Here is a 144,179-nt window from a genome sequence, read left to right as displayed (position 1 = left end):
GAGGCCACGCACGAGTCCTCGCACCTACGCAAACAAATAAACTCCTCGCAACCAACGCGATAAAGGGGTTATCAATCCCTTCACGGTCACCTACGAGAGTGATATCTGATAGATATGATAAGATAATATTTTTGGTATTTTTATGATAAAGAGAAATAAAGATGCAAGTAAAATAAATGGCAAAGGAAATAACTAAGTATTGGAAGATTAATATGATGGAAAATAGACCCGGGGGCCATAGGTTTCACTAGAGGCTTCTCTCGAGAGCATAAGTATTACGGTGGGTGAACAAATTACTGTTGAGCAATTGACAGAATTGAGCATAGTTATGAGAATATGTAGGTATGATCGTGTATGTAGGCATCACGTCCAAGACAAGTAGACCGACTCATGCCTGCATCTACTACTATTACTCCACACATCAACCGCTATCTAGCATGCATCTAGAGTATTAAGTTCAAGAGAACAGAGTAACGCTTTAAGCAAGATGACATGATGTAGAGGGATAAACTCATGCAATATGATACAAACCCCATCTTGTTATCCTCGATGGCAATAATACAATATGTGCCTTGCTGCCCCTACTGTCATTGGGAAAGGACACCGCAAGATTGAACCCAAAGCTAAGCACTTCTCCCATTGCAAGAAAGATCAATCTAGTAGGCCAAACCAAACTGATAATTCGAAAAGACTTGCAAAGATAACCAATCATACATAAAAGAATTCAGAGAAGATTCAAATATTGTTCATAGATAAACTTGATCATAAACCCACAATTCATCGATCTCAACAAACACACCACAAAAGAAGATTACATCGAATAGATCTCCACAAGAGAGGGGGAGCACTTTTTATTGAGATCCAAAAAAAGAGAAGAAGCCATCTAGCTAATAACTATGGACCCATAGGTCTGAAGTAAACTACTCACACTTCATCGGAGAGGATATGGTGTTGATGTAGAAGCCCTCCGTGATCGATACCCCTCGGCGGAGCTCCGGAAAAGGCCCCAAGATGGGATCTCATGGATACAGAAAGTTACGGCGGTGGAATTAGGGTTTTGGCTCCGTATCTGGTAGTTTGGGGGTACGTAGGTATATATAGGAGGAAGGAGTACGTCGGTGGAGCAACATGGGCCCCACGAGGGTGGAGGGCGCGCCTGGGGGGGGGGGGGGGTAGGCGCGCCCCTACCTCGTGCCTTCCTCGTTGATTGCTTGACGTAGGGTCCAAGTCCTCTGGATCATGTTCATTCCAAAAATCACATTCCCGAAGGTTTCATTCCGTTTGGACTCCGTTTGATATTCTTTTTCTGCGAAACCCTAAAATAGGCAAGAAAATAGCAATGCTGGGCTGGGACTCCGGTTAATAGGTTAGTCCCAAAAATAATATAAAAGTGTATAATAAAGCCCAATAATGTCCAAAACAGGGTTTAATATAGCATGGAACAATCAAAAATTATAGATACGTTGGAGACGTATCACCTCCATAACCGAGAAACATTTCCTTATTCCACTAAGGATATTTTTGACCGTTGTCCAGTGATCCACTTCTAGATCACTATGTACCCTCTTACCAAACTTATGGTGAGGTACACAATAGGTCTGGTACACAGCATAGCATACTTTGTAGAACCTATGACTAAGGCATAGGGAATGACTTTTCATTCTCTTTCTATTTTCTGCTGTGGTCGGGTTTTGAGTCTTTACTCAACTTTACACCTTGCAACATAGGCAAGAACTCCTTCTTTGGCTGTTCCATTTTGAACTACTTCAAAATCTTGTCAAGGTATGTACTCATTGAAAATATATCAAGCATCTAGATCTATCTCTATAGATCTTGATGCTCAATATGTAAGTAGCTTCACCGAGGTCTTTCTTTGAAAAAATCCTTTCAAACATTCCTTTATGCTTTCCAGAAAATTCTACATTATTTCCGATCAACAATACGTCATTCACATATACTTATCAGAAATGTTGTAGTGCTCCCACTCACTTTCTTGTAAATACAGGCTTCACCGCAAGTCTGTATAAAACCATATGCTTTGATCACTTTATCAAAGCATATATTCCAACTCCGAGATGCTTGTACCAGTCCATATATGGATTGCTGGAGCTTGCTCACTTTGTTAGCACCTTTAGGATCGACAAAAACCTTCTGGTTGCATCATATACAACTCTTCTTTAAGAAATCCATTAAGGAATGCAGTTTTGACATCCATTTGCCAGATTTCATAAAATGTGGCAACTGCTAACATGATTCGGACAGACTTTTAAGCATCGATACAAGTGAGAAAATCTCATCGTAGTCAACACCTTGAACTTGTCGAAAACATTTTTGGGACAATTCGAGCTTTGTAGATAGTAACACTACTATCAGCGTCCGTCTTCCTCTTGAAGATCCATTTATTCTCAATGACTCACCGATCAGCGGGCAAGTCAATCAAAGTCCATACTTTGTTCTCATACATGGATCCCATCTCAGATTTCATGGCCTCAAGCCATTTTGTGGAATCTGGGCTCATCATTGCTTCCTCATAGTTCATAGGTTCGCCATGGTCAATTAACATGACCTCCAGAATAGGATTACCGTACCACTCTGGTGCGGACCTTACTCTGGTTGACCTACAAGGTTCGGTAGTAACTTGATCAGAAATGTCATGATCATCGTCATTAGCTTCCTCACTAACTGGTGTAGGAATCACTGGAACTGATTCCAGTGATGAACTAATTTCCAACAAGAGAGAAGGTACAATTACATCATCAAGTTCTACATTCCTCCCACTCACTTCTTTCGAGAGAAACTTCTTCTCTAGAAAGGATCCACTCTTAGCAACAAAGATCTTGCCTTTCGGATCTGTGATAGAAGGTGTACCCAACAGTTTCTTTTGGGTATCCTATGAAGACACACTCTTCTGATTTGGGTTTGAGCTTATCAGGCTGAAACTTTTCCACATAAGCATCACAACCCCAAAGTTAAAGAAATGACAGCTTAGGTTTCTTGCCAAACCACAGTTCATACGGTGTCGTCTCAACGGATTAGACGGTGCCCTATTTAACGTGAATGTAGCTGTCTCTAATGCATAACTCCAAAATGATAGTGATAAATCGGTAAGAGACATCATAGATCGCACCATATCTAATAAAGTACGGTTATGACGTTCTGACACACCATTATGCTGTGGTGTTCCAGGTGGCGTGAGTTGCGAAACTATTCTGCATTGTTTCAAATGAAGACCAAACTCGTAACACAAATATTCTCCTCCACGATCAGATCGCAAAAACTTTATTTTCTTGTTACGATAATTTTCCGCTTCACTCTGAAATTCTTTGAACTTTTCAAATGTTTCAGACTTATGTTTCATCAAGTAGATATACCCATATCTGCTCAAATCATCTGTGAAGATAAGAAAATAACGATACCCACCGCGAGCGTCAACACTCATCGGATTGCATACATCTGTATGTATGATTTCCAATAAGTCAGTTGCTTGGTCCATTGTTCCGGAGAACGGAGTTTTAGTCATCTTGCCCATGAGGCATGGTTTGCAAGCATCAAATGATTCATAATCAAGTGATTCCAAAATCCCATCAGCATGGAGTTTCTTCATGCGCTTTACACCAATATGACCTAAATGGCAGTGCCACATATAAGTTGCACTATCATTATTAACTTTGCATCTTTTGGCTTCAATATTATGAATATGTGTATCACTACGATCGAGATTCAATAAACCATTCACCTTGGGTGTATGACCTCAGAAGGTTTCATTCATGTAAACAGAATAACAATTATTCTTTGTCTTAAATGCATAATCATATTGCAATAAACATGATCCAATCATATTATGCTCAACGAAAACACCAAATATCATTTATTTTAGGTTCAACACTAATCCCGAAGGTAAAGGGAGTGTGTGATGGTGATCTTATCAACCTTGGAATCACTTCCAACTCACATCATCACCTCGCCCTTAACTAGTCTCTGTTTATTTTGCAACTCCCGTTTCGAGTTACTACTCTTAGCAACTGAACCAGTATCAAATATTGAGGGGTTGCTATAAACACTAGTAAAGTACATATTAATAACATGTATATCTAATATACTTTTGTTCACTTTGCCATCCTTCTTATCCGCCAAGTATCTAGGGCAGTTCCACTTCTAGTGACCATTTCATTTGCAGTAGAAGCACTCCGTTCCAGGCTTGGGTCTAGCTTTGAGCTTCTTCATGGGAGGAGCAACTTGCTTGCTATTCTTCTTTGAAGTTCCTCTTTCTTCCCCTTCGCCCTTTTCTTGAAACTAGTGGTATTGTTAACCATCAACACTTGATGCTATTTCTAGATTTCTACCTTCGCCGATTTCAGCATCGCGAAGAGCTTGGGAATTACTTCCGTTATCCCTTGCATATTATAGTTCATCACTAAGTTCTAGTAACTTGGTGATAGTGACTAGATAACTTTGTCAAATACTATCTTATCTGGAAGATTAACTCCCACTTGATTCAAGCAATTGTAGTACCAGACAATCTGAGCACATGCGCACTAGTTGAGCTATTCTCCTCCATCTTGTAGGCAAAGTACTGACAGAGGTCTTCTACCTCTCGACATGGGCATGAGTATGAAATACCAATTTCAACTCTTAGAACATCTTTTATGCTCTGTGGCATTCAAAACGTTTTTGAAGTCCCGGTTCTAAGCCATAAAGCATGGTGTACTAAACTATCAAGTAGTCATCATACCAAGCTTTACCAAACGTTCATAACGTCTGCATCTGCTCCTGCAATCGGTCTATCACCTAGCGGTGCATTAAGGACATAATTCTTCTGTGCAGCAATGAGGATAATCCTCAGATCACGGATCCAATCCGCATCATTTCTACTAACATTTTTCAACTTAGTTTTTCTCTAGGAACATATCAAAAATAAACAGGGAGCTACATCGCGAGCTATTGATCTACAACATAGTTATGCAAATACTATTAGGACTAAGTTCATGATAAGTTAAAGTCCAGTTAATCATATTACTTAAGAACTCCCATTTAGATAGACATCCCTCTAGTCATCTAAATGATCACGTGACCCAAATCAACTAAACCATGTCCGATCATCACGTGAGATGGAGTAGTTTTCAATGGTGAACATCACTATGTTGATCATATCTACTATATGATTCATGCTCGACCTTTCGGTCTCAGTGTTTCGAGGCCATATCTGCATATGCTAGGCTCGTCAAGTTTAACCCGAGTATTTCTGCGTGTGCAAAACTGCCTTGCACCCGTTGTATGTGAACATAGAGCTTATCACACCCGATCATCACGTGGTGTCTCGGCACGACGAACTTTGGCAACGGTGCATACTCAGGGAGAACACTTATACCTTGAAATTTAGTGAGAGGCCATCTTATAATGCTACCGTAGAACTAAGCAAAATAAGATATATAAAAGATAAACATCACATGCAATCAAAAATATGTGACATGATATGGCCATCATCATCTTGTGCCTTTGATCTCCATCTCCAAAATACTGTCATGATCTCCATTGTTGCCGGCATGACACCATGATCCCCATCATCTTGATCTTTTATCAACGTGTCATCACATGGTCGTCTCACCAGCTATTGCTATCGCATAGAGATAAATGATACGTCCATTTTGCATCATGCTTTTATATCGATATTTATTGCATTATGGGCTGTTATTACACATTATGTCACAATACTTATGACTATTCTCTCTTATTTTACAAGGTTTACATAAAGAGGGAGAATGCCAGCAGCTGGGATTCTGGGCTGGAAAAGGAGCAAATATTAGAGACCTATTCTGCACAGCTCCAAAAGTCATGAAACTTCACGGAAGACGTTTCAGAATATATAATAAATATTGAGCGCAAGAAGTTCACCAGGGGGGCCACACCCTGCCCACGAGGGTGGGGGCGCGCCCTACCCCCTGGGCGCCCCTACCTCGTGGGACCCTTGGTGGCCCTCCGCTGGCCATATTCTGCTATATGAAGTCTTTCGATGAGGAAAAAATCATAAGCCATCTTCTCGGACGAAACTCCACCGCCACGAGGCGGAACCTTGGCGGAACCAATCTAGGGCTCCGGCGGAGCTGTTCTGCTGGGGAAACTTCCCTCTGGGAGGGGGAAATCATCGCCATCGTCATGACCAACGCTCCTCTCATCGAGAGAGGGCAATCTCCATCAACATCTTCACCAACACCATCTCCTCTCAAAACCCTAGTTCATCTCTTGTATCCAATTCTTGTCTCCAAGTCCGGGATTGGTACTAGTAGGTTGCTAGTAGTGTTAATTACTCCTTGTAGTTGATGCTAGTTGGTTTATTTGGTGGAAGATCATACGTTCATATCCTATATGCATATTAATACCCCTCTGATTATGAACATGAATATGCTTTGTGAGTAGTTACGTTTGTTCCTGAGGACATGGGAGAAGTCTTGCTATTAGTAGTCATGTGAATTTGGTATTCGTTCAATATTTTGATGAGATGTATGTTGTCTCTCCTCTAGTGGTGTTATGTGAACGTCGACTACATAACACTTCACCATTATTTGGGCCTATAGAAAGGCATTGGGAAGTAATAAGTAGATGATGGGTTTCTAGAGTGATAGAAGCTTAAACCCTAGTTTATGCATTGCTTCGTAAGGGGCTGATTTGGATCCATATGTTTCATGCTATGGTTAGGTTTACCTTAATACTTTTGCTGTAGTTGCGGACGCTTGCAATAGAGGTTAATCATAAGTGGGATGCTTGTCCAAGTAAGGGCAGCACCCATGCACCGGTCCACCCACATACCAAATTATCAAAGTACCGAACATGAATCATATGAACGTGATGAAAACTAGCTTGACGATATTCCCATGTGTCCTAGGGAGCGCTTTTCTCTATATAAGAGTTTTTCCAGGCTTGTCCTTTGCTACAAAAAGGGATTGGGACACCTTGCTGCACTTTATTTACTGTTGTTACTTGTTGCTCGTTACAAATTATCCTATCACAAAACTATCTGTTACCACTTATTTCACTACTTGCAGAGAATACCTTGCTGGAAACCGCTTATCATTTCCTTCTGCTCCTCGTTGGGTTCCACACTCTTACTTATCGAAAGGACTACGATAGATCCCCTATACTTGCGGGTCATCAAGACTCTTTTCTGGCGCCGTTTCCGGGGAGTGAAGCGCCTTTGGTAGGTGGAATTTGGTAAGGAAAAATTTATATAGTGTGCTGAAATTTACTGTCACTTGTTACTAAGGAAAGTAATCCTCTGAGGGGCTTTTTCGGGGTATCTTCACCCCGACCAGTAGAGCAAAGAGTTGCTCCTCAACCTACTGAACCTACTGAAAATGAAAATGTCTGCTTTGAAATTCCTTCGGGTATGATAGAAAAACTGCTAGCTAATCCTTTTGCAGGAGACAGAACAATGCATCCTGATGAACACCTAATATATGTGGATGAATTTTGTGGATTATTTAAGCTTGCAAGTGTACCCGAAGATGTTGTTAAGAAGAAGGTCTTCCCTTTATCTTTGAAAGAAGATGCATTGACATGGCATAGGCTATGTGATGATATAGGGTCATGGAACTACAAACGGTTGAAATTGGAATTTCATCAAAAGTTTTATCCTATGCATCTTGTTCATCGTGATCGCAATTATATATATAATTTTTGGCCTTGCGAAGGAGAAAGCATCACTCAAGCTTGGGGGAGGCTTAAATCAATGTTATATTCATTCCCCAATCATGAGCTCTCAAGAGAGATGATTATTCAAAATATATATGCTCGGCTTTCTGATAACAATCACACCATGCTCGATACTTCTTGTGCTGGCTCTTTTATGATGAAGACTATTGAATTCAAATGGGATTTATTGGAAAGAATTAAACGTAACTCTGAAGATTGGGACCTCGACGAAGGTAAGGAGTCAGGTATGACACCTAAGTTTGATTGTGTTAAATCTTTTATGGATACCGATGTTTTCTGTAAATTTAGCACTAAATATGGACTTGACTCTGAGATAGTAGCTTCTTTCTATGAATCTTTTGCTACTTATGTTGATCTCCCCAAGGAGAAGTGGTTTAAATATCATCCTCCCATAGAAGTAAAAGTAGCTGCACCTATTAAAGTTGAAGAAAAGACTATCACTTATAATGATCCTATTGTTCCTACTCCTTATATTGAGAAACCACCTTTCCATGTTAGGATAAAGGATCATGCTAAAGCTTCAACTGTGGTTCATAAAAGCAATATTAGAACTTATACACCTCCTGAGCAAATTAAAGTTGAACCTAATATTGCTACTGTTAAAGATCTCTTGTCTGATAATATTGATGGGCATGTTATTCATTTCCTTGATGAGACTGCTAGAATTGCTAAACCTAGTGCTAAAGATAAAAACAGACCTTTGGTAGGCATGCCTGTTATTTCTGTTAAAATAGGAGATCATTGTTAAAATGGCTTATGTGATATGGGCGCTAGTGCAACACCTTACAACTTATACAAAGAAATTATGCATGATATTGCAAATGCTGAGATAGAAGATATTGATGTCACAATTAAACTTGCCAATAGAGATACTATTTCACCAATTGGAATTGTTAGAGATGTTGAAGTCTTGTGTGGGAAAACTAAATATCCTGCTGATTTTCTTGTTCTTGGTTCCCCACAAGATAGCTTTTGTCCCATTATATTTGGTAGACCATTCTTAAACAATGTTAATGCTAGGATAGATTGCAAAAAGGATGCTATTACTATCGGTTTAGATGATATGTCTCATGAATTTAATTTCTCTAAATTTAGTAGACAACACCGTGAAGAAGAATTACCTAGTAAGGATGAAATTATTGGTCTTGCTTCTATTGCCGTACCTCCAAGTGATCCTTTAGAACAATATCTGCTAGACCATGAAAATGATATGTTTATGAATGAAAGAAGGGAAATAGATGAAGTATTCTTTAAACAGGAACCTATTCTAAAACACAATTTGCCTATTGAAATCCTAGGGGATCCTCCTCCACCCAAGGGTGATCCCATGTTTGAGCTTAAACCGTTGCCTGATACTCTTAAATATGCTTATCTTGATAAGAAAAAGATATATCCTTTTATTATTAGTGCTAACCTTTCAGAGCATGAGGAAGGGAGATTATTGAAAACTCTGAAGAAGCATTGTGCTGCTATTGGGTATACTCTTGATGATCTTAAGGGCATTAGTCCCACTCTATGTAAACATAAAATAAATTTGGAAGAAGATGCTAAACCAGTTCGTGATCATCAACGACGGCTGAATCCTAAAATGAAAGAAGTGGTAAGAAAGGAAATACTAAAGCTCCTTGAGGCAGGTATAATCTATCCCGTTGCTGATAGTCAGTGGGTAAGTCCTGTCCATTGTGTCCCTAAGAAGGGAGGTATTACTGTCGTTCCTAATGATAAAGATGAATTGATTCCTCAAAGAATTATTACAGGTTATAGGATGGTAATTGATTTCCGCAAATTAAATAAGGCAACTAAAAAGGATCATTACCCCTTACCTTTTATCGATCAAATGCTAGAAAGATTATCTAAACATATATATTTTTGCTTTCTAGATGGTTATTCTGGTTTCTCTCAAATACATGTGTCAGCCAAGGATCAATCAAAGACTACTTTTACTTGCACTTTTGGTACTTTCGCTTATAGACGTATGCCTTTTGGTTTATGTAATGCACCTGCTACCTTTCAAAGATGCATGATGGCTATATTCTCTGGCTTCTGTGAAAAGATTTGTGAGGTTTTCATGGACGATTTCTCCGTCTATGGATCTTCTTTTGATGATTTCTTGAGCAACCTTGATCGAGTTTTGCAGAGATGTGAAGAAACTAATTTTGTCTTGAATTGGGAAAAGTGCCACTTTATGGTTAATGAAGGTATTGTCTTGGGGCATAAAGTTTCTGAAAGAGGTATTGAAGTTGATAAAGCTAAGGTTGATGTTATTGAAAGGATGCCATGCCCCAAGGACATCAAAGGTATAAGAAGTTTCCTTGGTCACGCCGGATTTTATAGGAGGTTCATTAAGGACTTCTCAAAAATTTCTCGGCCTTTGACTAATTTATTACAAAAAGATATACCATTTGTCTTTGATGATGATTGTGTAGAAGCATTTGAAATACTTAAGAAAGCATTGATCTCTGCACCTATTATTCAGCCACCTGATTGGAATTTACCCTTTGAAATTATGTGTGATGCTAGTGATTATGCTGTAGGTGCTGTTCTAGGGCAAAGAGTTGATAAGAAATTAAACTTTATTCAATATGCTAGTAAAACCCTAGACAATGCACAAAGAAATTATGCTACTACTGAAAAAGAATTCTTAGCAGTTGTATTTGCTTGTGACAAGTTTAGGCCTTATATTGTTGATTCTAAAGTAACTATTCACATTGATCATGCTGCTATTAAATATCTTATGGAAAATAAAGATGCTAAACCTAGACTTATTAGATGGGTTCTCTTGCTACAAGAATTTGACTTACATATTGTTGATAGAAAGGGAGCTGAGAACCCCGTTGCAGGCAACTTGTCTAGGTTAGAAAATGTGCTTGATGACCCACTACCTATTGATGATAGCTTTCCTGATGAGCAATTAAATGTCATAAATGCTTCTCATACTGCTCCATGGTATGCTGATTATGCTAATTACATTGTTGCTAAGTTTATACCACCTAGTTTCACATACCAGCAAAAGAAAAAGTTCTTGTATGGTTTGAGGCATTACTCTTGGGATGACCCACATCTTTATAAAGAAGGAGTAGATGGTGTTATTAGACGTTGTGTACCTGAGCATGAACAGGAACAGATCATACGCAAGTGTCACTCCGAAGCTTATGGAGGACACCATGCTGGAGATAGAACTCCACATGTAACATCCCAAATTTTCAATTTCGAATGTTTTACAAATATTAGTTAAGCATCTATGCATTTTGTTTGAATTGCGTGGCATTTGGATATTTTTTTAGAGGCATTTGAGTTGTTGTTTGAGTTGGATTCAACTTGGCAATTGAAAGTTATCCCTGACAAATACTTGAGAAAAAGTATGAGAGGAGCTAACATGACACTCCAAAAATGTCAGAAGAAAATATTGCAAAAAGGTTTGAATTCAAATTTGAATTTTATTTGGAGTTTGTAGAAAATGTTTTTTTTAGTTTCTGTATTGCCTCTGGAAAAATGACCACGTTGTAGGATTATTTCCCCTGAGAATTTTGATATATATGTCCTATATAAAAATATTAGAGTTTTCTCTTAATTTAGGTTTTTCTCTCTGCCTTTATTCAAGAAAAGGGGAAAGAACCCCGAACTGGCCAGGCCAACCGGCCCAGCGAGCCACAGCCGCGCCCGCACCCGAATCCCCTCGCTTCGGTCGCCCGACCGAATCCCCCGTCTCCCTCTCTCACCGACGCGCCGGCCCCACCTCATCTCTTTCCCCTCGCCCACGCTATGCCGCGCCAGAGCGCGTTCGCCGCCGCCGCCGTGTTCGGATTCCACGGGATCACGATCCCGAGTCGCCCCCTGCTCCAAGTTGATGTCCTATAAATTCCTACGCCTCTTCTCCTCCGACCCCCCTAAAACCCTAGACCAAAAGCCACCACAGCTCACGCCCTCCTCCTTTGGATCTCGCTGTCAACCGCCGCAGTCCGCCGTCTGTTCCGACTCCGGTGAGGATCGCCCTGCCCTCAAATCTTGTCAGCCGAAACCCCTCAACCGCGCGCACCTCCCTGACATCCTCTCTCCGTCTAGGGATCGCCGAAGCCGCCGCCTTGAGCATCACCGCCCGTCGCCGGAGTTGCAGAGCACCAGGAGCCCCGCCGAGCTCGTTCCACTCATCTCCGTCGTCCCCGACCTCAGCAACCGCCACCCTCGAACCCGCCTTGCTCCGCCGCATCACCCCGACCTCGCCGCCGTCGCCCCGGACCACCAAAACACCACTACCGCCAACGCCCGAGCCCTCCTCGCCATCGACCGCCGCGGTAAGCCGCTGGACCCCAACCCACCGTTCGATCGGCAACCTACGGTGTAGATTAGAAATAGCGAATGGGTACTTTTTTTTATTAGACCGGTTTTACTTTACGTTTTGTTTCCGGTTTAGTTACTAGGTTTAGTTAGACCAAACCGATCGGTTTATTTTTGTTAGCCCATGGACACAGTGAATCTATTAATCGCTCGCGCGTTAGATAGTTTTAGAGCGCTCACTGTTTCGGCCCGATAGCACGTTGGTTTGTTTTCTTTTCTTTTTTCCTTTTTTTTCGTTTCTGTTTTCTTCAGATTAGTTTCAATTTTGTAAAATTTGTATCTTTTAGGTTATTTATTATTTTTAGTTGATTCTTTTTTTGTTAGTTTACAAATTTCTTGCAGCTTCTGTAGAAATTATATTCGGCCATGTTTAAGTTTATAAAAATAGTTTTATATTAATTTTAGTCAGATTAGTATTTCGGCTATAAATTGAGCTAGGATTATTATTTTTAGATGATTCTTTTTGCCACTGCTTAGTTTTGACCTAGCCTAGCGGTAGGAACTTGTTGGGGTATTTGTAGATTGTATTAAAATTAGTTTTAGTCGAAATCAAGCTTTTCTAGTTTTATTTAGCTTGCTGCTGTTTCCTGTTGTTCAAGTTATTATAGAATTTTAGTTTACCCCTGTTATATTTTACTTTAGATTAGTTTCTGTAGCTACAGAGGGTGAACATTTATTTACAGCAAAATAAAAAGTTTTATTTTATTTTTGTTTTAGGTATAACAGGAATCCTATAATAGATATTGACGTGATTCTTTTTGCACCTAGTTTATATGATATTTTTCCTTTATGTTAGTTAGCAAAACCCTTGTTTTGGATCTATTAAGAAAAGTGTTAGTAGGTTAAAACTATTTCTTTGTTGTTGCTTGATGTGATGAAAACCTTGATGTTGTTTTCCTCGAGTTTTCTTCGATTTTTGGTTTGAGTGCTTGTGTGTTTTCCTTTAGCTTGCTGATATGTTATTAGTGAAATACTTATTTGTGCTATTGTTTGACTCGGTAGAATTTCCAGAGTGCGAAGCTTGCTATCTCGAGTCACTAGCGTTTGAAGACCGTCAGCCAGGCAAGTCATTTGATCATGTTTTACAATACCTATGATTTTGTTGCATTAGAATTATTCCTCCCCACCATGCATGCAGTAGGAGAATTTTAATTTATGTCTTGAGTAGTATCATGAGGTAGGATGAACCCATTTCCCCTTGCTACTATTGCCCGGGACGATGTAGTTATCTTGCTATGCTCGTAGACGGGGTTGGTTGAGAGATTCATAAGGGAGATGTGAGAGTCTGGATGATGACAACCCCATGACTTCAAGCTCAAGATGGACTTCAAATTCACTATTGGGTGGAGGACGGTTGACGGGCAACCTGGAGAAACCAGCGGATGGCCGGGATGCATGGAGAAGTGCCATGACATCTTGCGGAAAGCTTCACCCAGCCACGAAGAGACGGATGGATACCCCTTGACCGGAAGCTTACCTGTGCAGCCGCAAGCCATTATGGGATCTGGCTGGGTTGACCGTAGGCGTGACTCTGGACGGACGGTGCCGGCAAATGTAGAAGAACGGTAGGACATGGATGGGTACCGGCAGTGCTCAGAGAAACTCTACGGAAGACCCTGTTTCGTTCATCCCGTCTTCAAACACCAGGCAGTGCGAGGACATAAAGGAGGGAACGATTCTTGCGAGTAAACTACACAAGACTCTGCAGAGTAACAACCTAATCGATTAGCCATGTCCCCGGTTACGGACAAATGAGCCTCTGGAAACTGGAGTATTTCGGAAATCTCAACACCAAAAAAATCAATTAATTGAGGGGTTGATTAATAATTGGGAATGAGACATTGGTTGGCGGAACCATCTCAATACTTACCAACATTTTGTAGTAATTGTAAGCAAGTCCTTTGTCGTAGGGAAAAACTGGCTTTTTCGCAAAAACATACAACTTAGAGCCCCACAGCCAAATTGCATATAGTGTTAGTATTATTATTGTTGTTCTCTCTATGACTTGCCGGCATATTCTAAATGCTGACCTACACGGCTGCAACGTCTCATGTTGCAGAGGAGTTTTCCGACCAGGAGTGAGGCTACGATCTACGCTTGGCGATTGCCCTATGGAGTCGGATGGACTCGCTATTCGTCTACGCTTCCGCAGCTTTATTTAGTTTATTTCTCATGAGTTGGCCTTCGGCCGAATTTATTATGATGTAATAAAGACTCGATATGAGAATCGTGTAATAAATTTAGGTGTGATTGAACTTTGAATCTTTTCATCAATGTACTGTGTGTGCCAGCATGATCTTGGGATGGTGCAGCTACACAGAGACTTGACCGATTTTGGGTCGGGTCGTTACACCACATAAGGTATTGCAATCTGGTTTTTATTGGCCTACTCTCTTCAAGGATGCCCGTAAGTTTGTCTTATCATGTGATGAATGTCAAAGAATAGGTAATATTAGTAGACGTCAAGAAATGCCTATGAACTATTCACTCGTTATTGAACCATTTGAGGTTTGGGGCTTTGATTATATGGGACCTTTTCCTGCCTCTAATGGATATACACATATTTTAGTTGCTGTTGATTACGTTACTAAGTGGGTAGAAGCTATTCCAACTAGTAGTGCTGATCATAACACTTCTATTAAAATGCTTAAAGAAGTTATTTTTCCAAGATTTGGAGTCCCTAGATATTTAATGACTGATGGTGGTTCACATTTTATTCATGGTGCTTTCCGTAAAATGCTTGCTAAGTATGATGTTAATCATAGAATTGCATCCCCTTATCACCCTCAGTCTATTGTTCAAGTAGAATTGAGTAATAGAGAGCTCAAATTAATTTTGCAAAAGACTGTCAATAGGTATAGAAAGAATTGGTCCAAGAAACTTGATGATGCATTATGGGCCTATAGAACTGCATATAAAAATCCTATGGTCTATGGAAAAGCATGTCACTTACCTCTCGAACTAGAACACAAGGCATATTGGGCTATTAAAGAGCTCAATTATGATTTCAAACTTTCCGGTGAGAAGAGGTTATTTGATATTAGCTCACTCGATGAATGGAGAACCCAAGCCTACGAAAATGCCAAGTTGTTTAAGGAAAAAGTTAAAAGATGGCATGATAAAAGGATACAAAAGCGTGAGTTTAATGCAGGTGATTATGTATTGCTATACAACTCTCGTTTAAGATTTTTTGTAGGAAAATTTCTCTCTAAATGGGAAGGTCCTTACGTTATCAAGGAGGTCTATCGTTCCGGTGCCATAAAAATCAACAACTTCGAAGGCACAAATCTGAAGGTGGTGAACGGTCAAAGAATTAAACATTATATCTCAGGTAATCCCATCAATGTTGAAACCAATGTTATTGAAACCGTAACCCCGGAGGAATACATAAGGGACACTTTCCGGAACATTTCAGACTCCGAAAAGGAATAGGTATGTGGTACGGTAAGTAAACCGACTCCAAAACAGTTTTCAAGGCAATATTTCTCCGTTTTCGAATATTTAGAAAAACAGAAACATAAGAAGCAGTCCGGGAAGGACAAGAGGTCTCCACGAGGGTGGAGGGCGCGCCCTACCCTACTGGGCGCGCCCCCTACCTCGTGGGCACCTCGTGCGCTCTCTGGACTTCGTTTTCGTACACAACACGTATTTTGGTCGGTAAAAATTCATTATATAATCTCCCGGAGGTTTTGACTCCCGTATCACACAATTATCCTCTGTTTGTGTTTCGGGCTATTTTTTTGATAGATCCAGGACGTCATGTCATCTTCAAGTGCCCCCAAGGACCAGTTCTTCGAGAAGGTCATCAACCCCTACCTCGTGGAGGTGCTTCAACACCCTCAAACCATTGAGATGCGTGAGGGGTTGTTGCACATCCGTGATGCTGAAGGACCAAGGAAGACCGGAAGCACGGAGGCAAGGCTCGAGGCATTGGAGCAAGATGTTTTCAAGTGTCAGGAGATGGTGGAGCGTGGACTCAATTCCAATCACATTATGATCATGGAGTTCACCAACAACCACAAGCTGCACGTCAAGGACATTGGGGAGGCCATCTTCAAGCTTCATGAGAAAATCGAGCACCTCCAAGCCCAGATCTATGACCTGCAAAATCAAAACTGTGAGTATTAATATAGATTCAAGAGGATGAGTTTGGCTGCAGATTTGAGGTTTCAGGAGACTCGATCATCCTTCTATGATGGTGAGCCTATGCCTTGGAAGAAGGACGACAAACCTACGCCATCAACAAAACCATCACCTTCTCCACCAACAAAGAAGAATTTAGTATCTGGTATGGGCACTCCCCTTGGCAACTGCCAAGCTTGGGGGAGTGGCCCGGTATCGTATCACCATCACTTTTATCTTTACCGTTTTTCTTAGTTCGATCTTTTTGGTAATATCTTATCTAGTAGAATAAAGTCTATGGCATGATCTTGTTTTGAGTTTTGCTTTATGATCCCTCTATGTAATCAAGTCCGTGAGCTATTTATAATAAAGATTCATGTTGAGTCAAGGGCTTGATTATTTTGCCATGATCCTAAGTGAATAAAAGAAAAGAGAAATAAATAAAAAAAGGGAACAAAGAGATCATATGGATCTTATGGAGGGTAATGAGCTCACATAGAAAAAGTATGATGAATAAAAGTTGTTGAGAGTTGACAAACATAGTTTTGGTCATCGTTGCAATTAATAGGAACTAATAAAGAAAGAGAGGTCTTCACATATAAATATACTATCTTGGACATCTTTTATGATTGTGAGCACTCATTAAAATATGACATGCTAAAGAGTTGACGTTGGAAAAGGAAGACAACGTAATGGGTTATGTTTTCTTACATCTGAGATAAATTATATTGTCATGGATCATCCAACATGGTTGAGCTTGCCTTTCCCCCTCATGCTAGCCAAATTCATCGCACCAAGTAGAGATACTACTTGTGCTTCCAAATACCCTTAAACTAGTTTTGCCATGAGAGTCCACCATACCTACCTATGGATTGAGTAAGATCCTCCAAGTAAGTTGTCATCAGTGCAAGCAATAAAAATTGCTCTCTAAATATGTATGACTTATTAGTGTGGGAGAAAATAAGCTTTATACAATCGTGTGATATGGAAGAAATAAAAGCGACAGACTGCATAATAAAGGACCATATCACAAGTGGCAATATAAAGTGACGTTCTTTCGCATTAAGATTTTGTGCATCCAACCATAAAAGTGCATGAAAACCTCTGCTTCCCTCTGCGAAGGGCCTATCTTTTACTTTTATCTCCTACCTTGCATAAGAGTCATGGCGGTCTTCACCCTTCCTTTTTACATTTTATCCTTTGGCAATCACAGTATGTTGGAAAGATCCTGGTATATATGGCTAATTGGATGTGAGTTTTCATGAACTATTATTGTTGACATTACCCTTGAGGTAAAACATTGGGAGGCAAAACTATAAGCCCCTATCTTTCTCTGTGTCCGATTAAAACTCCATACCCATAAGTATTGGATGACTGTTAGCAATTGTGAAAGACTATATGATAGTTGAGTATGTGGACTTGCTGAAAAGCTCTTATATATTGACTCTTTCCTATGTTATGATAAATTGCAATTGTTCCAATGACTGAGATTATAGTGTGTTAGTTTTCAATGAAGTTTATGATTCATACTTGCAATTGTGATTGAATTATTACTCTAGGATAAGAAATCATATGACAAAGAATTATATAAGTTGCTGTTCTAAGAATGATCATGATGCCCTCATGTACGTATTTTATTTTTATCGACACCTCTATCTCTAAACATGTGGACATATTTTTCGATTTCGGCTTTCGCTTCAGGACAAGCGAGGTCTAAGCTTGGGGGAGTTGATACGTCCATTTTGCATCATGCTTTTATATCGATATTTATTGCATTATGGGCTGTTATTACACATTATGTCACAATACTCATGCCTATTCTCTCTTATTTTACAAGGTTTACATAAAGAGGGAGAATGCCGGCAGCTGGGATTCTGGGCTGGAAAAGGAGCAAATATTAGAGACCTATTCTGCACAGCTCCAAAAGTCCTAAAACTTCACAGAAGACGTTTTCAGAATATATAATAAATATTGAGCGCAAGAAGTTCACCAGGGGGGCCACACCCTGCCCACGAGGGTGGGGGCGCGCCCTACACCCTGGGCGCGCCCCCTACCTCGTGGGCCCCCTGGTGGCCCTCCGATGACCATCTTCTACTATATGAAGTCTTTCAATGAGGAAAAAATCATAAGCCATCTTCTCGGACGAAACTCCGCCGCCACGAGGCGGAACCTTGGCGGAACCAATCTAGGGCTCCAGCGGAGCTGTTCTGCCGGGGAAACTTCCCTCCGGGAGGGGGAAATCTCCACCAACATCTTCACCAGCACCATCTCCTCTCAAAACCCTAGTTCATCTCTTGTATCCAATTCTTGTCTCCAAGTCCGGGATTGGTACTAGTAGGTTGCTAGTAGTGTTAATTACTCCTTGTAGTTGATGCTAGTTGGTTTATTTGGTGGAAGATCATATGTTCAGATCCTATATGCATATTAATACCCCTCTGATTATGAACATGAATATGCTTTGTGAGTAGTTACGGTTGTTCCTGAGGACATGGGAGAAGTCTTGCTATTAGTAGTCATGTGAATTTGGTATTCGTTCAATATTTTGATGAGATGTATGTTGTCTGTCCTCTAGTGGTGTTATGTGAACGTCGACTACATAACACTTCACCATTATTTGGGCCTAGAGGAAGGCATTGGGAAGTAATAAGTAGATGATGGGTTGCTGGAGTGACAGAAGCTTAAACCCTAGTTTATGCGTTGCCTCGTAAGGGGCTGATTTGGATCCATATGTTTCATGCTATGGTTAGGTTTACCTTAATACTTTTGTTGTAGTTGCGGATGCTTGCAATAGAGGTTAATCATAAGTGGGATGCTTGTCCAAGTAAGGGCAGCACCCAAGCACCGGTCCACCCACATACCAAATTATCAAAGTACCGAACGCGAATCATATGAACGTGATGAAAACTAGCTTGACGATATTACCATGTGTCCTCGGGAGTGCTTTTCTCTATATAAGAGTTTGTCCAGGCTTGTCCTTTGCTACAAAAAGGGATTGGGCCACCTTGCTGCACTTTATTTACTTTTGTTACTTGTTGCTCGTTACAAATTATCCTATCACAAAACTATCTGTTACCACTTATTTCAGTACTTGCAGAGAATACCTTGCTGGAAACCGCTTATCATTTCCTTCTGCTCCTCGTTGGGTTCGACACTCTTACTTATAGAAAGGAATACGATAGATCCCCTGTACTTGTGGGTCATCAATAAAGTAATGCAATTACATGGCACTTGCATCTTATGCAATAAAGAGACAACCATAAGGCTCCTACCAGTTGCCGATAACTTAAACAAAACATGATCATCTCATACAACAATTTATATCTCATCACATCTTGACCATATTACATCACAACGTGCCCTGCAAAACAAGTTAGGCGTCCTCTACTTTGTTGTTGCAAGTTTTACGTGGCTGCTACGGGCTGAGCAAGAACCGTTCTTACCTACGCATAAAAAACCACAACGCGGTATAGTGATTGCTCTTTGATCTTCAGAAAGAACCCTGTTCATTGAATCCGATTCAACTAAAGCTAGAGAAACAGACACCCACTAGCCACCTGTGTGTGAAGCACGTCGGTAGAACCAGTCTCGCGTAAGCGTACGCGTAATGTCGGTCTGGGCCACTTCATCCAACAATGCCGCTGAATCAAGAATCAACTAGTGACGGCAAGCAATATGTATATACCCACGCCCACAACTCCTTTGTGTTCTACTCGTGCATATAACATCTACGCATAAACCTGGCTCGGATGCCACTGTTGGGGAACGTAGTACTTTCAAAAAAATTCCTACGCACACGCAAGATCATGGTGATGCATAGCAACAAGAGAGGAGAGTATCGTCCACGTACCGTCGTAGACCGTAAGTGGAAGCGTTATGAGAACGCGGTTGATGTAGTCTTACATCTTCACGATCCGACCGATCCAAGTACCGAACGTACGGCACCTCCGAGTTCAGCACACGTTCAGCTCGATGACGTCCCACGAACTCCAATCCAGCAGAGCTTCACATGAGGTTCCGTCAGCACGACGACATGATGATGGAGATGATGTTGTTACCGACGCAGGGCTTTGCCTAAGCACCGCTACGATATGATCGAGGTGGATTATGGTGGAGGGGGGCACCGCACACGGCTTGGAACAATCAACTTGTGTGTTCTAGGGTGCCCCCTTCCCCACGTATATAAAGGAGGGAGGGGAGGCCGGCCGGCCTCTCTAAGCGCGCCAAAGGGGGGAGGAATCCTCCTCCTAGTAGGAGTAGGATTCCTCCTTTCCTAGTCCTACTAGGAGGGGGAAGGAAGGAGAAGGGGAGGAGAAGGACAGAGGGGGCGCAGCCCCTCCCCTAGTTCAATTCGGATTAGGCCCATGGGGGGCACGCGGCCAGCCCTCGTGGCTTCTCCTCTTTATCCCTAAAATCCCACTAAGGCCCATATGTACTCCCGTATTCCCGTAACTCCCACGGTACTTCAAAAAATACCCGGATCACTCGGAACCTTTATGATGTCCGAATATAGCCTTCCAATATATCGATCTTTACGGCTCGATTATTTCGAAACTCCTCATCATGTCCCTGATCTCATCCGGGACTCGGAACAACCTTCGGTACATCAAATCACATAAACTCATAATATCAATCGTCACCGAACGTTAAGCGTGCGGACCCTACGGGTTCGAGAACTATGTAGACATGACCGAGGCTCATCTCCGGTCAATAACCAATAGCAGAACATGGATGCTCATATTGGATCCTACATATTCTACAAAGATCTTTATTGGTCAAACCGCATAACAACATACATTGTTCCCTTTGTCATCGGTATGTTACTTGCCCGATATTAGATCACCGGTATCTCAATACCTAGTTCAATCTCGTTACCGGCAAGTCTCTTTACTCGTTCCGTAATACATCATCCCGCAACTAACTCATTAGTTGCATTGCTTGCAAGGCTTATAGTGATGTGCATTACCGAGAGGGCCCAGGGATACCTCTCCGACAATCGGAGTGACCAATCCTAATCTTGATCTATGCCAACTCAACAAGTACCATCAGAGACCTGTAGAGCACCTTTATAATCACCCAGTTACGTTGTGACATTTGGTAGCACACAAAGTGTTCCTCCGTTACTCGGGAGTTGCATATTATAGTCATAGGAACATGTATAAGTCATGAAGAAAGGAATAGCAACAAACTAAATGATCATCGTGCTAAGCTAACGGATTCGTCAAGTCAATCACATCATTCTATAATGATGTGATCCCGCTTATCAAATGACAACTCTTTGTCCATGGCTAGGAAACTTAACCATCTTTGATTAACGAGCTAGTCAAGCAGAGGAATACTAGTGACACTCTGTTTGTCTATGTATTCAAGTTTCCGGTTAATACAATTCTAGCATGAATAATAAACATTTATCATGATATAAGGAAATATGAATAACCACTTTATTATTGCCTCTAGGGCATATTTCCTTCAGAAGTTTATGTTTGTGTGAGAGAAAGAGATTTCACATGGAGAATCATAGTTAGAGACACATAACAGGGAGCGAGATATACTTAAAGAGAGATAGAGGGATGGAGGTCGAGGGAGAGAGTATCGTCAGTGTGTTACGAAGATAAAAGATCATTGTCGACATACAAGTAGCACGAGAGATACTCGAGAGACGATGAACACGTATAGGTCTAGAGAGATACTCCTATATAAGCATGAGTGATAGCTATATGAGACGAATATCTGGATTAAAGGGGATTCAAATATTTAAACTAGAGATCACAACATCGATAATATCATAGCGCAAATTGGTGCATCAAACATGCATATTCATTTGAATTTGGGGACACGTGTAATGTTATATAGTTTATCAATATTAGTGATCCATAGATTCTTTAATTAGAGACAATGCATGGTTTATATGCAATTAATGTCTAAATGGGGTTACACTATATGTTGCGTGTGTGAAACACATTATACATGTTTGAGAAGTAAAAAATAAAAACCCGCATGAAACACACATTAATTGGAGACAGTTAGCGAGGAATGCATACATTGGATTTCAACATAAAGTGGTTTCAAATATTTGAAAATCCAAATTAAGATGGATACAACCTTATGAATCTGAGATCATGCCATTTGTAAACCATATTTATGTATAAAGGGTGTTGTGCTTTTGAAAGTATATATATAATGATGTATATAGAATTTTATTCCAATTGAAAATGGATCCTGCCCGAACAAAAATAAAATACAAACTGGATTCAAATTGAGTTGGCATGGTAAACGTGCACTCTTGCTCTACAAAATTTTTAACGAAGCGGGGAAAGTCGCAATAACCGCCTGAAACCAAAATCTGCGAGATGGAAATTACTGCCTATCCCTGCCATGCAAAGCCTATCGACTCGATTTCTATAGGGATAGGTTCGTAATTTGACACAAACGTGACATAACTGCCTCTCACCCGGATTCATACATGGTGGGCGCCAAAACACAGTGTCTCCTCAGCCGAAATCGAATCCCTCCCCGATTCATACACGGTGGGCATCAAAAACAAACTCTCGTCGGCAAATGTTCAGTGTATGTGAGATTAGCGTCCTATCCCCAACCGACTAATATTGTTGTGATGTAGGAAATTTTAAAGGGGGGCTAAGTTTGTAAATTTCATCGCATTTGAGATAAGCGCGCCCTGAAGACATGGTTCCCCCCTTCCTCTCTCCCTCCATTTCCCCATTCGTACTTGATGTCTACTACACAACCTTCTTCTTGTAGACGTTGTTGGGCCTCCAAGTGCAGAGGTTTGTAGGACAGTAGCAAATTTCCCTCAAGTGGATGACCTAAGGTTTATCAATCCGTAGGAAGGGTAGGATGAAGATGGTCTCTCTCAAGCAACCCTACAACCAAATAACAAAGAGTCTCTTGTGTCCCCAACACACCCAATACAATGGTAAATTGTATAGGTGCACTAGTTCGGCGAAGAGATGGTGATACAAGTGGTATATGGATAGTAGATAAAGGTATTTGTAATCTGAAATTATAAAAACAGCAAGGTAACTAATGATAAAAGTGAGCGTAAACGGTATTGCAATGCTAGGAAACAAGGCCTAGGGTTCATACTTTCACTAGTGCCAGTCCTCTCAACAATAATAGCATAATTGGATCACATAACTATCCCTCAACATGCAACAAAGAGTCACTCCAAAGCACTAATAGCGGAGAACGAACGAAGATATTATGGTAGGGTACAAAATAACCTCAAAGTTATTCTTTCCACTCAATCCGTTGGGCTATTCCTATAAGTGTCACAAACAGCCCTAGAGTTCGTACTAGAATAACACCTTAAGACACAAATCAACAAAAACCCTAATGTCACCTAGATACTCCAATGTCACCTCAAGTATCCGTGGGTATGATTATACGATATGCATCACACAATCTCAGATTCATCTATTCAACCAACACAAAGGACCTCAAAGAGTGCCCCAAAGTTCTACCTGAGAATCACGACGAAAACGTGTGCCAACCCCTATGCATAGGTTCATGGGCGGAACCCGCAAGTTGATCACCAAACCATACATCAAGTGAATCACGTGATATCCCATTGTCACCACAGATATCCACGGCAAGACATACATCAAGTGTTCTCAAATCTTTAAAGACTCAATCCGATAAGATTACTTCAAAGGGGAAACTCAATTCATTACAAGAGAGTAGAGGGGAGGAGAAACATAAGATCCAACTATAATAGCAAAGCTCACGATACATCAAGATCGTGCCAAATCAAGAACACAAGAGAGAGAGAGAGGTCAAACACATAGCTAGTGTACATACCCTCAGCCCCGAGGGAGAACTACTCCCTCCTCGTCATGGAGAGCACCGGGATGATGAAGATGGCCACCGGAGAAGGATTGCCCCCTCCGGCAGGGTGCCGGAACGGGTCTAGATTGGTTTTTGGTGGCTATGGAGGCTTCTGGCGGCGGAACTCCTGATCTATTACCCGTTCTGGAAGTTTTAGGGTATGATGATATATATGGGTGTAGGAAGTACGTCGGAGGAGCCACGGGGGCCCCATGAGGCAGGGGGCGCGCCCTAGGGGGGTGGGCGTGCCCCCCACCCTCGTGGGCAGCCCGTGTCCCCCCTGACATGCACTCCAAGTTCCGTGGGTTGCTTTCCTTCCAAAAATAACTTCTCCAATTGATTTGGTTCCGTTTCGACTCCGTTTGATATTCCTTTTCTTCGAAACACTGAAATAGGCATAAAACAGCAAATCTGAGTTGGGCCTCCGGTTAATAGGTTAGTCCCAAAATGATATAGAAGTGTATAATAAAGCCAAATATTGCCCAAAACAGTAGATAATATAGCATGGAGCAATCAAAAATTATATATACGTTCGAGACGTATCAGCATCCCCAAGCTTAATTCCTGCTCGTCCTCGAGTAGGTAAATGATAAAAATAGAATTTTTGATGCGGAGTGCTACTTGGCATAATTTCAATGTAATTCTTCCTACTTATGATATGAATATTCAGACCCGAAAGATTCAAGACAAAAGTTTAATATTGACATAAAAACAATAATACTTCAAGCATATTAACGAAGTAATCATGTCTTCTCAAAATAACATGGCCAAGGAAAGCTATCCCTACAAAATCATATAGTCTCGCTATGCTCTATCTTCATCACACAAAATATTTAAATCATGCACAACCCCGATGACAAGCCAAGAAATTGTTTCATACTTTTGGTGTTCTCAAACTTTTTTCAATCTTCATGCAATACATGAGCGTGAGCCATGGATATAGAACTATAGGTGCAATAGAATGGTGGTTGTGGAGAAGACAAAAAGGAGAAGATAGTCTCACATCAACTAGGCATATCAACGGGCTATGGAGATGCCCATCAATAGATATCAATGTGAGTGAGTAGGGATTGCCATGCAACGGATGCACTAGAGCTATAAGTGTATGAAAGCTCAAAAAGAAACTAAGTGGGTGTGCATCCAACTTGCTTGCTCATGAAGACCTAGGGCATTTTGAGGAAGCCCATCATTGGAATATACAAGCCAAGTTCTATAATGAAAGATTCCCACTAGTATATGAAAGTGACAACATAGGAGACTCTCTATCATGAAGATCATGGTGCTACTTTGAAGCACAAGTGTGGTAAAAGAATAGTAGCATTGTCCCTTCTCTCTTTTTCTCTCATTTTTTTTATTTTTTTTATTTGGGCCTTTTCTCTCTTTTTTATGGCCTCTTTTTTTTGTTTTTTTATTTGGGCTTCTTTGGCCTCTTTTATTTATTTTTCGTCCAGAGTCTCATCCCGACTTGTGGGGGAATCACAATCTACATCATCCTTTCCTCACTGGGACAATGCTCTAATAATGATGATCATCACACTTTTATTTACTTACAACTCAAGAATTACAACTCGATACTTAGAACAAGATATGACTCTATATGAATGCCTCCGCCGGTGTACCAGGATGTGCAATGACTCATGAGTGACATGTATGGAAGAATTATGAACGGTGGCTTTGCCACAAATACGATGTCAACTACATGATCATGCAAAGCAATATGACAATGATGAAGCGTGTCATAATAACGGAACTGTGGAGAGTTGCATGGCAATATATCTCGGAATGGCTATGGAAATGCCATAGTAGGTAGCAATGGTGGAAGATATATGGTGGGTGTATGATACCGGCAAAAGGTGTGTGGTATTAGAGAGGCTAGCAATGGTGGAAGGGTGAGAGTGCGTATAATCCATGGACTCAACATTAGTCATAAAGAACTCACATACTTATTGCAAAAATCTATTAGTTATCGAAGCAAAGTACTACGCGCATGCTCCTAGGGGGATAGATTGGTAGGAAAAGACCATCGCTCGTCCCCGACCGCCACTCATAAGGAAGGCAATCAATAAATAAATCATGCTCCGACTTCATCACATAACGGTTCACCATACGTGCATGCTAGGGGAATCACAAACTTCAACACAAGTATTTCTCAAATTCACAACTACTCAACTAGCATGACTCTAATATTACCATCCTCATATCTCAAAACAATCATCAAGTATCAAACTTCTCTTAGTATTCAACACACTCATAAGAGAATTTTATTATTCTTGAATACCTAGCATATTAGGATTTTAAGCAAATTACCATGCTATTAAGTCTCTCAAAATAATCTAAGTGAAGCATGAGAGTTCATCTATTTATTCAAAATAAAACTACCACCATGCTCTAAAAGATATAAGTGAAGCACTAGAGCAAATGACAAACTACTCTGAAAGATATAAGTGAAGATCAATGAGTAGTTGAATAGTTATGCAACTATGTGAAGACTCTCTAACATTTAAGAATTTCAGATCTTGGTATTTTATTCAAACAGCAAGCAAAGCAAAATGACATTCTAAGAATGGCAAACATCATGTGAAGAAGCAAAAACTTAGGATCAACCGAAACTAACCGATAGTTGTTGAAGAAGAAAGGTGGGATGCCAACCGGGGCATCCCCAAGCTTATATGCTTGAGACTTTGAAATATTATCTTGGGATGCCTTGGGCATCCCCAAGCTTTAGATTTTGTGTCTCCTTAATTCCTCTCATATCACGGTCTCCCTAAATCTCAAAAGCTTCATCCACACAAAACTCAACGAGGACTCGTGAGATACGTTAGTATAAACCATTGCAAAAACCTTATCATACTCTACTGTAGAAAATCACTAAAATTATTATTCAACATTGCATACTAAATTCCTCTACATATTTAATAGTCCTATCCTCAAATAGAATCATTAAAGAAGCAAACATATGCAAACAATGCAAACATAACAGCAATCTGCCTAAACAGGATAGTCTGTAAAGAATGCTGCAACATCCATACTTCCCGAGCTCCAAAAATTATGAAACAAAATTACCACTGTGGTAAATTTATCAGATCTTAATATGCAAAAGGTTTCAACATTTTATCACATTCTGAATTTTCTAGGGAATTATTGCAACAGCGGTAAACTTTCTGTTTTCAAACAGCAACATGTATACTTGTAACATAGGCATAGTAAAGGCTATCAATGCCACTTTTATTGAAATAAAAGATGCAAAACATTGTTATAAATAACAGCAAGAAAATCCTAACAAAATAAATTGACTCTCCAAGCAAAACACATATCATGTGGTGAATAAAAATATAGCTCCAAGTAAAGTTACCGATGAACGAAGACGAAAGAGGGGATGCCTTCCGGGGCATCCCCAAGCTTAGATGCCTGGATATCCTTGAATGTTACCTTGGGGTGACTTTGGCATCCCCAAGCTTAGGCTCTTGTCACTCCTTATTCCATAGTCCATCGAATCCTTACCCAAAACTTGAAAACTTCACAACACAAAACTTAACAGAAAACTCGTAAGCTCCGTTAGTATAAGAAAATAAATCACCACTTCAAGGTACTGTAATGAACTCATTATTTATTTATATTTGTGTTAAAACTACTGTATTCCAACTTCTCTATTGTTTATAAACTATTTTACTAGCCATAGATTCATCAAAATAAGTAAACAACACATGAAAAACAGAATCTGTCAAAAACAGAACAGTCTGTAGTAATCTGGATCAAACGTATACTTATGGAACTCATAAAATTCTCAAATAAATTGCTGGACCTGAGGAATTTATCTATTAATCCCCTGAAAAAATAATTAACTAAATAGCACTCTACAAATAAAAATGGCAGCAATTCTCGTGAGCGCTAAAGTTTCTGTTTTTTACAGCATGATCAACAAGACTTTCCCCAAGTCTCCCCAAAGGTTGGCACAAACACTAATTAAAACATAAAAACTCAATCATAACAGAGGCTAGAAAAATTATTTATTACTAAACATGAACAAGAAGCAAGGAACAAAGATAAAGTTGGGTTGCCTCCAAACAAGCGCTATCGTTTAACGCCCCTAGCTAGGCATAATGATTTCAATGATGCTCACATAAAGGATAAGAATTGAAACATAAAGAGAGCATCATGAAGAATATGACTAGCACATTTAAGTCTAACCCACTTCCCATGCATAGGGATTTTTTGAGGAAACAACTTGTGGGAACAAGAATCAACTTGCATAGGAAGGTAAAACAAGCACAACTTCAAAACTTTAAGCACATAGAGAGGAAACTTAATATTATTGCAATTCCTACAAGCATATATTCCTCCCTCGTAATAATTTTCAGTAGCATCATGAATGAATTCAACAATATAACCAGCACCTAAAGAATTATTTCCATGATCTACAAGCATAGAAAATTTACTACTCTCTACATAAGCAAAATTCTTCTCATGAATAATAGTGGGAGCAAACTCAACAAAATAACTATCATGTGATTGAAAATTAAGATCAAGATGACAAGTTTCATGGTTATCATTATTCTTTAAAGCATACGTGTCATCACAATAATAATCATAGATAGGAGGCATGCTTTCATCATAATAAATTTGCTCATCAAAACTTGGGGGACAAAAAATATCATCTTCATCAAACATAGCTTCCCCAAGCTTGTGGCTTTGCATATCATTAGCATCATGGATATTCAAGGAATTCATACTAACAACATTGCAATCATGCTCATCATTCAAATATTTAGTGCCAAACATTTTATAGATTTCTTCTTCTAGCACTTGAGCACAATTATCCTTTCCATCATACTCACGAAAGATATCAAAAAGGTGAAGCGTATGAGACAAACTCAATTCCATCTTTTATAGTTTTCTTTTATAAACTAAACTAGTGATAAAACAAGAAACTAAAAGACTCGATTGCAAGATCTAAAGATATACCTTCAAGCACTCACCTCCCTAGCAACGGCGCCAGAAAAGAGCTTGATGTCTACTACACAACCTTCTTCTTGTAGACGTTGTTGGGCCTCCAAGTGCAGAGGTTTGTAGGACAGTAGCAATTTTCCCTCAAGTGGATGACCTAAGGTTTATCAATCCGTAGGAGGCGTAGGATGAAGATAGTCTCTCTCAAGCAACCCTGCAACCAAATAACAAAGAGTCTCTTGTGTCCCCAACACACCCAATACAATGGTAAATTGTATAGGTGCACTAGTTCGGCGAAGAGATGGTGATACAAGTGGTATATGGATAGTAGATAAAGGTATTTGTAATCTGAAATTGTAAAAACAGCAAGGTAACTAATGATAAAAGTGAGCGTAAGCGGTATTGCAATGCTAGGAAACAAGGCCTAGGGTTCATACTTTCACTAGTGCAAGTCCTCTCAACAATAATAGCATAATTGGATCACATAACTATCCCTCAACATGCAACAAAGAGTCACTCCAAAGTCACTAATAGCGGAGAACGAACGAAGATATTATGGTAGGGTACGAAACCACCTCAAAGTTATTCTTTCCAATCAATCCATTGGGCTATTCCTATAAGTGTCACAAACAGCCCTAGAGTTCGTACTAGAATAACACCTTAAGACACAAATCAACCAAAACCCTAATGTCACCTAGATACTCCAATTTCACCTCAAGTATCCATGGGTATGATTATACGATATGCATCACACAATCTCAGATTCATCTATTCAACCAACACAAAGGACCTCAAAGAGTGTCCCAAAGTTCTACCGGAGAATCACGACGAAAACGTGTGCCAACCCCTATGCATAGGTTCATGGGCGGAACCCGCAAGTTGATCACCAAAACATACATCAAGTGAATCACGTGATATCCCATTGTCACCACAGATATCCACGGCAAGACATACATCAAGTGTTCTCAAATCTTTAAAGACTCAATCCGATAAGATTACTTCAAAGGGGAAACTCAATTCATTACAAGAGAGTAGAGGGGGAGGAGAAACATAAGATCCAACTATAATAGCAAAGCTCGCGATACATCAAGATTGTGCCAAATCAAGAACACGAGAGAGAGAGAGAGATCAAACACATAGCTACTGGTACATACCCTCAGCCCCGAGGGAGAACTTCTCCCTCCTCGTCATGGAGAGCACCGGGATGATGAAGATGGCCACCGGAGAAGCATTGCCCCCTCCGGCAGGGTGCAGGAACGGGTCTAGATTGGTTTTTGGTGGCTACGGAGGCTTCTGGCGGCGGAACTCCCGATGTATTATCCATTCTGGAAGTTTTAGGGTATGACGATATATATGGGTGCAGGAAGTACGTCGGAGCCACGGGGGCCCCACGAGGCAGGGGGCGCGCCCCCCACCCTCGTGGGCAGCCCGTGCCTCCCCTGACATGCACTCCAAGTTCCCTGGGTTGCTTTCCTTCCAAAAATAACTTCTCCAGTTGATTTGGTTCCGTTTCGACTCCGTTTGATATTCCTTTTCTTCGAAACACTGAAATAGGCATAAAACAGCAAATCTGGGCTGGGCCTGCGGTTAATAGGTTAGTCCCAAAATGATATAAAAGTGTATAATAAAGCCCAATATTTCCCAAAACAGTAGATAATATAGCATGGAGCAATCAAAAATTATAGATACATCGGAGACGTATCAGTACTCCGTGGGCGCCAAAACACCCTCTCCACCCCAGCCTCCTCCGTCTGCCACCCCAGCCTCCTCCGTCTGCCACCCCATCCACCACCGTCCTCCTCCACTATGCTGAAGCTGATACCCCGATGTCGTCGGCCATTACAAGAGATCGACCTCTCTCATCCACGGCTTCGGACCAGGATCCTTGCATCCCGTCCTCTCGCTTCATCCCCGCCGTCGTCCACCTTGCCGGCGCCGCTCCCACGACCGTCTCGTCCACCGTGCCCCGCCGCCACCGTCTACCCTCCTAGATCTTCTTCCACGCCACCGACAGCCCTCGCTACCGCAGCACCATCAAATTCTCAGTAGATGCATACACTGCGCCGCACCAGAGGCGGTACTCTTTCATATCTGCTCAACTTATTTATCGCAGCAAGAAAATAGATCGTCACTGCTTTACTCTGATTTCTTGTCCATCACTTACTTGTTAGTTGAAAGCAAACATTGGTTGCGAAGTTGCCTTTTTCTGGTTTGCACCACGCTCAACACTATACTCGCAATGCTTATGGTTTTCCCCTTTTATATTCCACACTAGTTAAATGACAATAGACTAAATTTCAAAATTGGGTCAGTCAATTTTTGAGAGCTCACCGGAGTTCGCCGGTGCGAAGGAAGGGGCTCGGGTGGGGATAGTGGTCGTGGGGGGCGGTGGTGGGACCTCGCCGAACGAAGAAAACTTGATGCGGGTGGGGGCGGGGTGGGGTGGGGGTGGCGGAGGAACAAAGGCGGTGGGGGCCGGTGGTTCGGCCGGTGGCCCGTGCGGTGTTCTATATGGGAAGCACAGTATGTTCCTTGTCAGGAAGGGGAGTAGGGACATCTGTAGTCGACACCTCTATTGGGCCGGTTCTGCTAAATGATTTCGCACTTCGAGTTGGTCTGCCATAATACCCCGAAAATGGTGGGAGCCGCGTGGTCTTTGATAGACTAAACTGATAGTAACAGTTGTGCGCCTTAAGATGAATAGAGCTGGCCTGTAGGTGATCGATAGGCTGCATATTAGTAGCGGCCAAACCCTATGTTTTCCAGCCAGTTCCGCTTTCCTGATTTATTTATGGTGGTTATGGTGTACCCTATTATCTACACTACGATCTGCCTACTGGCTCTGTGCTCTCGTTATCATGGTTTGGCAATAAACTTTCTATATGGTATATTATGAACCTATCATCTGCCAACTATCCTTACATCTAGGGGCCCCAACAGACAGCCTATTTTTTGTGTAGTTGTGCCAGATTATATTAACCTACTCACCATATTACAGCACACATGGGCTCTCTCATCAGAATCCAGTGATAGCACACAAGGGTTTACAGGGAGCCTCTATTGTATTACAATATCCTATGCATTACAAAGATAATCTCACTACTATTTGTGTTTTCATGCTTTACAGATATTGTACGTAATCACAATGAATATAAGAATGCGCACATCAGAAGAATATTGCGGAACAGTTCAATGGGTAACAAACTTGGCATCAAGGGATTGAGGTCCAGTGTGGATGCAACGAAACCCACATGCTCCCAGCCTATAGATTTGTATTGAGAATATGATCCTAATGACTATTCTGAGCTCAAGGAGTCAAAGGCAAATGGCCTATCATGTTCATCCAATAAGGTGCCTGTTCTAATTTGGCAAGGTTTTATTGCTTGAACATATCTTGCATAAGGTGTCTTGCATTTTTTTTGCTTCGTTGCACCGCCATCTGCTTAGTTTACTCATGATATATGCGAAGATGCCATGCCCATCCATTATCAACACATATTTCATTTGTCGTCATACCATGTTTTTCCATTCAAATGTTGTTCTTGTGTTTCAGACATCCAAAAGGAAGAGGGTGATTGCAGAATCTCAAGGAGTACAAGCAAAGTCCTTGAAAAAGGTGGTGCTACCGGAGAAATCACATAGCACCCGACATATATTGGCGATAGAACCAGCGCCGCAAAACCTAGGATATCGCAACTATGCTGGTCGCTGCTTTGCTCTTATGAGTACCTATTGTCCTATCGCTGTCCTTACATTCATACCTGGTGGATTATGTTACATCATTGTGCATTATAGCTTGCTTATTCACCATTCTCTCCAAATTATCAGATCTATATTAATGCTTAAATTAATGTAGAATAAACCCAATGCCTATGAAGAAATTTAGTTATGCATTGTTCTTGTAAGTATCTGTTGTCCTTATATTTGTCAGCTAGTTCTTCATGTACACTTTGCAGCTTATTTTCCCTTGTCCTCCATTTTTCTACACATCAGATCTACATTTACTCTTGCCAAAATATTGAATAAAACCAATGTTACTGAAGATGTTTAGCTCCGCATTGCTCTTGTCAATGCCTTCTGCCTGTATGCTGTATTTACATTTGTACTCTGCATCTTAAGTTAAATAATCGCCATTTGTTCCTATATTATCACATCTATATTTACTCTTAACAAAATGTAGAATATAGGCAATACTCTTGAAGAAGAGTGTGAGGTAAACTTCTTGAATTGCCCCCCCCCCATCAATATGGACAAGGCCTTTATAGAGCCTCTCTTCACTACTAATGTAAGTTTGTTCTCCTCGAGCCTTCAAACTTTGTTGTTTATATTTGGATAGGTATGAGTGCAAATGCTATTTATTTTTGTCGTCTGCATCAAATTTCTTGTTCAAAGTTTATAAAGTAGAAGTACATAAACATAAGTTTGTCATTCTCAATTTCAGTCTTTAGTTGTACAATCTAGTTCCTTATTCGTACCATGTAAATTAAACTAAACATAGCAAGTTATCTTCTTTAGCACTATGTGTATGCTTGTGTTCTTGATCTGTAATCCAGTGGTGTGGTGAGACTACCAACAAAAGCACAATGTCATATCCTGCTATGTCTCAACTATGAACAATGCCATATTATATTAATGTTATTTAAATCGTGTCTCTTTATTTACCAATCTGAAATGGTATAAATTAACAGTACACTCACCATTCATGCTTATACGTTGTTTAGAACTACATCTATGCTTGTGTTCTTGATTTGTAATCCAGTGGTCTGGTGAAGCTGGCCGCTCCTGCACAATGCCATTTCCTGTCGTCTTAACTATGAACAATGCCTATTATGTTAATGCTATTTTTAAACCGTGTCCCTTTATTTTTGACAAAGAAACGAGATGAATTGACAGCGTTGATGCTTATATGTGCAAAACTTGTTATCTACCTACTTGTTTCTCTTTCAGGGTGACAACACTACTGCTAGGAAGAACTGCCACAATGATAGTGAGACGAACCCATTGTTTATCCCTCTAACACATATTCCAGAGGAGAAGGCAAAACATATTAAGGGTAGGGATACAACCACGAAGTCACATCTTGATGTAGTGTCAAACTTACTCAGTGACACGAGCTCGATGAAGTCGCCGCCTAAATCTGTTCGACTTCTTCAGTCTGAAATTCAAGCAGAAATACATGCTTCCACTCAAATATGACTGGAACTCCAATATCTATGCAAGATTAACCGCGAGTATAGGAAATTTATTGATGCTATGCAGCTTAAGTTGGTGGATATGAGCGCCAAAGAAGCGCAGTCTCATCAGGTTGCTAAGCTGCTTGCGCTACAGCTGCTGGGTCGGGCTAACCTTTCTTGAACTATGTTGAAGTGTTGTCGGTTCTATCTATTATTTTGTCCACCTATTAACTTCCACTGGCGGCGAACTTTGATGCCGAGGGGATGTAATATGCTGTAATTTCTTTGTTGTATAGTCTAGGTTTATTCTTGGTCAGTATGCTGTAATTCTGGCCGAAAGGTTCATTTATCTCAGTGTTGTCAGCCTTCAGGGCGGCCCGTTACTCATATGGGCCAAAACGTGGGCCTATAATCATCTTGGGCCATTAGCAGGTCTAAACCTTATGGTTGTTTCCCGCCTTTAACAGGCTGAATAAAGTTCTGGCTAGCTGGGCCAGAGAATACAATGGGCTTTTAACAGGCTAAAACCTATATTGGGCTAGCGTAGCCAAAAAATTCACAGGCCAATATAGGCCGAAACTGCCTAAGGCCCATGTTTGGCCCAAATAGGACGAGCAGTTAACATGCCAAAATATGGCTTGGGCCCGTTTGGCCCAATAAAATTCTGGGCTTTAAGCAGGCCGGTATCTACGCGGACCATAGGCCTAAAAGTGTCACGGGCCATTATCAGATGGGCTGTAAGCATGCCGTATTCAACGCGGGCTGTAATTAGGCCCAACTGTTACACGGGCCATTAATAGGCCGGTAAGAGGCCTAAAGTTACGTTGGACAAGAAATAGCCCAGTGTCTGCATGGGCCGTTAAATTGCCTAAAGTTAAACCGGCCGACAACATCCCAGATGCACCACTGGCCGCTAACAGGCCAAAACTATTATCGGGTCGAACTGGTAAACGGGCATTTAACAGGCTGAAATACAAACCTATCTTAGAATGGGCCCAAAAGAACAGTGGCCTGTTAACGGGCGTGATCCGATATGGGCCGTAATTTGGCCCAAAACATGGCAGGCTATGAACGGGCCTGATCTGGTATGGGCCTTAATTTGGCCCAAAACATGGCAGGTTGTTAACGGGCCAGCCCACTAGTGCCTGAAAAAACATGGTGGGCCTTTAGTTGGGCCGGCCTTTTCACCGGAATGGGCCTCTGTTGGGCCGTGCCATGTGTCGACGTATCATAGGCGCCTCCTGTCCAATGAGTGGATGACATCTATCCCAACGGTGAGCAAACACGTGTTTCCTCCGGCCAATGAGTATTTTACACATGGAAAATCCCCATTGGTCTGGGCTGTTAACGGGTTCGGATCCAAAACCGGACCCGATAGCTTAATGGCGTTCCGTTACGATGGATGCCACGTGTTGGTCACCCTTGACGAAAGCACTTCTATGACGCGTGATTTATCGTCATGGAAGTGGACACTTCCATGATAATTTTGGTAATGTCATGGAACACTTCTACGACGGCACAAGTATGACTATCTTGATTTTGTCATAAAATTGTCATGGATGTACATGCATGACAGAAAACGTGACCTACTGTGACAAACACATATCATCACGGAAGTGTTTTTTTTGTAGTGGTATCGGGTCACCGGGAGGGGTTCTGGGCAACCCCCGACAAACTATATGGGCCTAATGGGCCAAGTGTTGGACAGACTAGCCCCAAAAGGGGCTGGTGCGCCCCCTATAGGCTGAATAGGAGGAGAAGGAAAGGAAGGGAAGGGAGAAGGAAAGGGGAGGATTCGGCCTCCCCCTTTCCTTCCCCCTCTCTTTCCTTCCTCCTCCGATGGATATGGAAGGGGGAGGCCGACTTGGAGGAGGCGCCCAAGTAGGATTACTCCTACTTGGGGCACCCCTTGCAGCCCCTCTCCCTCTCCCACCTATATATATATATATATGGGGGGGGCACCGCTATAACACACATCAATTGTTCCAAGCCGTGTGCGGCACCCCCTCCACCATTTACTCCTCCGGTCATATTGTCATAGTGCTTAGGTGAAGCCCTATGCGGATCACTTCTCCATCACCGTAACCACGCCGTCATGCTGACGAAACTCTCCCTTGACACTTTGCTGGATCAAGAGTTCGAGGGACGTCATCGAGCTGAATGTGTGCAGAACTCGGAGGTGTTGTACATTCGGTACTTGATCGGTTGAATCGAGAAGACGTTCGACTACATCAACCGTGTTAAACTAACGCTTCCGCTTTCGGTCTACGAGGGTACGTGGACACACTCTCCCCCTCTTGTTGCTATGCATCTCCAAGATAGATCTTGCGTGATCGTAGGCATTTTTTTGAAATTGCATGCTATGCTCCCCAACAGTGGCATCCGAGCCAGGTCTATGCGTAGATGATATGCACGAGTAGAACACAAAGAGTTGTGGGCGATCATAGTCATACTACTTACCACCAATGTCTTATTTTGATTCGGCGGTATTGTTGGATGAAGCGGCCCGGACCAACCTTACATGACCACGTTCATGAGACCGGTTCCACCGACATACATGCAACTTGTTTTGCATAAAGGTGGCTGGCGGGTGTCTGTTTCTCCAACTTTAGTTGAATCGAATTTGACTACGGCCGGTCCTTGTTGAATGTTAAAATAACAAATTTGACGAAACATCATTGTGGTTTTGATGCGTAGGTAAGAACGGTTGTTACTAGAAGCCCGTAGCAGCCACGTAAAACTTGCAACAACAAATTAGAGGACATCTAACTTGTTTTTGTAGGGCATGTGGTGATGTGATATGGTCAAGACATGATGTGATATACGTTATTGTATGAGATGATCATGTTTTGTAAAAGTTATCGGCGACTGGCATGATCCTTATGGTTTTCTCTTTATTGTATGAAATGCAATCGCCATGTAATTGCTTTACTTTATCACTGTGCGTTAGCGATAGTTGTAAAATCAATAGTTGGCAAGACAACCATGACACTACGATGGAGATCAAGGTGTCAAGCCGGTGACGATGGAAATCATGACGGTGCTTTGGAGATGGAGATCAAAGGCACAAGATGATGATGGCCATATCATGTCACATATTTTGATTGCATGTGATGTTTATCTTTTATGCATCTGATTTTGCTTAGTACGGCGGTAGCATTATAAGATGATCCCTTACTAAAATTTCAAGGTATAAGTGTTCTCCCTGAGTATGCACCGTTGTGACAATTCGTCGTGCCGAGACACCACGTGATGATTGGGTGTGATAAGCTCTACGTTCACATACAACGGGTGCAAGACAGTATTGCACATGCGGAATACTCAGGTTAAACTTAACGAGCCTAGCATATGCAGATATGGCCTCAGAACACTGAGACCGAAAGGTCGAACGTGAATCATATAGTAGATATGATCAACATAGAGATGTTCACCATTGAAAACTACTCCATCTCACGTGATGATCGGACATGGTTTAGTTGATATGGATCACATGATCATTTAGATGACTAGAGGGATGTCTATGTAAGTGGGAGTTCTTAAGTAATATGATTAATTGAACTTTAATTTATCATGAACTTAGTCCTGATAGTATTTGCAAATTATGTTGTAGATCAATAGCTCACGATGTAGTTCCCCATTTATTTTTTGATATGTTCATAGAGAAAAATAAGTTGAAAGATGATAGTAGCAATGATGCAGACTTGGTCCGTGATCTGAGGATTATCCTCATTAATGCACAAAATAATTATGTCCTTGATGCACCGCTAGGTGACAGACCCAATGCAGGAGCAGATGCAGATGTTATGAACATTTGACAAGCTCGGTATGATGGCTACTTGATAGTTTAGTGCACCATGCTTTACGGCTTAGAACCGGGACTTCAAAAAAGTTTTGAACACCATGGAACATATGAGATGTTCCAAGAGCTGAAAATGATATTTCAGATTCATGCCCGCGTTAAGAGGTATGAGACTTTGACAAGTACTTTGCTTAGAAGATGGAGGAGAATAGCTTAGCTAGTGAGCATGTGCTCAGAATGTTTGGGTACTAAAATCGCTTGAATCAAGTGGGAGTTAATCTTTGAGATAAGATAGTGATTGACAGAGTTCTCTAGTCACTGTCACCAAGTTACTGGAACTTAGTGATGAACTATAATATGCAATGGATAGAAAAAAATAATTCCCGAGCTCTTCGCGATGCTAAAATCGGCGAAGGTAGAAGTCAAGAAAAAGTATCAAGTGTTGATGGTTGACAAGACCACTAGTTTCAAGTAAAAGGGCAAAGGAAAAGAAAGGGAACTTCAAGAAGAATGACAAGCAAGTTGCCACTCCCATGAAGAAGCCCAAAGCTAGACGCAAGCCTGAAACTGAGTGCTTCTACTTCAAAGGAAATGGTCACTGGAAGCAGGAACTGCCCCAAATACTTGGCGAATAAGAAGGGTGGCAAAGTGAACAATGGTATATATATGATGTACATGTTATTGATGTGTACTTTACTAGTGTTCATAGTTGCCCCTAGGTATTTGATACCGGTTAAGTTGCTAAGATTAGTAACTCAAAACATGAGTTAAAAATTGAACAGAGACTAGTTGACGGCGAGGTGATGATCTGTGTTAGAAGTGATTCCAAGGTTGATAAGATCACCATCGCATACTCTATCCACCTTGGGGATTAGTATTGGATCTAAATAAACGTTATTTGGTTTTGTGTTGAGCATGAATATGATTGGATCATGTTTATTGCGATACTGTTATTCATTTAAATCAGAGAATAATTGTTGTTCTGTTTACATGAATAAAACCTTCTATGGTCTTACATCCAATGAAAATGGTTTACTGAATCTCGATCGCAGTGATATACATATTCATGATATTGATGCCAAAAGATGCAAAGTTAATAATGATAGTGCAACATGTTTGTGGCACTGCCGTTTAGGTCATATTGGTGTAAAGCGCATAAAGAAACTCCATTCAGATGGACTTTTGGAATCACTTGATTACGAATCATTTGATACTTGCGAACCATGCCTCATGGGCAAGATGACTATGACTCCGTTCTCCGGAACAATGGAGCGAGCCACTGACTTATTGGAAATAATACATACTGATGTATGCGGTCCGATGAGTGTTAAGGCTCGCGGCGGGTATCGTTATTTACTAATCTTCATAGATGATTTGAGCAGATATGGGTATATCTACTTAATGAAACATAAGTCTGAAACATTTGAAAAGTTCAAAGAATTTCAGAGTGAAGTGGAAAATCATCGTAACAAGAAAATAAAGTTTCTACGATCTGATCGCAGAGGCGAATATGTGAGTTACGAGCTTGGTCTTCATTTGAAACAATGTGGAATAGTTTCGCAACTCACACCACATGGAACACCACAACATAATGGTGTGTCCGAACGCCGTAACCATACTTTATTAGATATAGGGCGATCTATGATGTATCTTACCAATTTACCGCTATCATTTTGGGGTTATGCTTTAGAGACGGCTGCATTCACGTTAAATAGGGCACCATCTAAATCCGTTGAGACGACACCATATGAATTGTGGTTTAGCAAGAAACCTAAGCTGTCATTTCTTAAAGTTTGCGGCTGTGATGCTTATGTGAAAAAGCGTCAACCTGATAAGCTCAAACCCAAATCGGAGAAATACGTATTCATAGGATACCCAAAGGAAACTGTTGGGTACACCTTCTATCATAGATCCGAAGGCAAGATATTCGTTGCTAAGAATGGATCCTTTCTAGAGAAGGAGTTTCTCTTGAAAGAAGTGAGTGGGAGGAAAGTAGAACTTGATGGGGTAATTGTACCTTCTCCCGAATTAGAAAGTAGTTCATCGCAGAAATTAGTTCCAAGATGCCTACACCAATGAGTGAGGAAGTTAATGATGATGATCATGAAACTTCAGATCAAGTTAATACCGAACCTTGTAGGTCAACCAGAGTATGTTCCGCACCATAGTGGTACGGTAACCTTGTTCTGGAAGTCATGTTACTAGACCATCACGAACCTACAAACTATGAGGAAGCGATGATGAGCCTAGATTCCAATAAATGGCTTGAGGCCATGAAATCTGAGATATGATCCATATATAAGAATAAACTAGCACATATGCCCGTGCGTTGCAACGGGAAAAATTAATGTTTTGTGCAAACATAATGTCTCACAACCTATATATGACAAAAATATATATTTAGAAACTACATCCGTGTAGAAATCTAGTGATATACTTTTCATGACATATAACACATATTTAATTCCTCAAATCGATAACCTAGAAGTAGACAAATGACTCATACACCAAGACAGAGATAGTACCTCAAGTCCTTCATGTAGAATTTATTAAGACCACAACTTTTCTTTTAGTTATTCCACCAGTTTACCCATAATCCTTTCTTTAATTAGCCATATCCGTTTAAATATTCTATTTAGGCACACAATCCTTCCTTTATTAGCTCATTCGCTTAATTAGCTCACCCTAAACATAATGACTGTCACTCGTATATTCATAGTGAATTGGGATTAGTAAATAGAAAGGCGCATAGGTCTTGTGTTCAATTCCCACAATGTTGATTTATTTAGACCCAATTATTTTTCACGGTCTCTATGAAAGCCATAAAAGGCCCATCAACATACAAATACCTGGCCCAGATTGCTTAACGTGTGTAAACCAAACGAAAAGGACTAAACCAAACCAAGAATACCTATTCTCTTTAATAGTAGGTATAGCTTGTGGAGTTTGGTGGACTTTCCCAATGATAGGCAAGCCATTGAGAATAAATGGATCTTCAAGAGGAAGATGGACGCCGATAGTAGTGTTACTATCTACAAAGCTCGACTTGTCGAAAAAGGTTTTTTGACAAGTTCAAGGTGTTGACTACGATGAGATTTTCTCGCTCGTATCTATGCTTAAAGTCTGTCCGGATCATGTTAGAAATTGCCACATTTTATGAAATCTGGCAAATGGATGTGAAAACTACATTCCTTAATGATTTATTAAAGAAGAGTTGTATATGATACAACCAAAAAGTTTTGTCAATCCTAAAGGTGCTAACAAAATGTGCAAGCTCCAACGATCCATCTATGGACTGGTGCAAGCATCTCGGAGTTGGAATATACGCTTTGATGGGTTGATCAAAGCATATAGTTTTATACAGACTTGCAGTGAAGTCTGTATTTACAAGAAAGTGAGTGGGAGCACCACAACATTTCTGATAAGTGTATGTGAATGACATATTGTTGATCGGAAATGATGTATAATTTTTTGGAAAGCATAAAGAGTGTTTGAAAGGAGTTTTTTCAAAGAAAGACCTCGGAGAAGCTGCTTACATATTGGGCATCAAGATCTATATAGATAGATCAAGACGCTTCATAAGATTTTTCAATGAGTACATACCTTGACAAGATTTTGAAGTAGTTCAAAATGGAACAGTCAAAGCAGGAGTTCTCGCCTGTATTGTAAGGTGTAAAGTTGAGTAAGACTCAAAACACGACCACGACGGAAAATAGAAAGAGAATGAAAGTCATTCCCTATGCCTCAGCCATAGGTTCTATAAAGTATGCTATGCTATGTACCAAACCTATTGTGTACCTTGCCATGAGTTTGGCAAGGGGGTATGATAGTGATCCAGGAGTGGATCACTGGACAACGGTCAAAGTTATTCTTAGTTACCTAAGAGGACTAAGGAAATATTTCTCGGTTATGGAGGTAATAAAGAGTTCATCGTAAAGAGTTACGTCGATGCAAGATTTTACACCGATCCGGATGACTCTGAGTCTCAATCTGGATACATATTTAAAGTGGGAGCAACTAGCTAGAGTAGCTCCATGCAGAGCATTGTAGACATAGAAAATTTGCAAAATACATACGGTTCTGAATGTGACAGACCTGTTGAATAAACTGCTCTCACAAGCAAAACATGATCACACCTTAGTACTCTTTGGGTGTTAATCACATAGCGATGTGAACTAGATTATTTACTCTAGCAAAACCCTTTGGGTATTAGTCACATGGCGATGTGAACTAATCACATAAAGATGTGAACTATTGGTGTTAAATCACATGACGATGTGAACTAGATTATTGACTCTAGTGCAAGTGAGAGACTGAAGGAAATATGCCCTAGAGGCAATAATAAAGTTGTTATTTATATTTCCTTATGTCATGATAAATGTTTATTATTCATACTAGAATTGTATTAACCGGACACTTGGTACATGTGTGGATACATAGACAAAACAAGGTGTCCCTAGTATGCCTCTACTTTACTAGCTCGTTAATCAAAGATGGTTAAGTTTCCTGACCATAGACATGTGTTGTCATTTGATGAACGGGATCACATCATTAGGAGAATGATGCGATGGACAAGACCAATCCGTTAGCTTAGCATAATGATCGTTAAGTTTTATTGCTATTGCTTTCTTCATGACTTATACATATTCCTCGGACTATGAGATTATGCAACTCCCGAATATCGGAGGAACACCTTGTGTGCTATCAAACATCACAATGTAACTGGGTGATTATAAAGATGCTCTACAGGTATCTCCGAAGGTGTTTGTTGGGTTGACATAGATCGAGATTAGGATTTGTCACTCCGAGTATCGGAGAGGTATCTCTGGGCCCTCTCGGTAATGCACATCATAATAAGCCTTGCAAGCAATGTGACTAATGAGTTAGTTATAGGATGATGTATTACAGAACGATTAAAGAGACTTGCCGGTAACGAGATTGAACTAGGTATGAAGATACTGACGATCGAATCTCGGGCAAGTAACATACCGATGACAAAGGGAATAACGTATGTTGTCATTATGGTTTGACCGATAAAGATATTCGTAGAATATGTAGGAACCAATATGAGCATCCAGGTTCCGCTGTTGGTTATTGATCGGAGAGGTGTCTCGGTCATGTCTGCGTAGTTCTCAACCCTTAGGGTTCGCACACTTAATGTTGATGACGATTTTGTATTATATGAGTTATGTGATTTGGTGACTGAATGTTGTTCCGAGTCCTGGATGAGATCACCCACATGACGAGGAGTCTCGAAATGGTCGAGAGGTAAAGATTCATATATAGGACAATAGTATTCGGACACCGGAAGTGTTCTAGGGTTACCGGGTACGTATCGGGTCACCGAAAGGGGTTTCGGGCAACCCCCGGCAAACTATATGGGCCTAATGGGCCAAGAGTTGGACAGACCAGCTCCAAAAGGGGCTGGTGTGCCCCCTATAGGCTGAATAGGAGGAGAAGGAAAGGGGAGGATTCTGCCTCCCCCTTTCCTTCCCCTCTCTCTTTCCTTCCCCCTCCGATGGATATGGAAGAGGGGGGCCGACTTGGAGGAGGCGCCCAAGTAGGATTACTCCTACTTGGGCGCCCCTTGCAGCCCCTTTCCCTCTCCCACCTATATATATGTGGGGTGGGGCACTGCTAGAACACACATCAATTGTTCCAAGCCATGTGCGGCGCCCCTCTCCACCGTTTACTCCTCCGGTCATATTTGTCGTAATGCTTAGGTGAAGCCCTGCGCGGATCACTTCACCATCATCGTCACCACGCTGTCGTGCTGACGAAACTCTCCCTCAACACTTTGCTGGATCAAGAGTTCGAGGGACGTCATCGAGCTGAACGTGTGCAGAACTCGGAGGTGCCGTATGTTCGGTACTTGATCGGTTGAATTGAGAAGATGTTCGACTACATCAACCGTGTTAAACTAACGCTTCCGCTTTCAGTCTACGAGGGTACGTGGACACACTCTCCCCCTCTCATTGCTATCCTAGATAGATCTTGCGTGATCGTAGGAATTTTTTTGAAATTGCATGCTATGTTCCCCAACAGTAGTAGTAGTCGACGGGGTGGCATCTGGCTCCTTGGATCCACCACCTGATCGCAGCAACCGGGTATAGGGGAAAAGCGATGGCAAAGCAACCGTGAGTACCCATCCAAAGTACTCGCAAGACTTACATCAGGTCTATACTAAGTATGCATCAGTATCAAAGGAATGAGCTGTATCTATGGACTGAACTGACCGCTCAATCTGTTGAGTGTGTCTTTGTAGGATACATCGATGAGCATAAGGGTTATCGGTGTGGGGATCCTATCGGTCAGCGGATACGTATTTCCCAGGATGTGACCTTTGATGAGTCTCGTCCTTTCTATCCATGCTCATCCTCCTCGACCTTTTCTATGGAGTACATCTCTTTTCTCACATTTCCTGATACACCTCCCTTTGTGCCCCATATTCCTACCCCTTCTCCCTCCATTAATTGTTGCCGATATGGCGCCTTCCTCTCCCACAATTTCTTCTCCTTCCTTGTCGCATGACTCTCCACCTTCCCCATTTTCACCTTCATCCCTGATGTCTTCCCCAACTACACCTTCATCAATGATGCCTTCCTTGTCAGCAACGATGTCTTCCCCGTATCCATCTCCGGTGATTCCTACACGTCCCTCTTTTAATTTTGATTACAATCGTCGTCCACGTGTTGTGGATGCGTCCACTGATGCTCCATCTACTTCTGGTGTGCCGCCTACCTCTTCTAAGCCGACTTATGGTCTTCGGGCTCGACCTTGTCCTCCTCCTGACCGCTATTCTCCTTCCCAATATAGTCTTTCAGCTGTACTTGAGCTTACCACTTATCGGGATGCTATTGTTCTTCCTGAATGGCAGCTTGAGATGGCAGAGGAGATTGCTTCACTTGAGCGCATTGGCACGTGGGATCTTGTTTCTTTTCCTCCCCGTCTTCGTCCCATCACTTGTAAGTGGGTCTATAAGGTTAAGACTCGCTCTCGTGGTTCTCTTGAGGGCTATAAAGCTCATCTTGTGGCTCGTGGCTTTCAACAGGAGCATGGTCGTGATTACGACGAGACTTTTGCTCCCATGGCCCATATGACCACTATCCGGACACTTCCCGTTGTGGCTTATGTTCGCCATTGGTCTGTGTCTCATCTTGATGTCAAGAACGCCTTTTTTAATGGTGAGTTGTGTGAGGAGGTTTATATGCAGCCACACCTGGGTATTCTGTTCCTAATGGCATGGTTTTTCATCTCTGCCGCTCTCTCTCTCTCTATGGTCTTAAGCAAGCCCCCGACGCTTGGTTTGAGGCTTTTGCTTCTGTGGTGACTACAACTGATTTTTCTCCTAGTGCTCATGATCTAGTGTTGTTTGTCCACCTCTCTGCTCGTGCCCGCACTCTTCTCCTTCTTCTTCTTCTTCTTCTTCTTCTTCTTCTTATTCTTCTTCTTCTATATGTTGATGACATGATCATCACTGGCGATGATCTTGAGTACATTGCCTTCGTCAAGGCCCGTCTCAGTGAGCAGTTTCTTAAGTCTAATCTTGATCCTCTTCGTTACTTTCTTGGGATTGCGGTTTCCTCCACCTCTAATGGCTTTTTTATTTCCCCAGAAAAGTATATCCAGGATCTTCTTGCTCGAGCGGATCTCAGTGATGAGCACACTATTGAGACTCCTATGGAGTTTAATGTTCACCTTAATGCTTCTGATGGTGAGCCCTTGTCTGATTCGACTCGTTATCATCATCTTGTTGGGAGTCTTGTTTATCTCGCCGTCACTCGTTTGGATATCTCCGATCCTGTCCATATCCTGAATCAGTTTGTTTCTTCTTCGACTTTGGTTCACTATAGCCACCTTCTTTGTGTTCTACGATACCTTCGTGGCACGATCTCTCACCGTCCCTTCTTTCCTCTAGCAGAAACCAGAGCAATTGGAACAGGAGGAGCAACTTTAAGCTTATTGGTAGACCAGTTACTTCAAGTAGCATAAGACATCATTTCTTATTGTATTTCTTTGGTATTGCAGACGCAGATAGATTTCTCTACGGACACATCATTTACTTGGTATCTATAATATCAGTTTCTTTTGAAAAATAAACTATACGGGCACATTGTTATTGAAGGAGGCAGTATATTGTAGGGTTTGGTCCTCCAGTCCTTTGCACGGGTAAAAACCAAGCCGCCTTCCGGTTTGGGCACTGCGGCGCTCCTGTGCACCAGGTCCGTCACAGCTCTCGGCGGCTTGTCCGTAGCAACCGCCAACCGGGTCACCCGTGGCACAGCTACATCGGCACGTGACGGTAGTAGCAGCATATACTATACCGCTCGCCCGGCGCCGAGACCCACCCGCCAAGCACCAACCGCCCGCCCCACACGGGAAGACCGCACGCAGCTCGCTCGCGCGCAATTTCCCGCGAAGAACCCCCACGATCGCGCCTCCTCCCCGACCCCAGCGCATGCATCTACCCCCCCGCCTGGCGCAGGCGTGCGCGCTCGCATGCGGCCACAGTGCCGCGGGCGCGTAGTGGCGCCCCGCGCGGGCCGGCCAAGTACGCCGGCGCCCCGCGCCCGCGCGACACGTACGACCCGCTCCCTTCCCCCTCTCATCTCGTCTCCCGCTTCCTCTCCTTCCTAGCTAGCTACAGTGAGTAGCTGCTGTTAATTATACTAGTAGTAGCTGGTAGTACTCCTGCTCGGAATCTCTCGGCTCGGACGTCGTACGACCACCTATAAGCTCGCTCGCTCGCGGCCTCCACCGTTTCATTTCCCACCTAATCCTATCGTTATCTCCTCCCACCCAGCCCCAGCCCCACTCCGGCCCCGTAACACCCAGCGAGCAGAGCACAGCACCCACCACCGGCACAGCCGCGCGCGTGGGTGGGTGGAAAAAAGTAGAGAGAAAGAACAGGAGAGAAGGAAGAAAAGGAAAAAGGCATGGCCGCCACCGCCGCGGCCACCGTGACGGCGACGGCGGCGGCGTCGAGCTGCAGCAAGCGCGAGAGCGCCGGCATTGCGGCGCCCGCCGACTTGTCAGTCTCCCGCTCCCTTCCTTCCTTCCACCCACGGCACAGCGCTGACCGTTCGAGGCTGTGCTGCCGCGTATGGAATAGTTCTTCTGCTCACTCTTTGGCCTCTTTTTGTTGTGGTGTGCAGGGCGAAGAAGGCGAAGAAGGGGAGGTCGCCGCCGGCGGAGGAGATGGAGGGCTTCTTCGCGGCGGCGGAGGGCGACGTCGCGCGGCGCTTCGCTGCCAAGTGAGTTCTACCGCACATGCATGCGTCAGGCAACAGCTTCCTCCTATACTCTTGGGGAAAAGCCGCCGTGGATTTATATGGGAGTAGCTAGCTAGCAATGCATGCGCAGCAGTGGGCCTGTAAATTCTGCTCTCGAGTAACATGAGGCCTCTGCTGCTCAAGATCTGGGGTGTCAGTCAGTTTGGTGTTGCACACAACACACGCACACTCACACTGTAAAAAAAACGCAAGCATGTGCTTTGCCCTCCAATTCTCTGTCGCCGTTTTTCTTTTTCTCTTGATTGAAAAGGCCAGCTGCTGGTGCTAGTGTATGAAGGAATTTGAACAAAATCACTACACATATAGACTGTTCTGAGCACACACACAAAAAAAGGTAATTCGGGGGATCTTGGTTTTTGGCATTTGTCAAATTAGCTCAAGCAATTATATTTCCAGAAACAAAAAGTGAGGTTGGCAGTGCAGTACTACTCCTGTTCTTTTCTAACGTTTGGATCTTGCGCTTTGGATTGAAGGTACAACTATGACGTCGTCGCAGACGCTCCCATGGACGGGCGGTACGAGTGGGTCCGACTGAGGCCGTAGGAAGGAGGGATATGCCGCCGCAGCCAGTCAAGCGTCAGAACTCAGAAGCCCGCACAGACAGACAGACCACGTTGTGTCCTTTTTAATCAATTCTTTTGTAGTTACCCTGTCATGCTTTGTTAGCTGTAATTATTGCTCACGAGATGCCTAATCATGTAAAAGCTCACCATGTATAAGTCGCCAGTGGATGCCCTGTTTCACCTGTAGCTAGCTTCGCTTTTATTTAACTTGTCGTCATATGTTTTGTTTCATCAAGAAAAACAAGGCGTCGTTATCTGTGTACATTGTCTCGTAGCAGGAGTACTTTTGTTCTGACACTGCATATCTCAACACATCATAGCATGGTAAGTCCAGCCTACTTTCAAAGCAAAAACAATCAGAGCTAGGACAAATCCGACCCGTGAACATTTCTAGACGTACCCGGACATGATCCGAGACAGCGCCCACGGCCCCTTAAATGCCCTACTGCACATCACACTGCTCGTATTAAAACCTCAAATCCATGCACATCGATCATACACATGAATCGCATAAATAGCATTTGTTCATAGCGAAAAAAAATACATAGTTCAAACATAAAATTTATTTTGAATGCACAATTCAAACATTAAACTCCTTGTTTCTATTATGTGTCTGCATATGCTCCACAAGCGCGCACATTTAGATCCTGAAGATTCCGATACATCTTCAGAAAGTTCACAAATATGCTTCACATCATGTTTCGGGAGGCGGACTTGTACTCTTGGCTTCTCAAAATCATGTGTTCGGGCTGCCCCTTCACCTTCACCACCCTCGACAATCATATTGTGCAAAATGACAAAACATGTCGCCAGCTGCCACAAAGTCTCCGATTCCCATATCATTGCAAATCCACAAACAATACCCAACGAGTTTGAAGCACTCCGAATGCCCTCCCCATATTCTTCCTAGGTACTTCTTGCACTATTGTAAAGATGGCTTTGTTTGTTGCCATGGGGATCGTATATGGTCTTCACAAACGGAGCCCACTAAGGATATATACCATTTGACAAAGTAGTATCCCATACGTTGTAGTTGTGCCCATTGACGGTGTAGTTGTATGGCGACGCATCCCCATCACAAAGTCTTGTGAACATCGGAGATTGTGGAGCACATTGATGTCCTTGTGAGAACCAACCATGCCAAAGAAAGCATGCAAATCCACAAGTCCTTTGATGCCACTGGTTCTAGTATGATGGCGACCTCTTTCGAGTGGCCTTGGTACATCTCGTGCAAACCTTTGAGGCAATTTTTCCATTGGCAATGCATGCAATCAACTGAACCGAGCATACCTGAAAAACCCCTCGTTGCTCCAATAGCCGTCAACCTTTTTGTATCCTGCATAGTTGGTTCTCTCAGATACTCCACTCCAAACACCTTCACCACGACGCAGGAAAATCTCACAATGACATCAATGCATGTGCTCTCCCCCATCCGAATCATCTCACCAATGGCATCGGTGACGGTACCTAGTGCAAACATCCTCAGAGAACCCGTGCATTTCTGCAAACGGAGAGAACGAGAGTTGTCCGCAACAATCCTTCTTGAGATCAAAATAGGGATCATGTGCCTCCACTCCCTCCCCCATGTGGAAGAACAAGGGTTTGCACATACGAAAGCGTCTACGGAAAACCGTTTCAAGGAATGCTGGTACGGGTTGGCAGTAGTCCTTGTAGAGCAGTCGTGCATCTACGATCCTAGTTTAGAACTCTCCTTCCTTTGATTGAACCCTTGAAGTTTAGAATGTGCTCCACGTCCCTTCATTTCCGCCGATCATCATCATCATCATCATCATCATCATCAACTCAACTTCTTTGTCGTCCAAATCCGACGAATCGATGGACCCTTTTTGAATGAATTCACCAAGCTCCTTGTTTCGATACTCCTCATCCGACTAATAGACGAATCAATCGTTTTTCCTACAAAACATAAAATATGACAGGAGGAGCGGGAATACCACGGCAGTGTCTGTGTCCGGGTGACGGTGTCCTGGATTAGGGGGTACTCAACACGTCGTCTCCCGAGCAGATGTATCGGGTCGAGGACCCCTATGGCAGTTCACTCATGGGCCACTTCGGGCAACCCATGCCGCATACAAGGAGGATTCCATAAGACTTGGCGCCCAAGAAAGGACTCCTCTAAACCCTAGGCCTCCGGTGTGTTATATAAACCGAGGCCAGGCTAGTCAATAGAACATCTTATATTCATTAGATCAATCTTGTGGTAGATACACGTACTCTGTACTACACCCCATATGAATACAATCAAAAGCAGGACGTAGGGTTTTACCTCCATTAAGAGGGCCCGAACCTGGGTAAAATCTCGTGTCCATGTTACCATTGCTCCAAGATGCCTAGCTTAGGTCCCCTACTACGAGATATGTTGGATATAGAACCGACATTGGTGCTTTCATTGAGAGCCTGCTGGCAGTCGCCATGGTGTGATGGGAATTCATATCGTCTCCGGCGCGATCTACGTGTCAGAGCCGAGCCTTATTATTGATGTCGGCATCTTCGTCGTCGGCTCGATTAGTCACCTTAGCTCGACCGAGGACTGTGCTCCGTCTCAGATCATTATGTTCGGACGAGGGCCTTCATAATCAACTCCGATCTCTATCAAGATCATGGAGGAATCATCGATGAAGATCGGGGGCTCAACGTCAACATTGCCCCCGGGAGACCGTGCTGTTTTTCTGGACAGCAAACCTATATCCGCCAACACCACCTCCTCGAGCGTCACTTTGATTGTTGCTTCAGTGAAATTGTGTGGAATTGAGTGTACAACAACCCTGTAAAATTTTGTCGCATTCCGATGGAGGAATCTTCGACGATCTATGATATATTGGAGGCCTGTCGAGTCTTGACAGGAATCTGGACAAGTTTAGGGCGTGGTCTTCCAAGCCTAGCTCGGTGGTCATTTGGTAGATCCAACCGTTCATTTTCTGTGAAATTTCCTTATCTACCACCTCTCAAAATTTCAGCCCGATCCAACCGTTCAAACTCCGGGAACCTTCCGATTAGTGCATCACTTTTCGGATCTGTTTTCTGCGCGAATACAAATCCGACCTGAGTTCATCTTTCTTCATGAACGGGATATTGGACAACCTTTTTGGAAGTATGTCTTTCTAGGGTATTTTGCATTGTTCTTAAACACGTGCCCATAAAATTTTAAGCCTTCTTTGAGGTATTCTTCACCGTCACGCTGGTGTCAAACCAGTCCGGCAACATTGCTCCATGGCTGCCGACCTGCGCTAGACACGTCGTCGCTTTGTTGAGCCGAGCTCAACTTCTTCGGATCATCATCTCGGCAAGCTGAACAAGAGTACGACATCACGAAGGATAAATCATCACCAACATCGCAGCCCCACGGATTACACGGAGTGGGCACACCGGCATCGTCGCACGGTCACTTCATCAAGCCGACATTGACCGCGTCACAAGTCACGACTTGCGTTGGCATGGCCGAACTGTTGCTTCTTCAAGCCAATGTCCATCGCGCCGAACTGCTTCAACACCTCGGCTGACATTGCAGCTGCAACGTCTCCTTACCGACCCGCTCCGTCACCTCGGCTAGACCGGGGGCTTCGCCATCTCTTCATCAACCTACTTCGGAGACTTCGGCGTCACCAGCCGACCAGCTTCGTCACGTTAGCTGGACCGAGGGCTTTGCCTCGGCGAGCCAACCTTTGCCAGCATCGCCATGCTGTCGCTTCATCGCCCATCAGGCAATGGGTGTGCTGATCGAGTCCTAATTTTGGGAGTAAACTTTCTTCAGATTGCTATAACAGATAAACCAGGTGCAATTAATCATAGTGATTTTTTCTTGCTTGGGTTTACTTTTTCCGAGGAATTATTACTCTGGTTTTTGTTCCATCATCTGTACACAGGTCTGTCAAGTGATGGCCGCATTAATGATGGTTGTGTGACGGTTCGGTCAATTTCCCGTCTGTAGTTCGGCGAACACCTCATCAGGGACTCAGACTGCCCTATGAATACAGGCTTTGTCACGCTAGCGCCCTGCACCGACATTGGCTTCTCAGCCAGGCCACATCTCTTTAGAAAAAAACTTATTTTGCATAAAATAATTATCGAGGTTTTTCTTCTATATTTATATTAATATTTTTTGGACCACACTATTTTACATGTGTAGGTAATCGACTTTGACTGCGTCACGCGGTCACTTCGGCAAGCCGACACCATCGTCCCAATCAGCGTAAATTGGCTCACGTGATCACCTTGTTGATCGAATTGCCATACCAAAATGTTCGGTTGCCTCGGGGACTTCGGCATCGCTGAGAGAGCTCTACCTCATCGAGTGTTGGGCACATGGGTCATATTTCTTTTATTACTCACTTTGCATAAATAATTAATTATGCAAGGAATTTTAATTTTATTTTATTATTACTACTATTATCTCCGGCTTGCACTATTTTTTGTGCACAACTAATGATTTGGGTTGGGCGGCGTTGTCACCTTGGCGTACCGACGTACCACGTCACTTCGGCTGGACCGGGGCTTCGTCATCACTCCATTAACCCACATCACGGACTTCGGTGTCATACTGTCGGCCTGCTCCGTCGCCTCAGTCGGACTGGAGGTTCCACCCAACCACATTAGCCGTGCTATGTCGCCACTTCGGAGTGCCGAGCTATTTGCTCTGCCACCTCGGGACCGGCTCAGGGGCTGGGACCTCGTCCCGCCATAAGCCCAAGCCGCGCATCGACACCGAGCACATTAACCAGCTAAGTCACTTCCATGCTCAGTTTTTTTATTCTTGTTCTATTTGACCAAAAATTATATTTATGCTAAAATATGTTTGTCAAAAACGAGGTTCGCTAAAAACCACTTTTCTTTGCCCGTGTTAACTGGGGCTCTTAAATTTATATGATCCATTTTATAATAATTGTTCTTCTTCTAAGGTGTTGCAAAGTCTTTTTCTACCACTCCTTTTTCGACTCGAGTGTGTGGTCAATAGCCGGATAGCCTGTTTTGTCTCTAATGCTGCTCGAGTTTAGTTCGTTAAACTAGCTTAATGAGAAGTACTCTGCCTTCGGGATAGGAGGTTGCAGACGTAGGCTGACCCGCTTGAAGTCTTGTGATCAGATGTGTCATATTAATGCACGATAGAAGCACAAAAGTAAGACCAATTTTCGGATTGGCGCCTAATGACTTGATTTAGTTCGGGCGTAAAGTTTTTACTGAAATTTTTTGGTTTTCCAAGCCTATGACACTTTTAAACTATTTGTGTGTTTCCAGCGTTAGTCTCGCAGTGCAACACCAGACACCTTTAGAGATTTGGCTAAAACATTCTCGGATATTGCTATATATGCATCGGTTTCGAATTGTGTCTTTGGTCAATAGTTGGGTTGCCCGGATCCTGTGCTTGCCTCCTATGTCCCACTTTGTTCGTCTAGGTGTGCAAAGGGGGAACCACTGCGATTGTGCTTCCAGCTCGAATGGTTAAGCACCTTAGTGGAGAAAGCCGAAAACTGACTGTCACAATGGGCGAAAACTGGTCAGCGATCCGATGACGGTGTCAAACTATAGATCGATACCGATTACCCCGTGCTAAACGATGGGCCTTTCATAACATTGGCCGAAGTGTTATTGGATAGACTTTGGTCGGTGTCGAACACTAACCGGGGCTCGTAGCTAGCTTCCCCAGTTTAAAGCTCCCATGACTAAGTGAAATTTATAAAGCCCGCATATCTGATTGCCTTGTTTCCGCTAACAAAACCGCCTCCGGGCACCGAGACATCGGCTAAGGGTTGTCTTGTTACTACGGAAACACCCTGCGTAGCATCTACAAAGGGGTAGAAGCCGACGATGGGCCACTTTCAAATAATAAACGGTCGCAACGGAGTCAAAATAAATATCATCAGTGTTTGTATTCATTATACAGGCGTTGCATTTCGTAATTATTGTTATAAAGCCATAAATATGCATCAATTTGACTTAAGATTTTGGCCAAGCTAGGTTGCCTAGCTCCTGTGCTTACCCCTATGTTCCTGATTGGTCGTCTAGGCGGTAAAGGGAGCACCTTTGTGATTGTTACTACCGGGTCATCCGAGTTAGTACCTCAGACTGGGTGAAGCCGAAAGCTAGCGATCTTAAAGGATATAATTGGTCGGCAATGACGGAAATGAAAATTTAGGTTCGCTAAAGACCACATACTTCGGGAACTTTCCCCGGACTAAATCCTCAGTATTTTTTCTCCCACATTGATCGGAGGTGAGGTTTCATGATCATGGTCGGCATGACAACCCAAAGAAAGGAACCGATAGCGGGACTATTTTCTTTGGAAGATGTTTCTTACATTAAATACTAATGTAACATTCTCTGCATACCTTTGTTTATAAAACCGTATGGCCGGATTGCCTTGTTTGTCATAAATATTTGCCCTCATAAAGGCTTTATAAAGTGGGAGAAACACTCCCCGGCTACTGGCCGAGGAGGTTGAAGCCGATGGTCGGTCAACAAAGTTTTGTACAGTGCGGATCCAAGCATTAATGATGTAGAGTACTTGGATACATAGAATCATTACACATAATTTGTGATTTTACTCCGGACATCGATCCTTAATTCGGCCACTCATGCCCACATTAAGGCTCGAGGGCTACTAGGCTTCGGGCTTATCATTTACTAATATTAAAGGGGAACTTCGATCCCCTGATCTGGTGTTGCCACCCGACCAGTGTCTCGGGGGCTACTACATTGCCTATTCAATACAGAAAATTCAAAGTGCTCAGTGTTCGGCTTGACCGAACTATGGGCAAACGCATCTTCGGATAACAATAGGTACCATCTAGGACTTATCTGACATCAAGCTAATATATTACGACGACTTCTCAAAACCCTCTCTCAAGGGCCCGTCCGCCGATCACTATCTCCTCTAATGTGCATCTCGGATTTTTTGGCCAACACACACTGAGGGAGTCCTGGATTAAGGGGTGTTCGGATAGCCGGACTATACCTTTAGCCGGACTCCTGGACTATGAAGATACAAGATTGAAGACTTCGTCCTGTGTCCGGGAGGGACTTTCCTTGGCGTGGAAGGCAAGCTTGGCGATACGGATATACAGATCTCCTACCATTGTAACCGACTCTATGTAACCCTAACCCTACCCGGTGTCTATATAAACCGGAGGGTTTTAGTCCGTAGGACAACGTACACATCAACAATCATACCATAGGCTAGCTTCTAGGGTTTAGCCTCCTCGATCTCGTGGTAGATCTACTCTTGTACTACCCATATCATCAATATTAATCAAGAAGGACGTAGGGTTTTACCTCCATCGAGAGGGCCCGAACCTGGGTAAAACTTCGTGTCCCTTGTCTCCTGTTACCATCCGGCCTAGACGCACACATCGGGACCCCCTACCCGAGATCCACCGGTTTAGACACCGACATTGGTGCTTTCATTGAGAGTTCCTCTGTGTCGTCGCCGTCAGGCTCGATGGCTCCTACGATCATCGATAGCGATGCAGTCCAGGGTGAGACCTTCCTTCCTGGACAGATCTTCGTCTTCGGCGGCTTCGCTCTGCAGGCCAATTCACTTGGCCATCTGGAGCAGATCGAAAGCTACGCCCCTGGCCGTTAGGTCAGATTTGGAAGTTTAAACTACACGGCTAACATCTGCGGGGACTTGATCTTCGACGGATTCGAGCCACTGCCGAGCGCGCCGCACTGTCACGACGAGCATGATCTAGCTCTGCTGCCGAACAGTGCCCTGGAGGCCGCACCCGCATCGGCTTCAACCCTTAATTCGGAGCCAACTGCGCCGATCGAGGATGGGTGGTTGGACGCCGCCTCGGGGGCTGTGATCCCAACGGCGATCGAGCCGAACACCAGCCCCGCACTCTGCAAGACTCGTGACTCCAAGGAGCCGGACTCTTCTCCGGACTCCAAACCCTCCGCGCCCCTGCCGATCGAATCCGATTGGGCGCCGATCATGGAGTTTACGGCCGCAGACATCTTTCAGCACTCGCCTTTCGGCGATATTCTGAAGACATTAAAGTCTCTCTCTTTATCAGGAGAGCCCTGGCCGGATTACGGTCAGCAAGGTTGGGGTACGGACGATGAAGAAATTCAAAGCCCACCCACCACCCACTTTGTAGCCACTGTCGACGACTTAACCGACATGCTCGACTTCGACTCCAAAGACATCGACGGTAAGGACGCCGATGAAGGAGATGATGAAGAACCAGCGCCTACTAGGCCCTGGAAAGCCACCTCATCGTACGACATATACATGGTGGACACCCCAAAAGAGGGAGATGGCGATGGAACATCGGAGGATGACCCCTCCAAGAAACAGCCTAAGCGCCGACGTCAGCGGCGCCGCTCAAAATCCCGCCAAAACAAACACGGTGATTCCAGCACGGGAGATAATAATACTCTGGAAAGCGCCGAAGAAAACCCCCTCCAGCAAGATTTAGCACAGGAGGATGGAGAAACCAGCCCTCATGAGAGAGTGGCAGACAGAGAGGTCGAGGACGATAATTATATGCCTCCCTCCGAAGACGAGGCAAGCCTCGACGACGACGAATTCGTCGTGCCAGAGGATCCCATTGAGAAAGAGCGTTTTCAACGCAGGCTTATGGCCACGGCAAGAAGCCTCAAGAAAAAACAGCAATAACTTAGAGCTGATCAAGATTTGCTAGTCGACAGATGGACTGAAGTCCTTGCGGCCGAAGAGCACAAACTCGAACGCCCCTCCAAGAGCTACCCAAAGCGCAGGTTGCTACCCCGATTAGAGGAGGAAGCACTTGATGCGGCCGACCGACCACCTCGTGGCCACGACAGAGACGCCTCTCGGCCCTCCACTAAAGCCGCACCCCGTACCAAGGCACGGGAATATGCGCCAGACTTACGAGACATGTTGGAGGACAAGGCAAGGCAAACAAGATCGATCTACGGATCGCGTGGGCGCCCCACGGCTCGAGACGGTAACCGTCATGCCGGCCACAAATTCAGCAGGGCCGAACACAGCTCATTGGAGCTACGTCATGATATCGCCCAGTACAGAGGCGCCGCACACCCACTATGCTTTACAGACGAAATAATGGATCATCAAATCCCTGAGGGTTTCAAACCCGTAAACATCGAATCATACGATGGCACAACAGATCCTGCGGTATGGATAGAGGATTATCTCCTTCATATCCACATGGCCCACGGCGACGATTTCCACGCCATCAAATACCTCCCACTCAAGCTTAAAGGACCAGCTCGGCATTGGCTTAACAGCTTGCCAACAGGATCAATCAGATGTTGGGAGGACTTGGAAGCCGCATTCCTCGACAATTTCCAGGGCACTTATGTGCGACCCCCAGACGCCGATGACCTAATTCACGTAATCTAGCAGCCAGAAGAATCGGCCAGGCAATTCTGGACACGGTTCCTAACAAAGAAAAATCAAATAGTCGACTGTCCGGACGCTGAGGCCCTAGCAGCCTTCAAGCACAATATCCGTGACGAGTGGCTGGCCCGGCACCTTGGACAGGAAAAGCCAAAGTCTATGGCAGCACTCACGACACTCATGACCCGCTTTTGCGCGGGAGAAGACAGCTGGCTTGCTCGTAGCAACAATATGACCAAGAACCCTGGTAATTCGGATACCAGGGACAGTAGTGGTAGGTCGCGTCGCAACAAGCAGAAGGGCCGCATTAACGGCGACAATACTGAGGATACGATAGTTAATGCCAGATTCAGAGGCTCTAAATCCAATCAGCGGAAAAAGCCATTCAAAAGGAATCCTAGGGGCCCGTCCAGTTTGGACCGAATACTCGACCGCTTATGCCAGATACATGGCACCCCCGAAAAGCCGGCCAATCACACCAACAGGGATTGTTGGGTGTTCAAGCAGGCAGGCAAGTTAAATGCCGAAAATGAAGACAAGGGGCTGCATAGCGATGACGACGAGGAGCCCCGGCCGCCGAACAACAGTGGACAGAAGGGTTTTCCCCCACAAGTGCGAACGGTGAACATGATATACGCAACCCACATCCCCAAGAGGGAGCGGAAGCGTGCGTTAAGGGACGTATACGCGATAGAGCCAGTCGCCCCAAAGTTCAACCCATGGTCCTCCTGCCCGATCACCTTTGATCGAAGGGACCATCCCACTAGCACCCGTCATGGTGGATTCGCCGCATTGGTTCTAGACCCAATTATTAACGGATTTCATCTCACTAGAGTCCTTATGGACGGCGGCAGCAGCCTGAACCTGCTTTACCAGGATACAGTGCAGAAAATGGGCATAGATCCCTCGAGGATTAAGCCCACCAAAACGACCTTTAAAGGCGTAATACCAGGTGTAGAGGCCAACTGTACAGGCTCAGCCACACTTGAAGTGGTCTTCGGATCTCCGGATAATTTCCGAAGCGAGGAGTTAATCTTCGACATAGTCCCGTTTCGCAGTGGTTATCACGCACTGCTCGGGCGAACCGCATTCACTAAGTTCAATGCGGTACCGCATTACGCATACCTTAAGCTCAAGATGCCAAGCCCTCGAGGAGTATTTACAGTCAATGGAAACACCGAATGCTCCCTCCGAACGGAGGAGCACACGACGGCCCTTGCAGCGGAAGTACAAAGCAGCCTCTCTAGGCAGTTCTCCAGTCCGGCCACTAAACGACCGGACACCGTCAAGCGCGCCCGGAGTGACCTACAACAAGACCGCCTGGCACGATTCGAGCAGCATAGCAATGCGGCCCCAACCCCAACCCTCGCAAAAGGCGAAGCCAGTACTTCGCGTACATAACTACGCTCTAGAGATACCATGGGCATAGGGGGAGGGGCACCATCACGGCACGCCCGAAACACGGCTTAAACCGCACCAGGGGCTACCGATTTTTTAATTTTCTCTTACTTTAAGGACTCCACTCATCGGAAGGCCTGTTTGGCAGTTCAATTGCTGCACAAATGATGCAAGAACCAGGGAAGCAGACAAGCCACACCGCATTACGAAACTGCCAGGTGGTCTCTATCACGAGCAGTATACCTGTTTCGCATACTATTCCGCAGCTTGCCCCTGGAACGAACATGTTACATAGTCCAACCTTTTGCTTATCACATTAATTGTATCGTTCTACTTTGATCGCAGCCCTCTTTAATAAACAATGCATAGCTTTTGTCTATTTTTGCATTACTCTTTTATATATATATATATATATATATATATATATATGTTCCTTAACGACATGTTGCACCCGTACACTTTGGTACGGCCAAAATACGCCAGGGGCTTCAGTACCCCTCAACATGGTGTGAGAAGTCCGAACACTTTAACAAGTACGGCACCCCGAACTTATAGCATTATATGCACCGGCTCCGAATCATGTCTTGGGTCAATAGTTGGGTTTGCCCGGCTCCTATGTTTTGGTGCCTTACGTTCCGCTATATCGGCTAAGGTAGCACTAGGAGAACCACTGCGATTGTGCCCCAGTTGAGCTGGGTCAAGCACCTCAATGGAGAAAGCTAAAACTGACTGTCATGATGAAGCGAGAGCTGGTCGCTGTTCGAGAGGTTTTTTCGAGTCCCTAAAGACTTATGCCGCTTAAGGCGAGGAGCCGGCTCTGTCCGGCCAAGGCGTGGATAGCGCCTCGAACTCGGTCTTCCGAATACCAAGGGCTTCGCCGAAATTTAAAATTATAGAATTCTATGGCTAAGTGAGAGTGTTCACGCATTATAGTCCGATTGCCTTGTTCGTTGGGCTGAGCGCCTCCCTCGAAGGACCCAAACATGGGAAAAAGAGCGCTCAAGTTTATCCCCGAACACCCCAGCACTAGCGGCACGGGGGCAGAAGCCGACGACTCGCCATCTCTCAAAATTGATAAACAGCTGCACAGAAGGTAATATTTTAAATTCAAAACAGCATCGCTTAGTGCATATGAACAAGTTTTCAGCGCACAGGACAAAACGAGCGAGTTTTACTAAAAACTTACATCCCTAGAACATTCATCCGCCACAAGGCGGGCACCCTTTAGAACATCCTTATAATAATTCTCGGGTTTGCGATGCTCTTTCCCCGGCAGTGGCCCGTCCTTCACAAGCTTCTCAGCATCCAGCTTGCCCCAGTGCACCTTAGCACGGGCAAGGGCCCTACGGGCACCTTCAATGCAGACGGAGCGCTTGATGACTTCAAGCCTTGGACAGGCCTCCACCAGCCGCCGCACCAGCCCAAAATAGCTCCCAGGCAGAGCCACTCCAGGCCACAGCCGAACAATGAGGCCCTTCATGGCCTGTTCGGCCGCCTTGTGGAGCTCGACCAGTTGCTTCAGCTGGTCGCTCAGGGGCATGGGGTGTCCGGCCTCAGCATACTGAGACCAGAACACCTTCTCCGTCGAGCTGCCCTCCTCGGCTCGATAGAATGCGGCGGCATCAGACACACTCCGGGGAAGATCTGCGAACGCTCCTGGAGAGCTCTCGATTCGGGTAAGTAACAAGTAACTCACGTTTATGTGTTTGCTTTGCATAAAGAATGCCTTACCCGCCGCTATCTTCTTCACCTCATCCAACTCCTCGAGGGTCTTCTGGGATTCGGCCTTGGCAGACTTGGCATTTTCAATAGCCACCGCGAGCTCGGACGCTCGCGTCTTTGAGTCAAGCTCCAAACTCTCATGTTTTTCCATGAGAGCCTGGATCTCTTGCCGTACCTTGCCAACCTCGGCCTCATACTTCTCCCGCTCGGTGCGCTCCGTGGCCACCGTCTTCTCGGCCTCGAGCAGCGCTTGCTTAAGGGTCGCCACCTCAGACGTGGCCCCTACAATAGCCATGATAATCCTGTCATTTTTTTGGCAATTGCACCTTTTTATATATATTTAAACAAGGTATTTCTTACCTTCATTGTCCTCGAGCTGCTTCTTGGCACGCCCGAGCTCTTGCTCGGACCGCTCGAGGTTCTGCTTTAGCGTGTCCACTTCCGCAGTCAGTGCGGCGGACGCCAGCAGGGAAGCCTGCACACGCATATTGACTCCTTTTTGTTAGACTCCTGCGAATTTTATTTGATCCTCTATTCGGCTTCTCTTCCCGAACGCCAAACAGAGCATCAGGGGCTACTGTCTATGCGGTAATATTATTTACACATTCTTTACTTACCTCAAAGCCTGTTAAAAGGCTAGTACAAGCTTCTGTCAGTCCGCTCTTGGCGGACTGAACCTTCTGGACCACCGCACTCATAATGGTGCGGTGCCCCTCGTCGATGGAGGCGCCTTGGAGCGCCTCCAACAGATTGTCCGGCGCCTCTGGTTGGACGGAGGTCACCGGAACGGTGGGCTTGCTCCTCTTGGAAGGAGGTCCCCCGCCGAACTCTGGAACATTTGAAGGTTCCGGAGCGGTGTCCGGCCTAGGGCCGGACTTGGAGCCCTGGGGGGTTTCATCCCCTTTACTCCTGGAGTCCGGGAGGTCGCCTCGCGGCGCCTCCAGGACCACCTCCTCCCGGATTGGAACCTGTTGGGACAACACTTCGGTGTCGTCCGTGGGGCGGGGGGAGGAAGCCGTCGGAAGCGAGTTCACATCCTACGAGTCCAGTGAGCCGCTCGACGATGCGTCGAGACGATCTTTGAGTGGGCTGCATAAACATATTTGACATAAGGGAAAGCTGTACAATAAATGAATACTATGAATTACTCTGGTATCCGGATACTTACGATTTGGCCAGGGGCTTGGCCCTGGGCGCCCACTTCTCTCCGCCGTTGTCGGCGTCGGTGGAGTTGTCCGGAGGAAGGGTTTTCCCCTTCTTGGACCCTTCGGCCTCCCTAGTTGGGGTGGCCTTCCTTTTCTTCCCTTCCCCCGCTGGAGGGGGAGGGGTCTCTTCTTCCTCCTCCTCGTCTTCATGAGAGGAGTGCGTCTTGGATTCGTCAGATGGTGAATCCGACACCTCCAGGTGCCGGGCACTCTTTCGAGTCCCCGTGGCCTTCTTCTTGGCCCTCTTCTTTGGCACCACATGGGGTGCCGGAACCAGTAGCTTTGCCAAGTGAGCGTCCGCTGGGCCTTCGGGCAAAGGAGCCGGACAGTTCATCTGTCCGGACGTCTCCTGCCAATCCTGTCAAAGGTAAGGGAGTTTAGATCCCGGATGGAGTCAAACTATGAAAAACCGATACCCTGTAAAAGGAAAAAACAGCTTACCGCATGAGCGTGACGCTGTGTACTGAATCCGCGATCCTCGGTAGCGGATGCGGGGGCCTCAGCGCCCTTGAAAAGCACTTTCCAGGCATATTCGTACATCGTGTCGAAGAGCCTGCTCAGAGTTTGGTGCCGCGCCGGGTCGAACTCCCACAGGTTGAAAGCCCGTTGTTGACACGGGAGGATCCGGCGGATGAGCATAACCTGGACTACGTTGACAAGTTTGAGCTTCTTGTTCACCAGGTTTGGACGCATGTTTGGAGTCCGGTCAGCTCTCCTTTCTTACCCCACGACAGGCCGGTCTCCTTCCAGGAGGTGAGCCACGTAGGGGGTCCGGACCGAAACTCGGGGGCTGCAACCCATTCGGGGTCGCGCGGCTCGGTGATGTAAAACCACCCCGATTGCCACCCCTTCAGGGTCTCCACAAAGGAGCCCTCAAACCATAAAACATTGGCCATCTTGCCCACCATGGCGCCTCCGCACTCCACCTGGTTGCCGCGCACCACCTTCGGCTTGACATTGAAAGTCTTGAGCTATAGGCCGAAATGGGGGCGGATGCGGAGGAAGGCCTCGCACACGACGATAAACGCCAAGATGTTTAGGACAAAATTCGGGGCCGGATCATGGAAATCCAGGCCGTAGTAGAACATGAGCCCCCGGGCAAATGGGTGGAGAGGGAAACCTAGTCCGCGGAGGAAATGGGGGAGGAACACCACCCTCTCATGGGGCCTAGGGGTGGGGATGAGCTGCCCCTTTTCGGGAAGCCGGTGCGCAACGTCGTTAGACAAGTATCCGGCCTTCCTTAGTCTTTTGATGTGCCCCTCCATGACGGAGGAGACCATCCACTTGCCTCCCGCTCTGGACATGGATGGAGAAGGTTGAAGTGGGGAGTGCGGACTTGGGTGCTGGAGCTCGAGTGCACGAGAATGGATAAGCAAGGGAGGAAGAAGGCGTAGGTGAAAAGGTGGATCCTTATCCCCTTATATAGATGGGCGTAACTACGTGTCCCCACCAGCCTGGTAAAACTCGCTTATCTCCCAAGCGCCGTAATCAATGGCGCGGTTGGGTTACCCACGCTCCTATTGATGAGAATCCCGGAATAAGGGGACACGATCTCTGCTTTAACAAGACGTGCCAAGGAAACCGCCTCGCATAAGACGCTGTGGTGGGACAGTAAAACGATTCGAATAAGGGCTTGGCCGTGTTGTGATGTCACACTACGGAATACGTCAGCAGATTAGATTTGTGTAAATATTATTCTCTCTGTGGCAATATGTGGAAATTTATTTTGCAGAGCCGGACACTACCTTTGTGTTCAAAATCTTCTATGAAGTACTTGGAGGAGGAACCCGCCTTGCAATGCCGAAGACAATCTGCGCGCCGGACTCGTCGTCATTGAAGCCTGGTTCAGGGGATACTGAGGGAGTCCTGGATTAAGGGGTGTTCGGATAGCCGGACTATACCTTCAGCCGGACTACTGGACTATGAAGATACAAGATTGAAGACTTCGTCCCGTGTCCGGGAGGGACTTTCCTTGGCGTGGAAGGCAAGCTTGGCGATACGGATATACAGATCTCCTACCATTGTAACCAACTCTATGTAACCCTAACCCTACCCGGTGTCTATATAAACCGGAGGGTTTTAGTCCGTAGGACAACGTACACATCAACAATCATACCATAGGCTAGTTTCTAGGGTTTAGCCTCCTCGATCTCGTGGTAGATCTACTCTTGTACTACCCATATTATCAATATTAATTAAGCAGGACGTAGGGTTTTACCTCCATCGAGAGGGCCCGAACCTGGGTAAAACTTCGTGTCCCTTGTCTCCTGTTACCATCCGGCCTAGACGCACAGTTCGGGACCCCCTACTCGAGATCCGCCGGTTTTGACACCGACACACACCTTGAGGGCCACTGGCTATACATCTCGGCAGAGAATACATTGCACAAATTAGAATTAAATCCATAGAGGGCATCTCCGGCATTAAGCTCGGTTGAACCCTTTTAACTTTTTCAAGACCGAGGTAATCTATGACACCTCGGATACAGTCCGGCGTTAGAGCTCGGATACATCCCGGCGTTGGAGCTCGGAAGCAGTCTGGTGTTGGTGCACGGCTGCAAAAGATACCTCGAATACAATCCGTCATTGGAGATCGGATGCAAGTGGACACTGCCGCACGGGAACAATTTCAAACCCGAGGTGTGGCATAAAAATAACAGGGCATTGATAAAGGCCGAGAAATTAAAGGGGCTCGTCGGATACCCGACGTGTAAATTCTTCAGATTCACTTTGGCGATCCTCAAGATCGAAGATGAGAAGATTTGTTGAACCAGTTTTCAAGACCGACGACCGAAGATGAAGAATAATTCGAAAGAATTGAGGAGCGTCCCTAACTTGAAGACCGGTTCAGGGGGCTACTAACGGTGTCCTAGACTAGGGGGTACTCAACACGTCGTCTCCCGAACAGGTGTATCGGGCCGAGGACCCCCATGGCGGTTCACTCATGGGCCACTTCGGGCAGCCCATGCCACATACAAGGAGGATTCCACAAGACTTGGCGCCCAAGACAAGGACTCCTCTAAACCCTAGGCCTTCGGTGTGTTATATAAACCGAGGCCAGGCTAGTCAACATCTTATATTCATTAGATCAATCTCGTGGTAGATACATGTACTCTGTACTACACCCCATATGAATACAATCAAAAGCAGGACGTAGGGTTTTACCTCCATCAAGAGGGTCCGAACCTGGGTAAAATCCTGTTTCCATGTTACCATTGCTCCAAGATGCCTAGCTTAGGACCCCTACTACGAGATATGCCGGATATAGAACCGACACCGGGGCAGCGAGAATGGCGTGACGGAGTTTTGTGCCGATGGTCGCGGCACTAGGGGGTAGGAATGATGGTGGAGCTAGGCATGGATGAGGGAGAAGAGAGGAGAGAAAAATGCAGGTCTGGTTAGGTCGGGGATGATTTGATGAAATTTAGGGCAGGTCCGGTCTGTCGGGTCTGAGGTTGTTGACACCAGATTTTGGCATGGTACGAAATGCAAGTAAGATGGCCTCAAATGGAGAAGTGATCTACATGAAATAGTTCCGTATTATCGACATGAACTTCTTCGAAGTTTAGGTCATCGCCATCTGATCTCATCTCAAGGGCCGAAGTTGTGCTCAAAGTACTAGGATTTTGTATTCATAGTACTTTTAGCCGATTAGGCCTCCAAGACAACCTCATATGAGAAACTTTTATACACGGACTGTCTTTGTCTTGTCGAAATGATTGATTTTGATATAAAAATCATCTCAGTACAAGGTCATATGCAATAGTTAAAGCCCGCACAGCACAGCCCTACCACGAGCAGAACGTGGTGCGCCAAATCAGACACGCATATAGCTGGTGTCTGATGGGTAGCGCCCTACATTGCCTATTTTGCACGAGCGATTCGACCCTCAGGATGGCTATGAATCTAAAAACGTTCAACATGAAAGTTCTTCATCTCATCGAAACAGTTAAATTTGCTTTTGAGAACATCTTCATCCAAGGTCGGTTGTGTCCTGTGAGACCCAAAAACCGAGCTAATGTCTCAGACTTACCTAAATCCGAGTTCAGTTAATTTTGGAAAGATTTGGACGGGATTTGAAGTATTTTCTTGTATGGAAAGTCGAATTGCCTCTTATATATGTGGGGGTGACGGACAATTGGAACAACACACAATTGACATATCGATATACTATTTTTCATCTACGTTTTATCTCTCCACTATTTATCTCTCTCTCTCTCGTTCTTCGCTGTTCCTCAAGTTTGAGAGTTGCGAATCCCAAGACACTAGGGGCGAGTGAATCGACCTAGGGAAGCCCATAGCCGCCACACTCCCTGACGGGGTCCCTTCCGGGTGTGCGGGGTTTCGGGTCTAAAAAACACTCGTAGACTGTCCTACGTATCACCCTGTCGGTTGGGTCTCCTTCCATGTGAGCTGCGGTGCATCACCCCCGGCGTCGAGGGTACAAGTGACGTGTTCGTGTGTCAACACAATTTTTGGCGACTCCGTTGGGGACGCAGCTTTGGACGGTCTCCAACCTATTCTTTCTACCAAGAGATCATCATCAAATTGCTGCAATCTACAAAGGTAATATGAATACCCAATTCCCCTTTGTATATGCAAATAATTCATATGTTGTTGCTAGATCGCCTAATGAGCTTAATGTATCAGCTAGCCCATGTTTAATCAATCATGCATCTAATTATGTGCAAGAGCCGATGCAAATAATCTTCATGCTTCAAATTCTTATGATTTTAGCAATCTACAACATATGTATCCTAACGCTCACGCATCGGCAACCCCACAAATCCATATACCGATGAAAAACATGATGGGGTTTGGTTAATCAATTTGAAACCACTATTGGGAAGGGGCTTATAGGTGAACCCCAAATAGTGCACGCCCTGCCACAGTTAATTTTGAAAGAAAGCACTGGCGATTCCTAAAGCACGCTCGCCACTGCTGGGCAAGTAGCTGTGACGGACGACGAAGTACCCATCACAACTCTGCGTTTTCTAATTTCTTCCCGACTGGCAAGCTACTTTGGCGTGCGAAGTCTGATGCCTGCCAAAGTTCGCTCGCACATATGTGGCAGGCAGATTTAATCGCGCGCCACCACTATATTTGGGCAGCCAGGCGCCAACCGTTTTCAAATATTTTCAGACTGCGGGTGGCGGGTTTTAGCAGTCACCCGCCACAACTATATTTGGTCACGTTTTCACCTCCCACGCTTATACTTGGGTGGCGGGGTACTCCACGCTCCCGCCACTGCTCTACGAGACATTACCTACCCCCGCACTACTTGAATCTCATTCTAGACCCAATCCCTTTCTCCCATCCTCTCTCGCCGCCGCCAACATCGTGGCGTCGTCCGTCACCACCGGCGAGGTCCCGGTCCGCCACCTCGAACGGCATCGAGGAGCAAATCTTCCCCATCGTCTGTGTCATCCGTCCCTGCCTCGAAGTTCGTCGGCGTTGCCGTGCAACGTGATACGTCTCCAACGTATCTATAATTTTTGATTGTTCCATGCTATTATATTATCTTTTTTGGATGTTTAATGGGTTTTATTATACACTTTTATATTATTTTTGGGACTAACCTACTAACCAAAGGCCCAGTGCAAATTGCTGCTTTTTTTGCCTATTTCGGTGTTCCATAGAAAAGGAATATCAAACGGAATCCAAACGGAATGACACCTTTGGGAGAGTGATTTTTGGAACAAACGCAATCTAGGTGACTTGGAGTGGACATCAAGGAAGCATCGAGGAGGCCACGAGGCAGGGAGGTGCACCCCTACCCCCGTGGGCCCCTCGTGGCTCCCCTGACCGACTTCTTTTGCCTATATATACTCAAATACCCCGAAAACATTCGGGAGCACCACGAAACCCTATTTACACCGCCGCAACCTTCTGTACCCGTGAGATCCCATCTTGGGGCCTTTTCCGGCGCTCTGCCGGAGGGGGAATCGATCACAGAGGGCTTCTACATCAACACCATAGCCTCTCCGATGATGTGTGAGTAGTTTACCACAGACCTTAGGGTCCATAGTTATTAGATAGATGGCTTCTTCTCTCTCTTTGGATCTCAATACAAAGTTCTCCTTGATCTTCTTGGAGACCTGTTCGATGTAATTCTTTTTGCGGTGTGTTTGTCGAGATCCGATGAATTGTGGGTTTATGATCAAAATTATCTATGAACAATATTTGGTTCTTCTCTGAATTCTTTTATGTATGATTTGTTATCTTTGTAAGTCTCTTCGAATTATCAGTTTGGTTTGGCCTACTAGATTGATCTTTCTTGCAATGGGAGAAGTTCTTAGCTTTGGATTCAATCTTGCGGTCCTTTCCCAGTGACAGCAGGGGCAGCAAGGCACATATTGTATTGTTGCCATCGAGGATAAAAAGATGGGGTTTATATCATATTGCTTGAGTTTATCCCTCTACATCATGTCATCTTGCCTAATGCGTTACTCTGTTCTTATGAACTTAATACTCTAGATGCATGCTGCATAGCAGTCGATGTGTGGAGTAATAGTAGTAGATGCAGAATCGTTTCGGTCTACTTGTCGCGGACGTGATGCCTATATACATGATCATGCCTAGATATTCTCATAATTATGCACTTTTCTATCAATTGCTCGACAGTAAGTTGTTTACCCACTGTAATACTTATGCTATTTTGAGAGAAGCCACTAGTGAAACCTATGGCCCCCGGATCTATTTTCCATCATATAAGTTTCCAATCTATTTTACTTTGCAATCTTTACTTTCATTCTATATCATAAAAATACCAAAAATATTTATCTTATTATCTATATCAGATCTCACTTTTGCAAGTGGTTGTGAAGGGATTGACAACCCCTTTATCGCATTGGTTGCAAGGTTCTTATTTGTTTGTGTAGGTGCGAGGCGACTTGCGTGTAGTCTCCTATTGGATTGATACCTTGGTTCTCAAAAACTGAGGGAAATACTTATGCTACTTTGCTGCATCACCCTTCCCTCTTCAAGGGAAAACCAACATAGTGCTCAAGAGGTAGCACAACGCTACCTCGAACTACTTCCCCATGTCCGTCGCCTGTGCTTTCCTCCGCATACAATGTCGTTTTCGACTCCAACGAACTCGCCGCCTGCCGACGCCTACGCCATCGACCTCCGCCTCTTACAGCCACCCTTCCGAATCTGGCCCCGTAAGCACACCTCCCTCTTTGTCAATGGTTACTTGTGGTATGAGTTTCTCTCTCTCTCTATTAGTGTAGTTAAAATGTACAACATATGGATAAAAAACGAGTATAACATTTTATTAGTGTAGCTAAAATTTGTTGCATGATGCATCATTAAATCTTCATAAGTGAAGATCTTAAAATTGATTGTGTGTGCTATACCAAAAGTACTACATATGGATGTAGGTGTATTCATAGTGAGTGTCAATGTTTTTGCGAAGCATGGATTAAGTTCCGTTTCGCTTAATTTATGGCACTCAATATGTCCAAATTCTATCAAAGGTCATGCTGTTTTTTCTAATTGTTATATCTAAATGCCAAATTGTTTAACGCAATTTAGATGAAGAAGCCAAGACACCTCGTTGGGGCTCCTACACCCATAGATGGGATTCCTATTGTCGTAGACATCGTCACGAGGGTGGCTCGGTACACGGACATCGTGCTTGCCTATGTCGAGAGTGCTCGAGCAGCCATCAAGAGCGCCCAGTCATACTCTGAGAGCGCTCAGGCATATTCCAAGAGCGCTAGAGCAGCCGCTGAGAATGCGCAAGCAGCTGCGGAGAGTGCGCGAGCAGTCAGCGAAGCTGCGAGGACAACCCAAGACGAGATCACGAAGATGACGGAAGGCGAGGATAGCTCATGATGTAGCTGAACAACTAGTGCACTGCTTCCATGTGATCTATATGATCAGTGCGAATGATGGAGCTAAACTTTTGCTTTTGAACTACTAATGAACTGTGCAACATGGTGATTTGTATCGTCTATAATGTTATGAAGATTATGATGTGGCTTTGCTCTATGTGATTGGATAACTATGAAATTTACTTGTCGGCTTCTTTATTTATTTATGTAGATGAAGTGGAACTGGTATGTGGTGTACACCGGGAGGAATCCTAGAATTTATGATTCTTGGGAGATATGCAAGGAGCAAGTGTACAATTACAAAAATAGCTACTACAAAGGATATAAGACTAAAAAAGAAGTCGAGGATCATTATGCTAACTACGCCCAGAGAGAAGTTGAGGATCATTATGTCAATTACGTCCGCAAAGAGAAAATCAACTATGAAGTATGCAAGACCATGTGGATAAGTGGACAAGTAAAGAATTTGATTTTTATCCACCTCATTGTCGTTATGGTATTGTTGTTATCATGGGGTCTTATATGTATGTGTTGTTGTTCTAATGATGCAACATGAGTTGTTGTACACTAATATGTATATCTATTTGCATGAAGTTTAGATTATTTCTATGTTAAATGTAATGTGTATGATCGCTTACGTTAGTTGTATGCTGTAATGTGGTTAGTCTGTAATGTGGTTATTTGTATCGCGTGCTGGAATGGCTGGAGGGACGTAGCTGTGGCGGACGACAGATATGGCCCGCCACAACTAATAACATATACCAATGGTGGGCAAGTAGCACTGCTCACCACAGGTAGACTCTAATAGTGGTGGGCGCCCAACGCCACTGATGGTATCATAGTAGTGGCAGAAGGTCAGTGGCGAGCGCCCCTGAGAGCCTGGCCCGCCACTGCTGGCCATTTGGCACCCGCCACTACTAGGCATTCCTGCAGTAGTTAACACCTAGTTAAAATTTCCAATAGCATACAAGAAAGTGTTTCACCCTTTTATTCATCAGCAACTAATTTGCAATATGTGAATCCAACATTGCCGATGGATGGGAGAATTGGCTATGCTACTACTAGATATTCGGCCAGTTACTCTCAGCCATCATATGCTACACCTCATGTTAGTAATTTTTCAGCATCGTACGCAACTGTAGATGTTCATAATTCGACCCCGCACCTTCATGGTCATAGACAAATAAGTGAAAACTCTGCAGGAACACACGTGCCATCATCTAATACTGTAACATATAATGCATGCTCTACGCAATTCGAGAATTTTGGCAACACTCACGAATCGTTGCTGAAAGAGTCTGAAAGTATTGCAGAGCAATCCTTTCCAGAAGCGGTTGTGGCTGCGCTAAAAAAGAGCTTGGCACAAAATAAGAAGATTAGATCTTGGAACAAAGAAAGCAAGCCTTGCCAATTGGTAGAATCAATGAAAAGAAGGATGATTCAGAACATGAAAGTGCTTCGGTTGAAAAAGCTAAATCAAGTAGTATATATTCCGAGTCCATCAAATCCAAAGAGGCAAGCATAATTGAGAACGGGCATGGCAAGAATAGGAAAACAACCATGCTTGATTTTGCTAAAGTTAATGGAACCTACTTCCCGCCCTATGAGTTTCGTGCCATAGAAATTGACAAGCCCTAAGGACAAGAACAAGTAGTCGAACAAAGTTCGACTGATAAGGGTCTTCAAAGTAATGATGCACAAAATCAAGAAAAAGATGATGAAAAGGCATTGGGGAGCCATCCAAAGACGAAGCAAGATATTGTTCAAGTCACACCACCATCATGCTCTCCCAACATATTTGAAGAGGTATGTCTAGCAAGTAATTTACCTGTTTTCAGATTTGGTCAAGACTTTATTATTGATGCTTCTATTAGAGAAATTCTCATAAGTAGTATTGAAAGACCAATGAAGAAGGGTAATTTATTTGTTAGCAATAAAACCATTACAGAGCATATCGGTCAACACATTGTACCATTCATAAAGACCGATAATGACTTATTGCAACCATGACTTTTGCCATTGCTTTATTTAAAGTTCATATCTAATTGGGTAGCTTTGCTTGTTTCATAATTGGCTTACACTTGTTCTCAGTTGAGACATGTGTGTTCTAACTATTTTAGTTTTAGAAATTTAAAGCCAAGCTTATATTCTATTGAGAAAACCGATGCTAGTATAATTTCTTATTTAGAGATAACGGAGATAGAATGCAAAACACAATGCATAGGCGAATGGAGTGATGCTAAAATTGAGCTATTCATTTGATTACTTCTAAAGTCGTTCTCACAACAAGATCGGCTACAAAATAAAAAGTATACCTTCAATTCAAGCATGTGTGATCAAATCTTTCATTTGTTGTTGAACAAGAATTATATAAGAATTCTTGATCACCATGATAGGCCATCAAACCAAGGACTAATATATTATAGGTTGCATCATTTGTTCAAACATAATTTTGAGGATTGCAATATGTTTCGTCAAATAGTTAAATCGGTCATTGATAAAGGACGATTGAAATTTGTTGAAACAATAAAGAATGACCATTCTATTTCGATTGGTCTTAATGGCAAAATGTTTTTGAATTGGGTCCTTCGAGACGATTCATTTAAACATGAGAAGGTAAAAACTATAGGTGATGGGATCAAGTTTTTGAGTAAAGAAGATGATGAAGAACACAATGAAGATATTCTTGAGGGCGAGAATTCCTTCGAAGGTACAATGAAGACTCCAAGCACTCGGGGCAGCAAGAAAATTCAAAGATTGATGCAAGGAAACCAAAATAAGACAAAGGCCGAAATAAGAACAAGGGAAAGAAGTCAAAATTTACTTTTGCAGAGTTACTAGCTAAATATCAAAAGACGGGGGAAGCAAAAGGTGCTTATCAGCCAAACAATGCAAAGGCATCAAGATCACCCCCTAGGCGCAAATCTCAGGACCAATATTGGCAAAGGGAAAATTTTAATGGAACTTATTCATATCCCTTTTTTGGGCCACCAATGCCAATGCCATGGATACCTCCCTATGCTCACGTAAATCCGTATTCATCATGAGACATGTATGATACAAGGGCACATTCTTCATCATATTATAAACCATCTCACCATTATTATGCAGCTCCAAGAAGACCAACATTCATTGAGCAGTCATATGTTCAAGACTATTTCAATAAAAAAGAATTGGTCCAGAGCTCAAGAAAGAAGAAAGTGGTGGTCAAACAAGTATATCAAGTTAAAAAAAGATGCTCGCAAGAGTGCCAGTTCAAATTTGATCTTAAAATATAAAGAGCCAATTAAAGAGTTAATGTCAACTACAAAAGGCAAAGAAGTGAAGCAATCAATTGTTAAAAATCAAAGTGCCAAATCTGAAGAGAAGAAGTTGACAGTGCACAAGGCCAAAAACGAATTGCCATTGGCCGAAACAGAATCACAACCGAGGTGACCACTCAGCTTATCATACTGTCAAAAGAAGAAATTACAAAAGCTTAGTGCACAAGAGCTGAAAAATAAGAACATGGCATGGGTTCCCAAACGTGGCGACCAAAACAAAACTGATGTGCAAGCTTCTCTTACCACAAGTACAACAAAAGTGAAGAAAGAGGAGGATGGAAGCGAAAAATAATTGAGCCGAAGGTTTGCATCACCCCATCAAAATCTTCGGTTAACACATCATCCATACTCGTCAAACATGGCATTGATATATTTGCCATGGAATTCATCCCCAGGTATGACCAGTTACCCTCCATGAGCCTATTTAGATCCATGGATGCAATATAATTTCTTATATCATGAAAGGATATTACCAAATCACTCTACGTTTGATTAGCTACAAGTTTGTTGCTAATCCAAAGGACCGAAATATTTGATTTGTTATTTTATCTGTTTATTTTGGCTATACTTGCTTTGGTGGATGAAGTTTACATAGGCTTATGGTAATGGCCAATATTTATCTATCGCCCTAATAATATGTCAAAGCATGGCTGGTGTAGTATTCTAACATCTTCCTTAGTTCGATTGGAGAGCAAGACAAGGTATGTGTGATGACCCACAAGTATAGGGGATCTATCGTAGTCCTTTCGATAAGTAAGAGTGTCGAACCCAACGAGGAGCAGAAGGAAATGATAAGCGGTTTTCAGCAAGGTATTCTCTGCAAGTACTGAAATAAGTGGTAACAGATAGTTTTGTGATAAGATAGATTGTAACGAGCAACAAGTAACAAAAGTAAATAAAGTGCAGCAAGGTGGCCCAATCCTTTTGTAGCAAAGGACAAGCCGGAACAAACTTTTATAATAGGAAAAGCGCTCCCGAGGACACATGGGAATATCGTCAAGCTAGTTTTCATCACATTCATATGATTCGCGTTTGATACTTTGATACTTTGATATGTGGGTGGACCAGTGCTTGGGTGTTGTTCTTACTTGAACAAGCATCCCACTTATGATTAACCTCTATTGCAAGCATCCGCAACTACAACAAAAGTATTAAGGTAAACCTAACCATAGCATGAAACATATGGATCCAAATCAGCCCCTTACGAAGCAACACATAAACTAGGGTTTAAGCTTTTGTCACTCTAGCAACCCATCATCTACTTATTACTTCCCAATGCCTTCCTCTAGGCCCAAATAACGGTGAAGTGTTATGTAGTCGACGTTGACATAACACCACTAGAGGCTAGACAACATACATCTTATCAAAATATCAAACGAATACCAAATTCACATGACTACTCATAGCAAGACTTCTCCCTTGTCTTCAGGAACGAACGTAATTACTCACAAAGCATATTCATGTTCATAATCAGAGGGGTAATAATATGCATATAGGATCTGAACATATGATCTTCCACTAAATAAACCAACTAGCATCAACTACAAGGAGTAATCAACACTACTAGCAACCAACTAGCACCAATCCCGGACTTTGAGACAAGAATTGGATACAAGAGATGAACTAGGGTTTGGAGATGAGATGGTGCTGGTGAAGATGTTGATGGATATTGCCCTGTCCCGATGAGAGGAGCGTTGGTGATGACGATGGTGATGATTTCCCCCTCCCGGAGGGAAGTTTCCCCGGCAGAACAGCTTTGCCTGAGCTCTAGATTGGATCCGCCAAGGTTCCGCCTCGTGGCGGCGGAGTCTCGTCCCGAAAAGTTCCTCCTTTATTTTTTCTCATCAAAAGACCTCATATAGGAGAAGATAGGCATCGGAGAGCCACCAGGGGGCCCACGAGGTAGGGGGCGCGCCCTAGGGGGGGCGCCCCCACCCTCGTGAGAAGGGTGTGGGCCCCCTGTCCTTCATCTTTGGCGTGGATTTTTCTTTATTTCTTTTAAGACTTTCCATGGAGTTTCAGGACTTTTGGAGTTGTGCAGAATAGGTCTCTAATATTTGCTCCTTTTCCAGACCAGAATTCCAGCTGCCGGCATTCTCCCTCTTTATATAAACCTTGTAAAATAAGAGAGAATAGCCATAAGTATTGTGACATAAAGTGAAATAACAATCCATAATGCGATAAATATCGATATAAAAGCATGATGCAAAATGGACGTATCAACTCCCCCAAGCTTAGACCTCGCTTGTTCTCAAGTGAAAAGCCGATAACAATAAATATGTCCTCATGTTTAGAGGTAGAGGCGTCGATAAAAATAAAATACGGACATGAAGGCATCATGATTATTCTCATAACATCAACATATATAGATTTTGTCATATGATTACTTATGTTCAAGTGATGATCTATTCACAATGCGAAAGTATAAATCATAAACCTTATTGGGCTCCGACAAACTATAATCTCAGTCATTGAAGCAATTGCAATTTATCATAACCTCGGAAAGAGTCTATGTCAGAGCTAAAAAGCAAGTCCACATACTCAATTATCATTTAGTCCTCCATAATTGCTAACACTCACGCGATACTTGTGGTTACGGAGTTTTAATCGGACACAGAGAAAGATAGGGGCTTATAGTTTTGCCCCACAACCTTTTACCTCAAGGGTAATGTCAACAATAATGGTTCATGCTCCCCTACATCCAATTATATATATATATATATATATATATATATCATGTTCTTTCCAACATGCTGAGCTTGCCAAAGGATAAAATGAAAAAGAGAAGGTGAAGATCACCATGACTCTTGCATAAGATGGAAGATAATAATAAAGGATAGGCCCTTCGCAGAGGGAAGCAGAGGTTGCCATGCGCTTTTATGGTTGGATATATAAAATCTCAATGTGAAAGAACGTCACTTTATATTGCCCCTTGTGATATGAACCTTTATTATGCAGTCCGTCGCTTTTATTACTTCCACATCACAAGATCGTATAAAGCTTATTTCTCCCACACCAATCAATCATACATATTTAGAGCAATTTTTATTGCTTTGCACCGATGACAACTTACTTGAAGGATCTTACTCAATCCATAGGTAGATATGGTGGACTCTCATGGCAAAACTGTTTTAAGGGTATCTGGAAGCACAAGTAGTATTTCTACTTGGTGCTGAGAATTTGGCTAGCATGAGGGGGAAAGGCAAGCTCAACAAGTTAGAGGATCCATGTCAACATACTTTATCTCAGATATAAGAAATACATAACTCATTACGTTGTCTTCCTTGTCCAACATCAACTCTTTAGCATGTCATATTTTAATGAGTGTTCCCAATCATAAAAGATGTCAATGATAATATATCTATATGTGAAACCTCTCTTTCCTTATTACTTCCTATTAATTGCAACAATGACCAAAGCTATGTCTGCCAACTCCCAACAACTTTTAATCATCATACTCTTTCTATGTGAAGTCATTACTCTCAATAAGATCAATATGAACTTTCTGTTTCTTTTTATTCTTTTTTTCTTTCTTTTATTCACCCAAGATCATGGCATAATAATCAAGCCCTTGACTCAACACTAATCTTTATTATATATAGCTCACGGACTCGATTACATACAGAGATCATAAAGCAAAACTCAAAACTAGATCATGCCATAAAATTTATTCTACTAGATCAAGATACTACTAATAGGATCGAACTAAAGAAAACGGTAAAGATAGGAGTTGTGATTGTGATACGATACCGGGGCACCTCCCCCAAGCTTGGTAGTTGCCAAGGGGAGTGCCCATACCCATGTGATCATGTCTCCTTCTTTGTTGGAGGAGACGGCGGAGGTGTTGTTGATGATGCGGGCTTGTCATCCATCTTCCAAGGCATAGGTTCGCCATCATAGAAAGATGATCGAGTCTCCGGAATCCTCAAATCTGCAGCCAAACTCATTCTTTTGAATCTATATTCATACTCACAGTTTTGGTTTTGAAGGTCATAGACTTGGGCTTGGAGGTGCTCGATCTTCTCATATAGCTTGAAGATGGCTTCCTCGGTGTTCTTGGCATCTGGCTTGTAATTGTTAGTGAACTCCGCGAGCATCGTGTAGATGGCGTTGATTCCACGCTCCACCATCCCCTGGCACTTGAAAACTTGTTGCTCCAATGCTTCGAGCCTCGTCTCTATGCTTCTGGTCCCCTTTGGTCCCTCTTCATCGCGGATGTGTAGCAACCCATCACACAACTCAATGGTTTGAGGGTGTCGCAGCACCTCCGCGAGGTAAGGGTTGATGACCTTCTCGAAGAACTTGTCCTTGGAGGCGCTTGGGGCTGTCATGATAACCTAGATCTATCAGAAAAACAGCTCGAAACAAAAATAGAGGAGGTTTGCGTGATACGGGAGTCAAAACCTTCGGGAGAATATATAATGAATTTTTACCGACCAAAATACGTAGCATGCAAGAAAACAGAGTCCAGAAGGCACACGAGGTGCTCACGAGGTAGGGGGCGCGCCCACCACCCTCGTGGGGCCCTCGTGTCCTTCCCGGACTGCTACTTATTTTTCTATTTTTCAAAATATTCCAAAATGGAGAAATATTGCCTTAAAAATTGTTTTGGAGTCGGTTTCCTTACCGTACCACATATCTATTCCTTTTCTGAGTCTAACACGTTCTGGAAAGTGTCCCTTATGTATTCCTCCGGGGTTACGGTTTCAATAATATTGGTTTCAACATTTATGGGATTACCTAAGATATAATGTTTAATTCTTTGACCGTTTACCACCTTCGGATTTGTGCCCTCGAAGTTGTTGATTTTGATGGCACCGGAACGATAGACCTCTTCGATAACATAGGGGCCTCCCCATTTAGAGAGAAGTTTTCCTGCAAAAAATCTTAAACGAGAGTTGTATAGCAATACATAATCACCTACATTAAACTCACGCTTTTGTATCCTTTTTTCATGCCATCTTTTAACTTTTTCTTTAAACAACTTGGCATTTTCATAAGCTTGGGTTCTCCATTCATCAAGTGAGCTAATATCAAATAACCTTTTCACACCGGCAAGTTTAAAATCATAGTTGAGCTCTTTAATAGCCCAATATGCCTTATGTTCTAGTTTGAGAGGTAAGTGACATGCTTTTCCATAGACCATTTTATACAGAGACATACCCATAGGATTTTTGTATGCAGTTCTATAAGCCCATAACGCATCATCAAGTTTCTTAGACCAATTCTTTCTAGACCTATTAACAGTCTTTTGCAAAATTAATTTGAGCTCTCTATTGCTTAACTCTACTTGACCACTAGAGCAAGGGTGATAAGGAGATGCAATTCTATGATTAACATCATATTTAGCAAGCATTTTACGGAAAGCACCATGAATAAAGTGTGAACCACCATCAGTCATTAAATATCTATGGACTCCAAACCTCGGGAAAATAACTTCTTTAAGCATTTTAATAGAAGTGTTATGATCAGCACTACTAGTTGGAATAGCTTCTACCCACTTAGTAACGTAATCAACAACTAGAATATGTGTGTATCCATTAGAGGCAGGAAAAGGTCCCATATAATCAAAGCCCCAAACATCAAATGGTTCAATTACAAGAGAATAATTCATAGGCATTTCTTGACGTCTACTAATATTACCAATTCTTTGACATTCATCACAAGACAAGACAAACTTACGGGCGTCCTTGAAGAGAGTAGGCCAATAAAAACCAGATTGCAATACCTTATGTGCAGTTCTATCTCCAGCGTGGTGTCCTCCATAAGACTCGGAATGACACTTGCGTAGGATCTGTTCCTGTTCATGCTCACGTACACAACGTCTAATAACACCATCTACTCCTTCCTTATAAAGATGTGGGTCATCCCAAAAGTAATGTCTCAAATCATAGAAGAACCTTTTCTTTTGTTGGTATGTGAAGCTAGGTGGTATAAATTTAGCAACAATATAATTAGCATAATCAGCATACCATGGAGTACTACGAGAAGTACTTATAACATTTAATTGTTCATCACGAAAGTTATCATTAATAGGTAGTGGGTCATCAAGAATATTTTCTAACCTACACAGGTTGTCTGCAACGGGGTTCTCAGCTCCCTTTCTATCAACAATATGCAAATCAAATTCTTGTAGCAAGAGAACCCATCTAATAAGTCTAGGTTTAGCATCTTTCTTTTCCATAAGATATTTAATAGCAGCATGATCTGTTTGAATAGTTACTTTAGAATCAACAATATAAGATCTGAACTTATCACAAGCAAATACAACTGCTAAAAGCTCTTTTTCAGTAGTAGCATAATTTCTTTGAGCATTGTCTAGAGTCTTACTAGCATAATGAATAACATTTAATTTCTTATCAACTCTTTGCCCTAGAACAGCACCTATAGCATAATCACTAGCATCACACATAATTTCAAAGGGTAGGTTCCAATCAGGTGGCTGAACGATAGGTGCAATGACTAATGTTTTCTTAAGTATTTCAAATGCTTCTACACAATCATCATCAAAGACAAATGGTATATCTTTTTGCAATAAATTAGTCAGAGGCCGAGAAAATTTTGAGAAGTCCTTAATGAACCTCCTGTAAAATCCAGCGTGACCAAGGAAACTTCTTATACCTTTGATGTCCTTGGGACATGGCATCTTTTCAATAGCATCGACCTTGGCTTTATCAACTTCAATACCTCTTTCAAAAACTTTATGCCCCAAGACAATACCTTTATTAACCATAAAGCGACACTTTTCCCAATTCAAGACAAGATTAGTTTCTTCACATCTCTGCAAAACTCGATCAAGATTGCTCAAGCAATCATCAAAAGAGGAACCATAGACAGAAAAGTCGTCCATGAAAACCTCACAAATCTTTTCACAAAAGTCAGAGAATATAGCCATCATGCATCTTTGAAAGGTAGCAGGTGCATTACATAAACTAAAAGGCATACGTCTATAAGCAAAAGTACCAAAAGGGCATGTAAAAGTATTCTTTGATTGATCTCTAGCCGACACAGGTATTTGAGAGAAACCAGAATAACCATCTAGAATGCAATAGTGTGTATGTTTGCATAGTCTTTCTAGCATTTGATCAATAAAAGGTAAGGGGTAATGATCTTTCTTAGTAGCTTTATTTAATTTGCGGAAGTCAATTACCATCTTATAACCTGTGATAATTCTTTGTGGAATCAATTCATATTTATCATTAGGAACAACAGTAATACCTCCCTTCTTAGGGACACAATGGACAGGACTTACCCACTCACTATCAGTGACGGGATAGATTATACCTGCCTCCAGAAGCTTTAGTATTTCTTTTCTTACCACTTCTTTCATTTTAGGATTCAAACGTCGTTGAGGATCACGAACTGGTTTGGCATCTGCTTCCAAATTTATTTTATGTTGACATAGAGTGGGACTAATGCCCTTAAGATCATCAAGAGTATATCCAATAGTAGCACGATGCTTCTTCAGGGTTTTCAATAATCTTTCTTCTTCATGCTCTGAAAGGTTAGCACTAATAATAACAGGATATATCTTCTTTTCATCATGATAAGCATATTTAAGATTATCAGGCAAAGGTTTAAGCTCAAACACGGGATCACCCTTGGGTGGAGGGGGATCCCCTAAAATTTCAATAGGCAAATTGTGATGCAGAATAGGTTCCTGTTTAAAGAATACTTCATCTATTTCCTTTCTTTCATTCATGAACATATCATTTTCATGGTCTAGCAAATAGTGTTCTAAAGGATCACTAGGGGGTACGACAATAGAAGCAAGACCAATAATTTCATCCTTACTAGGTAATTCTTCCTCACGATGTTGTTTACTAAATTTAGAGAAATTAGACTCATGAACCATATCATCCAAGCCAACAGTAACAACATTCTTTGTGCAATCTATGGTAGCATTGACAGTATTTAAGAAGGGTCTACCAAATATAATGGGACAAAAGGTATCTTGCGGAGAAGTAAGAACAAGAAAATCAGCAGGATATTTAGTTTTCCCACACAAGACTTCAACATCTCTAACAATTCCAATTGGTGCAATAGTATCTCTATTGGCAAGTTTAATAGTGACATCAATATCTTCTAACTCAACAGGGGCAATTTCATTCTTAATTTCTTTGTATAAGTCATGAGGTATAACACTAGCACTAGCACCCATATCACATAAGCCATGGTAAAAATGATCTCCTATTTTAACAGAAATAACAGGCACGCCTACCATAGGTCTATGTTTATCTTTAGCACAAGGTTTAGCAATTCTAGCAGTTTCACCTTTGAACTGAATGACATGCCCATCAATATTATCAGACAAGAGATCTTTAACAATAGCAATATTAGGTTCTACTTTAACTTGCTCAGGAGGTGTACAAGTTCTAATATTGCTTTTACGAACAACAGTTGAAGCTTTAGCATGATCCTTTATTCTAACAGGGAAAGGTGGTTTCTCAATATAAGAAGTAGGAACAATAGGGTCATTATAAGTGACAGTCTTTTCTTCAACTTTAATAGGTGCAGCTACTTTTACTTCTATGGGAGGATGATATTTAAACCACTTCTCCTTAGGGAGATCAACATAAGTAGCAAAAGATTCACAGAAAGAAGCTATTATCTCAGAGTCAAGTCCATATTTAGTGCTAAACTTACAGAAAATATCGGTGTCCATAAAAGATTTAACACAATCAAACTTAGGTGTCATACCTGACTCCTTACCTTCGTCGAGGTCCCAGTCTTCAGAGTTGCGTTTAATTCTATCCAATAAATTCCATCTGAATTCAATAGTCTTCATCATAAAAGAGCCAGCACAAGAAGTATCGAGCATGGTGCGATTGTTTTCAGAAAGCCGAGCATAAAAACTTTGCATAATTATTTCTCTTGAGAGCTTATGATTGGGGCATGAATATAACATTGATTTAAGCCTCCCCCAAGCTTGAGCGATGCTTTCTCCTTCGCGAGGCCAGAAATTATATATATAGTTGCGATCACGATGAACAAGATGCATAGGGTAATACTTTTGATGAAATTCCAACTTCAATCTTTTATAGTCCCATGATCTCATATCATCACATAGCTTATACCATATCAATGCGTCTCCCTTCAAAGATAAAGGGAAGACCTTCTTCTTAGCAACATCATCGGGTATACCTCCAAGCTTAAATAATCCACAAACTTCATCCACATATATTAAGTGCTCATCAGGATGCTTGTTCCATCTCCTGTAAAAGGGTTATCTAGCAGTTTTTCTATCATACCCGAAGGATACTCATAAGGAATTTCATTTTCAATAGGTTCAGTAGGTTGAGGAGCAACTCTTTTCTCTACTGGACGGGGTGAAGATACCCCGAATAAGCCCCTCAGAGAATTACTTTCCATAGTAACAAGTGACAATAAATTTCAGCACACTATATAAATTTGTACTTACCAAATTCCACCTACCAAAGGCGCTACACTCCCCGGCAACAGCGCCAGAAAAGAGTCTTGATGACCCACAAGTATAGGGGATCTATCGTAGTCCTTTTGATAAGTAAGAGTGTCGAACCCAACGAGGAGCAGAAGGAAATGATAACCGGTTTTCAGCACGGTATTCTCTGCAAGTACTGAAATAAGTGGTAACAGATAGTTTTGTGATAAGATAGATTGTATCGAGCAACAAGTAACAAAAGTAAATAAAGTGCAGCAAGGTGGCCCAATCCTTTTGTAGCAAAGGACAAGACGGAACAAACTCTTATAATAGGAAAAGCGCTCCCGAGGACACATGGGAATATCGTCAAGCTAGTTTTCATCACATTCATATGATTCGCGTTCGATACTTTGATACTTTGATATGTGGGTGGACCCGTGCTTGGGTGTTGTTCTTACTTGAACAAGCATCCCACTTATGATTAACCTCTATTGCAAGCATCCGCAACTACAACAAAAGTATTAAGGTAAACCTAACCATAGCATGAAACATATGGATCCAAATCAGCCCCTTACGAAGCAACACATAAACTAGGGTTTAAGCTTCTGTCACTCTAGCAACCCATCATCTACTTATTACTTCCCAATGCCTTCCTCTAGGCCCAAATAACGGTGAAGTGTTATGTAGTCGACGTTGACATAACACCACTAGAGGCTAGACAACATACATCTTATCAAAATATCAAACGAATACCAAATTCACATGACTACTCATAGCAAGACTTCTCCCTTGTCTTCAGGAATGAACGTAATTACTCACAAAGCATATTCATGTTCATAATCAGAGGGGTAATAATATGCATATAGGATCTGAACATATGATCTTCCACTAAATAAACCAACTAGCATCAACTACAAGGAGTAATCAACACTACTAGCAACCAACTAGCACCAATCCCGGACTTTGAGACAAGAATTGGATACAAGAGATGAACTAGGGTTTGGAGATGAGATGGTGCTGGTGAAGATGTTGATGGAGATTTCCCTGTCCCGATGAGAGGAGCGTTGGTGATGACGATGGTGATGATTTCCCCCTCCCGGAGGGAAGTTTCCCCGGCAAAACAGCTTTGCCTGAGCTCTAGATTGGATCCGCCAAGGTTCCGCCTCGTGGCGGCGGAGTCTCATCCCGAAAAGTTCCTCCTTTATTTATTCTCATCGAAAGACCTCATATAGGAGAAGATGGGCATCGGAGGGCCACCAGGGGGCCCACGAGGTAGGGGCGCGCCCTAGGGGGGCGCCCCCACCCTCGTGAGAAGGGTGTGGGCCCCCCTGGCCTTCATCTTTGGCGTGGATTTTTCTTTATTTGTTTTAAGATGTTCCGTGGAGTTTCAGGACTTTTGGAGTTGCACAGAATAGGTCTCTAATATTTGCTCCTTTTCCAGACCAGAATTCCAGCTGCTGGCATTCTCTCTCTTTATATAAACCTTGTAAAATAAGAGAGAATAGCCATAAGTATTGTGACATAAAGTGAAATAACAATCCATAATGCGATAAATATCGGTATAAAAGCATGATGCAAAATGGACGTATCAATGTGTTCATGGAAATTTAGATGTATACCTATATTATGCTTGGATGGAGTTGAGACATTATGACCGATGTCATTCTAAATATGTTGCATAGACCAATTCATAGCAAATTGCTGAGTGGGCTTATGCTTTGATTTAATATGATTTGGCTTAGAAATCTTTCAAATCTATGAGAGGTCAAATCATTGGTGGTTTTATTATTGTGCATCGGATTTATGACATGCATAATATTGATATTAGCCTTGTGTCTCTAGTACTATAGAGATTATGTTTTGATGGTTGAATTCATAACAATGGCCAAGGTATTGGTGTTTTTATATATCTCATGATGGTGCTATTTTGTGAAGCCTTATCACTATGAAAAAAAGACACATCTGTGACATTTCGGGCCAAATGATATTTTTTCTGTCATGCTTATGACACTTCTATGACGATAATTGTGACAAAATCCGGTATAATCATAGATGTGGTGGGCTCCTAGTTCTATGACAAAAAATCATGACAAAAAATGGGCTTTTCATCCTGGGTGGGTCGGAGATGCAGCTGCATGACATTCTTTGGGCCGTCCATGACGGAAAACTCATGGTAGAAGCGAGGGCGAGGAAAATATTGGGGAGTTCCTGGTTACGGTGGTTGGTCAGGGGCTGAGCGGTGTGCGTTTCTCTCATACACGTACGCGCGTGGGTGCGAGGCGTTGGGCTCTAACTGAACCCGAGCGAGGCGTTCGCCTACTGAACCCGAGCGATTGCACTGCAGGCTACGCGTTACTGAACCCGAGCGATTGATCGATCTGGCTGTTAACTTAACCCGATCAAGCGATTCCTTCGCTACTGCTGCTAACTGAAGCCGATCGAACCTGCTGCCTCTTGATGAATAGTGAGCATTGTTGGGGGTGTTGGATGAAGAGTTCCTAGTGGGGGGTTGGATAAATTGTACCCCGTGGTAGTAGAAGTCATTGTCACTGGATGAACAGGACCCCGATCGATCGAGCTGGTTGGGGGGTGGATGAACAAGGCCCTATGGAGGGCTAGATGAACAGGACCGCATGGAGGGTTGGTTGAACAGTAGTCGGTGGAGGGCTGGATGAACAGGACCCCATGGAGGTTAGTTGAACAGTAGTCCGTGGAGGGCTGGATGAACAGTAGCCCGTGGAGGGGTGGTTGAACAGGACCCCGTGGAGAGGGCTGGTTGAATAGTAGCCGGTGGAGGAGCGGTGGAGGCTAGATGAACATGAGCCCATGGATGAACAGTCGCAGGTGGAGGGTGGAGGAGGTCGACGGTGGATGAACAGTAGCCTGTGGAGGTTGGAGGAGGTCGACGGTGGAGATGAACAGTAGCCCGTGGTGTCCTGTTTTGCGGTACGCCACACCCCTCCTGATGAACAGGACCCCCATTTCGACCGTAGCGCTCCAACACAAGTATGTTTCCTCCGTTTTGCGGTACGCCACACCCCTCCCGATCAACAGGACACCGTTTCGACCGTAGGCACTCGAACACAAGTCCGTTTCCTCTGTTTTGCGGTACGCCAGACCCCTCCCGATGAATAGGATCCCGTTTCGACCGTGGCCGGTCGAATAGAAGGTCGTTTCCTCCATTCTGCGTTACGGCAGGCCTCATTTCAATCAGTTGTTCCATCCAAGCCGGTTGGCTCCCGATGAACACGGCCATTCCATTCCGACCCAGCCGGTTGGCTACCGATGAACAGGACGCTGGCGCTGCCTCTCCATGTACATGAGCCGTGGCCGTACGTATGCGCGAGTAAGCGTTTGAGACCCCGCCCGTATGTACGTACATGGCCGTATTTACTTTCTTGCACCCTGGCTGTACATACGTGTACATGCTACGTGTGTGCCTCTACTACGACACGTGCCCTTCCTTACTCGGCCATGGTTCATCGCTGCAGCCTACAGGCAGATCGATCGACCAGTATGTACGTACACGTTCGCGACCAGAATGACAACGCTATGTACGCTTAGACTAGGTGGGTCCCGACTGTCAGGGAGGATAAGGAGGCACTTCCTAGCGTGCGAAGATGTAGCTGGTGGGTCCCAGCAGTCAGGGGGGAACATTTTTTTCACGAAATACGGTGGCCCGTCTGGTGGGTCCCTGCTGTCAGGTGGAGAAACCATTATTTTGCGCGTAATAAGGAGGCATTTCCTTGTGTGCGGCCGTGGACCCAACTGTCAGCCTCTCCACGTACAGTCCACTTCCAATGGATGTCGTTTGTTGACCATGTTGACCAGGCCGCGCCGAGAGTACCAGGGTGGTGGACGACGATGAGATAGAGCTAGTCATTACTACTGCGGTGCAATGATCGGGGTGAATCTTTCCCTGCAGTTGTGCACTCAATATTATTGCATGGCAGGTAGAGTCGGATTAAGGATGTCCCACATGTCGGCGAAATGAAGTTGAATTGTTTCTGGCATTGCTATCAATCCTTTAGGATTTGTTCATATGTACGCATAATTTTAATGAAATTGTACTGTGATGCTATGAAGGTTTGAACTTTGGTTCCCACAGGAAAAAAGGTTTCAACTTAGGATTCATGTGTCCTCTTGCCTCAAGATTATCTCGTTACAACATTCCATCGAATACAAATGAAACTACCATGGCTGCTAATGCATCTCAATGGTTCGCAGATCAGCGCCAATATTCACATCACAACTGAAGACAAAGTTGTGAGAAGGTGTACAAATAAAGAAAAAAATATAATTGATTGATGCTGTTCGTAGGCATGGCTCCATTTCCTGGGCACAGTGTTCATTGGTTGGCAGCTAGTTTCATCCAGCTCTATAGCAAAAAAAATAGGTGTATGGAGGACATCACAATCCGATCATTTTGTGCAGCTCCACTAAAATTGAGCTGACCATCCCTGTTTGCAAAGATATACAGTCAGTGTGATTACAATAATAGTGGAACTAGATGATGAAACATAACACACACAAATAGAAGCCGATCACCTCTGCGATCTCTCTTTAGGACTAACTACTTGTTGGAGAAGATTAGGCACGGAGTTGGATCAGGAGGATAGTGATAACCCACAAGTATAGGGGATCGCAATAGTTTTCGAGGGTAGAGTATTCAACCCAAATTTATTGATTCGACACAAGGGGAGCCAAAGAATACTCTCAAGTATTAGCAGTTGAGTTGTCAATTCAACCACACCTGAAAGACTTGATATCTATAGCAAAGTATTTAGTATAAAAGTAGTACGGAAGTAACGGTAACAGTGGCAAAAGTAACAGTAGTAGTTTTTGTAGCAATCATAACCGTTGGGGATATAACTATTAGGTATGACCCGCCCAGGAGGGGCCGGGTCAACCCTATGAAGATTCATCATAAAGAAGCCCAAGGTCATATGGCGATTCATAGATAGGCTTAGTAGAGGGCCCATACCCAAAGGCGGCTCGAAGCCCATGAGTATAAACCGCCATGTATGTAAACTTGTACTATAAGGCATATGTAAAAGGTCACCGAGCCGGATACGTTGTATAAACCGGCCGGGACTCTGATGGCCGTAGGGCATCTACCCGTGTATATAAGGGGACGACCTAGCGACGGCTTAGGACAAGAAACAACAGATCAAGAGCTGGGTCAAGCATATTCGAAACCCTAGCAATACCAACTACAAACTGGACTAGGCTTTTACCTTCATCGTAAGGGGCCGAACCAGTATAAACTCCCCGTGTCCTTTGTCCTGATTAACCCCTTTAAGCTAACCTCAACGCGATGGCTCCATGACTAAGTCCTCACACTAGGACATCTGCCGCGACAATTCCATGACAGTTGGCGCCCACTGTGGGGCTATTGCATGATGGTTTCGAGTTCTTAAAGGGCAGCTTTGAAGGGATCAAGGGATACGCCGTGGGCCGGATGACTAAGATTCGCCGCGGCAAGCTTTACATCGACGACGCAGGCTGGGGCCCCGAGGCTGGCTCAATTGAGTATGGGTAGCGGGGCCCCTTTGGGGGAATCCACGTCTTCATCGGCAATATCGGTGAACCAGACATCTGCACCGAAATCGTCGAGACGGCTCAGCTTGCGAGACCCGTCTAGTTCGGCTTGCCATGAACCGTGCCTTCTTGGGATTTATCCATGGAGTGGAATCTGAAGACAGGCTAGCATCTGGTGATGAGACCGTCGTTTATTCTGATGGCGAGTCATCCACCAGTGAGACAGAGTCTTTGTATCAACTGCCAGATGGCCGGCATGGGGGCTGTTTCGATGGCGACAGTATTCCAGACCCTCGTGAGCCACCGAATCGGGTAGCAATTTTCATGACCGGTACACAGCCCATACAACGGTGGTTAACCCGGTAGATCAAGATCAGCACAATGCGGCGATCACAAAACTGCATGATGAGATAGCGCAGGCCAAGGAGGAGTTAAACGCTGAAAGTGCTAGGATGGTCGAGGAGCGGACCACTTTGGACGCCCAGTCACAACGGATTCAAGCGGAGTCTTACCAGCTCATGTTGGATCAGAATGCTTCAAACAATGTCATGAGGAGGAGGTAGCAGACCCGTCTGCCGTTGGTTTACGAGGCAAGAAATCTTTTTAACATGCCAGGAGCAGGAACCAGTAACCCGGTGGGGGTAAACCTGGCTGAGGCACCTGGGACAGGGACACCGGTTCAGCCGCGCATGGTAGATCCACCTCATCAGAACAATAACCCGCCACAGCACGTGCCAACGCCACCGGGTCATTATTCCAACCCTTTGGTAACATGATCTCTACAGCATCTCGATTGGCAGCTATCCCGGTTGAAGGTGAATCACCAGCAGCAGTTGAGACATGGAGGGCGAGAGATCTTCTTTAGACAGTGCTAGTTCAGCAGCAGGCTTACTCTTACAGCCGTGATCGAGTCCATTCTACCCCTCGCCCGAGCCGGAGTTACAGCAGACATCTCGATGAGCCGGCTGTATCAAGCAGTGGGAGGAACTATAACCCGCCCTGTGGGCATGACCCGACGGGCGGTGGTGCAAATGCTCAGGACATGGTGGATCAAGGTAGAGCTCGTCGAGAGGCCGAGCTGGCAGCTCAGTATGCGGCTCGTCAACCAACTCCGGTTCGTCTGACCACCTCTGTGGAGCCAGGGGCAACCTGTTAAAACTTGGGTGTACCATGCTTGGTGCCAGATCTACGTAATGAGCGTCTGCCCAAGGATTTCAAAGGACCTCGCAAGGTGCCAAACTATATAGGCGATTTAAGTCCTGAGGCATGGATTGAGAGTTATGAGATGGCCATGGAGTTGCTAGATGTCAGTGAGGCGGCGTGTGCTAAGTATTTTCCCCTGATTCTAGAAGGAATAGCCCGCACCTGGTTGAAGGGGCTCCCTGCCAATTCCATCGGGTCATGGGCTGAGTTAAAAGCCCGGTTCATCTAGAACTTTAAGGATACGTGTAAACAGCCCATGTCGATTGTGGATCTGGCTGCCTGTGTTCAGGAAGAAGGTGAATCAACAACCCATTGGGTGCGCTAGGTCTCAAAGATCTTGCACTCGTCGGATCATATCAATGCCGACTCAGCTGTATTGATGTTAGAGAACAATTGCCGCTTCACACCCTTGAAACAGAAACTGGGGCGGCTCAAACATCACTCCAATGACATGGGGACACTCATGGCGGCTCTGGTTAAGTATGTTGATTCTGATAGTACCAAAGACCTTGAGTCTGAGGATGACAAAGCAGGGAAGGGGAAGAGGAACAACAACGCTAAAGGACAGCAGCATAACCCGGCGACAAGTCAAGGAGGCAATGGTAAGCGCAAAGCTGATAATAGTTTGGACTTTGTGGCAAATACCAATGCACAGAATAATGGCCAGGGTCATAAGGGTAGACCTCCCCCACAGACTGGAGGATCAGGCATTAATCTTGAGCATCTGTTGAATCAGCCCTACCCAAGGCATGGTATGCGACAAAGACCGTCTACTCATTTCAAGGCAGCCATGGACCAGGTGGCAGTCTAGGATCCAGTTCTCAGGGTCCGGGTTACGGTGGTGGCGGTTCAAGCTCTGGGTTCCAAGGTCATCAAGGTCATCAAGGAAATCAAAGCAATCAGGGTGGTTACCATCAACAGTCAGGTCAGGGGAGTCAGCAGCAGCAATCTGGGTATCAGAGTAACCCGAAACAGTTGAATAGTGGGTAGTACCACCTCTTCACCACGAGTTTGTGCAAACGGGATCAGAAGCTTCATAAAAGGGCATTAAACTCCGTTGAACCGGCAGTGCCCCATTACTTGTGCTGGTCTGAGCAGCCCATTGTGTGGAGTCGAGATGATCATCCGCCCAGGGTTGATAATCTGGATCATCTAGCATTGGTGGTCGCACCTCAGGTTGGAGGGTATAAGTTCACCAAAGTGCTCATGGACGGAGGGAGTAGCATCAATATCCTTTATTATGAAACCTTCCGTCGCATGGGGTTGAGAGATAAAAGTCTTAAGCCGTCAAACATTGTTTTCCATGGTGTGGTGCCTGGTAAATCGGCATATCCGATTGGTAAGATAGCTCTGGAAGTTGCTTTTGGAGATGATCATGACTCTAGATCAGAGACATTGACCTTTGAGGTGGTGAAAATCAAGAGCCCTTATCATGCCCTGTTCGGACGGCCGGCTTATGCTAAGTTCATGGCAAGGCCCTGTTATGTTTATCTGCAGCTCAAGATGCCGGGTCATAAGGGGACCATCACAGTGCATGGGAGCCGGAAGATAGCCTTGGAGTGTGAAGTGGGCGATGCAGCTTATGCTGAGTCAGTTTGTGCAACGGAGGAGTTGAAGTTTTATAAGGATAATGTTGACCCGACAGATATGCGTCTTTGAAAAAACCAACCACAAAGCATGATCCGGTTTTAAAATTTAAATTGGCAGATGACACCAAGATGGTTGACTTTGTTCCTGGTGACTCATCTAAGCAGTTCAGCATCAGTGCTAATCTGGATCCAAAATAGGAAAGCGCGCTCATCGAGTTCATCCGTGAGAACCGGGACATCTTTGCATGGAAGCCCTCAGACATGCCGGGTGTACCGAGAGAACTCGCTAAGCACACTCTTAATATGGATCCAAAGTTTAAACCGGTTAAGCAATTTCTTCGCCGTTTTAATGAGGAGAGACGGAAGGCCATTGGAGAAGAAGTAGCCCAGCTCTTGGCAGCTGGGTTTATCATTGAAGTTTTTCATCCGGAGTGGTTGGCTAACCCGGTGCTGGTACTTAAGAAGAATGGCACTTGTCATATGTGTGTGGACTACACAGATTTAAACAAAGCTTGTCCAGCTGATCGTTTTGCTCTCCCTCGTATTGATCATATTATTGATGCTACAGCTGGTTGTGAGCATTTGAGTTTTTTAGATGCTTATTCTGGTTATCATGAGATCAAAATGGCAGTTAAGGACCAGGAGAAGACGCCTTTGATAACTCCCTTTGGAGCCTTCTGCTATGTGTCTATGCCTTTTGGGCTCAAGAGTGCCCAGGCGACTTATCAGAGGTGTGTGCAAAATTGCCTTCATAATCAAATTGGGCATAATGTTCATGCTTATGTGGATGATATTGTGGTGAAATCCAGAGAGAAAGAGACACGCATAGATGATTTGAAGGAAACCTTTGATAAGCTCTGGGTCTACAAGATGATGCTTAACCCGGCCAAGTGTGTTTTTGGTGTGCCGGCAGGCAAGCTCCTGGGTTTTTTTAGTGTCTAACAGAGGGATTGAAGCTAATCCAGAGAAGATTAAAGCTATCACCTCTCTGGCTAAACCGGTGTGTATCAATGATGTGCAGCGTCTGGCGGGTCGTATCGCGGCGTTAAGCCGGTTTATAAGACGGTTGGGGGAGAAGGATATCCCTCTGTATCAGATGATGATAAAGACAAATAACTTTGTTTGGAGTAATGCTGCTGATGCAGCGTTTGAGGATTTAAAGAAGTAGCTGATTGAGCCTCCAGTGCTCGCAACCCCTATTGATAAGGAGCCTTTGTTATTATATGTGGCTGCTAATAGTCGGGCCGTCAGTGTTGCCATTGTGGTAGAAAGAAAGGAAGCAGGAAAGGGGTATACGGTTCAAAGGTCGGTTTACTATATCAGCGAAGTGCTTATTGAGTCCAAGCAAAGGTATCCACACTGGCAAAAGCTTGTATATGGGGTGGTCTTGGCCAACCGGAAGCTTAAACATTATTTCCTGGGTCATCCTATCACTGTGGTCAGCTCTGCTCCTTTAGGAGATATCATCCAAAATAGAGAAGCAACTGGCCGGGTCGCTATGTGGGCCATTGAGCTTGTACCTCATGGATTAAAATATGTGCCTCGCACGACCATCAAGTCTCAAGCACTGGTGGACTTCATCAACGATTGGACAGATCTACAAGATGCTTGAGGAAAAGCCAGATAACACATATTGGACTATTCATTTTGATGGGTCCAGGCAATTGGAGGGCTCGCGGGCTGGAGCTATTCTTGCTTCCCTCGAGGTGATAAATTTTGCTATGTTCTTCGTTTGATGTTCCCTTGTACTAATAATGCAGCTGAGTACGAGGCTTTACTCCACGGTCTTCGAATGGCTAAGGAAATGAATTTAAGCCAGGTTAGATGCTTCAGTGCCTCAGATTTGGTGGCTCAACAAGTCTCTGGTACTTGGGATTCTAAGGATCCACTCATGGCGGCTTATTGGCGAGAGGTGGACATTATTGCTGGTCACTTCAAATGTTATCAAGTTGAGCACGTTGATAGGAGAAAAAATGAAGCGGCAGACGCTTTAAGCCGGCTGGGCTCTCAACGTAAGCCGGTGCCACCTAATGTCTTTCTCGACGTCTTGGATAACCCATCGGTTAAGATTCCAACAGAGGAGGACTTGGCTATTCCTGACCCGGAGGCTCAGTTGGTGGCGGCTCTTCATGTAATCCCAGATTGGACAGTCCCTTATTTGGCCTATATGACTTGGGGCAAGTTACCTGAGGATGAAACCTTAGCCAGGTAGATAACCCGGCGGTCTAAGTCAATGTTGATTGTCAATGGAGAGTTACATCATCGTAGTGTCACAGGGGAGTTTCAACGTTGTGCTTTTCCAGAAGAAGGCTGTGAGATCTTACGAGAAATTCATGAAGGAGATTGTGGTCATCATGCCGGGTCAAAGTCTCTTGTGGCTAAAGCTTTCCGTCATGGGTTTTATTGGCTAAAGCTCATGCTGATGCAGAGGACCTCGTCCGCAGGTGTGATGGATGTCAGAAATTTGCACGCCGTGCCCATGTGCCGGCTCAAGAGTTGAGGATGATTCCAATTACTTGGCCATTCACAGTTTGGGGGCTCGATATGGTTGGGCCGTTCAAAAGATCCAAGGATAAGAAGACCTAACTTTTGGTGGCGGTTGATAAGTTCACTAAGTGGGTAGAGGCAAAGCCGGTCAGTAAGTGTGATGCAGCAACGGCGGTTCAGTTCATGAAGAAGGTGATCTTCTGTTTTGGCTTTCCACACAGCATTATAACGGACAATGGCACTAATCTCTCTAAGGGTGCCATGGAAGAATTTTGTCAACGTGAGCATATCCGGCTTGATGTGTCATCAGTGGCTCACCCCCAGTCCAATGGTCAAGCTAAAAGAGCAAACCAAGAGATCTTCAAGGGCATCAAACCCCGGCTTATGGTTTCCCTGCAGAGGACACCGGGTTGTTGGGTGGAAGAGTTGCCTTCCGTGTTATGGAGCATCAACACCACCCCAAACAGATCCACGAGATATACACCTTTTTTCATGGTTTACGGAGCAGAGGCGGTTCTACCGAGTGATATCCGTCATGACTCGCCTCGGGTGGCGGCTTATGTGGAAGAGGATAATGAAAGAGCACGTCAAGAAGCACTTGATATGTTGGATGAGGAGAGGGACACAGCAGCAGCTCATTCGGCAATTTACCAGCAAGATCTGCGCCGTTATCATAGCCGTCGGGTTAAAACCAGAACTTTTTAAGAAGGCGACCTGGTGCTCCGGCTTATGCATGATCAGACTGATATGCACAAGTTATCCCCGCCTTGGGAAGGACCCTTTGTGGTTAGCAAGAATCTAAACAACGGGTCATATTACCTTATCGATGTTTGAGACCACAAGGACTCACGCACGTGGAGGAGGAGACCCGCCGGCCCTGGAATATTGCTCAGCTTAGGCCCTACTACACTTGAGCCAGAGGCTCTCCTTATGTACATATTTAGACAATGTATATGTTATGATTGATATAATAAACCGGCATCCCTGCTAAAGCAGGGCCTCTGCCCTCCTCATAAATGAGTTTTTAATTACCAGGGGCTTCCAGCTTAGGCATGAAGTTATGATTACCCTTTGATCCGGCTATAAAAAATACTTGGGGGCTTCCTACCCAGGTTAAAGGACCCAAAGAGAGTCTGTTGTGAAAACATAGCTCAAACATAGGTACCTCTTGGGCACAACTCACAATATCACTTGGGGGATTGGTCGTATTTGAACCATAGCTTAAACCCTCTTGATTGGCGTAAGGCCACCAGGGAAATCACTTGGGGGCTTGGTTATATTCGAACCATAGCTTAAACCCTCTTGATTGGCGTAAGGCCACCAGGGAAATCACCTGGGGGCTTGGTCGTATTTGAACCATAGCTTAAACCCTCTTGATTGGTGCAAGGCCACCAGGGAAATCACTTGGGGGCTTGGTCGTACTCAAACCAAAGCTTAGACCCTCTTGATCGGCGTAAGGCCACCAGGGAAATCACTTGGGGGCTTGGTCGTATTCGAACCAAAGCTTATACCCTCTTGATCGGCGTAAGGCCACCAGGATGATCACTTGGGGGCTTTGGTCGTATCTGAACTATAGCTTAAACTCTCTTGATTGGCGCAATGCCACAATTATGACTATTCAAAACCTCTTGATTTTTTAGGTTTATTTAATGTTGCTTATCATACTTTATGATTCTAAGGCACCAGTGTTCATTAAACCGGCCTGGTTTTGACTATAAGTCGCCAATATAATATTCAGTGTCTTTAACAAAACCCAGTCTAGTTTTATTCATAAACCGGCAACATCTGATAATTATTAGGGTTCTAGTTGTGGGTTATAACCCTCACTACACTAGTTTGGTAAATCGACATTGTGATCAACCATCACAGGTATGATATCTTTTTAATGATTATTATTTCCACCAGCTTTGGTTATAAATCATGATAAATTCATGTTGGGGCAGTATAATCCGTCCAGCGGTAAATCGCCAGGACATTTTTATTTGTTGCATGAAGGAACAACTTGAGGATGGATAATATCATCAGGCATACGTTGCGTATCCTCACATGACGGATAAGTATCATAAAATAGCCAAATATGCACGAGGCCATAGCAAAGCAGAAAGTTTGAAGTTAGCCTATTACAAGGCATTTCGATCCCAAAAGATAACTGTTTTTAAGTCTCACAAATAGCAGCTGATAAACCGGCCCCGGCTCATGAATCCTGACCCGGCTGACTGGATGGTTGTGCCTCACCCCTTGTCGGTTCATCTTCCTCCACCGTCTGGAAGTTGGGTTTGGACCAGCCAAAGCCATAAAGGGCGACGAATTCAGCCTCGTCATCAATCAGACCAAACGGGTCAATCTCAGGGCGAAAGTGTGCTTACGAATTGGTGGGATTAAGTCCATCACTTTATATGAAGGAGTCGCCATCTTCTTATTATCTGCATCAAAATCCGGCTGATACTTGGTGAGGTTGGTTTCTTCACCAATGATGGTAGCATGAGGACGAATTTCCTTGACACAAGCAGCAAAATCTTCTTGGTCAAAAGGCGTTCCATCTTCTTTGAGGCTGGGATACCCACTTGCTACATCCGCCGGGTCTAATTCTGGCACCCAGGCTTTAGCTCGGCTTAAAGCTGTTATAGCTCCGGCTCTCGCACACGATCGCTTGATTTCTTGGAACCGAGCAGGCAAGATAGAAAGCTTCTTCAAGATGTCACTTAATAGAGTCGGCCCTTGATTCATGGGGGAGATGGTGGCAAGAGTCCGTTGGGCTCCGGTGTACAGCTGTTCAACCAGAGTGTAAACCGCGTTCAGCTTTACTACGGTATCTCGGCTCAGATTACTGCTCCTAGGACCTATAAAAGATTACACAATGAGTTAAGTAGTGGCTTATAATGGAAAGTACTCAATTTGAGTATGTAGCAAGGTGATTTACCGAAGATTGCAGAAACCATCTGAGACACTTGATTTTTTAAACTGGTGAGTTCAGCGGTAACCTCTTTCAGAGCCGCCTCAGCCTTTTCAGCGCGCTGCATCAAGGCAGTCTTCTCATTGGCCCAAGCCTCTTTCTCCGCCGTGAAGCTGGTCTTCAGCTTTTCGACCTCAGACACACTCAACTGGAATTTGGATTCAGCTTTCTTTGTCTCTGTCTCTTGAGTGGCCAGCCGGGTCTTGGCCTCAGACAGTTGGGATTCCAGTTCTGCGGTTGTAGCCTGCATACATCATAACGTTGTTCAGTTTCATGGCAGGTTATAAAAGACAAGTCCCAAGTGCTTTGCAAGAAATAAACACTTGGCACTTGGGGGGCTAATGTCTGTCAGCGCAAATTTTTCGAAGGGAACAACTCTTTCTAAAAAACTCCCAAGTGTTTTACAGGCAACAACACTCGGCACTTGGGGGCTAATACATATTGCTTGACTTTTTTCTACAAATGAGCCGGATAAAGCTGTCAACAGTCTCAGCCGGGTCATGAGGGCTATACGGTTCAGTTCTATGCAATAATTAGTAGGACCGGCTCATTCATACTGATTAAACCGGCCCTTGGGGGCTACACATGCAAATTGAAATATTATAAGCATCCGGTTTAGTTGCAAACCAGACTTGGAGGGAGTCTAAGACAGAAGTTTCTAAGGTATTCTAAGTCTATAGATCACTCAATATTTTCATAATCAGAAGACTTGGAGGCTAGCAGGGTATATAACTTATATAAGCAGGAGAACGTACCCCATATTTTTGGTGCATCTGCTTGACCATCTCAATTTCTGAATCGCTGCTAGAGTGCACTTGACTAAGATAACCAGATAACACTTCACTAATACTCAGGTGAGCATAGTGGGAGACGTCAAACCTCACCTTCTGCCTTTCCATAACTTCTTGTTTAGCAGAGTGTCTGGCCAGAACAGTTAGGTTCCCCAGTTCAACAAATCTGGTACCAGTTATTAAAACATCATCACTGTGTTCCTCCGGCGGGTTAGCTGAGCTTGACGGCTCAATACTTGATGGATTGATAGCAGTTTCGTCCGCAGACAGTTCAGGCACATCCAGTTGAACGTTGAAGGCAGGGTCCTCTGGTTGTTCAGCGTGTTCTTGCATAAAAGTTGACTACTCCGGGTCCTCAGGATGTTCTGGTACAAGGTTTGGCTTCTCCATTTTAGTGGTTTTTGGATTCTCAGCCGGCTTAGTCACCATTGCCTTCTTTGGCTTTGCTTGACCTCTAAAAAAGGATTTAGACAAGTTAGTATAATGATGCATATGTATGGATATATAAGAAGGGTGGTTATCTTTACCCGGGGGTGGTTTTGAAGGCCGGCAATTGAGTTTGTGATGAATCACCAAAGGAGGATCGGGAAATCTCCTGCAAAGATAGAATCGAAAATGAGTAATGAAAGTAATTCATTGAACAAATACAAGGGCTGAAGGTCAAAAAGAACCTCATTTTGGCGTTTCTGAGGAGTCTTTTGTAAGCCGGAGGGTAAATCGTCATCTCCACCAGACCGGGTCTGTCGGCGGCTCTCATGTTGCTGTCGTTTCAAAAGAAAATGAGGATCTAAATAAGCCAAGGGGTGTGAAAACCTTACTTTCTGGGTTACTCGCCGAAGTTTCTGCCTTGGTAAAGGTTCTGAGTCGGAGGAAATGATATTTACCTCTTCTTCAACCGCCTGGCTGGCCCCCGTGTCATCCTAGCAATAGTCAGTGTCAATAAGGTGGTTAAAAACAGACCAAGAGAGTCAAGGGTTACCTCCGACTTAGAGGTGTCATCCAGCTTGAGTAACTCAGAGGCGGTTGGCTTCTTCTTCGATTTTCTGACGGTTTTCTTGGCGGCTATCGCAGCAGCTCTAGCTTTCTTGCAGCCTCATGGTCATACTTGACTTTCCAAAAGTCAGATTTAGCCTGTGGAGGGATAAAATGTTGAAATTCATGCAAATATTTAAACTATTGAAGAAAAAGAAGTCAAAGGATTTACCTCTGGCGCCGGGTCAAGCTTGCAGAAAGGATTCAACCCTACTATGCTGCAGTCTTCATACTTGCTATTGACAAGAGTGGTTGCCATTTCCACAATGGCTTCTTCGGTCAGACGCATGGAACTATGACGTAATGGATCATCTGTTCCTCCGGTGTAGTTACACATCAAACCGGATCGGTGGCTCAGAGGGATAACCCGCCATGCGACCCAATAGCGGATCAAGTCAACTCCAGTTAAGCTGTTTCCAAGTAAGGCTTGAACATTTTTGATTGTAGGGACAAGTTTCTTGCATTCGGTGGCAGAAAGCTTATCAGGAAGTTGATATCTGGCGTCAAGACGATCAACACGGTAACCCGGCATTGGATTTTCATCAGACGGTGAGGAATCCTTGCAATAAAACCATGTTTGATTCCAGACCTTAGGATGGCTTGGCAGAACTACAAGAGGGAAGATGTCATCCCATCTGCGTTGAATCGAAATCCCGCCAAGTTCTAAGCTGGGACCGTTGGTGTATTCGTTCTGGCGGTTCAGGTAGAAATATTCTCTGAAAAGCTCCACAGTAGGTTCTTCTTGAAGATAAACCTCGCAGAAAACTTGGAAGTTGGAGATATTTGATATGGAATTGGGTCCGATATCTTGCGGATGAAGCTTGAAGAAATGCACAACATCTCTAAAGAATTTTGAGCCAGGTGGTGAGAAGCCCCGGTTCATGTGGTCAGTGATAACAATAATTTCACCATCCTTTGGCTGAGGTTTCACTTTAGCCAGGTCAAGAGCACGGTAAGACATGACACTTTTTTCCAGTAAGTATCCAATAGTGACAAAGTCTTTCAAAGTACTTTCGGTGATTATGGAAGGGACCCAGTTGCAAGTGGTCATTGCCTTCGAAGGCATGATGAAAGGACGATCTAGAAAGAAATAATTTGCCGGATCAAGTTAGTTGGCGGTACTGCAAATCAACAACTACAGAGCATGTTTATAATGGCGTTTTAAGCGAGGGCTAATGATATATGAGGTACAGATAAGCCGGCAGAGTAAGCCGCCATGACTACGATATTCAAGAATGACCAAAAACAAAATTGGCTAAGTACTGAGACAAACAAGTTCCACAGATGGAGGTTTCAAATTTGGATCTACCGCCATTTAGGAAAAAGGACAAATTCATCTATAAAAGGCGACAGTGGAAAAACAGAGAAGCCCTAGAGGAGATCTGTCACGGTGGGGATGTGCTCTAGTATTAAAACAAGTGCTAAAACTACCATCGTGCAAGATTTCCATATCTTTTGGATCTAATACGGGGATCTAAATAGAGGAAAATAAGGACGATGACGAACGCGAATGAACACCGAATAACACCGTTGAAACCCTGATGGCAGATTAGTGACGAACAGAGAAAGACTTACTGGAGCTGTAAGAGCAGTGGAGTTGCACCGCAGTTCTCTGGTCTTCTCAAGGCAATGCAGCGGCCGGAGTCGAGGACGAGGACGAAGGTCGATGGCGGCAGGGTTCATACAGGGACGGCGCGTTGTGAGGAAGGAAGGAGATGGAGAAGAATGGAAGATGGCTTTTGGGTCCTATTTATAAGGAGACAAGAAACAGGCAGGTGCGAAAGGCGAGGAGGCCAAATGATAGTTATCCAGCTAATTGGACGCCACGATTATCGGGAAGACATTAAGATAAAGATCCGTTAAAGATGACGTCATGGCGGGTTTCTAAAAATCTTGGAGATGACGTCATGGCGGGTTACAAGGTTTTTGCAGTGGGAATGGAAGGATTTTTCTAAGTCTTGAAGGTTGACATGAACGAGTCCAAATCAACCTGGGCCTAATGTTGGGGATATAAATATTAGGTATGACCCGCCCAGGAGGGTCTGGGTCAACCCTATGAAGATTCATCATAAAGAAGCCCAAGGTCATATGGCGATTTATAGATAGGCTTAGTAGAGGCCCAGACCCAAAGGCGGCTCAAAGCCCATGAGTATAAACCGCCATGTATGTAAACTTGTACTGTAAGGCATATGTAAAAGGTCACCGAGCCAGATACGTTGTATAAACCGGCCGGGACTCTGAGGGCCGCAGGACATCTACCCATGTATATAAGGGGACTACCTAGCGGCGGCTTAGGACAAGAAACAATAGATCAAGAGCCGGGTCAAGCGTATTTGCTCCCCGCTCATCAAAACCTTAGCAATACCAACTACAAACTGGACTAGGCTTTTACCTTCATCGTAAGGGGCCGAACCAGTATAAACTCCCTGTGTCCTTTGTCCTGATTAAACCCTTTAAGCTAACCTCAACGCGATGACTCCATGAGTAAGTCCTCACACTAGGACATCTGTCGTGACAATTCCACGACAGTAACAGTGGCAACGGAAAAGTAACTAAGCAAAGATCAATATGTGAAAAGCTCGTAGGCAATGGATCAATGATGGATAATTATGTCGGATGCAATTCCTCAAGCAACAGTTATAACATAGGGTGACACAGAACTACCTCCAATTCATCAATGTAATGTAGGCATGTATTCCAAATATAGTCATACGTGCTTATGGAAAAGAACTTGCATGACAACTTTTGTCCTACCCTCCCGTGGCAGCGGGGTCCTATTGGAAACTAAGGGATATTAAGGCCTCCTTTTAATAGAGTACCGGACCAAAGCATTAACACTTAGTGAATACATGAGCTCCTCAAACTACGGTCATCACCGGGAGTGGTCCCGACTATTGTCAGTTCGGGGTTGCCGGATCATAACACATAGTAGGTGACTATTGAATGGCAAGATAGGATCAAGAACTCACATATATTCATGAGAACATAATAGGTCCAGATCTGAAATCATGGCACTCGGGCCCTAGTGACAAGCATTAAGCATAGCAAAGTCATAGCAACATCAATCTTAGAACATAATGGATACTAGGGATCAAACCTTAACAAAACTAACTCAATTACATGGTAAATCTCATCCAACCCATCACTGTCCAGCAAGCCTACGATGGGATTACTCACGCACGGCGGAGAGCATCATGAAATTGATGATGGAGGAAGGTTGATGATGACGATGGCAACGGATTCCCCTCTCCACAGCCCCGAACGGACTCCAGATCAGCCCTCCCGATGAAGATTAGGGCTTGGCGGCGTCTCTATATCGTAAAACGCGATGAATCCTTCTCTCTCATTTTTTCTCCCCAGACGTGAATATATAGAGTTGGAGTTGACGTCGATGGAGTCTCAGGGGGCCCACGAGGTAGGGGGCGTGCCCTGCACCCTCGTGGAAGGGTGTGGGACCCCTGATGCTGATTCTTTTGCTAGTATTCTTTATTAATTCCAAAATGTGTCTCCGTGGATTTTCACCCCGGAAGATTAAGGACTGACTAGACATTGTAATTCATGGTAAAATAGATCCAGTCACAGTCATACTCAATGCAAATTAATAGCAATGCATGTGAATGACAGCGGTGCTCTCCAACTGGTGCTTTTTAATAAGAGGATGATGACTCAACCTAAAAGTAAATAGATAGGCCCTTCGCAGAGGGATGTAGGGATTTGCAGAGGTGCCAGAGCTCGTGTTTTGAAACATAGATAAAGAATATTTTGAGTGGTATACTTTCATTGTCAACATAACAACCAAGAGATCTTGATATTTTGCATGCTACACACATTATAGGCGGTTCCCAAACAGAATGGTAAAGTTTATACTCCACCACCAACAAACATCAATCCATGGCTTGTCCGAAACAACGGGTACCTCCAACTAACAACAATCCTAGGGGAGTTTTGTTTGCAATTATTTTGATTTGAGCATGGGACTGGGCATCCCGGTTACCAGCCATTTTCTCGTGAGTGATGAGCGGAGTCCACTCATCGTGAGAATAACCCACCTAGCATGGAAGATATAGATAGCCCTAGTTGATACATGAGCTATTCGAGCATACAAAACAGAATTTCATTTGAAGTTTTAGAGTTTGGCACATACAAATTTACTTGGAACGACAGGTAGATACCGCTTATAGGAAGGTATGGTGGACTCATATGGAATAACTTTGGGGTTTTATGGAAGTGGATGCACAAGCAGTATTCCCGCTTAGTACAAGTGAAGGCTAGAAAGAGACTGGGAAGCGACCAACTAGAGAGCGACAACAGTCATGAACATGCATTAAGATTAATCAACAATGAGTGCAATCATGAGTAGGATATAAATCACCATGACCATAAATATCATGGAGGCTATGTTGATTTTGTTTCAACTACATGCATGCTTGAACATGTGCCAAGTCAAGCCACTCGAATCGTTCAAAGTAGGATACCACCCTATCATACCACATCACAACCATTTTAATAGCATGTTGGCACGCAAGGTAAACCATTATAAACTCCTAGCTAATTAAGCATGGCATGGGCAACTATAATCTCTAATTGTCATTGCAAACATGCTTCATTCATAATAGGATGAATCGGGAACGATGAACTAATCATATTTACAAAAACAAGATAGGTCGAGTTCATACCATCTTCTCTCATCTCAATCAGTCCATCATATATCGTCATTATTGCCTTTCACTCGCACGATTGAACGGTGTGGATAATAATAATAGTGCATGTGCATTGGACTAAGCTGGAATCTGCAAGCATTTAATACAAGGGAGAAGACAAGGTAATATGGGATCTTGGTTAAATCAACAATAATGCATATGAGAGCCTCTCAACATTTTCATCATGGTCTTCTCCTCTTGACCCCCATAGAGTAAGAAAAGAAATAAAACTATTTACATGGGAAAGCTCCCAACAAGCAAAAGAAGAACGAGAATTCTTTTTGGGTTTTCTTTTAATTACTACTACTACAGGCATGGAAAGTAAACTAGCTAAAAGCTACAACTAATTTTTTTGTTTTTTCTTAAGGTTTTTCAAACACAAAGTAGAAGGCTTAGAAAAGAAAATAAACTAGCATGGATGATACAATGAAAAAGTATGAGCACCGACAACTGGCATGAGTGTGTGAACATGAATGAACTATCGGTGAGAAATACGTACTCCCCCAAGCTTAGGCCTTTGGCCTAAGTTGGTATATGGCCAATGCTGGCATGGTGGATATCCAAAGTTGTAGCTGGGGTCGTACTGAGATGCAGCAGCTACTGCCTGAAGAGCTGTAGCTTGGAGGCGAGCTGCCTCCGTCCTCCTCTCGTACTCGTTCGCCTCCTCCCTGGTTATAACATATCTCCTTTTTGCCTGAAAGTTAAAGAAAGTAGGAGCAGGGAGGGCAACATGGACAGTGCGATGTGTGTCAAAGATTAGTCCGTACTGGAGGAACTATTCGTTCCTCTCAAGAAACTGATGGCGAACCATAGCATTATAATCTAGATAAGCAGGAGGTAGCTCTATATCATTCACATGTATGGGTACATTAAGATAATTAGCTACACGAGTTGCATAAATTCCACCGAACAAATCTCCACTTATACTATTAAGATGCAACCTTTGTGCAACAATGGCCCCCAAGTTATATTGTTTATCTCCTAATACCACACTTTGGAGGACACAAAGATCTGGAACGCACATGTGACAAGCCTCATCTTTACCATTAATGCATCTACCAATAAAGAGAGCAAAATAATGTATGGAAGGGAAATGAATGCTCCCTATGGTGGCTTGTGTGATTTCCCTAGATTCCCCCACAGTGATACTAGCAAGAAAGTCTTTATATTCAGATTTGCAGGGTTCACTAACATTGCCCCACTGCGGGAGTTTACAAGCAGTATTAAAATCTTCTAAGTCCATGGTATATGGTTTATCATAAAGATCAAATAAAACAGTGTGAGAATTGCGCGATGATGTAAATTTAAACCTCCTCACAAAGGAATCAGTTAGATAGTGGTACCGCTGACACTTATCTGACACGAAGTCCTCAAGATCAGCATTACGCATATACGCGTCAAATTCATCCTTGATTCCTACCTGGACCATAAACTCCTCTAACGACCATTCACAAGGCCGCATTTGATCTTCCCTTGGTGGTTCATCGTCCGGCTCACGTATTGCAAGCCTTGGTCCTTGCTTCCTTGAGGAACCACCTTGGTACATTTTCCTAAACATTTTCTTTCTCCGAAAAATTTCTGAAATTTTTAGTGACTCAAAATAGAACCAAACTCAACAAAATTGATAGCAACTACTCCCACAAGTGCCTAGATGCCATATCATGCATTAAAACTACTTTGGACCATCTAAATTTGACATGCAGGCTCAAGAACGAGGTCACCTTAGCAGCAAAAATTTGCAATAAATAAAGCACTAGAACAAAAACTATTTCGACCATTAGAGGAGTCACATACCGAAGAACAATCTCCCCAAACAGTTTTGTGAATGGAGCTTTGAGCAAGGAGATCGAAAATGGCAGCAATATGAGCTAGAACACGGGTTTGAGCTATGGGAGGATTTTTTCTAGAGGAAGACGAAGTGAGTGGGTGCTGGAATAAGTGGAGGGGGGCCATGTAGGGTCCATGAGGCAGGGGGCGCACTCTAGGGGGGTGGGCACGCCCTACGCCCTCATGGCCCAATGGTGGGGCCCCCTGGTGTGTTCTCAGTGCCAGTAATTCTTAAATATTCTACAAAAAATCATATATAATTTTTAGGACATTTGGAGAACTTTTATTTTCAGGGTATTTTTATTGCAAGGATAATTCAAAAAATAGACAGAAAATACTATTTTTGCTTTGTTTAATCTAAATAACAGAAAGTAAAAGGAGGGTACAAAGAGTTGTGCTTCCTAACTTCATCCATCTCATGCTCATCAAAAGGAATCCACTAACAAGGTTGATCAAGTCTAGTTAACAAACTCTTTCCGAATAACATGAAACCGGAGAATTTTCGAATAACACTAGGTTACCTCAATGGGGATGTGCATGTCCCCAACAATAAGAATATCATATTTCTTCTTCACAGTAAGAAGAGGGAATTCAAAACCTCCAATAGTAATCATTGAAATTTTTCCAGTAGAATTGATACTGTGGACTTGAGGTTGTTTCCTCGGAAAGTGTACCGTATGCTCATTGCCATTAACATGAAAAGTGACATTGCCTTTGTTGCAATCAATAACAGCCCCTGCAGTATTCAAAAAGGGTCTACCAAGGATAATCGACATACTATCATCCTCGGGAATATCAATAATAACAAAGTCCGTTAAAATAGTAACGTATGCAACCACAACAGGCACATCCTCACAGATACTGATAGGTATAGCAGTTGATTTTCGGCCATTTGCAAAGATATTTCAGTAGGTGAAACTTATTCAAATCAAGTCTACGATATAAAGAGAGAGGCATAACACTAACACCGGCTCCAAGATCACATAAAGCAGTTTTAACATAGTTTCCTTTAATGGAGCATGGTATAGTTGGTACTCCGGGATCTCCTTGTTTCTTTGGTATTCCACCCTTAAAAGTATAATTAGCAAGCATGGTGGAAATTTCAGCTTCCGGTATCTTTATTTTATTAGTAACAATATCCTTCATGTACTTAGCATAAAGATTCATTTTAAGCATATCAGTCAAATGCATACGCAAAAAGATAGGTCTAATAATTTTAGCAAAGCGCTCAAAATCCTCATCATCTTTTTTCTTGTATGGTTTGGGAGGAAAAGGCATGGTTTTCTGAACCCATGGTTCTCTTTCTTTACCGTGCTTCCTAGCAACGAAGTCTCTCTTGTCATAACGTTGATTCTTTGATTGTGGGTTATCAAGATCAACAGCAGGTTCAATCTCTACATCATTGTTATTGCTAGATTGAGCATCAACGTGAACATCATCATTAACATTATCACTAGGTTCATGTTCATTACCAGATTGTGTTTCAGCATCAGAAATAGCAATATCATTGGGATTCTTAGGTGTGTCAACAACAGGTTCACTAGGAGCATGCAAAGTCCTATCATTATTCTTTTTCTTCTTCCTAGAAGGACCAGGTGCATCAACATTAGTTCTTTGAGAATCTTAATCAATTCTCTTAGGGTGGCCCTCAGGATACAAAGGTTCCTGAATCATTTTACCCCCTCTAGTCACAACTCTAACAGCATTATCATTTTTCTTATTTATTATTTAATTGAGCAAATCATCTTGTGCTTTAAGCACTTGTTCTACTTGAGTGGTAACCATAGAAGCATGTTTACTAATAAGTTTCTGGTCACCTTTAACTCTATACATATAATAACTCAACTGCTCAATCATATAAGCATTACGTTTAAATTTTCTACCAACAAAAGCATTGAAGTTTTCTTGTTTAACAATAAAATTATCAAACTCATCCAAGCATTGGCTAGCAGAATTATTATGAGGAATATCATAGCGACCCGACCAAAAATGGATCAAAGTCTCTGTGCTTAAGTGTCATCCCTGGATCGGTATGCTGACACACATAGTACTCGAGGAATTATAACAGAGTTCAATCACACTTTATTACATCGAGGTTCTCAAAAGAGTATTTGTTACAATAATATGGCCAAGGACCATCTAAATAAAAATAATTGCGGAAGCTTCAAAGGTAAATGAGTCCATCCAACTCCATGGCAAACTGAGTGTAGAACAACGACCTATTGCACCTTTAATCTTCGTCGAAAAAGTATGCAACATGAGACGTTGAAGCCGTGTAGGTCAGCACAGGGAATATGCTAGCAATTTCACACTGTAGAATAATAATGAAAAAATTATCTCTATATGCAAATTTAGCTGGTGGAGGCTCTAAGTTTAATTTTTGCATAAAGCAAATTTTACCCTACAACAAAGGAATAATTTTTTTATTACTACTAAGTTAAAATGCCATTACTGAGAAGGTTCCTCCAACTCAATCCCAAAATTCCCAAGTTATTAGTAACCCAATAATTTCATTAAATAGAGTGATGAGATCAACCAATAATTCACTTCTAGATACTCAAGTTGTCCATAACCAGGGACACGGCTAATCATGATTAGTTTGTACACTCTGCAGAGGTTTGCGCACTTTTCCCCACAAGACTCGACCACCTCCATGATCGGAAGATTGAGACATAGCCTTTCAGAAGCATTTCCCCTTAACCCTGGGTAGACCGGTACACCTACTTTCCCCTACATCAGCTAGTCTACCACGAAAAGAGGTCACACAACTTACTCAACTATGCCAGAGCCCATAATGGCTTGTGGCTGCACACGGAAGTTTCTAGGCATGAAATATCTTATGATCCCTTTGAGCCTAGGTGGCGGACCTAGGGTAATCACAAGGGTACTCCGGGATTCCCCTTGGGCAAGCACTAGTTTCTCCAGGTGCCCCAAACAATCCACCCAGATGTGTATTAAAGTTGCCACCTTATGTTGTCCCGAAATTATTATCTCTCACAACTTGCATGGATCACACATACCAATCCCCGTCTACGAGCATGGCTAAGCAATATATGATATAACGAATATTCCTGGGGTGATCAAAGGTCATAGGTTCCTACCACAAGAACTACAAAGCATAACCACATGTTCCCAAACCTACTCATGCAATCTTTGAGGGTGAAACTAATGCATAGTAAAAACTGGGTATTGAAAATTATGATCAAAGTGTGAACTTGCCTTGCTGATGTTCGCTGAACTGTAAAGATTCATGGTAGCAAGCTTCTCACTCCGGATGATCTAATGTAAGCAAGCAATAACATACATAAGCATACAAGCAAAGATCCAAAAAGAAAACAATTGAAAGACTTCGAAAAACTCCAAAACAACCAAATAAAGTTTCTGTACATAACATAATTTTTATAGTAGCAAAAATATGTGTGTTTGGGTCTAACAGAAAGTACACGTTACGAGCTTCGATTTGCAAAAAGAATCACCTAAAACGGAGTTACGAAACTCAATTTATGGCCTAACGAAGTTTGAATTCAAATCTGTTTGAATTAAAACTTTAAAATTTTCAAAAATATTTTTCGTTTAGTTCTCTGGATAGATGGGATTTCTATGAACTAGTAGGAAAAAGATTCAACTAAATCGGATCTATAGACTAAAAGATATACAAGAAAGAAGATTTGGTAAAGAATCTGAATTTGGAAAAAATCCTGAAAAAGAAAAAAAATTCGGCCAGAGACAAGTGGCGCTCTGTGATTCGCTGGCTGGGTGCTCACCAGACTTGTCGCCGGAGACGAGGAAGAAGGTGGCTCCGGTGTGCTTTGGCGAAGGACGCGTGCGGAACGATGTAGAGGAGGATGAGGTGAACCACTTAAACAAGTTGTGGTGGTAGATTGCTTCCTGTACGCACGGTGAGAGGTCGCCGGAATTCATGAACTCTGGCACGCAACTGGCGAGGTTAGGGAGGGGCAAAAACTCTAGAAGGAGAGGGCTTCGGACGAGGGTTGAGAGGGGCTCCCAGGGGTGCTTTATATAGGACAGGGGAGGTCCAGAGTTGGGTGGGGCGAGATGTGTTAATGGCTGCAGTTTCAAGCGCTCATGATGGCCATTATGGTTGTCTTTGAGGCCCACTAGGGGATGGGAGGGGTCGAGGGAGGCGAGGGGGTTCCGTTCAGATGCGTTTTGGAGCGGGGGAGAGGAAGATGAGGGGAGGAAGAGGTAGAGGCGCCATGGATGAATGTTTTGTAAGTGTTCACGTACAGAGAGGAGGAAGAAGGAGATAGCGCCTGGGCCTGGGCCTGCTGGACTGCGTTTTTTAAATGTTTTTTATAGAAGCAATGAAACACTGAAAATACAAATAAATATAAGTCTAGAAATGCCAGAAAAATTCACATAATTATATGGTCTTATATATGACCTAGTGAACTTTTATCCGGCCTAAAATTCAAGTTTCAAAAATAAACTTTTTGCTATGCTAATAAAATAACTTGCAAATAAAACTCAAAAAATGGTTCCAAATTCAATTTCCAATATTTTATTTTCTGATTGTGAAGAAGTCATTTTATCTTCTCTCTTTATTTTATTTTTGATATAATGGAAATGAATTTTTGGTGAAATCCAATTTGATCCATATCCCAACTTTGAAATTTCAACAGTGGGTTTTGGGGAAACTTCCAACTCTCTCTTTTGGTCCTTGAGTTGCTCAAAGTTCCTTGGATCAAAAATCAAATAAAACAAATGGGGCAAAAATGCATAAATCATGGATGCATATGAATGATCTATTACAAACATCCAAATTGAAAATTTGGATGTTACAAACCTACCACCCTTAAGATGAATCTCGCCCTCGAAATTCAGATTGGCTAGCAAAAAGGTGTGGGTGGTCCTGTCGGAGGTCTTCTTCTCGTTCCTAGGTGGCTTCTTCCTCAGTATGATGACTCCACTGAACCTTGCAAAACTTGATGACCTTGCTGCGGGTAACCCTGCTTGCAGTCTTGAGAATCTTGATGGGCTTCTCCTCATAGGTCAGATCACTATCCAACTGTATCGCCTCCAGTGGCACTGTATCTCTCAAAGGAATATCGGCCATCTCCGCATGGCACTTCTTCAACTGGGAAATGTGAAACACATCATGAACTCCTGACGAGGCTTCTGGTAATTCCAACTTGTAGGCAACTTCACCCATGCGTTCTAAAACTCTGTACGGCCCCACAAACCGTGGTGCTAACTTTCCTTTGACTCCAAATCATTTAACTCCTCGAAGTGGCGACACACGCAGATATGCTCTATCTCCGACTTCATAGGTTACCTCCTTGCGTTTAGTATCAGCATAACTCTTTTGTCTGGATTGGGCTACCTTGAGTCTGTCACGGATCGGCTTGACTTTCTCCTCTGAATCTGTAATTAAATTTGGTCCGAATAATTTACAGTCTCCAACTTCATCCCACACCAATGGTGTCCTGCACCTCCTTCCGTACAAAGCTTCGAAAGGGGCCATTTTCAAACTAGCTTGATAGCTGTTGTTATATGAGAATTCTATGTAAGGCAAATTATCATCCCAACTAGATCCATAATCTAGCACATAAGCTCTCAACATGTCCTCCAGAATCTGATTGACTCCCTCGGTCTGCCCATCTATCTGCGGATGAAAAGCTGTACTGAAATCCAGCCTGGTACCCAAAGTTTCATGTAACTTATGCCAAAACTTTGAGGTAAATTGTGTTCCTCTATCTGATACGATGGTTCTCGGAACTCCATGCAGACATACGATCCTGGTCATGTATATCTTGGCTAACTTCGCACTTGTATATGTGGTTTTCACGGGGATGAAGTGAGCTACCTTAGTCAAGCGATCAACCACTACCCAAATAGAATCATAGCCTGATCGGGTCCTCAGTAATCCTGTAATGAAGTCCATGCCAAGCTTGTCCCACTTCCAATCTGGTATCGGCAAAGGCTGAAGTAATCCTGCTGGTTTCTGGTGCTCTGCCTTAACTCTCTGACATACGTCGCATACTGCTACATACTCGGCAATATCCTTCTTCATACCATTCCACCAGAAACTTTCCTTCAAGTCCAAATACATCTTGGTGTTGCCCGGGTGTATTGAATAAGGCGAATCATGAGCCTCCTGAAGAATCAATTTCCTGATCTCTGGGTCATTTGGCACATAAATAAGCTGCTCAAACCATAAGGTTCCATGTTCATCCTCACGAAATCCTTCTGCCTTTCTTTGGTTCATCCTTCCCTTTATCTCCGCAATACCTTTGTCTAACTTCTGGGCTTCCCGGATCTTTCCCAACAAAGTGGATTGAATTTCCATTGCAGCAACAAAACCTCGTGGTACTATCTCCAATCGAAGATCTTTGAGATCATTAATTAACTCCCAAGGTAATCCTCCTGCAGTGAGGGTATTAACATAGCTCTTGCGGCTCAATGCATCTGCCACAACATTGGCCTTTCCTGGGTGATAGTGCAATTTCATGTCATAATCCTTTATGAGCTCCAACCATCTTCTCTGCCAGAGGTTCAACTCCTTATGCGTGAAGATGTATTTCAAACTCTTATGATCTGTGTAAACATCACAACGATTTCCGATAAGAAAATGTCTCCAGCTCTTGAGTGCGTGCACTACGGCTGCTAACTCCAAATCATGTGTGGCATAATTCCGCTCATGAGGTCGAAGCTGACGTGAGGCATATGAAACAACTCTTCCTTCTTGCATAAGAACACCTCAAAGTCCCTGACGAGAAGCGTCGCAATATACTTGGAAATCCTTGCGTATATTCAGAAGAATTAGCACTGGGGCTGTGACCAAACGTTTCTTTAGCTCCTGGAAACTGGCCTCACATTCGTTGGTCCAAACAAACTTAGTTTCTTTCTTCAATAACTCTATCACGGGCTTCGCAATCTTGGAGAAATTCTCAATAAACCTCCGATAATATCCTATGAGTCCAAGAAAACTGTGGATCTCTCCGACTGAGGTGGGTGCCTTCCATTCGGTGACGACTTCAACCTTGGAGGGGTCTACTGTTATTCCTTCTCCCGATATAACATGTCCAAGAAATCCGACTTCCTTCAACCAAAATTCGCACTTGCTGAACTTGGCGTATAACTGATGTTCCCTGAGCTTCTCAAGAACCAAGCGCAAATGTTCCTTGTGTTCTTCTTCATTCTTCGAGTAAATCAATATGTCATCAATGAATACCACAACAAACTTATCCAAGAACTCCATGAATACCTTGTTCATCATACTCATAAAATAGGCAGGGGCATTAGTCAAACCAAAAGACATGACCGTGTACTCATAAAGTCCATATCTCGTGGTAAAGGTTGTCTTGGGTATATCCTGTTCTCGAATCTTCAACTGGTGATATCCTGATCGAAGATCGATCTTTGAGAAAACTTTTGCTCCTTGTAGTTGGTCAAACAAATCATTGATCATCGGCAGAGGGTACTTGTTCTTGATTGTCACCTCATTCAACGCATGATAATCTACAACCATTCTCAAGGATCCATCCTTCTTCTCAACTAGAAGTACTGGGGCTCCCCAAGGTGATGAACTCGGTCGAATATAACCTTTCTCCAATAATTCCTTAATCTGCTTCTTAATTTCCTCCAGATCATTTGCGGGCATCCGGTACGGTCTCTTGGATATTGGTCTGGTGCCTGGTAACAATTCGATCAAAAACTCTATGTCCCGATCCGGTGGCAAGCCGGGCAATTCCTCAGGGAATACATCGGGATAATCCTTCACAACTGGTACTTCCTCCTGAACAACCCCCGAAAGAGAATTCACTCGAGTCCTCCTTGGCGTATGCCTCGACACATACTTGATCTGTTTCCCCTCTGGGTGGTGAGAAGAATCGACTTATTGGCACAATCAATATTACCTTCATACTTGGATAGCCAGTCCATGCCTAGAATTACGTCCAATCCTTGTGATTCTAGGATGATGAGGTCTATGGGGAAAACGTGTCTCCCTATGGTCAATGGCAACTGAAAACATCCCCGACTAGCCATATACTCTGCTCCTGGGGAACTCACTAACATAGGTGTTTTAAGGGCTACGGTCGGCAACTTAAACTTATCCACAAACCCCCTTGATATGAATGAATGTGATGCACCAGTGTCAAAAAGAACAACGGTTGTAAATGAATTAATCAAGAACTTAACAACAACGATGTCAGGCTGGTCATAAACTTCCTCCACATTGACATGGTTCACCTGACCTCTGGTGAAGGGATTGGGCTTCTTGCCTCCAGAGCTTCCATTACCGTTCCCGTTATTTGCCTCGGGACACTCAATGGTGTAGTGTCCGGTCTTCCCGCACTTGAAACAGGTAATGTGGCTCAGATCCTTCTTTGTCGGTGTAGCGGGGTTGGGCTGATGTTGATTGTTGTTTCCTCCGTTCCCATTGCCATTCCTATGGCCATTATGGTTGTGTCCATTCCCTCCATGATGTGAATGTCCTCCATGGTTATGGTGAGTGTGTCCACTATACTTGCCAGATCCTAGTCCATTATTTCCTGAGTACGGGGTATAGCGGGGCTTCTGCTGAACACCAGAGCTGTACTTTCCCTGTCCGTACTTCCTCTTGCGATTCTCCACCTCCTGCTGCTTGCCTTCCAGAATGAGAGCCTTGTCAGCCAACTCTTGATAATTGTTAAAGGTAGCCACAGTCACCTGAAGTCCCAGATCATCATTTAGTCCCTCCAGAAATTTCTCCTGCTTAGCAGCATCATCAGCCACGTCTCCGGGAGCATACCTGGATAACTTGCTGAATTCCTCCACATAATCACCAACAGAATGATTTCCCTGGCGTAAATTGCAGAACTCACGCTTCTTCAAACTCATAGCTCCGGCTGAAACATGTGCGGTACAGAACGCCTACTGGAACTGATCCCAAGTAACATTGGCTATGGGAAAATTGGTGGTGTAATTCTCCCACCATGATGCTGCTGGTCCATCCAGTTGATGTGCGGCAAAGCGCACCTTCTCAGCGTCAGTGCATCCTGCGATGGTCAGCTCCCTTCCGATCTTGCGAAGCCAGTCATCTGCAACGATCGGCTCCGTGCTGCTAGAGAACACCGGTGGGTTCAACCTCAGGAAATGGGTAAGGTTGTCGACTGGGGGTGGTGGCGGTGGGTTGTTGTTGTTCTGGTTCTGATTCTGGATGAGTAGTTGCATGAGGGCATTCTGGTTCTGGATCAACTAGGTAAGTTCCGGTGGGAATTCCAGGTCACGTCTTGGAGGCATCTGTTAGGTTTAGAGTGGACGAGAAATTAGAATAGAATAAAGGCCTAATGAGAGAAATCACTACCCATATGCTTATGATAGCAAGAAAATTTCAAATCAAGCAATTCACAGAGATCACACCACACAAGCAAAAACCTACAGGTAAGGTCATATCCACAAGAGATATGATCTCTTCATACTACTGCAATCATTCGTTGGACTCAACTTGGTAGTGGTGGTCTGAACTAAATCTCCTCAAATCAATGTCAACTCTAGCTTCTTCTTCTTCTTCTTCTTCGTCAATGATGCCTTCATAGGTCATGGTCTCATCGGGCTGAGCAACTTGGTGATGGGGTTCAACAATTATTTTATTGAAGTGGAGAAGAGATAGAAATGAATAGAGAAGAGTATAGACCAACGGATATTTAAGGAAGTCGTAAAATAAAGTTTTCTTCCTAGGCTTTCCATTTCCTACTGGTCGCGTCCTACAGTCAGCGTGTGCTCTAATACCATCTTGTAGCGACCCGACCCAAAATGGATCAAAGTCTCTGTGCTTAAGTGTCATCCCTGGATCAGTATGCTGACACACACAGTACTCGAGGAATTATAACAGAGTTCAATCACACTTTATTACATCGAGGTTCTCAAAAGAGTATTTATTACAATAATATGGCCAAGGACCATCTAAATAAAAATAACTGCGGAAGATTCAAAGGTAAATGAGTCCATCTAACTCCACGGCAAACTGAGTGTAGAACAATGACCTATCACACCTTTAATCTTCGTTGGAAAAGTCTGCAACATGAGACGTTGCAGCCGTGTAGGTCAGCACATGGAATATGCTATCAATTTCACACTGTAGAATAATAATGAAAAAAAACTATCTCTATATGCAAATTTAGTTGGTGGAGGCTCTAAGTTTAATTTTTGCATAAAGCAAATTTTACCCTACAACAAAGTAATAAATTTTATTTTACTACTAAGTTAAAATGCCATTACTGAGAAGGTTCCTCCAACTCAATCCCAAAATTCCCAAGTTATTAGTAACCCAATAATTTCATTAAATAGAGTGATGAGATCAACCAATAATTCACTTCTAGATACTCAAGTTGTCCATAACCGGGGACACGGCTAATCATGATTAGTTTGTACACTCTGCAGAGGTTTGCGCACTTTTCCCCACAAGACTCGACCACCTCCATGATCGGAAGATCGAGACATAGCCTTTCAGAAGCATTTCCCCTTAACCCTGGGTAGACCCATACACCTACTTTCCCCTACATCAGCTAGTCTACCACGGAAAGAGGTCACACAACTTACTCAACTATGCCAGAGCCCATAGTGGCTTGTGGCTGCACACGGAAGTTTCTAGGCATAAAATATCTTATGATCCCTGTGAGCCTGGGTGGCGGACCTAGGGTAATCACACGGGTAATCCGGGATTCCCCTTGGCAAGCACTGGTTTCTCCAGGTGCCCCAAACAATCCACCCAGATGTGTATTAAAGTTGCTACCTTATGTTGTCCCAAAATTATTATCTCTCACAACTTGCATGGATCACACATACCAATCCCGGTCTACGAGCATGGCTAAGCAATATATGATATAACGAATATTCCCGGGGTGATCAAAGGTCATAGGTTCCTACCACAAGAACTACAAAGCATAACCACATGTTCCCAAACCTACTCATGCAATCTTTGAGGGTGAAACTAATGCATAGTAAAAACTGGGTATTGAAAATTATGATCAAAGTGTGAACTTGCCTTGCTGACGTTCGCTGAACTGTAAAGATTCATGATAGCAAGATTCACACTTCAGATGATCTAACGTAAGCATGCAATAACATACATAAGCATACAAGCAAAGATCCAAAAAGGAAACAATTGAAAGACTTCGAAAAACTCCAAAACAACCAAATAAAGTTTCTGTACATAACATAATTTTTACAGTAGCAAAAATATGTGTGTTTGGGTCTAATAGAAAGTACACATTACGAGCTTCGATTTGCAAAAATAATCACCTAAAACGGAGTTATGAAACTCAATTTATGGCCTAACGATGTAGAGGAGGATGAGGTGAACCACTTGAACAAGTTGTGGTGGTAGATTGCTTCCTGTACGCACGGTGAGAGGTCGCCGGAATTCACGAACTCCGGCAAGCAATTGGCGAGGTTAGGGAGGGGCAAAAACTCCAGAAGGAGACGGCTTCGGACAAGGGTTGAGAGGGGCTCCCAGGGGTGCTTTGTATAGGGCAGGGAGGTCCAGAGTTGGGTGGGGGGAGATGTGTGAATGACTGCGGTTTCAAGCGCTCATGATGGCCATTATGGTTGTCTTTGAGGCCCACTAGGGGATGGGAGGGGTCGAGGGAGGCGAGGGGGTTCCGTTCAGAGGCGTTTTGGAGCGGGGGAGAGGGAGATGAGGGGAGGAAGAGGTAGAGGCGACGTGGATGAACGTTCTGTCAGTGTTCACATATAGAGAGGAGGAAGAAGGAGATAGCGCCTGGGCCTGGGGCTGCTGCACTGCGTTTTTTGAACGGTTTTTTTACAGAAGCAATGAAACACTAAAAATACAAATAAATATAAGTCTAGAAATGCCAGAAAAATTCACATAATTATATGGTCTTATATATGACCTAGTGAACTTTTATCTGGCCTAAAATGCAAGTTTCAAAAATAAACTTTTTGCTATGCTAATAAAATAAATTGCAAATAAAACTCAAAAAAAATATTTTGGTTCCAAATTCAATACTAAGTGTGTCGGGTTATTAAGACCATGTATTTCTTAAATAGGTGGTAAATTCTTAACATCTTCAGCTTTAATACGCTTTTCTTTAATAGAACTCTTTGCCTCTTGCATATCTTCAGGACTGAGAAAGAGAATACCCCTTTTCTTCGGAGTTGGCTTAGGAGTTCGTTCAGGAAGTGTCCAATCTTATCATTACTCAATATATTATTTAATAGCAATTCACCTTGCTCAACAGTTCTTTCCCTGAAAACACAACCAGCACAACTATCCAGGTGGTCTCTGGAAGCATCGGTTAGTCCATTATAAAAGATATCAAGTATTTCATTTTTCTTGAGAGGATGATCAGGCAAAGCATTAAGTAATCGAAGAAGCCTCCCCGAAGCTTGTGGGAGACTCTCTTATTAAATTTGCACAAAATTATATATTTCCCTTAAGGCAGCTTGTTTCTTATGAGCGGGGAAATATTTAGCAGAGAAGTAATAAATCATATCCTGAGTACTACGCACACAACCAGGATCAAGAGAATTAAACCATGTTTTAGCATCACCCTTTAATGAGAACGGAAATAACTTAAGGAAATAGTAGTAACGATTTTTTTCCTCATGAGTGAATAGGGTGGCTATATCATTCAATTTACAAAAATCTGCCACAACAGTTTCAGATTCATAGCCATAAAAAGGATCAGATTCAACCAAATAATTAACTCAGGATCGACAGAGAAATCATAATCCTTATCAGAAATACAGATAGGTGAAGTAGCAAAAGCAGGGTCATATTTCATTCTAGCATTCAAAGACTTCTCTTTCAGCTTAACTAACCGTTTCTTAAGATTATATCTATCTTTGCAAGCAAAAAGGTCTCTAGCAGGTTCTTCATCCATAACATAACCCTCAGGCACATTAGGCAATTCATATCTAGGGGGAGAATCTTCATCATCACTTTCATCAATATTATTTGTTTCAATAATTTAATTCTCTCTAACTCTAGCAAGTTGTTCATCAAGAAATTCACCTAATGGCACAGTATTATCAAGCATAGAAGTAGTTTCATCATAAGCATCATGCATAGCAGAAGTGGCATCATCATTAACATGCGACATATCAGAATCAATAGCAGGAGTAGGTGCCACCGGTTTACTCAAAACAGAAGGAGAATCAAGTACAGAGCTAGATGGCAGTTCCTTACCTCCCCTCGTAGTTGAGGGAAAAATCTTGGTTCTTTCATCTTTCAAGTTCCTCATAGTGATCAACACATATAAATCCCAAGTGACTCAAAGAATAGAGCTATGCTCCCCGGCAACAGTGCCAGAAAATGGTCTTGATAACCCACAAGTATAGGGGGTCGCAATAGTTTTCGAGGGTAGAGTATTCAACCCAAATTTATTGATTCGACACAAGGGGAGCCAAAGAATATTCTCAAGTATTAGCAGTTGAGTTGTCAATTCAACCACACCTGAAAGACTTAATATCTGCAGCAAAGTATTTAGTAGCAAAGTAGTATGGAAGTAACGGTAACGGTGACAAAAGTAATAGTAGTAGTTTTTGTAGCAATTGTAACAATGGCAACAGAAAAGTAACTAAGCAAAGATCAATATGTGAAAAGCTCAAAGGCAATGGATCAATGATGGATAATTATGTCATATGCGATTCTTCATGCAACAGTTATAACATAGGGTGACACAGAACTAGCTCCAGTTCATCAATGTAATGTAGGCATGTATTCGGAATATAGTCATACATGCTTATGGAAAATAACTTGCATGACATCTTTTGTCCAACCCTCCTATGGCAACGGGGTCCTATTGGAAACTAAGGGATATTAAGGCCTCTTTTAATAGAGTACCGGGCCAAAGCATTAACACTTAGTGAATACATGAACTCCTCAAACTACGATCATCACCGGGAGTGGTCCCGATTAATGTTACTTTGGGGTTACCAGATCATAACACATAGTAGGTGACTATTGACTTGCAAGATAGGATCAAGAACTCACATATATTCATGGAAACATAATAGGTTTAGATCTAAAACCATGGCATTCGGGCCCTAGTGACAAGCATTAAGAATAGCAAATTCATAACAACATCAATCTTAGAACATAATGGATACTAGGGATCAAACCCTAACAAAACTAACTTGATTACATGGTAAATCTCATCCAACCCATCACCGTCTAGCAAGCCTACGATGGGATTACTCACTTACGGCGGAGAGCATCATGAAATTGGTGATGGAGGAAGGTTGATGATGACGATGGCGACGGATTCCCCTCTCCGGAGCCCCGAACGGACTCCAAATCAGCCCTCCCGATGAAGATTAGGGCTTGGCAGCGGCTCCGCATCGTAAAACATGGTGAATCCTTCTCTCTCATTTTTTTCTCCCCGAGCATGAATATATAGAGTTGGAGTTGACGTCGGTGGAGTCTTAGGCGGCCCACGAGGCAGGGGGCGCGCCCTGCACCCTCGTGGACAGGGTGTGGGCCCCTTGATGCTGATTATTTTGCCAGTATTTTTTATTAATTCCAAAACGTGTCTCCGTGGATTTTCAGGTCATTTTGAGAAATTTTATTTCTGCACAAAAATAACACCATGGCAATTCTGCTGAAAACAGCGTCAGTCCGGGTTAGTTCCATTCAAATCATGCAAGTTAGAGTCCAATACAAGGTCATAAGTGTTTGGAAAAGTAGATATGTTGGAGACGTATCAGATAGAAAAACCAATCTCCCTTTCTGCAATCCCGCAGAAATGTAAAAACGTTGCCCGTGTGACATTTTGGCGGAACTGCACAACACACTCTTAAGAAAGAAGTGATTTGTGCAGTTCACCAAAAGCTTGCAATAGCAACGAGGTGAAATGGATAGCCCTGTTTGCAAAAGGAGGTAGATAGGAAACAATTACTACCCAATAACACGAGTTGAAGACACATACGCCGGCAAAAAAGAAGCATATTCCATGTAATAAGGGAAAGATAGCAGCATGGTGGTTTATCAAAAATGGTTTGAGGATGAGATTGCAAGATGGAAAGTACGCCGGCTGAGATACATTTTAAGCAAACAACTAAAGAAGATCCACATGCAGGATTTTCCACATGCAGCCACTGGCAGAGCTTCTGCAAGGCCGAGTGGGCCATGGCCCGCCCAGGTCTGGAGCAATTTTATATATATATATATATATATATATATATATATATATATATGCTTCATACCCAGCCAGCCAGCCCAGCCCAGCCCACGACCAGTACGCAGGTGCAGCCCACAACCGATACACACATCAGCCTCTGCCTCACACACTCGCACGGACGCACAGCCGCATGTCCAAAAAAAGCACACAATGGAGCTGCTGACCGCCATCTCATAGCACAGCCGCCGTCTACAGCGGACCCGCCTTCGGCCGGCGCTGCCCACGGGCGCAACGCACATCAGTCCCTATCTCCCCTAGTTCCCTTCATCCAATGCCCCACCGGCCACAACCACTCCTTAGCCGACCCACGCGTGAACGCGCACACGCAGCCGCGAGCAGGTTAGCCGGCGATGGCGGCGGCGGCGCGAGGGCGAGGCAGTGAACTTCCATCTAGGAAAATCCTTCTCTGAATCCTTACAAGCTGTGAAGGCAAATCAATTCAAATCATCTCAATTTTATTCCCCTGAACAGAACCTAGGTCATCTTTCATTGAACACAGTAGATGGTCACCTAGGTCATACTGCTTTAGTGTCAAGTGTCCACAGAACACAGTAGATGGTTTCTAATTTAGTAGGCAAGTTTCGTTTCCAGAATTGAACAATTGGGCTTCCTGTAGCATAAATAACTCATTCCATTGTGTTTACAGGTTACAAGTTGAGGTCTAGGCAGCCATGGGCAAGGCCAGTGAGCAAAAAATTGATTTGGTTTTCAGAAGAAAAAGAGATGATGACATGATTGGATTTGAGGAAGATCCTTCACCAATGGCAGATCAACCTTTGCCAATGCTTGAAATTGAACAGCCACACCCAGAGAGCCAAGATGAAGGTCTTCATGCAAATGAACCTATAACATTCCGAGGTGTCGAGTTCTTGTAGCGAGACCCAGGATTATGCCCGCAAATTTGGCAATATCCACCTGAACAAAGAGATAGTGTGCGGAGAGCATATTTGATATTAGGTCCTATGCAACCTCAGCTACAGATCTATGAACCTTCTGGTGAAAAGGGCATCAACGCCGCTTCTAGTACAAATGGTTTGAAAATTTCCAGAAATGGATGGAGTATTCGGAGGACTTGATTGACCTTTGTAGATGCCTTGTGGAGTCAGGAAGAAATGTTGTCTTCAATTTGATTGAAAGATTACTCTGTTTGCTCATTACCCTTCCAGTTTCTACGGCGGGTGCTGAGCGTGCATTTTCCAGTATGAAGATCATTAAAACAAGGTTGCGCAATACAATGGAGGATGACTTTCTTGCCAATAACTTGTTAGTTAACATAGAGGGTGAACTTCTGGAGAAGTACAACTATGAAGATATCATTGAAGATTTCAAATGCGTGAAGGAACGGAATGTTGATTTGTAGTATGTAACTCCACACAACCTTGCCTGATGGTCAAATGGTATGGCTTATTTTGGTTTGGAGTAGTATATATGGTCAAATGTTATGGCTTATTTTGGTCTCTCTAGTATATATGTGTGTGTGTATATATGCATCTGCTCATCTTGTATTCAATGTGAACAGAAGGTATAGTGACTATATCTATTGAAATAGTATATATGCTTTAGAATTTGAAGAATATTGTGCTCTCTGGCCTGCCCAACTTTTTTTAAGCTCCGCCACTGGCAACGTGGGAAGATGGGCAGTGGAGCAAGGCCGGAGGAAGCTGTACCTGAGGGTCGTCGGGGTGTAACTAGGAGGGTGTCGGCGGCCATGATCTGCCCATACTGCGGCAGCGAGCAAGTGGTGAAGGCCCTACCGAGCCGGAGCTTGGTCAGAGAGAACAATCGGTACCGCAGATCGGGACGTGCTGCTTCAACGTCGTCGGACGGAGAAACAAAGCACATCCTCCCTTTCTGCCGGTGGACGGGATGCGGCCGGATCACTGGCCAATGGTGAGAGAGAGAGAGGCCGCTGCTGCCTTATGTGAGATGGTGTGATGAGAGACAAACCCCGGCAGGCAGGCAGGCTCCATTGTATATAGTGGAGCGTATTTTTCTTTTTTCCCAACGACAATCGCTTTATATTCTGTATGTGCCATTGAGGAATATAACTTTATTTAACACTAACGCGTCAAGTCAAACTTTGTTCCAGATACGTGTGGTACATGACCCTCCTTCGAGTAAACAACCATTACACGCGTCAAATTATCATGTGGGCTGCCTTTTCGCAAAGAAATGAACTCCACCGTGTACCCGCGCGGGTGTGGCCGGGAACGAGACGTGAGTACGTGCGTCCTGCGTGCACCTCTTCTTTAGGTGCAGGTACGTACGTGGGTGCGTGTGAGAGAGATGGTTCGTGCAAAACAGAGGCGATGTGTCGATGATATCTCAAACAAAAAACATAACATATGCATTGTGTGTGAAACAGAGTCTTGGATATATCATATATAGAGGGAGCGATCCACGAGAAGAGAGTGGAGGGATCATCGGCGTGAGATGTCGATATAATCGAAAACAGGGATGAAGTGTGTGGTTGCGCAATCGATAAAGAGTGCCATGGAATTTGTGTTTTCCCACGTCAAAGATACAGGGCGGCTGGCCTACTGGAATTTGAGAGGGCAGAGGTGCAGTTTTTCTTTGTGGCATGGATACCTACCTACAATGTTCGACTATCGGCGTGTGGGGGGAGGGGGCAGAGACCTAACTATAGAGAGGTAGATCAACTAATATATGTGTGGAGAAGGAGAGAGACCTAGATATGTATTGAGGGAGATTGATCGGCATCCATGCATATGTGTAGCAGAGGAATAAGGTTGGGAGAAAGACAAAGGTAGAGTGTCGGAGGCTTGGTGGTGGAGTTGCTTCTCACAAATGGTGGGAGAGGCTTGCTAGACAAACGAAGGGTACGGGTGCAATATCAATAAGAGAGGGCCGAGGATGTCTGCTTGTCTATGCACGTGCGTGTGAGAGATGGGTCGGGAGGTATGCAAGGATAATGAGGGGGGACAATATGGTTGCGGTAAGCAGACGTAACTACATAGGAAGATCAACCGTCGTGTGTCCGAGAAAGGGAGAGACATAACTAGTGAGGTAAGTCTATCGGTGCGTGGGGAAAAAGAATTATAGTCGACCTAGCTATATGTAGGGAGATCGGTACGTATACATGCATGAATGTGTTCGAAGCAAATAAGGTCTGGAGAGAGGAACAGGGGGAGAGGGATGCGGCTAGGAGGTGGTGCGAGAGGCCTACTATGTCGAGGGGGAGGACTGTGCGAGTATGGGATCGATGAAAAGAGGGGCGGGAGTGTGCACCTGCGTGGAACCATATTGGACATAGGGGGCATGGACGGTGATAAGAGAAGAGGGGAAATGTGTGTTTGTGGTAGGCACACTTGGCTAGAGAGGTATATCGACCGGTGTGTGCCGGAAAGAAGGAGGCGGGGGGGCCTACACACACCGTGGGTGAATGACCTAAAGAGAAATAATGAATGTGTGCGATGAAGGGGATGCTGAGGGAGGGTGAGAGGGGGGCGGGCGTGTGCATGCACAATAGGAAGTTAGTGCTAGCTAGATACAAAGAGAAGAGGATCGTGAAGGTGTAAAAGACGAACATAGATCATAATTCATTATTAAAAAGTGGATACGGATACTTGAAGAAGATATCATAATGTAGAACATTGATTATAATTTGGCATAATGTGTGGCTTTTGCAGCTCAGGGCTAAATACTTGTCATAATGTAGGGGGCGGGGCACTATACTTTGTGTGATAAACACGGTGTACGTATGAACATGGTTTAGATTATGAATATCTAGTTAGTACATAGAATGTACTATTATTTGGAATCAACATCAAGTGTATTCAAACAAATGAATTCGAGTTCATATAGTACACATATTTCATATCTATCTCTATAGTACTCATGTGGTGTGTTGTTAAGGTAATACACGAATGATGGTTGAAATTGGCAACAATCATGATTGTAGATTCTTATTCAAATAGAGAAACGAATTCAAATTTAGTTCGAATTAAAGCCGTAGTATAGACATTTGGAATGCGCTAAAATGTTGGTATGAATAGGTTACATGAATTAGACAGCAAAAAAATTTAATTGGACATAACATGGATTCATAGCTTTGAATAGCATTTGTATAGTAAAACGGGACAAGACTCTCTCTTTGTGTGGTGTGAATAGTTTTATTTTTTTCATTTTTTGTTGAGGGAAGTGCAAATTGATTTGATATGTACAAATACAATATTACACGTTAGGCTTGTCCCTAAAATTCTACCAGCGCCTTGTTATATCCCAAAAATTCAGATATCGTGCTCCCAAAACTCGCACCTTCACAACCCGCGCCTTGCTATCCCGAAATTACAACGCGCGCGAAAACTCCCTCCAACTGCCAAATCCCGACACGCAAAATCCCCCTTCTAACCCTGAGCCGAAAGGGCCGCTAGTTCAAATCGGTGGGGTACTTTTGTAACACACCCTACATTTTGGACAAGTGTTTCCCTAAGTCATGGTTGCCCCTCCCATCGCCTCCTTTTCGCCATTCGAAATCCCATGCTACCATAACCTCTCTGCTCCAGCCACAAACCTCACCGTCCTCCGTCCACCACCTCACCGCTGCCCAGTCGGAGCCTCTTCCCCGACGACGTTGTCCACTGCAACAGCTCGACGTGCCTCATCCACCTCCCCGGATGAGGATCCGTCGTCCATCTCGTCGTCCTGCCGGTTCAGCCGCCCCGTCCTTGATACGTCTCCAATGTATCTATAATTTTTGATTGTTCCATGCTGTTATATTATCAATATTTGATGTTTTATAGTCATTTTATCATTTTTTGGTTCTAACCTATTGACATAGTGCCAAGTGCCAGTTGTTGTTTTTGCATGTTTTTTACATCACAAAAAATCAATACCAAATGGAGTCCAAATGCAAGGAAACTTTATGGAGATTTTTTATGGACCAGAAGACACCTAATGGGCCAAGGTTGCGCCTGGGGGGTGCTCCAAGGAGAGCAAAACCCACCAGGGCGCGCCAGGAGGCCCAAGCACGCCCTGGTGGGTTGTGCCCACCTCGGGTGCCCCCCCGAACTGCCTCTTTGCTTTATAAATACCCCAATATTCCATAAACCCTAGGGGAGTTGACGAAAATCAATTCCATCCGCTGCAGAGTCCAGAACCACCAGATCCAATCTAGACACCATCACGGATGGGGTTCACCACCTCCGTTGGTGCCTCTCCGATGATGCGTGAGTAGTTCTTCGTAGACCTTCGGGTCCTTAGTTAGTAGCTAGATGGCTTCCACTCTCTCGTTTCATTCTCAATACAATGGTCTCTTGGAGATCCATATGATGTAATTCTTTTTGCAGTGTGTTTGTTGGGATCAGATGAACTTTGAGTTTCTGATCAGATCTATCTTTTATATCCACGAAAGTATTTGAGTTTCTTTGATCTCTTTTATGCATGATTGCTTATAGCCTCGCATTTCTTATCCGATATTTGGTTTTTGTTTGTCCAACTTGATCTATTTATCTTGCAATGGGAAGAGGTGCTTTGAAGTGGGTTCAATTTTATTGTGCTTGATCCCAGTGATAGAAGGGGAATCGACACGTATGTATCATTGGTACTAAGGATAAAACGATGGGGTCTATCTCTACATATATAGATCTTGTCTACATCATGTCATCATTCTTATTGCATTACTCCGTTTCTCCATGAACTTAATACACTAGATGCATGCTGGATAGCGGTCGATGTGTGGAGTAATAGTAGTAGATGCAGGCAGGAGTCGGTCTACTAATCTTGGACGTGATGCCTATGTAATGATCATTGCCTAGATATCATCATGATTATTTAAAGTTCTATCAATTTCCCAACAGTAATGTGTTTACCCACCGTTTGCTATTTTTCTCGAGAGAAGCCACTAGTGAAACCTACGGCCCCTGGGTCTCTTTCTCATATTATTTGCCTTCGCTATCTATTTTATTTGCCTTTTATTTTCAGATCTACTAAACCAAAAATACAAAAATACCTTGATGCAATTTATTTTATTTGGCATTCGATCTATCAATATTTACAACTTTCTCACGCCCGTTTGCCAATTTCTGGCACTGTTACCCGAAAGGGATTGACAACCCCTTTAACACGTCGGGTTGCGAGTATTTGTTATTTGTGTGCAGGTGCTGTTTACGTTGTGTTGCATGGTTCTCCCACTTGTTCGATAACCTTGGTTTCATATCTGAGGGAAATACCTACTGCCGCTGTACTGCATCATCCCTTCCTCTTTGGGGAAATACCGACATAGATTCAAGCGACATCAGTCCTCCACCTCCAAGGAGCTGCTCCGACGATTGCCTCGTCTATAGCGGCGCTGCTCCATCCCCACAACGCCGCCTTAACCTGCTCCACCGGAACCGCATCATCCTCACCGACTCCTCGGACGAAGCCGAGGTCTACTCGTCACCACCAAAGAGGTTGTAAACTCATCGCATCGAACCCTCTCCTTAACTCGACCTCCCGGCGCCGATGATGCTCCATCCGCACCCCCATGGTGCGGCTACCTTGAAGCCGGCGCCGCAGGCGACATCTCCACGGCGGCTGTCCCCCAGTGGGAGGCCCCTTCAGCGGAGGCGTCCATACCAGCCGGATCTATTCCTGCTGCTCTGGCTCTCGCTCGATCATGTTGCTGCTGCTCCAGCTCTCGCTCACTCACGCTGTTGCTGCTCCAGCTCTGGCTCGCTCGCTCGCGCTGCTACTACTGCTCTCCCCCTTGCTCGTGCTGCTTCTCTGCTCCGATTTAGCTACACTTCAGTCAACTGAATTGACTTTTGGGTCTGTCGATTTTCAGGGGGTGGGAGGGCTCGCCAGAGTTAAGGAAGAACCACTTGCAGCGGTGAGGGGCGCTCGCCAGAGAGGTACCCCACTATCTATCTTAGGGTTCAGGGTGGGGGCGGTGGTCGCCGGTGGTAGGGAGCGCTGTGGTGGGGCGGTGGCGTGGGGATCGCCGGAGAAAAAGCTCGGCGTGGGGGGGCTAGAGGGCTGGCCGGGGCGGCGGCAGACCAGCGGTGGGGAGTGGTTTCGGGGCGGCGAGGCGGCGCGGGAGCGCCACGGGCGGCGGGGCCGGCAGTTCGGCCGGTGGTGGTTGGCGGCTCACGGGGGTGCAGGTTGAAGATGAACTACAGACCCTCCCTAAACTACATGTGATCGAAGTGCCTCTCTGCTACCATTGCATTCAGTTACGACAGTAACATTCGGATTCCACAGTAAATTTCAGTATCGCCAGTTAAGTTGAGAGTCAACAGTTTTTACCTCATCTGTTGTAGTTAGGTGGTTTTTGGCGATGTAAATTTTACATCTATCACTTTTTGGTAATATATTTTACATCATCTATTGGAGATGCTATTAGAATCCCACTTGAGATTAATGATGTATGTCTTATGCTGCTTCAGCCTCGACGTCTTACAGCTTGCCGGAGCTGCTCCAATGATGGAACCATCCATCACAACAGAGCAGTGCCCTGGACGTCGTCTACAGATTCCTGAGGTCTTCCTCCACACCTCTGACAGCCACCTCTGCCTCAACTTCTTCAGCGACCAACCCAATTATGCTGAGGTCGACACGGCTACGACAAATAGTTTTTGTACACTTGCCGCATCACTTATTACTCTACATTCATGTCGATCCAACGGAAAACATAGCAATAGGAAATTTTTCCTATGGCACTCTACTATTCAATTATTCATGCATTTTGTTAAAAGGAATGGAGCAAAACATCCACCTGGACCTACTTTTAAAAATCCTATGCATGAAAACAAGACCAAGTGCACTAGTGGCAGAATAACATTCTAACTGTACACGCTTTCGTATGGTTTCACTTCAACTTGGCCATGTTTCTTTGCATTCCTCTGCTCTTCCAATTCATGTGAACCAAACACCCAAGTTGACAGAAATCATGTGTTTACAAATGCTCTGTTTCCCATATGCATTCCTATCCTATTCCAGTGTTTTTCCTATCCCTGCATTTTTAGAATCATGCAAGCCAAAGGAGCCCTTATAGAATTACTTCAATTACAGGTAGGTGTCAAAGAAAACATTGTGTGGTTTGTCCTGCTCCTGCCGCGACATCGTCCACCTCACCTGAGCTCCTCCATCGACAGAAGCATCCACCAAACCAGACATCACGACTCCTAACCGTCTTTCGCCGCCTCAGATCTCCTTCCCTGCCGCCGGCACCCAGCGCAACAGCATCACCATCATTGACTCATCGGATGAACCTGAGGAGCACACGGGTCCACAAGAGACACTACAAAAAAATACACTTCCGTGATGATACGTGTTTGTCACAGTAGGTCGCTTTTTTGTCATGCATGTACATCCATGAAAAATTTATGATAGAATCAAGATAGTCATACCTGTGCTGTCGTAGAAGTGTTCCATGACATTACCAAAATTATCATCACGGAAGTGTCCACTTCCATGACAATAAATCGCGCGTCACAGAAGTTCTTTCGTCAAGGGTGACCGACACGTGGCATCCACCATAACGGAACGCCGTTAAGCTATGGGGTCGGGTTTTGGATCCGATAACCCGTTAACAGCCCCAACCAATGGAGATTTTCCACGTGTAAAATCATCATTGGCTAGAGGAAACACGTGTCGGCTCATCGTTGGGACAGATGTCATCCACTCACTGGACAGAAGGCGCCTATGATACGTCGACACGTGGCACGGCCCAACAGTGGCCCATTCCTGTGAAAAGGCCGGCCCATTTGACTTGGTCAAAAGCTGGCGGGCCGGCCCATGGAAAGCTTGTTAACGGCCTGTTCGCATATAGCCCATTTACAGCCCGCTAACCCAAGGCCCGTTACGCCCTATCCGAATTAGGCCCAGTAGCGTCATCTGGGTTGTCGAATATGATTCCATCCCGTTTTCACTTCTGGCCCATGTATAGCCCATGACGTCTTTCGCCCATATGAGGCCCTTTGTAACTCTTGGCCCATTCGCAGCCCGTGCTGAAACTGGCCCGTAATGAACAGTGTATTACTTTACACCCATTAACGGCCTATGGTGAAACTGGCCGTAATGAACAGTGTATCACTTTATACCCATTAACGGCCCGTTATTCGGTTGGGCCGTTTCTAGCCCAAGTTAACTTTCGGCCTTCTGAGGGCCCATTTATTCTTGGGCTCATTTGCAGCATTCGGTTACTTACGGCCCGTTACTGTCATTTTCTGTTTGTGGGCCAAATTCAGCCCGTCGTTACAGTCGGCCCGTTTGTGGACCGTTAGTCTGTTGGGCCATTTTCATAGCATCACCAAATATGGCCTATTAATGGCCCGTTATGGTCAGCCCATAAAACGTACGATTTCCATTAAAGGCCCATCTACGGCCCATTAAAGGCCCGTACAAGACCCATAAATGAGTCGGCGGCCCATGGATCCTACGAGACATACAAGGCCCATGGATCCTATGAGACGTACAAGGCCCATGGATCCTACGACACGTAGAAGGCCCGTGGATCCTACGAGACGTAGAAGGCCCATGGATCCTATGAGACGTAGAAGGCCCATGGATCCGACAGCCCGTGAAGGGCCATGGTCAGGCGAATTGGCCCCCGTTTGAACAATATAGCATATTCAAAGAATTATCCTACTCAATACTATCACCTCTAAAAAGCCTACACTATTACAACAAAGAGATCAAGGCATAGAAAGGTAGAATAATCCTACACTATACAATAAAGAAATTATAGCGGATTATACCCACTGGGCATTATGGTTCGGCACAGGTGATAATAAAGCATACACAAACAGCAAATTACATACACTGGGCAAATACAGCTCATACATCATGGACGCGCATCAACTTAACTCCATTTGAACTATAATATCTTCAGAAAATAGGATTGGCCGGATTCAGATAGCACAAATTTCAGTCCGCAAAATCTCCAATTCCTTCATGGTTACCTCAGTTTCTTGTTTCATTTTTTTGACTCCGGCATCTAATACCTGCATGTCCAGTCTCAACTTGTTGATTATATGTTGACAATCATGTACACGTTGTCTTGCCACCTCTAGTTGATGCTCGATAACATCAGCACATTCCAATTCCAATCCATAATAATTCGGTAACGCCCATGCCGCACTACTCGCAGATCTTTGTGTTGATGTCACTTCATCCTGAAATGTTTCTGTAAGTACACATGACTAGGGCAAAAATATAGTTACAACAGTGAAGCGAACAAGACATTATTTTGTACTACATGGCAAAACAGGACTAACAATAATGTTACACGTCACTTTCAAAAAAATGTTACACGTCATGAAGCATAAGCAGGTGATATTTTAAAAATTATAAAAAAGATAGTCTGTGCAGCCTGCATACAGAAATCCCTCTTAGCTCACCAGAGGAGCATGATGTTGGGGCCCAATCGAAAACACGGACAAGTTACAAATTTAGATAGCACGTTGCGTATAAGTAAGCAAGCAGTTGGCCATTTTGTGCCTTAATTAAAGTCTTAGGGAGCATAATGAACAGCAGAGGGTTTCAAACAAACATACTACAGCGGGCAAAACTATGCAATCATTAGCGTAGTATAAACTAGATTGTGAGCCTCATGAAATAATAGTTGGTTAATAGACTTTAAAGCTTCAGGCACACTTCGGCAGAGTAATTAAATGGTAAGGCCTTTAATTATGTCAACTAATAGTGATACAAGTACCGAACATCAGGCATGATTATTTGGGCATCTCATTAAGTAAGGACAAATAAAGCAATTGAAAAGAGAAAATTAACTATGCCTGAAACAAACAAGGAATTGAACTGTTGAGTTGCATACAGTGACTTACCTTAGCAGGTTGAAGAGGCTCAGCGCAACTCCTACTTCTCTTGCAAGGCTCCTTCCTAACATCTTGTACTTGGAAATCCTCAATCTTATCTTCATTGTACCCCCTCTGCAAGGTGACACCAACTAGTTACTCGTCTCATTGGAAGATAAATATGCATGCTTTCCAGTCTGTGAACACAAAAGGATGAGATTATAACAAAACAACACCACATAATTATGTCAACTAGTTACTCGTCTCCTTGGAAGATAAATATGCATACTTTCCTAACATACTTGCCTACTGTAGTGTACAGCCAAACCTTTATGTCACCTATGAGTTAGACAAGGCCCCACTACAGCAGCCCTTAGTGTTTAAATCGTTGACAAGCTCTGTTAGAGTGTTAGGTCAAGAACAACAAGTAATCAAAGCAAACAGACCTAGTATGGCTGGCTGATGCAAACAAGCAATTGAACAGATGTGTGAGCAAATCTTACATATCAAGAAAACAAGCAAACAAGGAGGCTTAAAGACCATCACTTGACTGACCAGATTTAAGGGGCATTTAAACATCATGTGCAATGTATGAACTAACATAAACATTGCATATTCCAGATTCTACAATGGAATGCACATGTATTAGGTTATGCCATGTATGATGATGCCTAAATGTACAGATAGCAGGCAGGAGTGATTCATCATTGCACGCATAATTGAATTGCAGGTTAAGGGCCAGTTCGGTTCCGCCTTTTTAGGGCATATTGTCAAAATAAGACATAAAAGATGTAAAGAAGTCATTTTTGAGTTATGGGCTTGGGCTTAACTAATTTCGCTTTGGAGGGGGCTGTTTCGGGTAGAACCTCACTAAAAATTGAAGGGAAGGGGAATAGTGAAATGACTCTGTTGTCTGCCTATATTACACTCAAAATGCAACTGCTGATGCCCGTGTCACACCTGACCCTCAAGTAAAAACAAACATGCAAGCATTCATTGCCCTGCCCGCTTGCATTTCCTCTCCCCTTTCCCTCTACCTCGATCCCCTGCCTGCAGCACTAGGGTTCCTCCAGCGAGCCGTCTCCAGTGGTCCCATCTGGCCTTGTCCTCGACGATGCTATGTCCAGCTAGGCTACATGGCCGGCGGGTAGGGGAAAATCTCCCTGGCTTCTCCTCCCTCTGGCGCCGCCCCTCATTCTCATGGTCTCCAGCAGCTACTCCACTGTGGTTCGTCCAACGCACTACTCCGGTGGGCGCTGTACAACTACGGCTGATGCCACACTGTGGCAGAAGGCACCTTATTCCCTCTCCCCTCCTCCCAGGCCATGGCCTTGAGGTGCTGTTGAAGGATGAGCTCATCCAACAAGGTGAGGATCTCCTTTGATTTTTGCCAAATTTTCATTCTGATCCACTATATGATGAATTACTATGAGCTGCTTCTGCTGCTGCTATATGATGCATTGCTATGAGCTGCTCCTGCTGCTGCTATATGATGAATTGCTATGAGCCGCTGCTGTATGATGAGTTGCTATGAGCTGCTGCTGCTGCTATATAATGAATTGCTATGAGCTGCTGCAGCTGCTGCTATATGATGAGTTGCTACAAGCTGCTCCTGTTGCTGCTATATGATGAGTTGCTACAAGCTGCTCCTGCTGCTGCTATATGATGAATTGCTATGAGCTGCTCCTGCTGCTGCTATATGATGAATTGCTATGAGCTGCTCCTGCTCCTGCTATATGATGAATTGCTATGAGCTGCTCCCGCTGCTGCTATATGATGAATTGCTATGAGCTGCTGCTGGTATATGATGAATTGCAGACTACTGTTGTTGTATGATGAGTTGCTATTAGCTGCTGCTGCTGCTATACGATGCTTTCAGGTGGTGCTGCTATACGATAATAACCAGCCACTTGGACCATTGAATTTCAATAAATAATTGTTCTTCATTTAAATGTGGGTCATGCGTTCTTCGTTTAAATTAGGCAATGGGATCTCTGTGGAAAACATTGACCAAAGTAGATTGTGCCAAGTAGATGGTATCTTTGTATTTGCATTTTGAGCAAATAGTGATGGTATGTTTTCCTATCATATTAATTACTGCATTGGGTTCAATTTGTGATGTTTGCAAGTCAAATTAATTTCCATATGGGCAGCAAAATGAAAAAATATAATGCAATCTAGACTTTCCACTGATCATACCAAAGATAAGCTGAAAACACAATGAAAAGAACTGGTTGGCTTATTACATGGAGCTTATATTCACAAGTGCTTATTTTCTTAGGATAACTCGTAATAACTGTCCCTAAGAAACTTGGCTAATAGAACTGGCATACAAATAACATGTCACGATGATTGCAATGGAGGAGTGACGTACCATGGCACACTGTATAGGCTCACCGCTGCCTCTCCTTTTTTTGCGATGTTCCATGAAATTGCCACATACATCTTGTACTTTTTCATTGTGTAACCCTATTTGCAAGTTGACACGGTTAATTTCAGACATCTCTACATGATACTACATTGCATATCCCTTGCGCATATTTAAACCACCAATTAACGATTGTGTGCGTACCATAAACTAGCCATGACTCTGTATGCTGGACTAGCAGGCGCTCTAAGGGAGCCCAATGTAGTGCACTGGAATTCCTACATGCCACCTACGATTTTGTGTAATGTACGGCCCCTGTTCCTAAATATATGTCTTTGTAGAGATTCCAGTATGGACCACATACAGATGTATATAGATGCATTTTTGAGTGTAGATTCACTCATTTTGCTCCGTATGTAGCCTATAGTGGAATCTCTAGAAAGACTTATATTTAGGAACGGAGGTACGAGGTAGTATCATGTATGACATCTACATATCTAATTTAGCAGCCAGTAGTAGAAATCATTGTCTGCACAAAGGGATTACTGGTCGAAAATCCTAGCAAAGCACGCTGGCAGGCACAGGACAATACACAAGAGAGAGATGCGCTTACAAGATCATAGCAATGCCTCAGTCCAGGATCTTGGTTGGCCAAGCTGTTAGATCCAGAAGAAACATCGTCCTTGTAGTTTTTGCCAGCTGCATAACAGGTAACAGCGACCGGTTAGTATATTTGAAGTACATCGGGCAGGTGATGCTGGACGGGTTTAAAGGTGACAAGTACCTAGGCCGTGGCGGGTGCTTGGCATCTCTCCAGACTGTGGGAATCAGGTTAGAAACGTCGAGGGTGATGACGCTGCGCTGGTTGTCGGGGTCCGGTAAGGAGATCTAGAACCGTCGAGTAGGGTGTTTGTGGAGCGGCTCCGGTAGGGTGGACAACGGTGTGGGCGAAGCGGATCTATGGCCGTGGACGAGGGCGTAGGTGAAGCTGCTACGGTGGTTGGGTTAAGGATGGTGTTGATGATGCGGATCTGCGACCGTGGACGGGGCGTCAGAAGCTGCTTCGGTGGTTGGGTTAAGGGTGGTGTCGACGATGCGGATCTGCGGCCGTGGATGGGGCGTCAGAAGCTGCTCCGGTAGGTTGGATGAGGGTGCGAGGAAGCGGATCTGAGGTCGTGGACTTGTGAGTTCGCAAAGCGGCCCCGGTAGGGTTGAGAATGGTATAGGCGAAGCTACTCCGGTAGGGTTGAGGAAGGTGTCGGCGAAGCGGCTTCAGTAGGGTTGAGGAAGGTGTTGGCGAAGAGGATCAGAGGCCGTCGACGGGGGCGTCGGTGGGGCGGCTCCGGGGGGTGTGGATGAAGCGTCTCCGGTGGGGAGTACGAATGAGCCGCTACAGATGCACGGCGGTTGACGAGAGTACCGGCAAAGCAGATCCGGCGCCGTGGACAAGGCCGGCACTGAATGGGCTGTGGTACAGTGGTAGATGAGCAGTCTACTTGTTTCTAGGGGAGGTGGGAGGGGTAGATGCGGCCGCAGAAGCAGATCCGATGAGGTGGACGCCGCTGGCAGTGAATGGGCTATGGTACGCCGGTGGATGAGCAGTCTAGGGTTTCGAGAGGGGAGGGGAGAAAGGGCAATGAAGTACGGACGGTGTGATGTAAGATGCTTTGGTGTTGTGGAGTTAGTCATTTTTGCGGGATGGGGAGAGGAAATGGGGGTGCCGTGTAGTGGGGTAACTGGAAGTTACCAAAGCAGCCCCGACCTATCATGTAGATGAGGGCGGTATTGTAACTATTGGTCTCCGTGCACCAAGGACAAAAGGGGGATTTCGCATGCTAAAGACTAAGGTGGCGGAAATTTTAGAAGGAGGCGCGAGATTTTGCCGCCCGCGGGATCGTTCGTATCCAGTTTCAACTAATTTTGGACCGTGCTAGCGGGAAGGTCATGCTAGACTGTGTACATGGGGCACGCGTCAGCAGTTAATAACTGGTGTGAAGTCCACCCCAAAAAAAAGACAATAGCTCGGGATGATGCGCCGATAACTTGGACGTTCACACGGGCGCGGCCAATCGTACGGGTGTAGTGGCGCGTTCACAAAAAAGGATCAAATGCTCAGCCTATGTATTTCTCGTGTAAATAGATAATTTAGTGCCATTGGTTATTTACTTTAAACATAATGCATTGACAAGTTAGTGTAGAGGCGCACAAAAAGAAATGGATATTGTAGTCAGCTACTTAAAAGTGTTACCTCATATAATTACATAGCCTCCATTTCATAAATTGCATACCCGTTGAATTCATATATGAATATTACATATATTACTTCAAAATAGAAACTTAAATCATCATGACTTATGAATTTGAATGCAAGAGTAACAATGGTGAATGTTCATGAGCTACATTGGTTGTTTGAAGAAACATCACTGTAACCTTGGCATGCACAGCTAAAAAGGCTTATTTAAATAGAAAAAATGTGATATGTGAGTGTCCAATCTTTATAGCATTGAATCGATATTGTACCTTTGGCCACGATACGAAGTAGATATTGACTTATGTTCAAGCGATGCACGTCCACGATCGCTAGATAGTGATACGTGAATGAATTGTGCAATCTCTCTCACACGCATACATATCTCATTTCCCTGTGGGCATCGGAATCACACACGCGCACTTCGTGTATTTCTCTCCCTCTGTCAGGGTTAAATTCGTCTTTCTACCCCGTCCTACAAGTCTCTCACACAGGAACACACACGCTCTCTATGTCTAACACGCCCACCCCTTTAATTCCGCCCACCCACAGCCAGTAATGTCTCTCACACATATGCTATCTACATATCCCTTAATATAGCTAGATATGTGTCACACAAACTCCTTCTCCCTACTAGCAAGATGCCCATGCGTTGCACGGAACATCAAGATGCATTTGTATGAGAAGTTTATCTTGTGGGAGAAAAGGATGAATGAGGGAATGCCTTATTTGCAAATGCGGAGAGGGGTGTGGGTATCTTTTTGCAAAATTGCCATAGTTTCATTCCTGTCCGTCGGATATAAATCGGATGGCCTATATTGCAGGATGGCAGGAACACCATCATCACCAACTCTGTTTTTTATAAGAGTAGAGATATGTGAGTGTCACTGCCCCCCCCCCCACACACACACACCCACACTTCCCAACACAGAAGGAGTAGGGTGACACCTCGATTTTGATACTAATCTATCGACTGGCTTCTCTCTCAAACATACACACACACACTACCCGGCACCGAAGGAGTAGGGTGGCACATCGATCTTGATAATAATCTATCTACTCCTCTTTCAAACACACACACACACACACACACTCGCTAGTTATGCCTCTGTGCCTACCGCACACACTCTCAATACGTCTTTCTCTCCCTCCCTCCCCCCCCCCCAACAATGACAGCAGAAGGGTGACAACTCGATCTGATCATAATCTGTCAATTGGTTTCTCTCTCAAACATTGTGTCTCGGTGCCTCTCTCGGTAGCCCCCTCGATATGTAGACTTCTCGCGCACGCACAGCTGTAGTGACGATGACGCTAAACCCAGTGTGCCTTGTTTTTACCGGCCTCGTGTGATAGTTTTCACCATGTTTTCTGTTAATTAACAAGGCAACCTTTTCTTTGTTACTACTAGTGAATATGAAATCATTCGAGGCAGACATAAAATATATCACTTCAACCCAATTATCGCAGCAACTATTTTGAAAGAAATTAGCTAGCTGCCCGTGCGTTGCACAGAACAACAAGATGCATTTGTATGAGTAGTTTATCTTGTGAGAGAAAAGGTTGAATGAGGGAAGGCCTTATTTGCGAACGTGGAGAGACGTGTGGGTATATTTTTGCAAAATTGCCATAGTTTCTTTCCTATCCGTTAGATATAAATCCGACGGCCTATATTGCAGGATGGCACGCACACCATCATCACCAACTCTTTTTCTACTCCCTCCGTCCGAAATTACTAGTCATCAAAATGGATAAAAAGAGATGTATCTAAAACTAAAATACGTCTAGATACATTTCCTTTTATCCATTTTGATGACAAATATTTCCGGACGGAGGGAGTATTTGTCTTTTTAGAGATTTCAACAAGTGACTATGACCGGACCTTACCAACATACTCAAAAAAGTAGTCCATAATTTTGATGTTACCCTCTTTTCTTGGTGGTGTAGTGCCATCTGGATACCTCATAAATAAATCAAGGACAAATCTGACCCCTTCCTGAAAAGACATACGGAGCAAAATGAGTGAATCTACACTCTAAAATATGTCTACATACACATCCATATGTGGTAGTCCATTTGAAATCTTAAAAAGACAAATATTTAGGAACGAATGGAGTATATATAAGAGTAGACATGGATATATATCTCCAGCATGGTCTACAACAAAAATGTGCTGGGCTGGTTAATGTCGGATGCTCGCAACGCGATGACATGAGTTCGAATTCTGTCTTTTAACTTTATATTTTTATATTATATATTACTCTACTTATTTAATATATACTTCTTTCGCTACTGTACTGACAGTGGAACCCATAGAGTACTTACAATATAAGACTAAGGATGGACTTGTTTCTTTTTAACTTTCTGTACGAAGTTGTAGCCACCCTGCAAGTCACGTGTACACTGTACATGCAATTAACTTTTTATAGAGGGACAATCATACAGGCAATTAACTCAAATGGATTGGATATCACCAACATAAAGAGCATCTCCAACGGCAGCCAGCAAATTTCCTCCCGCTTCCTTAAGCGGAGGACGACATCAAACGCCAGCGGCATACATTTTTACAACTCCAATCAACCAGATGAAATTCGTGCAAACACGGACTGATTTCATATAAGCATGAAGGATTTCGTATAAAAAGCCGGATCTTCATATAAACATGATGGATTTCATTACATTTACATGAACTAAGAGGTGCCAATCCGGCTCTCTTGTATAATTAATACTCCCTCCGTCCGGAAATACTTGTCCTAGAAATGGATGTATCTAGACTTATTTTAGTTCTAAATGGCCGCCCGCGAATCCCTTTGTCTTCCTCATGTCCGTCAGACACTTGCGGGGTCGACGAAGGTCCTCGGAAGAGACGAAGCAGCAAAGAAACCACCTGAATCCACGGTCGTCGCCTCGGCGGTGGCCTTCATGGGTACCAAGTGGCGGCGGCCTCCCGTGTTCTACTTCTCCTCGATAATGGCGGCGGACACGGAGAAGCTGGCCACCTTCTCATCGCTCTCCACGCACCCGGCTTCTGTCTCTGCCTGCATGGCGCTGCCGCAGGCACGGGAGGCGCACCCACAAACACAGGAGGCGCGGCCACCGCAGACACTGGTGGCGCGGTACGACGCGGCAGCGACAGCGCCGGTACCGGCGTGCTCACCGCCGTGCCGGCGTGGAGCAACTCTCCACTCCTCATCGAGCTGAACTGGAGCGGCGAGTTGCTGAACCACGCGCCTGCTTGGAGCGGCAACTGGCTCCGTCGGGCCAAGCGAGATTGGTGAAGCACCGAGCGGCCTCGCCCGTATCCGGAGGGCTCGACGGGCCACCCAGCCGGGTAATATGCCGGTGAATGGCTCATCGGAAGCCATCGGAAGAGTGGAGAAAATGGTGAAGGAGGAGATGGGGAAGCGGCGGAGGGGTGCAATTCTTGCCCGCTGTGTGTCTGGCCTCGTGTAAATAGAGGGCGGATGGTAGGAGCTTGGCCGGCGTCTGGCCTCGTTTAAACTGAGGGCGGGCGGGAGGAGCTCGGCCGGTGTTGCGTTTAATTCTGGCCCGCTCATGAACGGACGTGTGGCCGGAGTAGGATTCTCGGTTTGCATGCGGGTTTAACGAAGGGGTTTAATGGAGGCGCCGGGCGTGCAGCGGGCGGCGCAGTACTATTCGATTTGACAGCAGTAATGAGCCGGCAAATCATAAAGGCCCTTGCCTCTCGTGAAACCGACCGAGCTAGACTGCCCCGCCCTCTAGCCTTTTAAAAAATGTATATACTCCACTTTTGTACAGTAGTACTATTAAAAAGGCTTGTCACAATAATGGTGTCCAGCATAAGTGCACAACCCACCCCTCAAATAAAACTAAGCACCCTGGAATTCTTTGACAAAACTAAGCACCCTGAAATTCTTTGACAACTAAACTGCTGGCTATATGATGTTGGCCATATATATTGTATGTATATAATGTGAAGAAACGAGTGGTTTTCGTAAGATGACTTAATACTCACCTAGACGGAGGGAGTATTCGATTTGACAGCAGGCGGCGCAGTTCCCGATACGGCTTTAATGCAGACAAGGGAGGGAGTAGCGGTTCCCGATATGTTGAACGGCCAATGCATCCTCCTTCAATTAATGCATGAGGGAAGTAATGGGAGGAGGTACGGGAAAAGAGACTGCACCATGTGAATGCAACGCAGTTTGCCCTCATTGCCCTTATATAAAGGCGCCCCTCCATTCCAATGCATCTACCACATCGTACGCACCTAAGCATTTGCCTAAGCACCTACACTAAGCGCAAAAGAGCTCACTCCAGACCCATGGCAGCGATGCGCGTGAGCGGCCAGCGGCTGCGCCAAATGGTCCACGACGCTGGCCTGCAGCATGGCGCCGAGAATCGTCTCCAGACGGTGTTGGAGACCGGCTGGTGGATGGCCGCCGTCGACGCCAACTATGACTCTCAGTTGGACCAGATGATCGTTGACACCAGCAACAAGTTCACCGTCATCAAGAAGCTCGCGGACGACATCACCGTACTCCTCCAGTATGCGCGCCCGGGCTCCTCATTGCCTGCCACCCTAATCGGCCTCCATGGTCGGAACCTCTTTCAAGCACTGGTGGCCCTGCGACTGCCCGCCGACGCCACGAAGGATGTCCACCTGGAGGTCGCGCTCGCCGCGAGGCGCCTCGCCCTGCAAGAATTCGTCGACCTACACATCCACGTGTACGACCAAATCGTGTACATAGGTATCCAAGGCCAGTGAGGACGCTACGACGTTGGCCTTCCTCAACCGGCTGGAAGCCTTGGATGGCTTTGCTGAGAAGCACCTCGACCTTGCCACAAAAGCCGCCGCCCCTTAGCCGGTGGTCAGTGGCCCGTCGCACTAAGTTGAGGAGGAGGAGGTCGTACGTTCGTGGATCCATCTTTCTTCTTGCCTTCTCTAACCACCACTGCGATCGCATCATCATGGCCTTAATTCTTATTGTGCTGTTGCATTCTCGTTCTAGTCAATACCGACATGTGCGATCCCTTTGCTTAATTATATGCATCACTATAACTGGTACTCCATCCGTCAATTTATAAGTTGTGCTTACCTTTTCCATCAACTCCGTGCAACACGCGGGCATCTTGCTAGAAACACTACTCCCTCCATCTAGGTGAATAAGTCATCTTAGATTGTGTGTATGTCATGTGGGGCCTTAGTGTAGCTTGCCTAAGGTGTGGCTTGAACCAAACACTCACCTAAGTTAATCAAACTTGCCTAACCTTACATTCCACGAGATTTTGCCACATGTTAGAATCCAGAAAGCTCCACATGCAGAAGCATAATGCACAAACCACCAGAATCTCATGAGTGCAATGCACGTGTACCTTACTAGTACTAGTTGGTAGGAGTAGTAGTAAGAAACAAATTCCAGTTTTGGCACAAGCTCGTACTGCGGGAGCACCACAAGGCCTGCCGCAGGAGTTACATTTCCCTCTCAGGGCCCACGGGACCGAACTTCAGTGGCTTAGTGCCCGGCCTATGAGTCAATGACATGCGGACCTTAAATGCGGCTGGCGCACATGTCATTCTCATGGTGGTGGCGTGGTTCGCGACTCACTCGTTCGAGATGAACCGGCTGGTGGTGGCGTGGCCGTGGCGAGGGTGCCACAGCTGGGCATCGGGGCATTACGAGGCGTAGATGGCTACACCGGCGGGTACTACCTATAGTACATAAGTACTCCAGCTGAGGATTGATGCCCGGGATGAAATTGTCACAGCCGCTGGATGAAAATTCGATGGTGCGGGAGTACGGATCGGAGCACAACAGTGGAGCAGGCAAACCACGTCCAATCGGGTGTGTCTGTGGTAGAAAGTTGATGGTCGCCGCAGTTCAGCTGGCCCGCATGTCATGCACACAAAGGCAGAGGAGCGGTGGGGCGGAGAGGGATGAGGGGCATGTCGGGGGGATGAGGATCCCCTGACGCGAACAATCCAACCATTCTGTCACTGACATGTGGGACCCATAAGCGTGGGTCCCACCTATCAGCGAAGGAAAGGCAGGGCAAGGCAGTGATAGCCATGTCAGAGGATCCATGTCCACGTCGGGGGACGTCGTGCCGTGGGTTGGAGCAGCATCGTGGGAATCGCGTGTGGGTGTGGCAGTGGTAGAAACAAGAAACGTGATGGTCGCCATCGTTCAACTTCCATGGACAAGCTGTCATGTCTGCTGACACATGTATATCCAAACTAGAGTGTTTATATTTCAAGCACGTGAACAAGTATTATTCTACTACTTTGCATCCATTGCAATGCACGGGCCAGCACATTGGTAGTAGTAGTAGTGTCCATCTCTATCTCTAGAGGCCTTCCCTCGTTCATCATTTTCTCTCACAAGATAAACTACTCATACAAATGCATCTTGATGTTCCGTGGAATGCACGAGGATGTTTCCTTGGGGGTCTCTCCAGCGCGGCGTGGCTATAGTTGCAAGTTGACGCCCCTTGAGATGCCGACGTTGAGGGGCACTCGGATTTCCTCCGATGAGCAGGTAAGATGAGTTTGATCACGTAGTAAATGCATTCTAAAGACTACTTCTGTTTCCATTTCCTAATTCTCCCCCTGCCCACTGTTTCACAGGTTAGGCTCGGTGCGAGTGGAGATTGGCTTGCATATGTACGGGAGGGTACCAACATCAATTTGCACAACATTTACAACGGTGAAACCGTTCCTGTAGAACCTTTGTCCAACATTGGGATCAGCCATGCAACGGGCCACCGCATGAATTGGTACGATGGAACCACGGTGAGATTGAATAAGATAGCACGAACCTTGCACATGGCGGTCAAAGGTGGACCATGCTGTCTGTGGCCGATTTGTTGTCGTACGAGTAGGAAGACGTTGTGCTCATTTCTAACCGCATCTTCGCGGTGACAAACCAGGGGACTTATTTTGTATGGGACACATCCTACGATATACTCCCTCTCTCCCAGTTTATTTGTTCTGAATCTTTTCGTTTTATAAGTTTCAAATTCAAATTGAGAGCTCCCCATCACATGTTGAGATTACAATGTCCATTAAATCGTTGCGTGCATGTATAGTAAAGAAGCAAATCTTGAGTTTGGCATGAGTTCGTGCTGCAGGAGCACCACAAGCCCTGGCGCAGGAGTTACATTTCCCTCTCAGGGCCGTCGGGACTGAGCTTCAGTGCCTTACTACACCTACCTTTGAGTCAATAACATATGGACCCGGTAGGTGACTGGTCGACATGTAATGCTCCTGTAGGCAGAGGGGCAGTGGGGCCAAGAGGGGTGAGCCGCAGGTCGGGGGACGTGTGGTTTCATGGGTTCGAGCGGCATCGTGGGAATCGCGGGTGGCTGTGGTAGAAACTTGATGCTCGCCGCATTTTAGGTGGCCCAATGTCATGCACACAAAGGCAGAGAGGCAGTGCGGCCGAGAGGGGTGAGGCGCACATCGGGCGGGCGTGGTGCCGTGGGTTGGAGAGGCGTCGTGGGAATCGCAAGATGAAACGTGATGGTCGCCGTAGTTGAACTTCCATGGACAAGCTATCATGTCTTACGGACACATGCACTTCATACCGATCACTGGAAGGAGTAGCAGAGAAAGCTATATATGCGGATAAATAGTTCCTTATAGTCAAGCGGACCCACGCTACTACTCTGTTCCAAAGACATGCACACCATCAAAATAGTCCATCTATATCAATATACACCGAGAGGGAATAATTTTTTTTACAAGAGAGGAAATAGTTCATCCATCCATAATGCCCTCCTGCTGGTGCAGCCTCTTCTTTTTCTTCTTCTTCTTCTTCTTCTTCTTCTTCTTCTTCTTCTTCTTCTTCTTCTTCTTCTTCTTGTTCTCATTCTCTGTGGGAGACGGCTTCACAACAAGCTCTTTGGACCTTGCAGCTATCTTGAAACTCACACGGGCATCGAGGGCAGCATATTTTATCCGCTCGTACGTCAAGGGATAATTCTCCCATCTAGACGACCTTAATGCCACCGTCTCATCACCCTTCTGAAGATTTGTACCGAGCACAAAATTTTCTACATCGAATAGGGATGGCGTTTGTTTATCACAAACTTCTACAGGAATTTTGATTCTGGTTTGTAGGTCAGCGATGCTATTCAAATCAAGGTTGTACGGCTCTAGCTTTTGTTTGTCCCCTTTGATGGCTGCCCCACAGAAGTATACGTCCTCCCAAGACAAGAAATTGTGAAGCTCACCTGGTATGGAGGGCGAGTGTATGATGTGGTACACCAAAACTTCATCTTCGAGGCACAGCTAAAGGACGGTGGCACGCTGGATCTTCCCAGGGGCACGCTCCGTGTACTCTGCGTCGAGACCGATGACCCTCGTCTCTACCTTTTCGAGGGAGTTGGATACATTGTTGATCCACTGCCGAACAACCCTTGGGTGGACGGTGGCGGTGGCAACTATGTGCATCGAGCCTTCAACGAGGACATGTTGGACGCTAAAAACCTGCATCTCGATCTCTATCGCCATTTGGAACCGCTGGAACGGAGGGCTATGGTTTGGAGAATTAGGATTAGATGGCTAGTCTAACTGAAGTAGTAGATGATTATTTAAAGAGGTTAAAACAATGTGAACGTAGTGGGGTTTGGATGCAAATGAAGACGAAGGGGAGGTGAAGAAGCCGAGGAGAATCGGTTCCCGATGGAGAAGTAAATGGGAGAAGTGGCGTGCAGGCAGTTGATTAGACGGCTAGGTAGACTAAATGAAAAGGCTATGCAGGTAGACTGATGAGTCGTACCTGTTCGTGTACGTGCCCATCCTTCCTGATAGGTGGGACCTATGCAAACAGATAAAAAAATGTGTCGTAGTTTTTTTTGAGAGCGTGAGTGGGAGACACAACATTCTCTGGTTAAGGAATACTGTTGGGGATCGTAGCAGAAATTTAAAATTTTCTACGCATCACCAAGATCAATCTATGGAGTAATCTAGCAACGAGGGGAAGGAGAGTGCATCTACATACCCTTGTAGATCGCTAAGCGGAAGCGTTCAAGTGAACGGGTTGATGGAGTCGTACTCGTCGTGATCCAAATCACCGATGATCCCAGTGTCGAACGGACGGCACCTCCGCGGTCAACACACGTGCAGCCCGGTGACGTCTCCCACGCCTTGATCCAGCAAGGGGAGAAGGAGAGGTTGGGGAAGACTCCATCCAGCAGCAGCACGACGGCGTGGTGGTGGTGGAGGAGCGCGGGACTCCGGCAGGGCTTCGCCAAGCACTACGAGAGACGAGGAGGGAGAGGGGTAGGGCTGCGCCAACAGGGAGATTGAATCGTATGTTGGGCTGCCCCTTTGCCTCCACTATATATAGGAGGAGAGGGAGGGCTGCGCCCCCACCTAGGGTTCCCACCCCAAGGGGTGCGGCAGCCCTAGATCCCATCTAGGGTGGCGGCCACAAGGGGGAGAGGGGGAGGCGCACCTAGGGTGGGCCTTAGGGCCCATCTGCCCTAGGGTTTGCCCTCTTCCCCTCTTGGAGGTGCCTTGGGCC

General features: G+C 44.2%; 1 protein-coding gene across 1 annotated transcript; it reads left to right on the top strand.

Moving 5' to 3' along the window:
• The first annotated feature begins 46,378 nt into the window (after positions 1 to 46,378).
• On the top strand, positions 46,379 to 48,041 carry LOC125556167 (cyclin-dependent kinase inhibitor 6). Its single transcript, XM_048718948.2, has 3 exons — positions 46,379 to 46,954; positions 47,079 to 47,177; positions 47,690 to 48,041. The coding sequence occupies exons 1-3, from the start codon at positions 46,860 to 46,862 to the stop codon at positions 47,757 to 47,759; spliced, it is 264 nt and encodes an 87-aa protein (XP_048574905.2). The 5' UTR covers positions 46,379 to 46,859; the 3' UTR covers positions 47,760 to 48,041.
• Positions 48,042 to 144,179: the final 96,138 nt, after the last annotated feature.

The sequence above is a fragment of the Triticum urartu genome, chromosome 5A (genome assembly GCF_056163025.1).
Source record: "Triticum urartu cultivar PI428250 chromosome 5A, HENAU_Tu73, whole genome shotgun sequence".
In the NCBI taxonomy this organism is placed as follows: Eukaryota; Viridiplantae; Streptophyta; class Magnoliopsida; order Poales; family Poaceae; genus Triticum; species Triticum urartu.
This window is presented reverse-complemented; position numbering and strand designations above follow the sequence as displayed.

Bases quoted from the DNA above. Each gene is read 5' to 3' on its own strand.
- LOC125556167 (XM_048718948.2), top strand. From the start codon at position 46,860: ATGGCCGCCACCGCCGCGGCCACCGTGACGGCGACGGCGGCGGCGTCG. The intron at 46,955-47,078 runs GTCAGTCTCCCG...TGTGGTGTGCAG, and splicing joins ATTGCGGCGCCCGCCGACTT to GGCGAAGAAGGCGAAGAAGG. The intron at 47,178-47,689 runs GTGAGTTCTACC...TTTGGATTGAAG, and splicing joins GCGCGGCGCTTCGCTGCCAA to GTACAACTATGACGTCGTCG.